Below are 144,179 nucleotides of genomic sequence, written 5' to 3'. Positions count from 1 at the left end.
GAAGATGTTTATTTGTGCTTTGTTGACTATGAAAAAGAAATAGACTATGTGAATCATAATAAATATGGATGTCCTTGAGAATAATGGGAATTGCATAACACTTAGTGTGTTCTTGCAGAACTGTACAAGGATCAGGAGGCAGTTGTGTGAACAATTGAACAGCAAAATAAGGGAATAATGTATGCTTTAAAATCAGCCCACATGTGAGACAGTGTTGTTTCCTCTCATTGTAGTTATTCAACGTGTATGTTGAGAAAATCATCAGATAAACTGAATTTGTGAAGAAAATGTGGCACCAGGACTGGAGGAAGTCTTATTAACAGTAAGCAATATGCAGAAGACACAACATGGTGTGCTGAAAGTGAGGAAGACTGGAAATAATTGCTGTTGAAGATCAGTGATTGCAACCTTCATTATGAGTTAGAGGTAAAAGAAAGAAAACAAAAATCAATAAGTGATATCATGATAAATGGAAAAAAATTGAAATTGTCAAGGATTTTATCTTCCTTCCTTGGATCCACAATCAATGCTCATGGAAGCAACAGTCAAGAGAGAAAATCAAGCATTGTGTGGGGAAAATCTGTTGCACAAGACTTCTTTAATGTATCGGAAAGCAAAAATGTTACTTTGAGGAGTAAAGTGGGGCTGATATAAGCAATGTGTTTTCAATTGCTTCGTATGTATGTGAAATTTGGACATTGAGTACAGAATGTGGAAGAAGAATCAATGCATCAATTCATTTGAATTTTGGCGATAGTGAATAATATTTAAAGTACCATGAACTGCCAAAAGAATAAACAAACCTGTCTTGGCAGATTCACACCCAACGGTCCTTAGGAACAATGATTGTGAGACTTATCTCCTGACATGTCAGGAGAGACCAGTCCCTAGAAAAAGAAAAAAATGCTTAATAAACAGGCAGGAAAGCAAAAAAGGACCCTTGATAAGATATATGGACACAGAGTATGTAACAATGGACTCAAACCATAAGAATCATGATGGTGAAGAACCGGAGAGTGTCTCATTCTGATGTACAAGGGTGGCCAAGATACAGAACCAATCTGAGGACACCTACTAACATAAGTGGAATTTCTATTTCCAGTTGCTTTAAATATCACCATAACATTGTGCAAAGTGATTGTACATATTGAGATACCCACCAGCAATGGATGACAGCTTCCATCTCTTTACACTATACCGCAGATATTGTTGCATGTTTTTACTTATTTATTCTTCAAAAGGGCAGTCATTGCCAGTGCATGTTGGTATCTCATTGGTTTGGATTTCCATAGCTAGTGATCATGAGCATGTTTCACGTGTTTCTTGGCCATTGTGGTGAATTATCTGTTTGCATCCTTTGCTAATTTCTTAGTTGGAGTATTTGTTTGTTTGTTTTTCTTTTGAGGTATTGCACTTTTCTATAGATCTTAGAAACATGTAGCACTTCCAATGTGCCATGGCTAAATATTTTCCCAAGTTATTGGGCTCTCTATTCACTCTTTTGATGAAATTGTTGATGCATATAAACATGCCTTATTTTCAGTAGACTTCAGTTATCTATTGTGTCTACTGAGTGTGCTTCCTTTGTATGTGAGTTGAAATGATCTATGCCTTATAATAAATAGGGACCCTACGTTTACCCTATAGTTATCGATAAATTTCATGCCTCGGATATTTACATTTATGTCTTTGACCTCCATTGAGTTTTAAATGTACATGCCATGAAGTATAGGTCTTGCGTCACACTTCTGCACCTGGAGAGCTAGTTTAACCAGCACCATTTATTGAAAAGTCTTGCTCTTTCCTATTTATTTTTGTTTCCCTTTGTGAAACATGTCTCCTGTAGTTGGATGCATTCTTGGTTTTCTGTACTGTTCCCCTTAGTCTATGAGCCTATCATTTTATCCATTCCAGACTGTTTGGATTGCTATGGCTGTCTTTTGCTTCTCTGGTTTCAATTACTCCTGAGTCTGGCTGAGGTATACTAGTAGTAGTCCAAACATACTACTAACGTAGATTTAGAGATGAGATATTGCTCGGCCCCTATATTATTCTTCACCTCAAGCAGTTGTTTTCTAACCCTATGTCTCATCTCTCCATTTGAAGTTAATAATCCGTTTTTTCATTTCTTTAAAAAATAAAGTGGGAATTTGTATAGGAATTTCACTGTAGTTAAATTATTTGGGATGATATTAGCATGTCACTGATATTAAGCCTTCCTATCCTTGAATACTGTGAGGAGTGTACAGGCCTAGAGAGTACTTTGTTATATTGTACATATGGTCTCTGTGAATCAGAACAGACTTGATGGAACCTAACAACAACAAATTCCCTCCCACCCCAAGGAAAGTGGGTTTTATTTATTTATTTAATTTAATTTCTTTAAAACACTTTATTAGGGACTCATACAACTCTTATCACAATCCATACATACATCAATTTTATAAAGCACTTCTACACATTCTTTACCCTCATCATTTTCAAAGAATTTGCTCTCCCCTTAAGTCCTCTGCATCAAGTCCTCTTTTTTCCCCTTTCTCCCCGCTGTCCCCTCCCTCATGAACCCTAGATAATTTATAAATTATTATTTTGTCATATCTTGCCCTGTCCAGTGTCTCCGTTCACCCCCTTTTTTGTTGTCTTTCTCCCATGGAGGAGGTCACATGTAGATCCTTATAATCAGTTCCCTCTTTCCAACCCACTCACCCTCCCAGTATCGCACATCACACACCTGGTCCTGAAGGTATCATTCACTCCGGATTCCCTGTGCCTCCAGCTCCTATCTGCACCAGTGTATGTCCTCTGCTCTATCTAGACTTGCAAGGTAGAATTTGGATCATGATAGTTGGGGAGGCGGGAAGGAAGCATTTAGGAACTGGAAGAAAGCTGTATTCTTTGATGCTACATCGCACCCTGACTGACTCATCTCCTCCCCTAAACGCCTCTGTGAGGGGATCTCCAGTGGCTGACAAATGGGCTTTGGGTATCCACTCTGCACTTCCCCCTTCATTCATTTTGGTAAAAAATTTTTTTTGGACGATTCCTTATACCTGATCCCCTTGACACCTTGTGATCGCACAGACTGATGTGCTTCTTCCATGTGGATTTTGTTGCTTCTGAGCTAGATGGCCGATTGTTTACCTTCAAGCCTTTAAGACTCCAGACGCTATCTCTTTTGATAGCCGGGCACCATCAGCTTTCTTCGCCACATTTTATTATGCACCTGTTTGTGCTCAGCAATTGTATCATGGAGGTGTGCACTCAAAGATATGATTTTTTGTTCTTTGATGCCTGATAACTGATCCCTTCGGAACCACATGATCACACAGGCTGGTGTGTTCTTCCATGTGGGCTTTGTTGCTTCTGAGTAGATGGCCACTTATTTATCTTCAAGCCTTCAAGACCCCAGTTGCTATCTCTTTTGATAGTCGGGCACCATCAGCTTTCTTCACCACATTTGCTTGTTCACCCGCTTTGTCTTCAGCGGTTGTGTCGGGAGGGTGAGCATCATAGAATGTCAATTTAATAGAAGAAAGTATTCATTCATTGAGGGAGTGCTTGAGTATTGAGTAGAGGCTCAAGATCCTTCCGCCACCTTAATACTAAACCTGTAAATATAGGCACATTGATCTATTTCCCCGTCCTCATATATATAGTTGCATATGTACATATCTTTATCTAGACCTCTATAAATGCCCTTTGCCTCCTAGTTCTTTCCTGTTTCCCTTGACATTCCTCCTGTCCCACTATCATGCTCCGTCCCCACCTGAGTTACAGCTATACCTCTTCATTACCTTACCCTTGAACATTCCCTACCAGGCATGCCACTCCTACCTCATCACCAATTTGGATCCCTTGTTGTTCCCTTGTCCCTGGGTTTGTTAACACCACTTCCTTACTCCCCACCTCCCCTTATCCCATGTCCCCCCGGAACTGTCGGCCCGGTCTTTTTCCTCCAGATAATTAATCCAGCCTATCTTATTTACACAGACCTGTGGAGATAATAACATACACACGCAAAAAAAGACAGAGCAAAACAAAACAACAGTATACAATGAAACAACAACAGACCACTAACAAAGAACAAAACAAAACACATCAAGAAAGAAAAGCTTGTAGTTAGTTCAAGGATCATTTGTTGGCCTTTAGGAGTGTTTCCCAGTCCAGTATATTGGGGCACCCTTTCCTGGTCCCAAAGTCCACTTTCAGCATTCCTTGGGGACCTTGCCACTCCATTCCCTTGCTATTCCACTGCATTCCTCCAGTGCTTTGCCTCAGTGTGGTGGGATCATTTCAGGTGCAATTCCCACACTGTGTCTCCGGTGCTGTCCCCTGCAGGGGCATGGGTCAGTGAGGGGTGTCATGTCTCATAGTGGGGCCATCTATGTGGTCCTTTTTGTGGACTGGCTGCTCTAATAAGGAACATCATCCTCACATCCTGGTGGGCCAGGATTTGCTCCACTCTCTACTCCTCCCTTTTCACCTGCTCCCCTGTGCTCAGATCAGTTATATATCTCTCCTAAAGCTGCAGAATCAGTGTCGTCCTTTGAAACACATTTTTCTGGTGGGGAGGGGCAGTCATCCACTTAATATTTGGAACTGGGGAAAGCCTCCCAGACCTCTCCAATGATTCCCTACTCCTCGCCAGAATGTTGCAGTCACACCTTGAGGCACTGGGCTGAAGTCTGGTCCCACTTTCCCTGTAGAGATATAAACAATAGCCTCCCCTTGCGTGGGTTAGTGCCCCATGCCTCCACTCCCCTTTCCTTCCTTATATTCATCCTTTTTTTTTTCCCTTTCCCTGGATTTGATCTGGTCTCTGCCATACTACACAGTCCTCACCCCAAGAATGTTTGTATACAGTAGCTTTTTCCCTATGCCCCTTTTGCATTTTTAAAAAAATACTTACTTGTCCTTTTATGCCTGACTTAGTTTGCTTAGCATGATTTCCTCTGGTTCTTCCCAAGCCGCTATGTGTTTCATACATTCATTACTGCTTATTAGTGATGCGTAGTACTCCATTGTATGTATATACCACAGTTTTTTAATCCAATCGTCAGTTGATGGAAATTTGGGTTGCTTCCAGCTCCTTGCAATTGTGAACTGTGCCACAATGAAACTGGAGCACAGATGTCTGGCCTTGGTTTCTTCCTCGCCTCTTCTGGGTATGTGCCCAGTAGGGGGATTGCTGGGTCATATGGTAACTCTATTTCCATCTGTTTTAGATATCTCCAGATTGATTTCCATAGTGGCTGTACATACTTACAGGTCCCCCAGCAGTGGATGAGAGTTCCTGTCTCCCCACAGCCTCCTACACTTGTTGCTTTCTGATTTTTTGAATTGGGCTACCTTTGAGGGTGTCAGGTGGTACCTCACTGTTGTTTTAATTTGCATTTCTCTTATGGCTAAAGATCAGGAACATTTTCTCATATGTTTGTTGGCAATTAGGATTTCTGCCCTTGTGAAACTTCTGTTCAAGTCCTTTGCCCACCTCTCAAGTGGGCAATTAGTTTTTTTCTTTTTGGAAGCTAGCAGAGTATTATCGATTTTAGTAATAAGGCTTTTGTCTGATGTGTCATTGCTAAAGATGCTTTCTCAGGGAACTCTCTTATTTCTCTCTTGGTGAACTCTTTCGATGTACACAGGTGTTTTATCTTCAGTGTATCCCATTTGTCAATTTGTGCCTCCTCAGAGTGTGTGTCCTTCCCTATTTCTGATAGCCTGTGTATTCCCTGGGCCAAAGTTCTCAAGTTGGTCCAAATTCGCTCATTGATGGCCCTAAGAGTTTGGGGTTTAACATCAAGATCTGTGATCCACCTTGAGTTTATTCTTGTGCATGGAGTGAGATAAGGGTCTTGCTTCATTTTTCTGCAGGTAAATATCCATTTTTTTTCCAGCACCACTTGTTAAAGAGGGCATTTGCTTCCCATTTGATATTTTTTGGGGCCCTTATCAAAGATCAGTTGTCTGCATGCTAATGACTTTATTTCTGGATTTTCAGTTCTTTTCCATTGGCCTGAGTATCTGTCATTGTACCAATACAATGCAGTTTTGACAACTGCGGCTGTATTGTATGTGCCAAAGTCAGGTAAAGCAAGCCCTCCCACGGTGTCCTTTTTCTTGAGAAGTTCTCTGCTAATTCTGGGCTTCTTCCCTCTCCATTTGAAGTTGGCAATCAGTTTTTCCATTTCTTTGAATAAAGATGAGGGTAATTGTATCGGGATGGCATTAAACTTTTATAGTGCTTTTGGCAAAACTAACTTCTTAACTATACTGAGTCTTCCAATCCACGAGCATAGGATATTCTTCCATTTGTTGAGGTCACTCTTGGTTTCTTGTAATAGTGTTCTATACTTTTCCCCATATAGATCTTTTGTTTTTTTAGTCAGGTATATCCCTAAATATTTCAATTTGTATTTGGCTATTGTGAAGGGTACCACCTTTTTATCTCTTCTTCTGTGGTTTTATCCGATGTGTAACAGTCCAATGGACTTCTGTTTGTTCATCTTGTATCCTGCCACTCTGCCAGACTCCTCTATTGCTTCCAGTACTCCCCTTGTGGAACTTTTGGGATTTTCCATATATAAAATCATATCATCAGCAAATAATGATAATTTCACCTCTTCCTTCCCCAGGCGAATGCCTTTGATGTCTCTTATTTGCCTTTTGCTGTTAGCTAAAACCTCCAGCACAATATTAAATAAAAGTGGGGACAAGGGACATCCTTGTCTGGTCCCCTTTTCACTGGGATCATGATAGTTTTTTCTCCACTGACTACCACATTGGCTGTTGGTGTTTCATATATAGCTTGTATTGTCCTGAGGAACTTTCCTTCAATTCCTATCTTCTCAAGTATCTTAAAAAGGAATTGATGTTTAATGTTTGTGTATGCTTTTTCTGCATCTATCGATACTATCATGTGGTTCTTATAGTTTTTCATGTCAATGTAACAAATAATACTAACGGTCTTTCGTATGTTGAACCATCCCTGCATCCCTGGTATGAATCCCACTTGATCATGGTGAATTATTTGTTTTATATACTTTTGTATTTTGTTGGCTAGTATTTTGTTAAGGATTTTTGCATCAATGTTCATTAGGGATATTGGTCTCTAGTTCTCAATTCCTGTGGGATCCTTGTCTGATTTTGATATCAAAGGTATACTAGCTTCATAGAAGGAGTTCGGGAGTTTCCCATCTTTTTCTATGTTCTGGAAGAGTTTGTATAGGATTGGTGTTATTTCTTCCCTAAATGATTGGTAGAATTCTCCAGTGAAGCCATCTGGTCCAGGGGATTTTTGGTTGGTAATCCCTTGATAATCCTTTCTACTTCTTCTATTGTTATGGGTCCAACAACAAAATTTTTGAAGCTGAGGTATTAATTCATTTGGGTGGGCTTCTTTTAATTTCTTGTAATACCGCTATTGTTTTCTTTTTGCAGGTCTTTTGTTTCTTTGATTTCATTTATTCCTAAAGCCAAAGTATTTCACCTTTGTGTGCCTATTGCAAAGTGTAAAGAGCCCTGGTTATTTCTTGGGCTGCTAACCACTGGGTGAACAGTGTGAGAACACATGGTAGGGTTTTCCACTCCCATAAAGATGTGGTCATGAATGATCCTTGCCCTGCCAACTCAATAGCTGAAGACAAAATGGATGCATAAGTAAATGTAGTAAAGTAAACTGATAGTGCTCAGTTATCAACAGATATAGCACCTGGGAACTTAAAGACTTGTAAACAAGAGGCCATCTAGCAGGGAAGCAACAAAGCCCAAATACAAAAGAACATTAGCCAGTGTGATCATGAGCTGTCAATGGGACTAGGTATCAAAAGTTTAAAAACACGCAATCAAATTTATATGAAGAAGTAGAGATGAAATGGAGTCTCAAAACGCACCCATAAGATAATTGGACAGTCTCTCACAGAAAGGCCATATGGGCAAGGAGATATGTCCATGGTGCAGTATAGCACTGACAAAACACATAATTATTTTCTAGTTCTTTAATATTTCCTCCCCTTGCTACTATGGTCCCAGTTTTACCACATGAAGCTTGTTACACCTGAGAATATTCATTTTTATAATGAAGATCATTCAATGCATGAAATCTAAGATAGATAAACCTGTCAGAAATAGTAATTGGAACAACGATTCCCTAGCGAATCTAGTAGGGGTGGGGTGGGGGAGAAAAGGGAACTGATAGAAAAGATGACTATGTAACCCCACTCTAAGGGAATGAACAACATAATTGCAGGGGAATTGATACAGTGGATGGTATAAGATATGGCAATAAACAAACAAATAAATAATAGTACTACTACTACTACTACTAGCTATTTATAATATAATAAGGGTTCCTGGGGGGAAGGGTGGGGCAAGGAGAGTGTAAAAAGGAGTTGGTATGAAGAAAGAAAATAATTTGAAAATGATTGTAGCACTAATTGTACAATTATGCTTTATCTAATTGAGTTATGTACTGTTTTAATTACTGTAAGAGCTCACAATAAAATGATTTAAAATATAAAGAGTTACCGTTTAAGAAATGAACGGGAAATTCTACCACGCTTTGTAGGTTCACTATGGGTCAGATTTGACTCAATGGCTGCAAATTGAAAATTGTATTGCTTTATTGATGTGATTTTCTGAGTTCTCTTTCTTGGTATACAATAATTAAACCTTCTCTTTTTCATGTTAATATTGTGTCCTGCCACATTAACAGATCTTTCGATTGTTTTTAATAATTTTGAGGGTCATGTCTTTGGGGTTTTCTACATATAAAATTATATCACCTGTAAAAATGAGAGTTTTAGTTTTTTCATTGCCAAACTGTATTTGTTTTTTTGTTGTTCAAATTATTGCGGATAAGATTTTCAGGACAATGATGAATAAGAGAGGTGACAAGGGCTTCCTTATCTATTTTCTATTCTCAGAGAAAATGTTTTGTTTTCCCCACTAAACAAGATAGTTGTCATTGTTTTTCCTATGTGGTTTATGTTGAGTTGAGAAACTTCTTTCTATTATTAGTTCAATGACTTTTTTACTGAAATGGGTACTAGATTTTTTTCACTTTTTCTGTGTCAGTTGATACAATCATGTGATGCTTATTTTTAGTTTGTTTTTTATGTAGTAGATTATACAGATTTTTTGTCTAATGTTGAACCACCTTTGTGTACTTGGGGTGAGTTCTGCTAATCATGGAGTATTATAATTTGAATATATTGTTTCATTCTATTTGACAGACTTTTGTTGAGAATGTTTACATCTATGTACATAAGGGATATTGGTCTATAGTTTTCTATGTTTGTGGCATTTTTACCTGTTTTTTGTATCATTTATACTCACTTCACAAAATGAGTTCATAAACACGCTGTCCTTTTCTATGTTATGGAGTAGTCTGGGTAAAATTTTTGACAATTCTTGGAATATTTGGTAGAACTCTCTAGTGTAGTCATCTGTTCCTGGACTCTTTGTTTGGAAGTTTTTGATAACTTTTGCTATGTCTTCTTTTGTTATGGAGTTGTTATGTTATGTAGGGTTTTCTATGTCACTATTCATTAACTTGAGTTGGTGTGTTTGTATAAATTTACCCATATCTTTTATGTCCTCAAATGTTGTATTATAATCTATAGTCATAGTTTGTGAATATTCTTTCAATTGCATCTAGTTCTGTTGGTGTGTTAGCCTTTTCATCTCTAATTATAGGTATTTGCATCTTCTCATTCTTTACCTTTAAGTTTGCCAGTAGCTTATCAGTTGCGTTAATCCATTCAAAAAACTAAGTAGTCAGGTTGCATGTTACCTTGTTTTTCTATTTTTCACTGTGTTAATTCTGCTCTAATCTGTATGATTTCTTTTCATTTGTTGGTTATAGGGATATAATCTTGCTCACGTTGTTTAAGAAGCTTTCTCCTTTTTATGCATGTGTGCATTTTTGTCATACATTTTTGCTGTGTTACACAGTTTCAATTTGTTCTGCTTTTGTTTTCATCTGTTTCAATGATCTCTAAAATTTTCCTTGTTTATTTGATCTACTACCAGCCACTTTAAAGTAATATGTTGTTCAGTTTCCATGCATTTGACTTGTTCCCCCTTTGCTATTTCTAGTGCTGATTTCTACTTTTTTAGCATTCTGATATGTGATTTGCATTACAGAATCTCAGTTGTATGTAAATTTATTGAGGCTTGCTTTGCTACCTAACATGTGGCTTATTAAAAAAAATGTACCATTTACCCAGGAGAACAATGTCTAGTGTATTTTTGTTGAATTGAGTTTTGTAATAGAGGTCAAGTTGGTTGAATGTGTTGTTTAGTTCACTGGTGTCTTTACTGTTTCTTTCCTGATGATCTGTCTTTTCTAAAGAGTGGTTGTTTAAAGTCTCCTACTACTATTGCCATGTTGACTATTTCTGTCTTCAGTTCTGTTAGAGTTGATTAATATTTCAAAAGTCTTTAGTTGGGTACATATGTGTTCAATATAGTTATGTCTTCTTGTTATATTATTCAGCTAGTATTTTGTAGTGATTTTTGGGGAGGGAGCATCTCACATGAGGGTTTGTCTTGAAATTTATTTTATCAGAAATGTCTATTTCCAATCCAGCTTTTATTTGGGGCGTGGGTGGAGCTGCCTTTACTTGGTAAACTTTTCTGCCTAGTTTGAATGGTAGATTAATTTTGTCTTTGCGTGTAAGGTGTGTCTTTTGTAGGCAGCATAATGATGAATCTTGTTTGCTAAATGAGACATGCCCTGGCTCTGCCAGAAGCAGCCAGTAGAGTTTGTTGATCTCTATATGTCCACGTATGTTCCCTTCTTCCCTTGATAAGCTTTTTCTCCCAGACTCTGGGCTGGAAAGTCATAGGTCCACTTAGTTTTAAAGTTGTTCTTCTAGTTTGCAGGGAGCCTAGTTCTTCTATGTAGGTTTTAATTTTCTTTGGGGTTTGTTTGCTTATTTAGGTCCTTTTTGAGGTGCTGCCTCTGTACTTGTTAAATGACAACCATCTTCTAGGAAGATTCAAGGATGTCACTCTGAGCATTTGATTTGCCTATCCAAGTCATGGTATTTGAAATTTAGTCAGATGCATGTGAAAGTTGGACATTAAATAAGGAAAATTGAATTAGAATTTTTGCATTTGAATCATTGAGTTTATGAGGAATATTTAAAGTTCCATCAAGGAGGACAAATCAATCTGTCCTGTAAGAAGTTCATCCAGTATGCTCATTGCAAGCAAGGATGATGAGACTTCATGTCATGGACTTTGGACATGTTTTCATGAGAGACCAGTCTCTGGAGAATGATATCACACGTGAGAAAGCATTAAAAGAAGACAGGCAAAAAAAAGAAGAAGATTGTTCACAAAATGGATTGGTTCAATTGCTGCAATAATAGGCCCAGAAATAACAGCAATTGTGAAAATAGCACAAACCTAGAAAGTGTGTTGTTCTGTTATATGTAGGGCTGAAATATGTCAAAACAGAATTTGTTACCTAACCACCACAACAATATACCTGATTTCTAGTTTAGAAGATTAATAAACCATACTAAATGATGTACTAGAATGCTATTACTTGATCTTAGGCCTGTTACATAAATATGTAAATCTGTTAAGGAAGCAAGAGGGAAAAATACAAGAAGGGAAATGTGCAAAAAAGCTAATAGGAAATGATCCAGAGATAATCATTTAGTAAATCTAGAACTTAATTTCAGCAAAGAGGAATAGTAGGATGTAAGGGAGAAAATGGGTTATCCTATAAAATGCTAATTGGTTTGACATTTGGTATTTAAATTGTCTCAGACACTATTTTATTTAGAAAGCACCAAACTTAGAAATTGACTGCAAAACTTTACTTGAGGAGAGAGTAAAATGACAAGTGTGTTGTTTTCAGCTGATGGCTCTGAGTTTTGGTGAGATTGATCTTTCTATATGAGGAGTAGCCCTGGAGGTGTTGTCAAATTAGCACTGGTTCCTGGTATAATCCCATGTACTCCAAAAAGATGAATTGATCTATTCCAGTGAAGATTTAAAACCTGGGTAGCCTACCTGGTGTCACAGAGTCTGAATAAACTCTATGGGAGTGGACTTGTTGATTTTTATACATGATATATTATACATGGGTGTGTTTATTAGTTCTCACATTTCTACATTTCTGTGTAACATGTTTTTATCATTTGGGACTTTTCACGGATTGTAGTTTCCCTAGAGTCTACAGTTTTATGAGCAGTTTTTTAATCCCAAGGCTCCATTTATAGCAGAATACTCAATTGGCAAAAATTTCACAACAGGTTCAAAAGAGATAGAGGCTCAATATAAAACTACCCTCCTTAGTCTATTTTGAAAATGGACACAGAGCTGTGTTGCTTGATGTTATCCTGTGTCTTCATTTCCATGGAACTATGTAAAACATGAGCTATTCAAGTTTTCGTGGTTTAGGTATGTATAAAAATCACATGAAGCAAAAGGCATCTAAAACATGATGTATTTGATATGCATCAGAGTCCTTTTTGTTGATTTCTTTTACAAAATTGAAAACAAAACAAAAAGTACATCTATCAAATGGAGAAGGAATATAATTAAAAACCTATATTACTTTACATATATCAGAAAATGATTATTTATGTGGTTTATTGATGAAGTATACACATCTGATATAGTCTATGGGGAATGAAAGCTCAAGGTTAGGAGTCCCATAATATTGATAGTACCCTTGTACTGATAACCCCTAATTGATATCAGGGTGTCTGTTATCTTTCCTTGTCCAGTCTTCTGTCAGTAGATTAAGAGCTTTCACTAAATAGCAAAATTATTTCAAAAACCCAACTGAGTCATTGTGCAATAACATATCCTTTCTGACATAATCTCTGAAAGAAAATAATATTTAATTTTTATCTCAATGTGTTTCCAAGATAGGTATGTTGTCAGAAATATGAATATATTACATATAAAGGATAAATTAAAATCTGTGCTTATTTTTTATCATGGTTTTGAACAAATATTTCCTAAATTGGTAATCCAGAGAAAGCCTCCTTATTTTATTGCTTAGGTATATAAAGTGTTTGGTTGTTTCTGCGTCAATTGGAAGGCAGGGTAAATGTGCCCTTCTCTTTTTCCTTTAGGTAATTAAGAGTCCATTTTCTCTCCAGTTAGACTGCTATTCCAGCGAATCATGTGCCTCTCAAAAATTCCATCCCTAAGTCAAGAACCTCCTGAAACTGCTCATGTTGTCTTCTACGCACATGCCCAATGAGCTACACGAGAATGAAGATAGTCAGTAAGTGTTGCCTCTGGAGCTGTAGTCAAATGAACGTATACATGCAGGAAACTGATAATGGAGTGGAAAGTGAATAATCATTTAAACCTCTTTAGAAAACACTGCCACTATGCCCCTCTAATGTAAACCCCCATGAAATGGGACAGTCATAGACAAAGGAACCATCAGTAAAAAGGACCTAGTGAGTTTATTATATGTATTTATAACTTCTCTCAAATTTATGACTGTTTGCACCCGTGAAAGTATTTCAGAGACCATGCACTTTTCATTACATCAATATTTATTGTAACATTCCATTTCTAATTTTGTGACGGCATACTAGGCTTATTCTTGGCATTCCATATGGTCTCCAACAAATGAATTATTAGAAAAGTCTGAATTTTCAAATTATGAAAGTGTCTTACAAATTAGATTATGAATCTGGACTGAACATCACCATTTTTACATCCCTGTAGGTCCCTTTGTGTGTTTCCATGATTATTTCATATGATCTTGTCATTCAAAAATGTCACAGAATAACATACAATATTCATCCAAAATTAATATAACGCTTTCATATTTAGTAGGATGTCACAGGAACTTGTTGATCAGTCTTACATGTTAAAATTAGAGATAAATCAATATAACCATAGGGCTTATATTCAGTACCTCATTGTATTTGGACTATTCAAATAGCAATGGCTCACATTTAATTAATGAACTTGATCAGCAGACCCCTCAATTTAGATAAACTTTTATTTTCCTTGCTGTATTGAATACCAATCCCTTATTCAATTCTTAAATCTCCGTGCTTCTGAGAGTGAGGATTTTTTCTATTTCACCATTTGGAAGGATGTTTTATCACAACAACAGCATTTTTCACCCAACCACATTTTTCCTCATTGGAATTCCGGGTCTAGAAAAGATCCAAACCTGGATATCCTTGCCCTTTTGCACAGTTTACCTTCTGGCTTTGATGGGCAATGTCACGGTTATGCTAGTCATCAAGACGGAGCAAACCCTTCGGGAGCCCATGTTCTACTTTCTGGCCATTCTTTCAACCATTGACTTGGCCCTTTCAACGACGTCTGTGCCACGCATGCTGGGAATCTTCTGGTTTGAGGCTCATGAGATTAACTTCGGAGCCTGTGTGAGCCAGATGTTTTTGATCCATGCCTTCACTGGCATGGAAGCTGAAGTCCTGATGGCCATGGCATTTGACCGGTATGTGGCAATCTGTGCTCCACTCCACTACACAACCATCCTGACCGCCCGCGTTCTAGGGGGCATCACCACATGCATCATATTTCGTCCAATTTTGCTTACACTTCCGATGATCTATCTCATCTATCGTTTGCCCTTTTGTCAGGCTAATGTAATAGCCCATTCCTACTGTGAGCACATGGGTATTGCAAAATTGTCATGTGGAAACATCCGCATCAATGGTATCTATGGACTTTTTGTGGTATCCCTCTTTCTTCTGAACTTAGTCCTTATTGGCATCTCTTATGTCTACATTCTCCGAGCTGTCTTCCGACTACCATCTGAGGAGGCAAGGATCAAAGCCTTAAGTACCTGCGGCTCCCATATTGGGGTGCTCTGTGTTTTCTATATCCCCTCCGTCTTCTCTTTCCTTACTCACCGATTTGGACAAAACATACCACACTATATTCACATTCTTATTGCCAACCTCTATTTGGTTCTCCCCCCTTCCCTTAACCCCATAATTTATGGGGTGAGGACTAAACAGATAAGAGAGCGAGTACTCCGTGTCTTTATCAAAGTGTAAAGCATTCTGACTGCACTTAGTCATTCTGATCACACAAGGAAAACTATTGTGTTAATGCCAGAAAAACTGTTTTCTGTGCCTAATGTAGTGCTGTGAAGGTGAATGCCAGGGGATTTTATACTTCAGTTTATATATTTAATTATAATTAAATATATTTAATTATACATTTTCAATAGTATTTCAAGTTCAGAGAACAATTGTTATCCATGAAGGAAGATATGGATATAGGATCTGTTTAAGTGCAGTGCAATAGCTCTGTGTTTCTCTTTTGGTAACCCCTTTGCATTGTGGTGGTGGTGACTGCTTTTAGCTGCCATCACATCCATCCGGACTCATGGTGACCTCATGTGCAGGGTCAAGCTCCTCTATGGTTCTCAGTGCGACCTTTCTGAGGCTGGTCGCCAAGCCTGCCTCCTAAGGGTTCTTCTGGGTGGTTCAAACGACTAACCTTTCAGCTAGTGGTCAATTGCTTAACTGTTTGCATCACCCAAGAACTCCTCACTCTTTGTCAACTGTTGATGTTTTCAATTTGTTTTACTCATCTAGAAACAATTATTGACATCTTAATAATTCTTTTGTTTCATATTTTTAAATTTTATTCAGATTTAACACTCAGAAGTAGAAGTGTTAAGTAGTGCATTCATGATTCATTAGTTTCCATTCCTCCTATGGTTAATTTACAGTCGTTTTGTGCCACCAACTGATTTTCTTATTAGATTCTTAAAAATATATTTGCATGAGTTGTACTTCAAATGTTAAACTTTTTCTTTAACCTTTTACATTTAATTATTTATTCTCACAAGGAAGAGTAACACTATAATTAATTAAATATTGATTATAACACCAAGATAAAGGTTTCTATTACTTTCAAATTTAAACTTATACATAGTTTTTGTGTACACCATCCATCATTTTTAGTGTGTGTGCATGTTTATTTTCACTCTATCTGCAATTGATTTGGGGGTAAAATATGAAGTAACAAATTAAATACTTTTCTGTTTCTGTTTATGGTGTGCTTTTGTAGTATACGTAATAATTTATCTATTTTAAATTGATTTTTAAAATCTTTTTATACGTTAAATTTCAATATATACAGAGGTGTATTTTATATTTATTTATTTGCTTATTTTGTTATCTTTGCATCCACACCACAATTTTAATGAATACAAGGTATAATATATTTCACTTTAATTACAATAATACTTTACAGAATTATGTAATTTAAATTTTCACATAAACATGTAGACATGCTTTTACATATTTGTCTTAAATATGTATGCATTTATATAAGGTGTGTATATATACATATTTATATACACACTAAAATATATGTGGGACTTTAAAACTTTGTGGGAAAACTGCAATTTCTTCTAATTCCATTATTCCATGAGTTTCTTGAAGTCCTCTCCAATGTGTGTGTGCATAGTCATGTCTTGATTGTCAAACTCAGCTCATCACTCATGCCTGAACACTGAAAACGGGAAAACTAAAAATTTTTTTTTCCATAAGATTTCATGGAACAACAAATTTTTGGTTCTGAGTCTACAAAATTACACTTACGAATTCCTTGTGGATGCTTTCAGTGTTCTTGCATGTAATCATCTTGGATATGCTATCACAATAGAGTTGTTTCTGATTTTTCCAAATTAAGAGTAATTTTCCAACCTCTTTGATGGTCTGAGTGTTTGTTTTATGGTTTATTATTTCACAGCTTTTCTACATTAGCTGCTTTAATCACTCCCTCTCCCAGAAAAAATATAGATTATGTCAGCTTATTCATGTTGCATTCAGCCACCAAATCAGCCAGGCACTGACCTGATTTCAAATTTTCCAATAACTTCTTTCCTGAACACTATACTGATTCTCACCGATTTCCTCTCAGCTTTACTGATGGTATCACTAACTCTCTTTGGAGCCATGGTTATGATATTTTGTGAAAACAAAGTCAAAAGAAGCACACGTTAATTACTGTTTTAACACAAGTACTCTATGTTGTCTGAGCAAGAGCAGTGCTTAGACTGAGACATCAAACCCTGCCCTGTGCACATTGTGAGATGATTTTTCTGGGAAGATAGTCAGTTTGACTATCAGGCAAAGTTACAAACACTCAGCAGATTTTTTTTTTCAAAATTTCCTATTGAAGTAATGGAAAGTTATAGCTTGTAGCCAATTTAAAACTGATATATGTGTGTTTGTGTGTGTGTGTATTTGTAGATACATAGATAGATAGCACATAGATATATAGATAGATAGTAGATAGATAATAGATGATTGATAGATATACATTTAAGTGAAAGAAGATATATACAACATGATCCTAAATATATAGTAATCTGAAAATACAAAACTGTGGAGCCATTGAAATTCTTTGTGATTGCCTAACACCTGGGCAAAGGGGAGATGGATTAAGTTAAACAAAGGAGAATTTTAGGGGTCATGAAGCTGTTGTGTATGGTACTGTTCTTTTGCATACATGACACTAGCATTTATCACACTCTTAGAACTATATACTAAAATGTGATTACTACCTCCCTCCCGTTGAGTCAGTGACGATTCAATACTGGACAAAGTAGAACCGTTTTTGCAGGTTTTGAGGCTATAAATCTTTAGGAGAGAACAAAGTCTTATCCTCCTTCTCAAGTGTGACGAGTGTGTTTGAATTACTGCCCTTGCAGTTAGTATCCCAACTTGTCATCCACTATGCCACCAGTCTCCTCATAAATCATAATGATTGTATATTAAAAAAACTGGGAGATACTGCCGATAATGCAGGATGTTACATAAACAATTTAAAAGTATTTTTAAATGTATGAAGCAAACTTATTGAAGCAAATGTTTAAAGAGATACTGATCTAAGTGTCTGATAAAGAGTGGATACAGCTAAAATGCAGGTAAAAGAAGGTCTACATAAACACTGTATGCTAGGAGACAACATTTTGGAAAGGGATAGGAATTAAAATCTGATAGAGCAACACACCCTAATCAGCCAACTAAGCAAATCGATGAATACTGAAACATCATTTCTTACATTTGAATTGGAGTTTTCAGATAAGCAAGAGGAGGATTGATTAACCCATGTATTGATAGATTGGATTTGGAGACATCAGTGTAAGCTCATATAGTTTAAGGTAGATATAGATGGTTACATATAGAGATAATTATATTTACATATTTATAATTATATATACTCAGTTATTTACACTCCTAGGCTCTCTTTCTCTCTCAAAACAGGAGTCCTGAAAACAAGGAGAATCCATTAAAAAAGGAATACCTAGCATTCAGATCTTATTCCCTAGTAGCCGGCTCCATTGAAGGAAAACGTTCCTTTAACAAAGGGATTTTCGGAGGACTGGATAACAAATATAGAAGCTAAGTCTGGAAAACTCTATAGGGCCCTAGATCATTTATGACATGGGTCATTTTAGCCTTGTCCCTTTGAAGATGTGTCAAAGAACCATGAATGTCAACTGAACAAGATACCAAAGCTCATAGTTGGAATAACTTGAGCAACAAAATAAAATAAAATTTATTGGATTATAAACTAAAGTTTGAAAAAGGAATAAATTCATACTAATATAAACAAATATTTACATAAGTAAATAAACTAGAACAGACAATCTTGCCACACGGTACAATTTAGAATTATTTACATTATAATACACTCTCAATAATGGGAAGTATGATTTCCTACTTTTCTCATGGGGGCTGCAGATAGTGATTTCCTAAAAATTAAAATATAGGAAGAAGGATTTTAAAAAAGAAAAATTAACTTGGATAGTAGAAAAACATCACCTCAACCAGGTGATTAAGGTCAACATCAACAACATTAAGTCATGCTGTTAATATGCATTCTTACTGTGGTGTAATGAAAATAGCACTCTTTCTCTATGATCTTTCTGTATAAAGTAAATGATGCTAGTTTAACACTCAGACAGATCTCAAAGGAGGGGCATTTCACAAACTACCTGACTAGTGTTCTTCAAAATAACTTCTAAAAATATCATCAAAAGAATTCCAATAGGTAAAGGAAAATGACAGAACACTAAGACATGTTCACAGTTGTGAGAAAAAAACAAATGAGTAATATAATGTAGCACTTTGAATCAATCTTTGAATGAATCAAAGCTATTAGGTAAAAACAATAAATATGAAAATATAATAACTTCTTTTTAACAATAATACATTAATATTGGCTCACTAACCGTAGCAACTAACACCCTCGGTGCACTTCTTTTAGTGCAGTTTATACATTAAGAAGGAAGAGCAGGTGATACACTGCTGTTAGTGTCCAAGGAACACCTTGCCTGACACAGTCTCAAAGATATGGCCTCAGATTGCAAAGAACTCAAAATATGAATGAAGAAGTGTTGCCTCCTGGAATACAAGTGACCTTAATAAGCTGGGTAGAGGAAACCATTCGGGATTTTTATTTGATCATAGGGTATGACGTTAAAGGACAAGAAACAGCAGCAAGCATCCACGAATAATTAAGCCATGAATGTACAAAGTACAGATCTAGGCAAATTGGAAGTAGTCAAAATGAAACGGAATGCACATATAGACATATGAAGCATTTCTGAGTTTGGAAATGGAGTAGAATTGACCTTTTTGAGTTGAATATTTGATTTATGATTGTCAGGAAGGAGAAGCCAAGAGGAATGACGTTGCTTTCATTATCAGAAAGAACATACACAATCTCTCTTGAAGTAAGATACTCTGTAAAATAGAATAATATTTATGTGCTTACAAAGATGCTTAGTGAATACAGCTAAGGTATACAAAATGGTAATGACACAGGAAACATCAAGAGAAAAGGGAGGAAATACACATACTCACTTTTCCAAAAATAATTGGTCAACGTTTAGATATTTCAGGAGGTAGCACATGATCAAAAGTTTATGGTTTTAAAGGAATACGGTCAAGTTGCATTGATGGCTTTGGTACAGAACAAGGCTCCAAGGAATATCCAAGGAATGGCAGAATACCAACTGAGCTGTTTCAATCATCCATGCTCCCCCATATTGGAAGATAGCCACCTGGTCAACTCACTGGAAGAGTTCCATATTTGAACTCCCTCCAAAGAAAGAAAATCCAATAGAATGTGGAAACTATGAAACAATAGCATAATATCACACACAAATAAAATGTTGTTGAAGAAAGTCTAAAAGCGGTCACAGCCTATCTTCATGGAACTGGCAAAAATGCAGCCTGGATGCAGAACACTATGCAGGGAATGGGATTGCCGATGTCAGCTGCATCTTAGCTGAAAACAGAATGCCAGAATGATATTTATCTGTCTTTTATTGACTGTGCAAAAGCATCCAACTGTGTGACTCAGTAAATTTTGGGAACACTTCAGAGAATTTACTAGATTCACAGATAGCACCTGGACCCTTGTGCATATATGGGACCTGTATAGAGACCAAGAGGCAGAAAAGGTGTGTATCAGGATGGTATCCTTTCACCCTACTCATCCTATCAGTATTCCAAACAAATCATCAGAAATTTGATCATAAGTTAAACATGGAATGAGAATTAGAGAAAGACTCATCACCAACCTGGAATGAACTATGTGGATGGAATAATTTTGCTTATTAAAGTGAAGAGACATCATAGCACTTACTGATGAAGATCAAAAATGACAATTTTCAGTGTGGATTATACGTCAACATAGAAACAAAAACCAAAATGTCCACAACCAGACCAATAAACAGCATCATGATAAACAGAGAAAATATTGAAACTGTAAATGATTTCATTTTAATGACACTGACAATCAACACCTGCGGGTGATTAGACCAGCTATCCAGCATCAAGCTGGGTCCGAAATGAGGCGTGCGGATGAAAGGAAAAGAAAGAGACACACAAAGCATGGGATTGGGAGGACTTCAATCTGATGGACTGTAGTACCAAGTATATTCAAAGCTTGGTTTTTATACTTTTCTTACAAGGGAATGATTACAAAGTAAATCTTAAAGCACTAAATTAAAAAAAAAACATTTTGAACCTTTTAGCTATGTAAACATTACTTAACTAGTGACCCTGTCTAAACACTTGAATAATAACAGCACTATATTCTAAGATAAGCGTAATGACACGCAGGGTTCCAGAGAGTCATAGAGGGGTCATAAATAACTGAGCTATCTCACAATGCTTTTAGCTGCAAGATACACAGAGGCACAGGAGACTAATTAGTCACCCATCAATAAACAGCTTGACCAGCAGACCTCCTACAAAAACCCATGGAAACAGTAGTCAATAAATTATAAGGCATATTGCACTCTGCAAATCAGCTGTAAAAAGCCTCTTTAAAGTGTTTAAAAAGACAAAGATGTCACTTTGAGAAATAAGGTGCATCAGACAAGGTCATAGTATCTTCAATCTACCAATATTCATGAGAAATGCATAAAGATCAAAGAATGATTGATGGCTTTAATTATGGTATTGATGAAGGGTATTGAATACACTATGTATTTCCAGAAGAACAAACAGATCTGTCTTGAAAGGATAGCCAGAGTGCACTTGTGAAGAAAGGACAGCAAGCCTTTGTTCACACACTTTGAACATGTTGTCAGGAGAGACCAACCATGTGAAGGGATATTATGCTTGATAAAGCAAAAGGTATGTGAAAAAGAGGAAGACCTTGAGCTATGTGAATTGACATTGTTTCAATAATGGGTTCAAATAGTGTGGAGGTGGCATAGGCCTGAGCAGTGTTTGATTCTATTGTACACATGATTGCTATGGGTTTTAAGTGACGTGATTACGCCTACTGACAGCATTTGTTCCAAATGGCCCACACTAATGTAACATGTAGTTATTAAGGGATATCAGATGTAGGGCACATATACTTTTAAAATAATCAATTTCATTTCTTTTTTTAATTTTTAAGATGATTCAAATGAAAAAATCAGTGCAGATAAAAGATTATTTAAAATAACTTATTTGATATTATTTACCTAAAAATATAAAAATGCACAGACAGAAATGTTTTATTATATTCACATTGTGTTGCAGTTTCTTAGCCACAGCTACCTCTATCTGTGTTTTTCTGATAGTATTTTTAAATATTGTCTCACTATTACTGCAATAGACTATACTATAGAGTAGTTTTTGGTTTACAGAAAAGTTGTGCAGAGATAAAATCAAGTGTATTTTTAATATGGGTTCAAAATAAAAATATGAAAATGATTAAAGTACGAAATGTGTGTAGAATTTAATAAAATATAAATTACCAGAAATATTGTCAAGTTTTCAGGAGCCCCAGGCCCCAGAAGAATTTACTACAGAGGACATCACTGAAACTACAGCTCAGGGTGAGAGACATGTCTCATCAGAGCACATAGGAGCAAATGAAGGAGGAGGAAGAGAGAGTGCAGCACATCCTGACCCACCAAGCCTTGAGGAAGATATCCCTGTTCACAGCACTCAATGAACAGAGAGTACCTTATGGTCAGCCCCACTATGAAACATGACATCCCTCACTGACCCATACCTTTGTGAGGAACAACACTGGAGACAAATTGTGGGAATCACGCCCGATCTGATCCCAGCAAACCAAGGCAAAACACTAAGGGCGGGCAACAGTACAGCAAGGGGAGCAGAGCAAGGAAGTTCCAAGGGAATACCAAAAATAGACAGTGGGACCAGGGCATGGCACCCCATTAGACTCAACGGGAAAATACTCCTAAAGGTCAACAGAACTTGAACTATTTACAGGCGCTTTTTTTGTCATCGATATTTTGTCATTGCTTTGTTTCCTTTTGTTGCTTTGTTTGCTCTGTGTTATTTTTGCGCACACTATTATCTCTGCAGGTCTATCTAGGTAAGACAGGTGGAATAAACAATCTGGAGGAGAAAACAACAGGACTAACAGCTCCTGGGGGACATGGGAGAAGGGGAGGTGAGGAAAAGGAAGTGGTTTTAAAAAACCCAGGGACAAGGGAACAAGTGATTCAAACTCTGTGGCAAGGAGGATTTAAGAGTTGGTAGGGCTTGATCATGATCAATGTAACTGAGAGGAAGCACTGAAACACAAATGAAGGCTGAGTATAACAGTGGGACTAGAGGAAAGTCAAAGGAAATAGAGGAAAGAACAAGGAGGAAAAGGGCATTTATATAGGACTAAATTCAGGCATGTACACATGTAAATATATTTAAATATGATGGGTAAATATATCTATGTGCATATATTTATAGTTTTAGTAATAGGGTAGCAGATGGACATTGGGCCACCACTCAATTAATCCCTCAATGTGAGAGCACTTTGTTCTATTAAACTGGCATTCCATCATGCTTACCATCCTGACATGATGACTGAAGACAAAGCAGGTGCATAAGCAAATGTGGTGAAGAAAGCTTATGGTGCCTGGATATCAAAAGATATTGCATCTGGGATCTTAAAGGCTTGAAGATTATCAAGCAGCTATCTAGCTCAGAAGCAAGAAAACCGACATGGAGGAAGCACACCAGCCGTTGTGATCAGGAGGTGTCAATGGGATCAGGTATCGGGTCTCTATGTAGTAGATTATACTGATTTTTGTCTAATGTTGAACCACCTTTGTGTACTTGAGATGAGTCCGCTAATCATGGAGTAGTATATTATGGATATATTGTTTTATTTTATTTGCCAGACTTTGTTGGGAATGTTTAATCTATGTTCATAAGGCATATTGGTCTGTAGTTTTTTACCTTTGTGGTGTTTTTGCCTGGTTTTTGAATCAGTTATACTCACTTTACAAAATGTGTTCATAAACTTGCTGTCCTTTTCTATGTTATGGAATACTCTGGGTAAAATTGTTGATAATTCTTCTTGGAATATTTGGTAGAATTCCATAGTGTAGTCATCTGTTCTTGGACTATTTCTATTTTAAGTTTTTGATAATTTGCTATATGTCTTCTTTTGTAAGGCGCTTGTTATGTGATGTAAGGTTTTTTATGTCACTATGCATTAACTTGAGTTGTTGGTGTGTCTCTGTATGAATTTATCCATATATTTTATGTCCTCAAATGTTGTATTATTATCTGTAGTTATAGTTTGTTAATATTCTTTTGATTGCATCTGGTTTTGATGGGGTGTCACCCTTTTCCTCACTACTTCTAGGTTTTGCATCTGCTCATTCTTTACTATTAAGTTTGTCAGTAGTTTATCAGTTTTGCTAATCCTTTCAAACAACCAACTTGTCAGGTTGCATTTTATCCTTGTTTTCTATTTTTCACTGTGTTAATTCTGCTCTCATCTGTATGATCTATTTTCGTTTTTTGGTTACAGGGATATAATCTTGCTCAAGTTGTTTAAGAAACTTTTCTCCTTTTTATGCATGTGTGCATTTGTTGTCATACATTTTGCTGTTACACAGTTTTAATATGGTGTGTTTCTGCTTTCATCTGTTTCAATGATCCTACAAATTTCCTCACTTATTTGATCTACTACCAGTCGTTTTAAAGTAATATGTTGTTCAGTTTCCATGTGTTTGTGTTTTTTTCCCCTTGGTATTTCTACTGTTGATTTCTATTTTTTTAGCATTCTGGTCTGCAAAAATGAACTATAGAATCTCAATTGTATTTAAATATATTGAGACTTGCTTTGCTACCTAACATGTGGCTTATTAAAAAGAATGTACCATCTGCCCTGGAGAAAAATGTCTAGTGTATTTTTGTTGAATTGAGTTTTGGAATAGAGGTCAAGTTGGTTGATTGGATTGTTTAGTTCATTGATGTCTTTACTGAGTTTCTTTCCTGATGATCTGTCTTTTCTAAAGAGTGGTGTTTAAAGTCTCCTACCATCATTGCCATGTTGTCTATTTCTGTCTTCAGTTCTGTTGAGTTGATTATATTTCAAAGGTCTTTAGTTGGGTACATATGTGTTCAATATAGTTATGTCTTCTTGTTATATTGTTCATCTAAATATGATGTAGTGATTATTTGGGGGGGGGTATGTATCTCACATGAGGTTTTGTCTTGAAGTCCATTTCATCAGAAATTTCTATTTCCAATCCAACTTTTTTTGGGGGGGAGCGGCTGCCTTTACTTGGTAAACTTTTCTGCCTAGTTTGAATTGTAGCTGAATTATGCCTTTGTGTGCAAGGTGTGTCTCTTGTAGGCAGCATAATGATGTATCTTGTTTTCTAAATGAGACATGCCCTGGCTCTGCCAGAAGCGGCCAGTAGAGTTTGTTGATCTCTATATGTCCACGTATGTTCCCTGCTGCCTTGATAAGCCTTTTCTCCCAGACTCTGGGCTGGAAAGTCATAGGTCCACTTAGTTTTAAAGTTGTTCTTCTACTTTGCAGGGTGCCGAGTTCTTCTATGTAGGTTTTATTTTTCCTTTTGGGGTTTGTTTGTTTTTTCAAGTCTTTCTTGAGGTGCTACCTCTGTACTTGTTAAATGACAACCATCTTCTAGGAAGTTTCAAGGATGTCACTCTGAGGACTTTGATTTGCCTATCCATGCCATGGTATTTGAAATTTAGTTATATGCATGTGAAAATTGGACATTAAATAAGGAAAGCTGAAAATGAATTGTTGCATTTGAATTATCGAGCTAATGAGGACTATTTAAAGTTCCATGAAGAAGAGTGAGTGGAGGACATCCTGACCCACCAAGCTTCGACGACGAGATTCTGGATCAGAGGATCCAATGCTCAGAGACCATATGGCCGGCCCCATTAGGAGACATAACATCCCTCACTGACCCATAGTCCTACGTGGGACAATACTGGAGATGCAATGTAGGTATTGTGCCTGATCTGATCCCACCACACTGAGGCAAAACACCAAAGGCCTGCAACAGAACAACAAGGGGAACAGAGCAACGCTGTCTCGAAGGAATACAAAAAATAGTCAAAGGAAATAAAGGAAAGAGTTAGGAGGCGAAGGGCATTTATAGAGGTCTAAATTAAGGCATGTACATATGTAAATATACTTATATATGAGGATGGGGAAATAGATATAAGAATATAGATTTTTAGGTTTAGTATTAAGTTAGCAGAGGGACTTTGTGCCTCTACTCAAATGCTCCCTCAATAGAGCACTTTGTTCTATTAAATTGATATTCTATGATGATCACCTTCCCAACACAGCCACTGAAGACAAAGCAGGTGAATAAGCAAATATGATGAAGAAAGCTGATGGGGCCTGGCCATCAAAAGTGATAGCACTTAGGGTCTTAAAGGCTTGAAGGTAAAAAAATGGCAATCTAGGTCAGAATCAACAAAGCCCACATGGACGAAGCACACCTGCCTGCATGATAACAAGGTGCCAAAGGGATCAGTTATCAGGCATCAAAGAATAAATATCATATCATGTGGGCTCACCTCCCTGATACTATCGCTGAAGATAAATGGGTGCATAAGCAAATGTGGTGAAGAAGGTTGATGGTGCCCAGCTATCAAAAGATACAGCATCTGGGGTCTTAAAGACTTGAAGGTAAACAAGCGGTCATCTAGCTCAGAAGAAACAAAGCCCACATAGAAGAAGAACAGCCTGTGTGATCACTTGGTGTCGAGGGATCTGGTATCAGGCATCATCAGAACAAAAAATCATATTATTGTGAATGAGGGGGTAGTGGAGAGGAGACCCAAAGCCCATTTGTAGGCCACTGGACATCCCCTTAAAGAATGCTGACAGGGATGAGACAGGCCAGTCAGGGTGCGATGGAGCTAGACCAGAGCATGTACACTGGTACAGATAGGAAATGGAAACACAGGGAATCCAGGGCATGATCCCATCAAGGCCATGGGTGTGAGTGCCAATACCTGGAGGGTGGCTTAGAAAGGGGGAAGCAATTACAAGGATCTACATATAAACTCCTCCCTGGGGGGATGGACAATAGAAAATTGGGTGAAGGGATAGTGGAAGATATGAAAAAATAATAATTTATTAATTATCAAGGGTTCATGAGGGAGGGGGGAGTAGGGAGGGAGGGGAAAATGAGGAGCTGAATATTCTCAGGTATAACAAGCTTAATATGGTAAAACTGGGACCATAGTAGCAAGGGGAGGAAATATTAAAGAACTAGAAAATAATTATGTGTTTTGTCAGTGCTATACTGCACCATGGACATATCTCCTTGCCCATAGGGCCCTTCTGTGAGAGACTGTCCAATTATCTTATGGGTGCGTTTTGAGACTCCACGTCATCTCTACTTCTTCGTATAAATTTGATTGCGTGTTTTTGGACTTTTGATACCTATTCCCATTGACAGTTCATGATCACACTGGCTAATGTTCTTTTTGCATTTGGGCTTTGTTGCTTCCCTGCTAGATGGCCTCTTGTTTACAAGCCTTTAAGTTTCCAGGCGCTATATCTTTTGATAGCTGAGCACTATCAGTTTACTTCCCCACATTTACTTATGCACCAATTTTGCCTTCAGCTATTGAGTTGGGAGGGCAAGGATCATGCATGACCAAATCTTTATGGGAATGGAAAACCCTACCATGACTTTTCACACTGCTCACCCAGTGGTTAGCAGCCCAACACATAACCAGGGCTCTTTACACTTTGCAATAGGCACACAAAGGTGAAATACTTTGGTTTTAGGAATAAATGAAATCAAAGAAATAAAAGACCTGCAAAAAGAAAACAATAGCGGTATTACAAGAAATTAAAAGAAGCCCACACAAATGAATTAATATCCCAGGTTCAAAAATTTGTTGTTGTTACATGCCATCAAGTCTGTTCTGATTCACAGAGACCGTAGGTACAATATAACAAAGTACTCTCTAGGCTTGTACTCTCCTCACAATATTCAAGGATAGGAAGGCTTAATATAAGTGACATGCTAATATCATCCCAAATAATTATGATGTCTTAACCCAAAGAATGGGCCCTTCTGATAATATGTTCAACGTGAAGGGAGAGAAAGTATCACTTTCCTTGTTTTTAAGGAACCTTCTGACTGTTCTTCCTCCAAGACAAATGTGTTCATTGTTCTGGCAATCCATAAAACATTCACTATTATTTGTCAACATCAAAATAAATACATCAATTCTTCTGTGTTTCCTTTCCATTGTTCATGCTTTGCATAGATATGAGGTAATTAAAAATATTGTGACTTGGATGAGGCACACCTTAGTCATCCAAGTGACATTTTTAGTATCTGGTACACTGACTTTCAAACAGGATCCTTGTTGGCACTGTGGTTAAATGCTTGATTGTTAAGCAAAAGTTCAGTGGTTCAAACCCATCCAATAGATTCATTAGAGAATGTTGTGTCAATGTGTTTGCATAAAGATTCACAGTCTTGGAAATCCTATAGCCTCATAGGCTCAGAAATGCTATGGAGCAGTTCCAGTATGTCTGTTTGGGCTACTTTGAGCCAGAATTGACTCTGTGGTAAGGGAATATTTACAAAGTGGTTTACAACATTTGTTGAAAAGTTCAATCATCAAAAAAAAGTTCAATTACCTTTCAATTCCATATTTCTTTGAATCTTCTGAGGCCCCGTTATGTATGCATATGATGACTTGAAGTATGTTGTTGGTAAAGAAGATTGAAACTAGCATAGATGGTTGAAAGAACAAACAATTCTAGGAAGAAGCATAGGTAGAATGCTCCTTAGAAGCAAAAATGGTGAGATCTTATCTCATGCACTTTGGACATGTTGTCAGGGGAGATAAGTCCCTGGAATATGATACAATTCTTGGTAGAGGAGAACAGAAGCAAAAAGAAGAGGTGTAACAAGATGTATTGATACAGTGGTTCAACAAAGGACTCAAGCATTTTCATTTTAAGGGTGGTGCAAGCCTGGATAGTGTTTCATTCTACTTACATAGAGTGCCTATGAATCAGAACTGACTGGATAGCACCTCACAGGCTATACACACACATACTTGTGGATGCAGAAACACACACATGGTTTTACAAATGCAAGGAAAATTCTATCATCCATTCCTACCATTTTTCTATGAGACAGAACACTAGAAAGAGAGATAGGGAATGGCTAATAAAGAATATTCCTGGTTATGACTAGGATTAAGAAAAAATTAATATTTATATTGAAATTAAATATGTAAGTATTATTCATTTTGTTTAATTTTTTGACTTTTAATGAGTCATTTTAAATAGGCAGTTTTTTATCAGATAAATACTATCTCTTTATTTAAAAGTAAAACAAAGAGTTTCTTTGAGCATTTGAAATTGCAATATTAGAATCACAAATATGATGACAGAGAAATTGCATCTGGCAATTGTTGAGAAAGCTTGAAATACAAGATATACTGAAAATGCAGGTGAGAGAGCAATTAACTCAGCTTATTGAAATAAGTGGGGCCTCGGGTTTTCTCCACAAATTCATAATTCATATGCATTATGGGAATTCAGTTTACTGTCATTGAACGCAGTCTCATTTAAGGATTTACCTGTGGGCTTTTTATTCCTTCTGGTTGTAAACACCTGGACTGTCATTCCAAGAGGACTCTGTTCCACTAAAAAGGTATCAGAGTGGAAGCCTGGCACCAACTGTGTGTATAACAATGGGGATTTGGGCATCTTCATGCCAGTCTAACCTTTTTTTGAGTTTGAAGTTTAAAGCCAGTCTCCCTCATCTCAGTAAGTACCTGATGATCCTGCTTATCCTGCTTAAGGATTCCATTATACAAGGACATTAGATGAGTATCTCCATCCCCCAAACCACAACGGCCTGGCCTTTCTGGTCACCATGTCCATAAGTAGGGCATGGAGCTACTGGAAACGGTTCTTCTTATTAGATTACTATGATCTTCTAAAGTCTGCTTTCTTCTAAGTTCTCCAAAGCAGGTACTTTGTAATGCAATATAAAACAGACGTCACAAAACATGAAGCATTTTTAAAGAAAAAGATGGTATATAGTCTGGTGTTTAGGGGAAGCATAGTTTGAAACTGATAGTAGGTAACATGGCAGTTCAAAATGTTCTCATAACCCATTCTTTCAAGTTTATTAGTAAACAACTAAATTTTTTTTCTATTCAGGATCTTGGTATGAACTTACTATTAGTATTACTAATATTATGAATGTATTAACATCAGTTAAATAAGATGACAAAAAACCTCATCTAACAAAAACTAAATATGTAGAAATGTTGTTCTAACTCTATCTTCTAAAAATGTATAAATTCTGTATCTGAACTTAAATTGGAGTCTTAAAATTTTCTTCTTCTTCCTTCTTTTTTTTACTTTTGTTTTAAATCTTTATATTTATGGTTTCATGAGTCTGCTCCCAAAACTGTTCTAAATACTTCAGATCATAGATATATTATCATATTCTTTGTGACTAGGATTCATGCTAAAACTTGCCATTATCTCTGTCATAAATTAGTAGACTCCCTTTGTATATTAAAATGAGAATATGAACAAATGATTCTCAACAAGAATGTTTTTCTTGAACAGAGATATAATTGGCTTTATTTATAAAATTATACATGAGCTATTAATGGATAATGTATTTAATTTGTTGTAGTGACCTAACTCAAAAGTTAATCTCAATTCTATACAGATCTGTGGCAATAATAGATAAAACATGATAGCTACATTACTAGAAATAGAGATGATTCATATGATATGATATAATATGAGAGCATATAAGCACATGCTCTGAGCCCAGAGACACTTTGGTAGTGCTCTGTATTTGACATGGGATCCATCTAAGAAAATCTGCTAAAGACATGTAGACATTTTATTCCAATGGATGGTGTAAATCATTGTTATCACAGTTGAAGTTTCCTCCTACTGGTATCAAAATCAAGGAAATGAAGTAGCTGAGAGAAAAATATTATGCAACCATACTCAGTTTCCTTTGAAAAGAAGATTCCTGCATTGTTATGAAAGACCTAATGCAAATGGCAAACATCAGGAAATGAGGAAGAGCCAATCACCACATGTAATCATGAGGTCTGAACAAACCTATCAAATAAATAAGAACATTTCTACTCAAGTTGAGGTTAAAATAAAATGCAAAGGAAAGAATAATCTCAATAGAATATAAAATTACAATTTTAGAAATAAGAGTATTTTCATGTCAGAAAAGGAGAAAAATAAACCAAATTAAAATGTATTTTTAAATAATATGCTTAAGATCCTCAAATATTCAAGGAAGCAAAACAATAATAAAAGAAATGAAAAGACCTGGTAGAATTGATAGATAAAATAAAAATAGCTATTTTAAGTATTCCTTATTACCAAAGAAAATTACAATTGAAATGAAACTGATCACAATAAACTTGAGATCTGTGACAAATGTATATATAATTAGAAAACTACAAGATGTACCAAAATTCATGCAAAGAAATGAAATTGAAAATCATCAGCAATCTAGCTAGAAAGGTAAGTTGAGAAGTTTCAACATTTTCTCAGATTCATTGTTAGATAGTCAATATTGAACAGGATGATGACTGATAATAATCCTAATTTAAGAAATAATTTTTCAGTTTACAAATGCCCACACCTTGCCAAACAAAATAAATGAACAGTAATCCCCTTTAGTGTGCTATGTTAAGAGTAAAGAGAACATTTAAAGACTAGCAGAGCGTTAGATCTATTCATCTATTTTTAGTTTTTCTCCCCCTAAGATGTCTATATAGAATGATTGGATTCATAAGATCTCCGTGAATTAATGGGATTAGATAAGACATTCAAGTCAACCTATTGAACAAACTTCAGGGTGCAACTTTTACTAAGAAGAAATATAGACCATGTTTAAGTTAGGGTTCAAGCAAGAAGCAAATGCACAATAATAATGAAGTGAAGACTGTTTATTGAAGGATGTCTACAAAGCAGTCCCCAAAAGTAATTCTCCCCCCTCAAAAAATCAAACCCCTTGTCTTTGAGTTCACCCTGACACACTGTGACCTTTGAAGCAATGTAGAACTGTCCCACGGGACTTCCAAAGAAAGAATCTTTATGGAAGCAGATTATGACAACTTTTTCCAATAGAGAATCAGTTGCTTTACACCACTGATTAACATTTGCGTGATTTACCCACAAAAACAACATGTCTTCCGGTATAGAAGTGTGGGTAATATTAAGTAGCCAGAGAAAGGTGCTGGAATTTGGAGTGGGAAGGGAAGATGCAAACAGAATTATCAGCATATGAGACTTATAGCAGTCTTGCACAAGAAAAAAATCTATAGTGCATTTGTACATAATTATCAATCTTTTAACAAATAAAATGCAGAATAAATAAGTATGCATGTTAACAAAACATCATGAGAATTGTAAAAACAAATCTTTTAGAAGATGTAAAATTCTGTATGGAGAAAATTATAAAACAAAGTGTGAAGAAAAGAAAGAAACAAAATTAATAACTAAAAAGGAGAAAACCCAATATTGCCCTAGAGACCATCCCAACTCAGGGTAGCCCCATCTGTTACACAAAAACTATGAAATCAGATCTTGGCTATAATCTTAATAGAAGCATATTGGTAAGCTTTTATTCCATAATCCCATCAATTTATTATAGCAGTCATCCTCTAGTTTAGTAGTCTTAACACACTGTACCTCTTAGAGTCAAAGGTAAATAAAATACGTATTAAAAGAATCAACATATACATGAGATACAATTTTCAAATTTTTGTGTAAATAATTAACACATTAAACCAATTTTTAATTTGGTATACATTCCAATATTTATGTAAAAGCAAAGGTATTCATTTTTAGAATAGGGAAGTAGGCATCTATATCTTAATTGATCTAATTATCAGTCTTGTATTTGGTATTGGCTATGGACTGACTGTACCTGTTACAAGACTTTATTTTGATACCAGCGCTTTCCTTTCGTTTCCACATCCTTTTAGTAGTTCAATAGTGATAGCTACTTATTTATACACCTATTTATCCACATTCAGCTTTGTTTCTAAGATGATCGGATTCATAAGGTCTCAGCGAATTCTATGTGATTGAATAAGACATTCAAGCCAACCTATTTGCATTACTCTAGGAAGCCTCACTTGACCTTCTCATTTGGATGCCCTCACATCCCCGAAATGTTCATATTCAACACCTCTGAGATTGAAATCTGTATATTCTTATTCACCGACTTCCCAGAGTTGGAGTCTCTTCACAGTTGGATTGCCATTCCAATATGCCTCTTGTACCTGGTTGCCCTCCTGGGAAATTGCCTCATTCTGTTTTTCATAAAGACAGAGCCTTCTCTTCATGAACCCATGTACTATTTTCTCTCCACGCTGGCGATTTCTGACCTTGGATTCTGTCTCTCTCCTCTACTCTTACCATGCTTAGAATTTTCTTGTTTAATGCCCCAGCATGAGGGAAGGGGTAGTGGGGAGGGAGCGAAAAAATGAGGACCTGATGCCAGGGACTTAAGTGGAGAGCAAATGTTTTGAGAATGATGAAGGCAACGAATGTACAAATGTGCTTTATACAATTGATGTATGTATGGATTGTGATAAGAGTTGTATGAGCACCTAATAAAATGATTTTTAAAAAAGAGAAAGATCCTCTATCGGATGGATTGACAGCATGGCTAGAGCAATGGTTTAAAACAAACAATGCTGAGTAGATGTAGCATAGGGCAGTGTTTTCTTCCACTGTGCATAGTTTTGCTAGGGGTTCTGATGAATTGAATGGCACATAACAGTAATTAGGGTTTAATTCTCATTGTATTAATGGCAGCAGTTTGAGTAGATCTGTTTTAATTCAGATAAAGTCAAACATGAATTTCATTAATAAACTATATTGCCTTGCTTAAATGCTTAAGATAGCCTTGCCAATTCAAAGTCATACAGATTTTCTAACATCTAACAGTTTTAAATCTTACAGTTAGGTGTAATACATCATAAATTAAATTTTATATAGTATACAGGTTAATTTTTATATTAGGTGTAAGTTAGGGTCCAACTTTATTTTTTCCCATGTGAATATCTAATTATCTCAGCACCAAATTTTAAAAAGAATGCACTTCTTTTCAGATTGTTATTCTCTTCCCATTAGGGGCTTACAGAATAACACACAATTTCTAAATGTGCAACATTTCATTAACCTTACTAAATGTATTAAAGAATGAAGTCTTCTGAATGTTCTGTGTCCATCCTACATGCAGCAGAAAGGGAAGCGTTTTGAGCAATTCTATTTGTCTGTTGCTAATTGAGATTTACATTTTCATGTCTCTCTTGGCATTCTATATATATTGGTAATGGCATATAAAATTTGTTATATTTCTAGGAATTATGGTAGGACAATATCTGAAATTCCAATTTTTCACCAACAGAATGACAAAAGTATATACATTTTTCATCTTGCAGGAAGCCTCTGTCAGCCCTGCATCCTCACAATCCTTTCATGTCAATGTCCAATATCTAGCTTCCAGTTATGCGGAGAATCTGAAAACATCAACAATAAAAATATATATTTGAAACTTGTTCATGTATTACAAAAGCATTGAAGTTGGTATTAATGCTCCTTTTCCTTCTTTTGTAACCACTGAGACCAGTGTTCAGATCTGATGGGGAAGGAAACTGGTGACATTTCAAGGTAATGCCCTTTCCCACTCTCCCCACGACCTTCTATTCATGTAGTCTAGCACACACACAGAAAGGCAAAGCAAAGTCTCACAGTCAAGTCATCAGAACAGTGACGGCATCCCATTGGGCTCCCCCACTACCAAGCATATGACCCTACCTTTGTCCCCCCCTGTCTCCCCTCTTTCCTTCCATACTCCTTACCCTCTTATCTCCTACGCCCCACTCCCCTGTGGTAGCAGTTAAATTTTCTGTCAACTAGCACTTGCATAGGGGGAGGCCAACCGGTCAATCAGGTCACAGCCAGGTGAAGCCTTCGTGGAAGTATGACCTTTTTATGAGAGATGCTGGGAAACCTTGCTTTCTCTGTGTCTCTTTACCTTCCTGCTTGCTGGGACTCTGTGCCTGTCTCTAGGGACAGACCCATGCGGGCTTGCCAACTCTGAGTGCTGTCAGTGCCCCTCTGTGGTGGTTCTCTGATGTGGGATTCACAGGACTCTGTACTGACTGGCCTGTGGTCTTCCTGCATCTTGCTTCACCTTTCTGCATCATTGGCCAGCAGCTACATAAGTCTGAAGAGGGCTAATATTGGACCCATGGCTAATATTGGACCCATGAACTTAAGTAGGACTGCAGTTGGATGCCTTCTTGATATAAGAACCCTACTTGATATAAAGCTCTTTCTTATACATGCCTGAGTGTCACTGATTTTGTTTCTTTAGGAAATCCAGCCTAATGCATCCACCTTCCCCACTCTTCCCGACACCTGCAGCTTAGACTCTTCTTGCTTAATGCCAGAGAGATTTCCTCATTTGATGCTTCACTCTAGTTTTCTAGTCATAGATTCTCATTCATGGAGTCATAAGTACTTCTCAGCATGTATGTTAATTGCTTTATAACAATATAAAGGTTTTAAAGATATATTTCTATTTTTAAAATCATTTTATTGGAGGCTTGTACAATGCTTATCACAATCCATACATTGTGTCATTGTGTCAAGCACATTTGCACATTTGCTGCCATCATCATTCTTAAAACACGTGCTTTTTACTTGAGCCCTTGGTGTCAGATCCTCATTTTCCCCTCCCTCCTTGCTCCCCCTTCCCTCGTGAACCCTTGATAATTTATAAATTATTATTATTTTGTCATATCTTACACTGTCCAACGTCTTCCTCCACCCACTTATCTGATGTCCATCCCACAGAGAGGAGGTTATATGTAGATCCTTGTAATCGCTTCCCCCTTTCTACTCCACCTTTCCTCCACCTTCTCAGTATTGCCACTCATACCAGTGGTCCTGAGGGATTCATCTGTCCTGGATTCCCTGTGTTTCCAGTTCTTATCTGTACCAATGTACATCCTCTGGTCTAGCAAGATTTGTAAGTAAAATTGGGATTATGATAGTGGGTGGGGGGAGGAGGAAGCATTTAAGAACTAGAGGAATGTTGTATGTTTCATTGTTGTTACATTGCACCCTGACTGGCTCGTCTCCTACCCGTGACCCTTCTGTAAGGGGATGTCCAGTTGCCCACAGATGGGCTTTGGGTCCCCACTCTGCACTCACCCTCATTCACAATGATATGATTTTTTGTTCTGGATGCCTGATACTTGATTCCTTTGACAGCTCATGATCACATAGGCTGGTATGCTTCTTCCATGTGGGTTTAGTTGCTTCTAAGGTAGATGGCCGCTTGTTTTTCTTCAAGCCTTATAGATCCCAGACGCTCTATCCTTTGAGAGCCGGGAACCATCAGCTTTAAAAAAAAACAAAAAACAGTGCAAGGGTCATTAAAATTGCCCTTTAGTTTGCTAGGGAAAACATTTTGTTGGGGTCCCTTTCCTCCATCTTTTAAAGAGGCTGAAATTCTGCAAAAAAAAAAAAAAAGCCAAAAAAACCACAAACAAACAAACAAAAAAAGCCTTCTACTGTGCTGTACTGTCTCCAGCAGGCTGTCTTGAAGTTGGTTTGTTCAGACAACAAGATCAATATCATCTACAGCTTTTGGGGACAATTGACAACTATGTTAGGTTTGGTGTACATTTCTTTGTTGCTCTTCATGCCACACTACACTGATAATTATAACCAGCATCTCTTATCTCATTTTAACCTCACTAGAAAACTACCCAACATTGATATCAATGTGTTAACCTTAACCACAGCGGCACCATTCTACTTATGATAAAACACTTTCAATGATTTAATTTTTAAAAAGAGAATATCCTTTAAGAAAAGGTAAAACTTTATTCTAACTAACATTCAACAGTCATTGAAATATTATGAATAATAAAACACAAGCATACACCCATTCATAGGGTCACTGGCTTCTAAACCGATGCATGCATTTTATGCCGTGAGCTGTCATGAAAAGCTCAAATAAACTTTTATAATGACCCTGATCTCAAGTATTGTGAAATATATTTTAATATGTGAAGCTCAAACATAAATCAGTTCAAATTAAATGCAAAAATATTTGAAACAGATGTTTTAGTTATAGTTTGAAGTGTCTGCAACATTTCAAAAATTGCTTTAGTTGCTATCCAAAGTGAGTGAGCTGTTTCTATCCCACATTTGTTTGGCACGCTATATTTTCCACAATTATATAATCAACAGAATTAGCTATTTTCTTTATGAGATAACCTATATAAAATGAATAAGAAACATTTTAACTTTATATATGTTATTGCTAAAAATGTGACCTAGTAATATCTGTTTTTAAAAAAAGTATTTGTTAAAAAAAAACCATTTTCCAACACCCAGGAGTCAATGTTTCTTACTGTGGTGACTTGTACATCTCTGTAATGCTGGATGATATGCCACTGGTGGTTTATATACCATCAAGATAACTCATGTTAGACAGATTTCAATGGGAATTCCAGGATAAAATAGACTAGAAAGGAGCATATAAAGTTTAAGTTTTAAAAATTAGTCAATGAAATCCTTGTTAATAACAGCAAATATAACTTATTTAGTCTTGAAGGATGAACCTCACAAGTGGGAATCACTGAGAATAATAGTGGGTAAACACTACCTCCTCAAAATAAAGCTGGAGTAAAGTAATGTGGAGCAAAGATTTTGGAACATTTGTTTAGAGATGTGGTATGAGTTACAAAATGAAATGAACAGCTGAAAACATCTACTAATATTAGAATATGGAAGGCATGAAGTATAAATCTAGCAAAATTAAAATATTGGAAAATAAAATGGAATGAATAAGGGTACTGCTAAGCAGAAATTGACTGATACTGGCCATTTTGAATTGGAAAATAATATGGTCTAATATGTTTTTGAGACTTTAAATATTTAGAGACACAGGCAGCCTAATCTTTCTTCTTCAGAGTAACTGGTTGATTTGAACCACTGACTCTCTGGGTAGCAGCTCAGTGGAACCTCCACCAACCTACCAGAGATTCTTAATGGTGTTATTTATACTTCTCATTAAAAACAACCTTTATTGGTTAACCACTCCAAAACTCAAACCAGACACAACCATTGAGTGGATTCCAACTCATGGGACAGAGTGGAATTGCCCATGTGGGTTTTGTCTGAGTCCGTCAATCTTTGAGGGTGCAGATAACCTCTTCTTTCTCTTACAGAATAGCTGGTGGTTTTGAACTGCAATTTTGCTGTTAGCTATCCAAAATAGAACTCACTGTGCCACCAGCATTCCTTTGGTTAAGGACTGATGCCAAAAATCTGAAGGTTCCCCCAAAAGAGAGGGTGTGTGTGAACACCCCTGCCCACCACTTGTTTCCCAGACCTTGTTTAATTTGGGATTGTTTATGACAGGCTGATAAGACATGAAAAAGTGCTTTGTTGGTGTTGGATGCCTTGAGTCCACTTGGAGTCACAGATGCACAGTACAAGTGCCCCCACATTTCACGTTGGGTTACCTAGTCTGTACTTTCTACAGAAGTCAACCACCAGGATCATCAGTCCCTTCTCTGTACACGGGGCAGTTTCCAACCACCAATGTGGTTAGGCTAGCCGTTAACCATTTTGCCAACAGGAATCCTTAAGATGGCTCCTGACCTCTTTTGTGGAAAGCAATGGATCAGCAGTGGCACAACATGACACATTTACACAGCAGTTGGGTGAGGGAGGATGAGAAGGATAAGTAAAAGGAAGTGTGTGTGCTGCTGCTCTTGTAGCCATCACAATGAATAAACAAGCACAAATAAATAAACAAAAATAAGAGAACCTTTAAAGATCTACTCGGAGATGCAGTGTTGCTGTGATAGGATAATATCCATAACCTACAGCGAAGGAAAATCAATGCTACCATTACTCAAATTTATTCACCAGCCACTATTGCCCAAACTCAGGAAATTGAAGAGTTTTACCAATTTCTACATTATACAGTTGATAAAAAGATACAATCAAGATTCCTTGATAATTGCTGGTAAAAGAAATGTGAAAGTTAGAAATAAAGAAGGATCCACAGTGAGACAACATGGCCTTGATGATAAATATAACATAAATATAACAGGATATAATATAATTTTGGAAGACTGACAACATATTCAGTGAAAATTCATTTACTCAACAATATAAAAGGATACTTATACACTTGGACCTTACCATATATACTTTATGGGGATTACATTGAATATATCTTTTGAAAGAGAAAAGGGAGAAACACAAAATCATTAGTTAGAACAAGATCAGGGACTTAGTGTTAGAACCAACAAATGACCTCAAGCATATCCCACCATAATTTAGAGATCATCTCAATAATGGATTTGACATTGAACACTCATGTTAGAAAGTTAAAGGAGCTATGGAAGAACATCAAACATGAAAAAACAATAAAATAAATAAAAATATAGTAAAGAAAGGAACTTCCAATATGGATGTCTGAAAAGATCTACCAAAAAGGAAAACCAAACTCAATGCCTTTGAGTCCATGTCAAATCACGGTGACCCTAAAAGACAGAGTAGAACTGCCCTGTATGTTTCTGAGATTGTAACTCTTTACAGGAGTAGAAAGCCAGTAGTCCTCTAATAGTTGATGGTTTCAAACTGCTGACCTTATAGTTAACAGTCCAACACATAACTAGTGTTCCTAAAGAAAATCAAGTTTGAACTTAAAGGTGCAATAGCTAAAGTGAAAAGAAGAAATGATGAAATAAAATAATTGAACCAATCAAAATATTTCAAAGTGCTCTTGGTTGGCTATTAAAATAAAATATGCAAAGATCTTGAATTATAAAATCAAAAGGAAAAGAATATGATCAGCATTTCATAAGCTGAAAAAACTGAAGAAAAAATTCAAGGGATGAGTTGCATTATTGAAAGATTCTTTGGGTAAAATATTGAACAACACCATAAGAAACAAAAGTAGATGGAAGAAAAATATATGGGGTCATTGTATCAAAAATAATTGAATGGACTACATTTGTTATTTTTTAAAGCAATTCAAAGACAATGTTTTACATTCAACTTTGGTGAGAATGGATGGTGGTTTCATAATCTCATGAGCAAGTATCTATTGATATCTACCCGTTCAGAGGAAAATGGAAAGACACATGGAAATAATTAGTCCAATGAATTAATGGACCACATGAACATTAGTCTCTATGCCCCTACAACCAGAAGACCTGGGTGCTTCTGATTGTCACAAACAACAGCTTTGAAAGGAATCACGTTAGGAGGTCCTAGTTAGAGTAGGAAATATGTGGTATAAAATTCAAAATAATAAAAGAGACCAGGATACCTGGTGGAACTCCAGAGACTATGTTCCATAGTAACCCTCCAGGTCTAAACTGAAGATATACCTCTGGCTTAATTTTCAGGCAAACAAAGAAGAAAAAATGTTTATTTGATCTTAAACCATTTCAGGAGGTAGCATTTGATCAAGACCAATGAATGATATCTTACTGCTCAGTCTATACAAAACTATATATTAACATACAATTATGTGTCATACAGTTCAGAATGTAAATAGGTCAATGAAAGTTGCACATTCATCATCCTTATTAATTTTAGAACATTTTCTTCATTTTGCATCCATTATTATTAGCTCACAGTTTCCCCCCAATTTCCTCAGTCATGATCCTAAAGGACTAGGGTCGAGTTAATCTAGTGGATTTTCCTATAGATGCACCTATTTTGAGTCTCATATAAAAAAATCATTCAAATAATTAAAAAAGAAAGAAGAAAACAAACAAACAAAAGCACTCTCCAGAAATAACAACAGAACTTTAATCAAATAGAATAGAATATAATAAAAATTAATATAAGTTAAAAAAATCTTAAGAAGTAAAAATAAATGGTAAGATGTTAATTTTTACTCTAACTATATATATATTCAATCATTTTATTGGGACTCATACAACTCTTATCACAATCCACACAAACATCAATTGTGTAAAGCACACTTACATATTCATTGCCCTCATCATTCTCAAAACTCTTCCTTTCTGCTTGGGTTCCTGGAATCAGCTCCTCATTTTCCTTCCATCCCCCTCCCTCCACACTCCTTGCTCCCTCATGAACCCTTGATAATTAATAAATTATTATTTTATCTTATCTTACACTTCCCGGCATCTCCCTTCACCCACTTTTCTGTTGCCCATCCCCCAGGGAGGAGGTTATATGGAGATCCTTGTGATCAGTTCTCCCTTTCTACACCCCCTTCCCTCCCTGTATTGCCACTCTCACCACTGGTCCTGAGGGGTTCATCTGTCCTGGATTCCCTGTATTTCCAGTTCCCATCTGCACCGCTGTGTATCCTCTGGTGTAACCAGATTTGCTTGGGATCATGATAGTGGCAGGGAGGAAGCATTTAAGAACTAGAGGAAGGTTTTGAGTTTCATTAATGCTACACTGCACCCTGAGTGACTCATCTCCTACCTACTCCCCCTCTGCAAGGGATGTCCTGTTGTCTACAGATGGGCATTGGGTCCCTGTCATGCACTCCCCTCATTCACGATGCTATGCTTCCCCCCCCCCCCCCTTTGGTGCTTGAAACCTGGTCCCCTTGACCCTCCGTGATCACACATGCTGGTAGGATTCTTCCATGTGGGCTTTGTTGCTTCTTGGCTAGGTGACCGCTTATTTACTTTCAAGCCTTTAAGACCCCAGACCCTCTATCTCTCAATAGCTGGCACCATCAGCCTTCTTCACCACACTTACTTATGCACACATTCGTCTTCAGCGTTTATGTGGGGAAGGTAATCACACAATGATAGTTTTTGTTCTTTGGTGTCTGCCACCTGATACCTTCATCACCTTGTGATCACACGGGCTTGTGTGCTTCTTCCCTGTGGGCTTGGTTGCTTCAGAGCTAGATGGCCGCATGAGACCCCTTCAAGCCTTTAAGACCCCAGACACTATATCTTTTGATGGGGGGCACCATCAGCTTTCTACACCACTTTTGCTTATGCGCACATTTGTCTTCAGCTATCATATCGGGAAGGAGGGAATCATGGAATGACCATTTAGCTGGGCAAAGTGCTCTTGTAATAAGGGAATGCACGACGAGGCCCAATGTCCACCTGCTACCCTACTACTAAACCTATAAATATATGCACATAGATTTATTTCCCCTATAATCATAAATATATTTATATATGCACATGTCTGTATTTAGGCCTCTATGTATGCCCTTTGCCTCCTACTCCTTGCCTCTATTTCCTTATGCTTTCCTCCTGTCCCACTACCCTGTTCAGCCTTCATTCTGGTTTCAGTAATTTCTCACGGTTACATTGCTGTTGAGCACTCCCTACCAGCCCTCCCATTCTCTCCCTGCTACTGTTTTGAACCACTCATTGTTCCCCGGGTTGGACAATAACTCCTCCCTTCCCCCACCTCCCACTCTCTCATGACCCCCAGGACAGTTGGGCCCTTTGTTTTCTTCTCACCTTGGCTCCCCAGCCTATCTTATCCAGGTAGACCTGCAGAGATAGCAATATGCGCATAAAATTGGGGATGGCTTTAACAGCACCAAAGTGGACATAAGAACATGACGATGACAGCAGCAACACCGACAAACTAACAAACAAAAAGCCACCGACACACAAAATCTAAAAGAAGAGAAAAAAGGAAAAAAATAAACATAAAAAAGAAAGAAAGAAAGAAAATCCTGCTAATAGTTCAAGGTCTGTTTGTTAACCTTTAGGAGTATTTTCCAGATGAATATGATAGGGTGCCATGTCCTGGCCCCAAAGTCCATCCTTTATACTCCCTCAAGACCTTTCTCTGCTTCTCCTGCCACTCAATTGCATGCCCCCAGTGCTTTGCCTCAGTGTGGTGGGGTCAGCTCGGTCACACATCCTGCGCTGTGTCTCCAGTGCTGTCCCGTGTAGGGCCATGGGTCAGTTCAGGATGTCACATCTCACAGTGGGGCCAGCCAATGGTCTTCTCTGTGCATTGGCTGCTCCAAGCCAGGCTATCATCCTTGGAGTTTGGTGGGCCCTGGTGGGCTCCACAGCCATCCTCCACCTACATTTGCTTCAGCTTCCTTCTGGGTATAGTACGTCAGTCCCTTTCCCTGAACAGATGGTCTATTTTTATTTTCTGTGGCACTCCCTTCCATGGTGGATTTGGGCGGATTCTGATTGGGGCCTGGCATATGGTCTAGTTTTTTTGTGAATTCCTCCATGCATTACGTTGTCCTCCTGGTTTGGCACATCATGGTGGGGTCTGTATGCACATTTCAGTTCTGTGGGGACACAACCAATACTCTCCCCCTGGTTGGGTTTAGCGCCCTGTTCCCCCTGTGTCATCAACTCAGTTTCTCCCCACCCTGATTCTCCCTCCACCTGCCCCCTTTCGCCTTCTTTATGTTGGACTCACATGTACCTCCCTGGGTGTAGTCTCCCCTCCCCCCAGCTATCTATGCTTCCACCCGTTTATTGAGAGATAGGTGTCTATTCTTCTATTCCTGCTGTGCTGATTGTACTTACCTCAGGGGACTCATGTTATATCTGTCCTTTGAGATTGGCTTACTTCGCTTAATATGATTCCTTCCAGCTCTTCCCATGAAACAACGTGTTTCATGTGATCATCCATGCTTTTCAGTGCTGCATAGTACTCCACTCTGTTTATGTGCCAGAGTTTACTGATCCACTTGTCTATCGATGGAAACTTAGGCTGTTTCCAAGTCTTTGCGATTGTGAATTATGCCACGATAAACATTGGAGCGCAGATTACTGGTTGTGTTCTATTTGTAACCTCCACCGGGTATATGCCCAGTAGAGGGATGACTGGGTCATAGGTAGATTAATTTCCATGTTCTATAAACACCTCCAGATTGCTTTGCCCAGTGGCTGTACAAATCTACACGACCACCAGCAGTGGAGGAAGGTTCCTACTTTACTACAGCCCCTCCAACACTTCTTGCTGTCTGATTTGCTGATTTGGGCTAGCCTTGGGGGTGTTAGGTGGTATTTCATGGTTGTTTTGATTTGCATTTCTCTTATGGCTAAGGACCTGGAACACTTTCTCATGTGCTTGTTGGCCATATGGGTCTCCTCCCTAGTGAAAGCTCTTTTCAGTTCTTTTGCCCACTTCCTTAGGGGGTTAACTGTTTTCCTCTTTTTGCAGGTCATGAGGGTGTTATAGACTTTACTAATGAGCCCTTTGTCTGATGCGTCATTACTAAAAATCCTATCCCAGTCTGTGGGTTGTCTCGTCACTCTCTTGGTGAAGTCTTTCGAGGTGCACAGGTGCTTTATTCTTATTAAATTCTATGTGTCGATTTCCAGTTCACCTGTATTTTTACCCTTCCCTATTGCAGTGAGCCTATGAGTTCCGTGGTCCAGTGCTCTGAGATTAGTCCCAATTCCCTCCTTGATGGTCCTGATGGTTTGGAGTTTAACTTCTAGGTCTGTGATCCACCTTGAGTTTATTCTTGTGCATGGGGTGAGGTAAACATCTTGTTTCATCTTTCTACATGTGGATATCCATTGTTCCCAGCACCACTTGTTAAAGAGGGCATCTGCTTCCCACTTGATGGTTTTGGGACCCTTGTCAAAGATCAGTTGTCTATGTGTTGATGGTTTTATTCCTAGACTTTCTATTCTTTTCCACTGGTCTGAGTGTTTTTAGTAATCCACATTCTGATGCACTTTGTCTGGAGTAGGACTATTCATATCTTTGGTCAATGGACTATGCAATTCAGTGGAGATTTCGTTTTTCAGAAGGCTCTGTAAATAGATGTGGGGCTTTCATTGTCACCCCTAGCCGGCGGAAAACCAAGTGTTCAGAAGTTAAGATGCTGTCTCTTCCTCTGACATTGGATTATATAGTTAATAACTCTGTGATTACATTTGTTGCTATATTTATTCTATGTAGACATAGGCTCACTGAGATGGTTGCTTGGGTTTTTTTGTTTGTTTTTTTTAATCATTTTATTGGGGGCTCATACAATTCTTATCACAATCCATACATACATCCATTGTGTCAAAAGCATCTGTACATTTGTTGCCATCATTCAAAACATTTGCTTCTACTTGATCCCTTAATATCTGCTGCTCATTTTCCCCCTCCCTCCTCACTCATCCCTACCTCATGAACCCCTCATCATTCATATATTATTATTATTTTGCCATATATTACACTGTCTGATGTCTCCCCCTGTCCTCTTCTCTGCTGTCCCTCCCCCAGGGAGGAGGCTATATGTAGATTCCTGTAATCAGTTCCCCCTTTCTACCCCACATTCTCTCCACCCTCCAGGCATCGCCACTCTCATCACTGGTTCTGGAGGAGTCATCTATCCTCTGTCCTGGAATCCCTGTGTTTCCAGTTGCTATCTGTACCAATGTACATCCTCTGGTCTAGCCAGATTTTCAAGGTAGAATTGGGATCATGATAGTGGAGGGGGGAGAATTTAAGAACTAGAGGAAAGTTATATGTTTCATCATTGCTACCCTGCACCCTGACTGGTTTATCTTCTCCCCACAACCCCTCTGCAAGGGGTGTCTGGTTGGGTACCACTGGGCTTTGAGTCTCCACTCTGCACTCACCACATTTTCAATGATATGATTTTTTATTCCTTGATGTTTGATACCTGACCCCTTAAGCAGCTCGTGGTCACACAGGCTGATGTGTTTCTTCCATATGTGCTTTGTTGCTTCTGAGCTGTATGGCCACTTGTTTATCTTTGAGTCTTTAAGACCCCAGGTGCTATATCTTTTGATACCTGGGCACCATCAGCTTTCTTCACCACATTTGCTTATGCACACGTTTGGCTTCATTGGTTGCTTGGTTTTTGACAAACCATTGAGAGAGACCCCAGACATGATTCTTTCTGGTAGCCGAGCATGATTTGACATTTTCACCACACCCCATCTTCAATTATCTCTTCATGAGTGCAAGTGGTAAGTAGGGCAACATCATAAAACTAATTGTAATTAGGGTTTATAATTTTCACCTTAAATCTATTCACACATCTCTGATTTATATACATATCCCTTGTCCATTTTAAAGACAATGCTATCATTTTATTGGGGACTATTATCAACAGTTCTCATGATGTACATGACAATTCTATCAATATTATATTTTTAAGTCAATGGTATAGTATTTAAAATACTTTTGAGAAAAGGAAAGCATATGTGCATAAGACAGGTTTTTAAATTAAAGTAAATATATTGTTGCCAATTTTTGAGCACTTTAAAGCAAGATATTTGAGTCAAAGCCCATTGACTTCAAAATATAAAACTTTGGCATCAAAGTTATCTGCTTCTTCTCACAATGAGGGATTTCAACCTTTACTTCAATGGAGTAATTCCGTTTCTTAATCCATCACAGATGTGCTTAAGGTGAAATCGAGTTCACTTTACAGGGTTGTCAAATTAGATCCTTCTGTTGTGGTCTATGTGTAACCCAAAAGGACACAATCTAAAATCTAGTCTATAGCTTCAGGTCTTGGTCACCAAGGACTTGATACAAATTAGGTCCACTCATGAAGAGAACACTGATGATATTGGTGCTATAGTAAAGTGTGATGAAGAAAGTAGTTGATGCTTGGTTATTAGAAGAATAGTGTCTGGAGTATTAAAGGCTTGTTTTAAAATAAGCACCCATCTAAGTAAGGCATCAACTACACCCACATTGACCAAGTATACTAGCCTGAGCGCTTCAAGGAGTTCTTTCATTGAGGACTTACATTTATAATATCATTGGCTTCTTGTTCTAATATCTCTTTACTCACTGGACAGAACCTATTCTTGTTTCTCTTTATGTTATTTGCCTTGAAGCCTATTTGTACCAGAAATCAACATCGCAACTCCTGCTTTTTCATGGTTACCATTGGCTTGATAAATTTTTCTCCATCCTTTGATTTTAATCTATATTTGTTTTTGAGTTTAAAGTGTGTCTCTTGTAGGAAGCTCAATAAACTGAAATCAGATGAAGAAATGTTACATATATGTAGCAAAAAATAAAATATCAAGTTATAAAATTAAGCATTATATTTAAACTCTTGTTGTTTCAATCATATTTTTCCTGCAGTACCTATAAATTTTGGAAAATAATTTATTTCCTTTAGATATCCAAAAGATTTAAGGTCCTGGCTGGATCATGAGGCAAGACCCTGTAAGGCAGGTACTGATTTGGTTATTTGATGTGTGTGTGTGTGTGTGTGCGCATGCGTGTGCTTCATAAGTATTGATCCACAATAATAGTGCTCATATTTTATAAGAAATATGAAACATACAATGATCGCAATTTTCCAATATGATATTTCAGGCAAGGTTTTGATGCATAATTCATTTTTCTGATTATATAATGGTAAAGAAATGGGGCCACTCGGTCACTTGTTAAGCCCTGCTTAACACTGTGGGCAATTATCTCATCACAGTGAGCAAGTATTGGTCATGGCTCAGCCTGACTGGCTGAGTATGTAGAGAAAGGACAAAAATTTTTTTATCAAGAAATCAAAAGTTGTGGGAAAGACATCTCCAGACCAATTAAGCCATAATCCCACTCTAATGCATATTTATCAATATTACTGAGAAATCTGTTATATATACATAATCCCTTGAATTTATTTATTAATGTAAATATATAAACTTATAAAAATCCTTTTTTCCCCAGGTGTTTATTGTTGGTGACTTTTGTCTAGGTTTGTTCTCTGTTTGATCAACCAAAGTAAAGTTTCCCACTTTTAGTGTATCCATCTCTTTATTTTTCAGCAATGTAGAACAAGATATGAGTTGATTACAGGATAGGTAAATGAGATAGTTAAATTTTATTGTGCCAATCTTGCCAATAAACATATGTGGGGTTAATTTAGGGTGGAGAGATAAATGTCTCAGTGAGAGCCTTGCCCTAGTTCTCAGGTCTCTTGCTCTCTGATGGTCGTATAAGGGTGCAGCTGGCTTAGCCAGTTCCCTGCTTCAGCTGGCAAGGCTCACGTCCTGCAAGACATCCCTGAGGAGAAGCCACATTGACCTACCCTAATGCAGCACAGGGTGCTAGAGCAGCCATGTGGAGACCCCTACCAGCTCTGAGATGCTTACATATCCACCAATTCAGCTTTCCTCCTGCAGTTGGCATCATTGCATGCATTTTGTGAGGTGGAGGAGGACTTTGTGGATTGGTGTCAGACATATGGTTTAATGTTGGACTTGTGGGCTTGGCAGCACTGGGTTGGGATGTTTTCTTGATGTGCACTTAACCTTTATATAAAACTCTCTCCTATACATACAAGTTTCTGTGGATTTATTTCTCTAATGTACGTAGGCTAACACAGTATGTAAGGTATCTAGGTAATTAAATTGAAATTAAAATAAAACAAAGCCAGATCACATTGACCTGATGCTGACTCAGAGTGATACTACAGGGCATAATAGAATGGCCTAATAGGGTTTCCAAGGCTGTAACACTTGAATGAAACCAAAAGTATGCCACACCATAATGAACATTTGCTTGCTTCCAGGAGATGCTGGACGGTTCCAACCACTGATTTTTGGTTAACAACCTGGGGCTGAAAGATTATGCTACCACTTTTGAACTATTTCCCAAGGTTCCCCCTCGTTCCAAACTCTTGGGTTTCTTTCTTTCTTCCTGACTCTGACATCCCGGTAAGTTGGACTGCCAACCAGGATTCCCTCCAATGACCTCTGATGGAAGTCAGAGACTCTAGAATGGGATATTGACTGTCTTCATTTTCTAGAGCAGCTGGAGGTGGGGTCAGAAATTGGTGCCCTTTTAGTGTACCCCCAGACTTTACATTTTTCATAATTCCTTACAGCAAAATGTCCATGGCTTCCTCCTCTAGGTCACTTAATTTCCAGATTCAGGATATGTGTACAACTAGTCTTTGTGAAGCCAATTCCCTACTCAAGGAGCACATCTGCAGAGAGACCCCTCTTTCACCTCCACTGGGGAATCCTCTAACACAGGTAGATGGTTCAAACCTTTCTAGTTGGAATAGAAACTGGCTGTTTGCATGGAATAGGATGTGCTCAACAACCTGGAAACTGGGTTAGATGAGAGGCGAGAAGCACTCGCTCCACTTGCCAAGACCTCCCAGAAGCTGAAAGACCATGGGAAGCAGGGGGGCACTGTATGCTCCAGTTGTATATTTCTGATCAAAAACTACTGGTCTAGAAGATACAAGATTAAATATAAATTTCTAAATCTTTTCAATTTGAAGAAAGAAAAACTTATTACTTTAAAGAAACTTACTCTACCAGAAGAGATAGTTTCATTAAAGCATAATCTATTGCCAAAATATATATTCTGATTTATGGCAAAACAGTTATTACAAGTAACAAAATGCTGTAGATTATTCAACTGGTACTATGTGATCATGCAGGTGACAACAATAATACTTCCAGTCAAACAAGGGTAGAATTTAGATGTGTTGTCTATCTATGGCTTAATTCCTAAACTTTGGGGCAGATTGGATGATTCTTTGACCCAGTCCCTTTAGAGAGTTCACCTTCAAGGCCATTATACTTCCCCTGTGATTATAGCATTCTGAGGTAGAATCTCCAGAGATTTATAAACCAATGAAGGAGCAGTAGAGAGGTAGCATTTAATGAAAACAAAACAGGATAGATAGGTGTAGCTACTATATCTTAGAGAATCTCTGTCTGTTGGATACCATTTCCATTATTGCCTTATCCTGATTTTCATGTTGAAGACCTACCACTTCTGGTAAGTTTGCTGATAGTCTCAACTCTTAGGTAATTTTCATCAGTTCAACCAAGAAATTCACTGCAGTTTAGCCAGGGTTGCACGTCCCTTCTGATTGTTATCAGAAGTTAAATTCTGTACCAAGTTCATGGAAGTCCATGGCCCTACAAACCCATTAAAAACTACTAGGTGCTAGTTTATAATTACAGAATGACCACAGAAAGCAGTTCGAGGATGGGAGGATGCAGCTGGACTGTGCACAGAACTTGTCGACTGGTAAAGTTAGTGCTGCGGGACTGCCAGTACTCATCACTGAGGAAACCATGGAGATCAATAGGCACTTCTGGTAAAGTTTAAAGTTTTGCTTTACATTGTCATTATTCTGAAAAACAAGGAAGCAATCTTACATTCCAATAATAACAACAACAGAATATCTTTCAATTCATTACTTTTAAGAAATTTTGTAGTAGTTTATTTTGTACTAATTCTATTCAACCATTTACTTTAATGGTAGATGTTATCAGGTGGAGGTGTAGTTTTTCCTTCTTTCAATGTACATCAATATTTATCAAGATGATATTAGCTTCCAAGGTAGATGGTGAATCTAGAGAGTGGGAACAAAATTGGATTAGTGATATCAATTAAAACACAATGAACTACTATTATTATTTTCACTGAGTTACTCCTGGACACAAGGTTTGAGTATTAACGAAGAGTTATTAGGTAGGCAGGGATTAAAAAACCAAAACAACAGAAACAGACATTTTAATTTTAAAATAATGAAAATATCAAATGCTGTTATATTAGCTGCTTCCTTTAGGACTATCATTTTAAATACTCCCCCATCCTAAAAGACAGTAATCTATACTATATAGAAATGTGTATTCCTTAAAGAAAATAATTATTTTCCTGAATCACTATTCGTTTCATATTTACTTCTAAAACAACAGAAGGTAGCAGGGACTTTATAATGTATGTATAGGCACACAAGACAGAACTGAATATTTGAGAGAGTATTGATTTACAGGAAGAAAAATCTGGCACAAAGTTGGTTTTTTTTGTACCAGTGTGTGTACATATGATCTCTTTGTTATAAGCAGTACTTGCCTTCTGAACTGGATCATGATAACTATTCAATAGATTGCTTTTTATATTTTTTCTTATATGTTAGTCTCATTTCCTGATGAGTTTCTTTATTATTTCCTGATTAATCTAATCTAAAATTTTATTTGCTGTGATATCACTGAACTGCTCACAGTAAGACGGCTTAGACACAACTCAAACTAAACAGGGAATTCAAGGCGAGGAAATGGAGTTCCTCTAAAGGAGAACAACTTAGAAGATCGAGAAATGCAGCCACAGGGCGGGAATTGAGAAACAAAACATCTATTTTGAAGTTTATAGATTGTTAGTCTAGAAATATCATAGGAAAGAAAAGGTACAGACATATGCATACATACAACAAAACATTTGCATGTAACATATGCATGTAAACATATGCATGTTTACAACAAAAAGAAGCAAAAGATTGAAGGAATTGTGAGAGTATACCGGGGGTACTATGCGGGAAAAAGCTCCACGGGGTGGAGTTGTGTAGTATGCATTTTTCCCACCGGGCGAGCATCCAGCAAATTACTCCGAGTTGTTGCACCCAGTGGTGTGGCCTGGGAAAGTTCTCTTTGGTCAGAGTGAATTTTTTCATGAATGTAGTTTCATTTGAACCTCGTTTATTTGTGATGGACGACTGAAGAGAACAGTGTGAGGATGTGAAATTTTGTTTCCTGCTCAGGGAAAATGGTTGTGATGTTGAACACAATTTACAAGGACAATTCTATGGGAAAAACAAGTATATGAGTGGTTTTCTCATTTCAAATATGTGACATGTCAAATGATGACAAGTGTATTTCTGGACATTAGTCAACTTCCTGAACAGATGAGAATGTTGACTTGTAGTGTATTGGAAGATTGTTCCACCAGGTCAGACTGTTAATCAAGCTATTTAGAGGTTCTGAAAAGATAGCGTAACGGTGTGTACCCAAAAAAAGCCTAATTTGTGGCAGATGTGGTGGGGGCGGGGGGGGAATGGTTTTGCCACCACAAAGCTGCACCTGCTCACGCAGCCTCAGTTCCCCAGTTTTTGGCAAATAACATCATGTCTCTCTTGACCTCCACATCTAAATCACTTGACCTTGCTCTATGCAACTTCCTTTTGTTTCTGTCAATGAAGAGGGATGCAAAAGGACAGAAATTTGAAAAAAACGGGGAGTTGCTGTCAGTCATCCACACAGATGAGTTTGAAAAACTGTTTCCAAGGATGTAATCTCAGATTTGACAAATGTATTACCATTTATACTTGAGTATAAGCTAACCCAAAGATCAGCCAAAGCACATGATATTACCACAAAAACTGCATCAAAATGTGCTTAAAAACTTGGCTCAAAAAAAAAACTTGGCTCATACACAAGTATATACAGTAAGTGTAATGAAGAGTACTTTGAAGATGCTAAGGTTATTTTGCAAAAAAATTAAATGTGTACCTTTGGGGTGGATCCGATGTTTTTTTTAGGGTACTCTTCATATATAGATCTAAACAGACTAAAGGTATATGTAAGATGATTGTAAGAAGACAACAGAATGCAAAAACAGAGAAAAAGCAGCATAATACTAAAATGTCTAATGCTACATGATATAATAACGTCAGATTTCAGGGAGCAGATATTGGTATGAATGTCAAACATGTACCAGTGTTTTAGTTATTTTTATTTGTAATATATCCTCTTTATTCTTTGACTTAAGAAATTTTAAAAGTAACGTGGACAAGTGCTTATTTTTCCAAAATTGTCTTTTTATGTCAGTACAAAATAGCATTCCTACATTGGATATTTTAAAATGTGTAGATATCATATTACAAATATTCTTTTTACCCCTGATATTCTTTCACTCATAAACTCATTTAACTTTCAGGATTGATGAATTACTAATGCATATTCTTTTACAGAATTGGTGCCAGGGTGACAATGCCCACCATGTGTGAGTGCATTAGCATGAGTAACATTTTAACCCTGTACTCCTTTATGTCTCACTAGCAAAGAGAGTTTATTAATTCAAAAATATTTCTTGAGATCCAATTTCCCAAACTATTAATGGATATCATGTCAACTATGGAGTATTCCTTGCCATCACAGAAATCAAGGAAGTAGGAGGACAAGATGCTAGGTAATAGAACCATAATCAGTATGAGAAAATTACAGAAGATCCCAAGTTTAGTTTGAAAGGTAACATTAAGTTGCAAGGGAGAATTTTAAAGAACAGAAATATCTCGTTTAGGATTTTAACAAAGCCAGAATAAAAAGTATAGCATTTCTACCATCTGAAAGTTCATGATACTTTAATAGTATGATATTCTAGAAATTAAAAAAAAATATTATCTAGATCATAAAGAGGTGGTTCTTCATGGAAAGAGAGGGAGTGGTAATTAACATCATATTACAAGGGAATAGTTATATATTTTCTTTATTTCATGTTCACTACATTGGAAACATTTATTTTTCAATAGATAATTACTAAATGGATCCCAATTGTTCCTTTTCTGAAAAGGAGTATTCCACAATATGTGTATGAATTTTACAGTCTCAATTTATGGCTTAATTGAGAATAAAAATAGAAAGCACTGTCACCTTGGACACTACAGATAATCTAATAAATATAGAATACTCAATGTCTCTGAATTTAAATAATCATTTCCTAAGTCAAGAGTAGGGAACCCTGTTTCTGTCAAGGGCCATTTAAATTTTTATAACACTATTTTAAAATCATATCAATCAAGTATTTGATTAACTCACCTTCAGTGTGATGGCTGGAACCTCTCTTTGATGATACATGTGATGTTAGGTGGTTTTGATTATTTCAAGAAATTTGTATGATCCATGGGCCAAATGATACCCATCCCCGCACTCAATGAATCATACAATTTTAGATTTTGACCATGAAAAACACACATTTCTATCCTGTTCTAATCAAAGCATGCTTCTATTATATGATCAAGATATTAGCAAAAATCCATTGTGATTTATTTTAAAAGTTTGTGTCTCCTATTGTCACTTCTTCTCCTTTAAAATTGACATAAATATCTCTGTAACCAACGAGTTGGCACTCCCACCCTCCTTACATGTCCAGTGTAGTACCATTTAGTGTACTCATGTATGACACCATCGTCTTTGTCTCCTCCTGGGTTTTTCCATGTTAAGCAGGGAGTTCCTTTACCTGTCCCCTTTCCACTTATAGCGGGATAAGCACTTAGACATGTAGGTTCTGGATACGATGGTCTACTCTAGATATCTCATAAATGCAACGTCATAAATATGTCCACTTTTGGGGTTCTCCTCATTTCACTCAGTAAACACGGCCAGGCTTAAAAATAGGCAGTTATTTCCTTACACTTTCGTGGAAAATGGGACAAAAATGATTTTCCAGTTAATTGGGGGCTAAGAAGTTGTGTTAATGGTTGTTAAACCTACACATAAAGCACAAATAATTACAATTTCTAAGAACTGATTCGATCTTGAGTTAAAGGCAGATAGCACCTCCTTCATTAGGAATCAGTTGGCATTCTGAACTCTCCCAACCTCAAACACCCCTCCACACAGTCATTTTTCCAGCTGATAAACTCTCTGATCCTTGGAGATTGGAGAGTGCTGGAGCAGAAGAAGAGAAAATAGAGTCCAAGAAATTCATATTTGACAGTTCTTGTCATAGTATGGCTTCAGGCAATCCAAGTCGGAAAGATGATTAAGACTGGCTCTTTCTGGGAAACTGTTGCGATCTTGAAAGACTTCCCTGATGGACACTGTCTCTGCTTCTCTATTGGTGAGCTAAATCTCTTCCTGAGTGTATTTAATGTACATTCTTCCACTAACAGCATCAGGATTTGGGTAGAATCTTTTAAAAATGGCTCAGGTTTTACTTTAGTCAGGTGCCATTTTTGATGGTTCCCACTCATCGTGACCCAGGCTCCACAGAGTGAAAAACTGCCCAGGCCTGCACCAGCCTACGTCATTGCTATGTGTGACGCTCTTGTTGCTGACGCTGTGTCCATCCATCCTGGTCCCTCGCTTCCTCTCTTTAACTGGCCTTCTACTTTAAGAATCACGAGGGCCTACTTCTCTTCACAACATGCGCAAAGTACATGAGCTCGATCTCTGAGTCCTTTCCCTAGGAACCAGGCTGGCAATACTTCTTCCAAGACAGACTTATTTGTTCTTCTGGAAGTCCATCATATATTCATTATTTTATGCAAACACGGATTTCAAATACAGCAATTTTTTTCAATCTTCCTTAAGCATTGTCCAGCTTACAAATGTATACATGGTCATTAAAAAATGAGGAATGAATGGGTCAGGCCTACGCCAATGTACTAAGAGATCTTGGCGGTAGACTTAATGCAGTTTTGACTGTTGCTTTGATGATCGTTGATTTTAGAACCAAGTAAAATGAAATCTTTAACGACTGTAATATTTTATCTTAATTAATTCTTTCAATAACCTTAATGCTAAATTATACTTATCATTATCTTGTTTATTGGTCCAGTTATGTGTGGGGTTTATATTTTTATGTTGAGATGTAATCTATCATGAAGGCTGTAGTATTTGATCTTCATCAGGAAGATCTACATCAAGCTCTTTTTTTCAACAAGCAAGATATTAATTAGTTACTTAGTGCTGGTGATTAATGCGTCTTCCAGAATTCTTATTGAGCTTTTCTATTTTAAAAAATTCATTTATTTTTGCTCTAATCTTTATTATTTTTATTTTGCTGGTCTCGTTATAATAGTTGTAGGGATTTTGTAATGTTGTTTACTTTAGTTCTTTTTTTGTCACAATTAAGGTGGGTTAACAGGGAAGTTAATAGGCTATCACAAGGCAAGATGGGTAAATATTAAGGATAGCATCATTAGTCCATAGCACCACCTCTCCTCTGGCAGCAGTCAAGTTTTTCTCTGGTCCTCAGTCTCTTAGCCATGCCCTTGACTTCTGCCTAAGTGAAACAGGACACACTTGTTGCTCTGTTTTACTATCCCATAATCTCAATGCTGCTCCTTGGTTGACTTTCATGGTTTCTTTGCCTCAACCTCTAGTCTGTGGAAAAATTGGAAGACTCATACATTATTGACAGGATTGCAGAATTGAACAGCTATTATGAAAAATAGCATGGCATTTATTTAAACAGATGTGAACAGAAATTCCACATCACACTTCTATCTCTCTCTGTATATACCACAAAGAAATAAAGAAAAAAAAATGAACAGACAGTGTTGTGTATAAGAGCAAAAAGATAGAAACAACCAAAAAGCCCCTCTGTGGAGGATGTACTCTGGTACGTATATGTAATGGAATAGTGTGCATCCATAAACTATAATGATGTAACTGTCAGACACCTTTTGACATGTACAGATTTGGAAGACATGTTCAAAAATTTAGTTAATTATATAAAGACAAATATTTCATGACACCACTATTATAAAAGATAATAAAATCTGATAAAAATGCTTTTCACATTAAGAGAACCAAATGTCGAAGGCTCTGGCAAAGGTGTAGGGGTTGTAGAAGGGTGATGGAAGGAGGGAGAGATGGTCAAAAGGTCTAAAAAAAAGATTAGGGTCATGTATGCCATGGTCTTACTGTAATACTGTCACTGGTCTGATGAGTTGGGTCAAATCTAAACACTGAAAATCAAAATGTGACCTTGAGTGTATCTTATCTGTATTTGAGAGCATTTCAAATATGAATATGTGTCAATGAGCACTAAGGGCAGAAGAACTGACCAGCCAAAGGAGGCCATCAAGAAGATGAAACATGAAGAAAGCAAAAGGTCCTTAAGAAGACCAGAAACAAAGAAAGTGTCAAAGGGAATATCGGAAGAGACTCTGAAACTTACTCTTGGTTCTAAGATAGCTAAAGTAAATGAAACAAATGGTAAAGTAAAATTTTAAAAAAAACTAAACAGGAAAATGTAAAGGACAGCTACAGAACACAATGTCCCATAGTAAAATGTGCAAAGATTTGAAGGCAGAAAACCTAACGAAGAATATGCTCAACACATTAGCATGCTCGGAGTTGCAAGGTTGAGAGAGTCTGTGGGGCAATGTTGAACTATTCAGGCTTTCTCAAAAGGAGATAGAAAGGATACACAAACTCAATACACCAAAAAGAATGAGTTGACATTCCACTATTTCAAGTTGTAGCATGTGATCAAGAATCGATGATACTAAAGGAAGAATTCCAAGCAGCACTGAAGACATTAGCTAAAAACCTGTCTCCATAAATGGATGGAAATGTTTCAACCAGCTAGTGAAGCACTAGAAGCACACACTTGTCCATGTAAAAATTAAAAATAAATGGAAAACAGCTACCTGGCATGGCAGATCAACTGGAAGAGATTCGCTTTTGTTTGTATTCATTCTAAAGAAAGGTGAATGGAGAAATCATCAAACAATTTCATTAATATCACATGTAAGTAAAATGTTGCCGAAGTTCATTCAACTACAGTTGAAGCAGTACATTGACAGAGAACTGCCAGCAATTTAGGGTAGATTCAGAAGAGAATGTGGGAAGGAATAGCATTGCTAAAGTCAGCTGGGTTTTGGCTAAAAGCAAAAAATAGTAGAAAGACATTTACTTGTATTTTATTGACCATGCAAAGGCATTCTTCTGTGTGGATAACAACACACTGAATAACACTGAAACAAAATGGAATTCCAGGACTCTTCACGGCACTCAGGAGGACTAGGTTGCAGTCATTTAAACAGAACAAGGACTAGTACTGCTTGGTTTATAACCAGGAAAAATGGGTGTCAGATGTGAATACTTTAACTGTATTTATACAGTACGTATGCTGAGCAAATAATTTGAGAAGCTGGACTCATGAGGATGAATGCAGTGTTGGTATTGCAGGAAGGTAGTAAAAAGTGCAATACACAGAGGACACATTCCTTGCTGACAGTAAGGAGGACTTCGTGATGAAGATCAAGGACTGCAGCCTGCAGAATGGATGGCAACCCAGCATAGCAAATATACAATCTTCACAACTGAACCAATAGAAACATCATAATAGATGGAGACAGGCTGAAGATTTCAGGATTCCTTTTTGCTTTCATCCACAAGCAGTGCTCATGGAAGCAGCAGTAAAGAAGGAAAATGACACATTACATCGTGTAAATCTGTGGCACAAAACCCCTTTGAAATTGTAGCCTTTACTGTGTTGAAGAATGAGAATCTTACTTTGAGTACTAAGGTGTGCCTTACTCTAGACATGGTATTTTCACTCACTTCATATGCTTGTGAAATCTGCATGACGAATAAGGCAGACTGAAGAAGAATCAATGCATTTGAATTAAGGTGCTTGCAATAAATATTTGAAAGTATTGGACCGCCATAGAACAATTATTTCTGTATTTGAAGAGGTATGTCCAGGATGCGCCTCACAAACGAGGGTGGCAAATCTTCATGCCTCTTCTTGAATCATGTTATCAGCAGAGACTAGTCCCTGGAAAAGGACGTCATGCTTGATAAATAACAGGGGCAGTAAAAAACGGAGAGCCTGAGCAGGATGGATTGACTGAGTGGCTGCAACAGTTGTGAGGATGCCACAGGATGGGCAGCGTTTCCTTCTGTTGTCCCCAGGGTCACTGAGAATGAGAACTAGTTTAAAGGCACCTAACAATTGCACAAACATCCTGCACACAAAATCAAGCACCTGAGTCTCTTCTGATATCTATAATGATATCAGAATATTGATATATTTCCCCCTTACCTGTCAAATGACCCATTGTCTTCTTAATTTATTATGTTTATGATGTCATTCCAGTTTGCCTGGTCTTCCACCATTATTTTTGTTGTTTAGTGCTGAGTCAATTCCAGTTCCTGGTGCCCCTATATTCAACAGAACGAGACACTACCCAGTCTTGTGCCATTCTCACATTTGAACCTATTGTTGCAGCCACTGTCAATCCATCGTTTGCCTTCTTTTGTGCTGCCTCCTAGTTTACCCAACACGACGACCTCCAGGGACTGTTCTCTCAACACCTCACACAATCCGTCCCAAGCATGTGGCAGTCCTTCATAGGATTCTTCTATTTTTAGATGGACTGTAAACCTAGGTGGAAGATACAAGTCACTCTTTGGCTCTTCTGAATCTGTTTTAATTGACTGTCACTTTAACTTGAATTTTCACATGAGCAATCAAAGGTATGTTTCTCAGTCATGTTCTGACTGTTGATTTTGAGCTTTTCATCTCTTTCTACAGATGCAGATATTTAAATCCTCCCTGTAATGCTGACACTGCATTCATATAGTCACCATCCACATTGTGGAAAATATTTGCACTGAATAAATTGTTGTTTATACAAAATTCTATAATTGATGTCTTGTCTTTTTTTCTGTCACTCAAGCCATATTTTATAAATACCAATCTTCTTCTTTTTTGTTGTTTCAAAATTTTACCTTCTGTTTACCAGTAAATACCAATGTATTTTGTTTGCATGTTTATTCAACTTCAGGCTATAGAATTTAGTAAAGCCTTCCATGTATTTTCTTTGATCCTAGTGTTTGCTGCATACAATAGAATTATAATTAAATGAACTGGACTTCATTATGTTCATATGGATATTATCATATCACTGATTATTTTATTTCATAATGGATCTTGAAAAGTTTTATTTTAGGGGACTTGAAAGGTTCTTTTTGAGGATACATGAAACTACCTTCTTTGTCAATTTGTCATTTCTGGCACGCAAATTGCCCCAGACCTCTCCATTTCAGCACACTAATGCCTATGGTACTGATGTTGGTATGTTACCTCTCTTTTTACAACTTCCAATTTTCCTAGGTTTATACTTTGTGCATCCAATGTTCTGATTAGTAATGGATTTTTGCAGCCATTTCTTTTAATTTTCAGTCTTCCCACATCAATAAGTGTAGGTCTCAAAAGCTTTATGTCATTAAAGGCAACTCTACTTTGAATAGGAAACTCTTTCCCACTCCCATTTTGAGTGTCTTCCAATTCAAGAAGATAACGGTCATCATTTTGTCAGACATGTTCCATATTGTTTATTTAAATTCATGTAGCTAGGACAACATGGCTTGTCAGTGATTTCAGTTAACTATTTTCCTATTATAGTTTTAATATGTAACTACTTTAATATATAAAATATAACTTTAATATATAAGGACTGATTTTATACATAACTTATAAGAGAATCACGAAGATACATATTTTAGTATCCAGTTTCTACTTATGAGTAATAACTTTATTAACAAATATCCATAGTCTATCAAAACCTCTCTTTTAGTGTATACAGTTAATTTTTCCCATATTTAGAGATTTGTTTAATTTTCATCACTAATTTTATAACTATTTTATCACTCCAGAATAAATTGCATGTACTAGCAATGACTCCCCATTTTTCTTCCTTCCTCAGATCCTTAAAATCACTATGTTTTGTTTCTATGATTATATGTATATTGCACATTTTATGTAAATTGAATAATGCACTGTGTCATCCTATTGTTTCTGGCTTCTTTCACACAGTGCAGTGTTTTCAAGGTTCATCAATATTTCAGCATATATTTCATTTTCTTATTACTGAAAATATCACAATGCATGGCAATATTTCTTATGTATTCATCAAAACATGAACAGTGAGTTGCTTTCACTTTTTGACAACAATGAATAATACTTGTGTGTGCTTTAAAAAATTAATATGTGATCATTTATGTTTATTTCTCCTGGATGTATGCCCAGGAGTTGAATAGCTGAGTTAACTCTGCTTAACATATACAATAATTGGAAAACTATTTTCCTGAACTGGCTGCACCACTTTAAAATATCATTTCATTGCTTGATGACAGAAATTGAAACTTCAATTTAACTTTGAACTGACTCATTATTGCCTATATGTAATTTATTTTGTTTAATTTAACCATCATATGGGGTGAAATGACATCTCATTATGGTTTTGACTTGCATTTTCTGAATGAATAATTGTATAGAATATCCATTTATGTTTATTCTTAAGTTATAAGGTTCTTCATATAATATGGGTACAAATTTGGATTTATGATTTTGAATACTTTGTCTCATTCTGTGTATTGATTGTCTTTTTTGCTTTCTTGTGTTTTTAAACACAAATATTTTCAATTTTATTAAACGATTCATAATTTTTATCATTAAAATGACAAAAATAGAAGTTGAAATGTCTGATGTCTCTTTGCTGTATGCAGAGTATAATATGAATATATGTCATATATTTTTCTGTGTTGGTGTTTCTATGTGGAGATTAATATAGTTATATGTTTTTCTTGGTATCTTGATTTTACAGCTCTGATGTTACTACAGACCATATTACATAGAATATTTTGTCCTAGTTTTAGAATCATTGAGGTTAATATCTAGAATCTTAATATTGCTAAAAACCCAAACTACTGACACAAACACAGCTAACATGATGTGTGTTTTTATTACAGGAAGCCTTGTTAACAATCTCCACTCTGTTGCCTTCACATTCCTTCCATGGTAGCCGTGAACACCTCAGAAGTAGAAATCTCAACTTTCTTCTTGATTGGGATCCCAGGAATGGAATATGCCCACGTTTGGATCTCAATCCCCATTTGCCTCATATACCTCTTTGGAATCCTGGGAAACAGCACAATCCTCTTTTTCATAAAGACAGAAGCCTCACTGCATGAACCTATGTATTACTTCCTCTCCATGCTGGCATTTTCCGACCTAGGCCTGTCCATTTCTTCCCTTCCAACGATGCTGAGGATCTTCTTGTTCAACGCCACAGGGATTTCCCCAGATGCTTGCATTGCCCAAGAGTTTTTCATTCATGTGTTCTCAGCCATGGAGTCAACTGTACTTTTTATCATGTCTGTAGACAGATTCATAGCTATTAACAACCCCCTGAGGTACACCTCCATCCTTACAGGTGCCAGGGTCTTTAAAATCAGTGTTTTGAACACTATGATATGTATTTTCCTAATTCTACCTTTCCCTATAACTCTAAAACAGCTAACATTCTGTAATAAAAGCCGTCTTTCCCACTCTTACTGTCTCCACCAGGATGTCATGAAGCTGGCCTGTTCTGATAACAAGGTCAATGTCATTTATGGTTTTATTGTTGCTCTGATTGCTATGTTAGACTTGACATTCATTGCTTTGTCTTACATGCTAATCCTAAAAATTGTTCTGGGCATGGCATCACACACAAGTCGCCTCAAAGTTCTGAACACTTGCATCTCCCATATCTGTGCTGTTCTTGTCTTCTATGTACCTATCATCACCTTGGCTGTCCTTCATCGTTTTGGCAGAAAAACATCTCAAGTGATTACGATCATTATAGCTGATATCCTCCTCCTTGCTCCCCCTCTAATGAATCCCATTGTTTATGCTGTGAAGAGTCAGCAGATTCGAAATGTGATTCTGGGTAAACTCTGAGAAAAGCATATTTTATAGGAAATTTTAGTTACAATGACAGCTAAGTCCTTTGGCAATTTCTGAATAACAGAATACAAGAATGACAACAAAAGAATAAAAGTTAAACACAAAAATAGACTAGATATGCACAACTACCCATTGATTTTCAAGTTACTGTTGTAATTGAGCAACAATACAAGGCTAGATAGGATGCCTTGGGTGGTAGAGTGGGGATTAAGTAGTAATAACTGTATTTCCCCCCTTATTAACTTTGCCTGTCTACAGAAACAGCTCTGTAACTATGTCAAAATCAGGCATAGCTACACAATCCTCAGTAAAGGGATTTCTAATTCATTATTCTAAAAGCAGAAAGAAAAAAAATAAAAGTGAAAGAGCATGTTCAATCAGGAATAAAAGGAAAGCCATGTTCTGAATGAACTCAGTCATGTTCAGCAGTGATTGAACTGTGATACATAAAGTATACAAACATACAAACAATCATTTCATCCCATGTGTGCATATATCAGTACCATTAACTTTACAAATAAGACATTTACAAGAATGCTGTCCTCAATTATTATAAAAGATACTTGGAGATAAAACATTAAAAATTGATTTTAAACTCTATCTTTTTAAAAAAAACTATGTTTTTGATCATTTGATTATATTTTCTATTTTTACAATTCACTTCAGTAACTGTCATGTTGGAAGTGCATACTGGACTAGCTAATCCTTATCCAAGATTGTGCTACATGCCATGATTCATCCTGTAAACAATAGTATTATTTCTTTATTGTTTAATCCCTGTGCCAAGATATATATGATTTAAGTTTCTGATTTTGATTTCTGTCATTGTAAGGATCCAATTGAGTTTCTTAGACAACTTTATTGTAGTTTGTTAAAAACATAGTGGGAATGTTGAATATTTAAATAAAATTTATGACAAGAAAGTCAAACATTCATCAAACTATGTTTGGAATACCCACAGTTTCATAATGTAATTACTTGGGATAAATATTTTAAAAAGTGAAGCAGAGTATTCATAATTTAAAAATGGTTGTACTTAGATTATAAATGTGTATAAAATAAATAATTCATAATTCATCAAAAGTGACAAAGTAAGATTTATTACAGGGATGTAGGATGGTTCAACTTCTGAAAGTCTATTAATATTTTCTATCACATTGACAAGAAAAAGGACAAGAACCACATGATAATATTAATAGACAGAAAAAAGCATTTGACAGCATTGAACACCCATTCTTAATAAAGCACCCAAGAAGACAGGATTGGAAGGGAGCTACCCAATATAATACAAGCTATATATGAAAAACCAACAGCCAATGTTATTGTCAACATAGAAAGGACTAAAACAATCCCACTGAAAAAGGGGACCAGACATGGATGCCCCTTGTCCCTACTTGTATTCAACATTGTTCTGGAGTTTCTAGTTAATAACATAGGGCAATGGAAGGACATCAAAGGTATTTGTCTGGGGAAAGAGAAAGTTAAATTGTCATTATTTGCAGATGACATAATTCTATAAATTGAAAACCTCAAAAGCTCCACACTGGGGGTACTGGAAGCAATAGAGGAGTGGCAAGTTACCAAATCAACAAACAGAAGTCAATCGGATTGCTATATACATCAGATAAGATCACAGAAATGGGGATCAAGAAGGTATCACCCTTCACAAAAACCAAGCAAAAAGTTGAGATATTTAGGGCTACATCTAATGACGAAACAAACAAACAAACAAACAAAAACAAAGGATCTGTATGAGGACAAGTACAGAAGATTATTATAAAAAAACACAAGTAGCCTTTATAAATGGAAGAATATCTCATGCACATGGATCGGAAACCTCAATATTGTAAAACTGTCAATCCTACCCAAGGGCACTATTTAATTCAAAGCAATACTGATACAAATACCAGCATGTTTCTTCAAAGAAATGCAAAAACTGACTGCCAACCTCACATGGAAAGGGAAGAAGCCCAGAATTAGCAAGGAAATCCTCAAGAAGAAGCACAAAGTTAGAGGGCTTGCATTACCTGACTTTAAAACTTATTAAGCAGCCACAGTTGTCAAAACAGCACAGTACTGGTATAATGACAGATCCTTGGACCAATACAAAGGAATAGAAAACTCAGACATAAATTCAGCAGCCTACAGGCAACTGTTCTTCAATAAGGGTTTATAAAGCATCACATGGGAAGCGGATGCCCTCTTTAACAAAGAGTGCTGGAAGAACTGCATATATATCTTCAGAAAAATTAAGCAAGATCTTTACCTCACTCCATACACAAGAACAAATTCAAATGGATCACAGAACTCGATGAAATACCCCAAGCCAATGATGATTTTAGAATCATCAATGAGAGAATTGGGACAAACCTAAAAACGTTGGTGCAGGGGATACATCAGCTACCATAAATAGGGAATGATACACACACACACAGGAAGCTAAAATAGACAAGTGGGGAATACTAAAGATAACATACTTGTGATCTTCAAAAGTCTTCATCAAGAGAGTAATAAGAGAACCCACAGACTGGGTAACAATACTTAGCAATGTCATATCCAACAAAGGACTTATTACTAAAATCTACAAAACTCTGAAAACTTATAATAAGAAAAAAATGAATTGCCCTGAGCCAAAGATTCACAAGTGAGAAAGCCCGAATCGCCAATAAACATATGTGAAAATGTTCCCGATCATGAGCCATCCAGGAAATGCAAATTCAAACAACTATGACATATCACTTAACACCAACCTCAGAGTTAACTCAATTAAAAAAATCAGAAAGCAACAAATGAGAGAAGGAGTGTGGTGAGATGGGAACTCTCCACTGCTGCTGATCTTGTAAATATGTACAGACACTGTGGGAAACAATTTGGTGATACCTAAAACAAATGGACATCAAGTTACCTTATGATCCAGGAATCCCACTACCGGGCATATACCCAGAAGAAACAGGCCATGACCAGACACATGCACTGCAATGTTCACAGTTCACAATCTCAAAGGATTGTAAACAACCTAAGTGTCCATCAACACATGAATGGATTTGATAACCCTGGAGCCTACTCACAATAAATTACTATACATCCCTAAAAGGCAGCACATGAAAACATGAAGTGGAGGAAATTATGCTGAGTGAAGTTAGCCAAGCACAAAAGGACAAACACAACATTTGTCCACTGAGGTAATTTCAAACAGCACAACAGGTATGGGTGAAAATAACCAGATTACGTAGTCTCCAGGATAAGGACCAGGTATCTAGCAGGAGTCAGACCAAACCCAAGGATGCAAATGACATTGAAAAAAATGCAGAGAGCACCTGGTCTGAAAGACATCATAATGTTAAGGCCCACAGAGTAAGGAGAGAAGGAAAAAGTTGGCATTGGGTAAGGTAGGCATGAATCCACCCAAGGGGAGAGTATTGTTGAAATCACCACAGGAAAGAGAAAGAGAGAGCAGACCTCATCCAGTGCACCGATCCTTGAAGGTGACATACCTGCATGAGCAGCGGACTAACAGAGGGGACAGCAAGCCCAGCCATGGCTCCAGGTAAGATGTCCCTTTCCCTAGATGAAAGTGAGACAGAGGACAGTACTGAAGCTACAGAATGGATCTGTCCCATTCACATGGGAACAAACTAAGAGAGAGAGAGAGAGTAGACCACATACTAATGCACCAAGCCTTGAGGAGTATGTTCCTGTTCAGAGCAGCTAGTTCATAGAGAGGAGGGCAGAGCTGGCCCCGCTCGAGACGTGACGTCTCCTTCTAGATCACAGCACTATAGAAGACAGCAATGAAGATACAGTGTGGGGAGTGTGGCTGATATGAACCCCCCACATGGAGGCAAACCAAGAGGGGAATACAATACATTAGCAATGGAAACAAAGACACAAGTCTTGGAGGTATCCCAGAAGTATACTTCTCACTGGGGGTGGTGGTTGTAGTGGCAGCATTTGGATGCTCATCTGAATTGTTTGGGGCATATTCAAAAAGGTCAGAAGTTAGACCTGTTTTTTTAATGTTTAATGTCTACCTATATAAGGTAGACAGAACAAGCAATTTGAAGGAGACAGCAATGAGATCAATGGCTGTTGAGGGGAAGTGGGAATGAACATGAGGAGATAGTAGAAGGGCAACTGTGAACCAATACACCAGGGACAGGAGAATATCAAGGATCTAAAATCAAAGGTGAGGAGGATGTAGTGTACCTGGTGATGTTTGATCAATTGAGATGTATCCAAGAGGAATTACTGAGAGGTAATCAATGGGTGAACATGATAGTGAGGCAGGAGGAAAGAAAAAGGAAATAAACGACAAAGAAGTAAAGTTTTATACATATGTATAAATATAGATATGTGTATATGTAAATATATAAAGATGGATGTATTTACATATGTGTGTATGTATGTATATATATATGTGTGTGTGTGTGTGTGTGTGTGTGTGTGTGTGTGTGTGTGTATATACACAATAAGGAAGCATCTGGACTTTGGACCTCTACAGAAACCTTACTTCAGTACAAGAATGGTTTGTTCTAATAATGTGGCAATGAATGATACCTTTTCAACATGGCTGCTGAAGACAAAATGGGTGCATAAGCAAATGTGGTGAAGAAAGCTGATGGTGCCCAGCTATTAAAAGACATAGCATCTGGGGTTGTAAAGGCTTGAAGTTAAACAGGTGGTCATTTAGCAAGGAAGCAACAAAGCCCACATGGAAGAAGCATGCCAGCCTGTTGGATCATGAAGTGTCCATGGGAATAGATATCAGAAGTTCAAAAACAACAAACCAATTGATGTGATGGAGTAGAGGCAAAGTGGAGATCCAAAGATTATCTGTAAGATAATTTGACAGTCCCTCACAGAAGGGCCACAGAGAAGGGGCAATATATCCAGGGTGCATTAGAGTATTGATGTACTGATGAGAGACCTAACTTTCCTCTAGTTCTTTAAAATTTTCTTCTCCCACTATTATGGTCTTAGTTTTACCTCACTAAACTTGCTAGACATGCGAATGTACATTGGTACAATTTAAGCCTTTCAATGCAAGAAATTCAAGATAGATAAACTCCTCAGAAATAGTAATGGGAGTAATGATTCCTTGAGGGCACAGGAAGTGAGGGGGCGGGAGAAAGGGGCAAAAGGGGAACTGATAGCAACGATGACTGCATGATCCCACTTGATGGTAACTAAAATCAGAATTTTAGGTGAAGAGATACATTGGATGGTGTAAGTTATGGCAAAAAATAAACAGTAATACATAATATATTAAGGTTTCAGTGTCAGGGGTTTTAGAAGGAAGAACATGTATTTTAAATGACAGTGGCAGCAATTGTACAATTATGTTTGATCTGATGGAAACATGGATTGCAATTATATATGCAACAGCTCCTATTTTTTTAAAAGGAGGTACTTATGTCGCTCTTACAACACAACACTTTTTACTTTTCAACTGGGTTCAGTAACTTATTCCAATGGCCACATAGAACTCACAGGCAATATACATGATTATGAGGTTTATTACTAATATTAAGAGGTTACAAATTCACAGGATGCAATTACTTTACAGGATACCTCTTCTTATCCATTCCTGTAGCCAGGAATCTCTCTGATCTTTAACCTCTCAGTGATATGGCTTCTGCCCTTCTTTGGCAATGTTGCAGAGCTCTTTCAGGGCTGCTATTAAATGCCCAAAGGGCATGCCACTCCAGAAGCCTGAACTCTAGTTTGTGGATCTGCAAACTTTACTTCTTCAATTAAGTAGCTAGAGGCAATCCACCCAACAGACCAGTTCGGCCCAAAGTCACTCATTGTTCTTTGCTCTGTGGACTGGAACTCCACTGCCATGTCTAATGCTCTGCCTCCTGATTCCACTGCTGCCACTCCTTGGCTATTCCTTCATTGCTCCTCTGGTGGCACAGATATCTCCTGGAACAAAGAGGTCCAAGGCATGGAGATGTTGAGGCTCAAAGGATGTGCTCTACTACTGACTTTTCCCTCTTGCTTGCATTAAATTTCACTTTCTGCTTCTGAGACGGTTCATTTTATACCCAGGAGGATGGCAATCATAATTAACCCTGTAAACAGTTACTCACAACTGAGTCTTACCAATATCTTCTCTTACCTTCCGTTACTCAGACCCATTAGGGATAAAGTCCTGTGGTGTAAGTAATAAAAATATGGCTATAACACTATATTAAATGATGAATTGTACTGCAACGATTAACCTAAATGTTGGCAATTTGAACACACCAAGAAGATCCTTGATAGATTGTCTTTTTAGAGGTCACGACCTTGAAACCCCTATGGAGAGCAATTCAGAAACACATGTGGTCACCTTCGATTAGCATCAACTTCATGGGAATGAAAATAAAGTCAGGCTCTTACTGGATGTTCATGACCCAATTAAAACCCACTTTACAAACACTCAACTCTGCCCTTGAATTTAGCATCAGAATCATAGACCATTACAACATCAGGACTCCTACATCACTTCTGATGATTACTTATATCTTTAATCCATATGCATTGCTGGACAAAATGTTACACTAATAAAATATATCCTGAAATGCAGGTTACATTAAATTAAACATATTATTTAAGTTAAATATAACATTCTTAGTTACAGTATTCAAATGGATCAAAGGTATGAAATTAAAGTTAGAAATCTGGGGAGGTACAACAGTCTAATTCCTGGAGATGATATCCACATAGGCATAGTCATCCTTTGGAAATGTGCAATAGGTAGTCCACATGGTGCTCCAGATGACATCCACAACTTTACCAATGAACAGGAAAAAATTAAGGTATATGCTTCACAAATGGTTAATTCTTATCCATTGCACAGTATTAGATGATTCCCTTTGACTCTAATTTCCTTTGAGGGATTGCTGGTAGAAACATTCTATGTTCCCTAAGGCAATCTTATGAACTGAAATCCCCAGACATTTATGGACTGATGGAGAGTGGAATATAATAGTAGGTTCTATATGGGATATATTACTGGACTACATATCACTGAAACTCTGGTGACTGTACATAACCTCCAGTTCTTCTCTGAGTTGAGTCTAAAGACCAACTCTAGCTGGTAAGTTTTCTGTTGTTCATGGGTTATCCATATCTTTTTATAAGCTAAAAAATCTAAACCATTTTTTATTGTGGTTGTAGAGCCATTGGGAAGGATACCAGTTGATCAACCTACTGACAACGTCAACAATATTTACAAATGAATTAACTGCTCTTGTCAACCCATGTAAAAATCATTCAGAGAGTAGTCTAGAACAAAGGCAAAGAGAAAGAAATATGAAGACAGGGTCCTGTACCAGGATCATGCATGGAACGACTGGCTGAGTCATAGATTTATGCTTTATGTGATAGTTGCTTCTGAGTAATAATATGAAAGATGAGTAAGCTTCCATATTTTTACCTGAAAAGAGTGGGCATTTATGGCAAACACACAGTAACCAGTAGTCAAGTCTCTCTGTATGATGAGTCCTGACACTGCGTACTACTCCAAATTTACTGCCACCATGTAAATTCAACAGGTGAAACAACAGGTGCCTCCAGCTTTTGTAATACCAGAACTTTATTCTCTGTGCCAGGTCCTTTAAAATATTAAAGGAAAAATAGAATATTTAATAGCATTGTGGTATTATGTATTGTATGCTCTTAAATAAAATTATATTCTATTCACTCCTATAAAGTAATAGCATGGAATTAGGGAGTTTTATGGTGTTTGTTTATGGATAAATAGATACAGAAACTGGAAATTTAAGTAAGTCAGTGAAATTATTTGAGAGCCTGGGGGTGTATACAAACTGACAAGGGAAGAGGTGTGAGATTGTAGTTTGCCATTATGTTTGCAGGTGGGGAGCTTTCTGGGAATTAAATATATATTATATATATATATGGGAGACAATGGAAACTTATTGCATTTAGAATTGTATAATTCTGCTTGATTTTATTAAACTGTAGATTGATTTGATATATGTCTTGACTCTGAAATGTCAAGACATATATCAAATCAATCTATAGTTTAATAAAATCAAGCAGAATTATACAATTCTAAATGCAATAAGTTTCCATTGTCTCCCTTTTAGTCCCTCCCCCATTACTGTACCCTCTTCCCCCTAAATTCTTATTCTACTTGCTGTCCCTATAGAATTTTCAATCCTAGGTTTCATATACTGAGACACAAAAAAACATATATTACAACTTCATGAGGGTGACCCCTGATGACATAACACCTCTGAGATACATGCTAACATGAACAAACCAAAACAAAAAAAAACAGAAAATGTTGAAAACCAGATCATGTCCAGCATATATCAAAGGAAGGATCAACTGACAGAGTTTTAATTGTTTAAGTCAGATATATGCCTTTGATCTTCTATATCCATGTCTCCAATGCACTCTGTTTAGGAACTACTTTCCTCCCACCCCTCAATTGTGGATAGAGGAAATTCAATGGAGGCTTGTTCCCTATGTAGTTCCCACAAATAAATCTTGGGCTCCCCCTGTCACCCAAAGTGGCTGCAAACCAGATTCTCAAAGTTTAGGCTCTGATATGAATCCCTCCTTGGACTTTATGTTATGTAATTTATAATTTTTGCTGACATGATGGTATGCTTCTTCCATGTGGACTTAGTTGATGGGTGCTTGTGTGGCAACAAGCTTTTAAGACCCCAGATACTATTTTATCTGATTGATAGATTGGCACCATCTAATTTCTTTGTTACATCTTCATAGAGCACCCATATCATCCGTGTTCCCTTCCTCAGGGTGAATATTGAGGAGAACCATAATGTAAGAACAAATTGTTCTTAAGGAGTTAATGCATCGATCATATCATTCTGTAGTTCAACCACTTAAAGCAGAATTGCACAATTACTTCCACAATCAGTTTCAAAATATACCTTTTCTTCCTGGACTTCTTGACATTCTCCCTTGTACCCACCCCTACTCCTTTACACCCACTTCCATCCCCCACCCACGAAACCCTTATTCTACTTGCTGGCTCTTTAGGTTTGTCAATCCTGGGTTTCATTTACTAAGAAACAGAAAAAGCATATAATACTGTGAGAGTGATCCCTAATGACACAATACCTCTGAGATATACCTTAACGTGAACAAACAAGAACAGAACAAAACAGAATGTCCCTCACAGGTTCGCTGGGATAATACATATCTTAATACAGCATATAGGACATTGATGTAACAAGACCATATTTATCCGCCTACCAACAGTTCAGCAATCTGGGTATAGCTGTCTTCCGTTTCCTCAGACATCATGTATTTTCCAACTTCAACCCTTAGGTTACATGTGTGTCTGAGCCTGATCTGGAAATTTTTGAAGAAAAAAAGTAAATGAAACAGTTCAGGAAGACAAATTTCAACCTTGGAATAAAGGTTTTTGGTAAATCTATGTATAAATATGAATTCTTTTGATACTGTGATTCATGCCTTTCAAATGATAATATAATGAATATTCAGTACATTTTGTGTAAGGGATTTTTCCTCTTGTTTGATAATAATCTAGAAAGTTTCCAATAATCCCCACTATTTATCCTTTTTTATCTTTGCCTTCTACTCTATTCATTTACCATGAATATGATTATCACTTAAATGCTGATAGACAAGAGATATAAGTAATACAAAGCAAGGAATTCAACGCATGAAATTGAGGAACAACCCAGAGAAAACAGTTCAAAGGTCATTCCTATATACTAGGAAATGATGAAAACTGTAGCAACTCAGAAATTTATCAAATTTATGTCACATTTAATGAACATAAGCCTGGACAAAAAAATAAAAGTTACAGGAGAAATAAATGTGTAGATCAAAAATATGTACAGGAAAATAAAGAAAGGAGTAGCCATTTTGAATATTAATCAAGGTGCTTGAGAGTGTGGCATCATCTGAGATTTCTCAAAAGATGTGATAATAAAACTAATGTTCTATAATGGAAATCCTGATACTTGACACAAAGATTTCATAACAACTCTTTGTATATGTGTCCTTTTTTGTTGTTAGTGATACCATTGCTAAGGGACACCAAGCAAGTTCCAATTCAGAGCCAATAGATACACAAAAAATGAAACAAAGCTCCGTTGTGCACTACCCCACACTCTTTGTTATGCTTATGTCCATTGTTGCAACTACTCTTTGATCCTTCTTCTTGATAATCTGCCTGTTTTTCCCAAGCATGATGTTCTTTTCTAGGGACTAGAAAAACATGCTATGGTAGGTTAATAAAATACCCAAAGTAAAGAAGGTAAAGTTTGGTCATCTCTCTTCTAAAGATCCTTCTGGCTATACTTCTTGGAAGGCAGATTTGTCTGTGCTGACATGCCAAGTGATTGGCAATAGTCCTCACTAACACAATATTTCAAATACATCAATTACTTGAAGTCTTCCTTCTTCATTATCTAACTTTCACATGCATTTGTGATGATTACAGATACCATAGCTTGGGGTTGGAACGCCTTAGTTGTCAAAGTCACATCATTGATCTTCAATACTTCAAAGATATTATGCACTGATTTGTCCGATGCAATACGTCATTTCTTTTCTTGATTGCTCCTTCCATGATCGTTGACTATAGATCAAGCAAAATAAAACCACTAGCAATTGGGATCTTTCCTAAATTTACCATGATCGTGTCTATTGGTGTAGCTGTAAGTGTTTTAGTCGGTACAATGAATTGTAATGCATACTCACAGTGCTTGGTCTTCATTCAGAAGTGTATGGAGTCTTCCTTACTTTCAATAAGCAAGCTTCTGCCATCTACTTATTGAATGGTGTTAATACCTCTTCCCCTATTCCTTTATTGAAACATTAGACCTGATAATTCCTTCCTTCCTGGAGTTTTGTTTTCACTAAGGTCTTCTGAGTAACTTGGTCTTCTTCCTTTATTGGTTCTTGATCATATCCCACTTCTTGAAATACGTAAATGTCAACAAGTTTGTTTCGGTACAGAGACTGTACACTCTTTCCACAGTCTTTTGATGCTGCCTTCATCATTCAATATTTTGCTCATAACATTATTCAATACTGCAACTCCCAGTTTTAATTTTTTCAATTATTTTAGCTTGAGATATTCTGAGTATGTTCATTTTCTTTAACTTTCTCACTCCTTTAAATATTTTATAATACTTTACTATTTCATCTTGAGCTTCCCTTTAAAATTTTGTCTTCAGCTCTTTCACTTCACCATTCCTTTCATTTGCCTTAGCTACTTTACATTCAAGAGCAAGTTTCCTAGTTTCTTCTGACATGCACTTTTGTCTTTTTTTTTCCTGTCTTTAAATGTCACGTGCTTTCTTTATGCATGGTGTTGTTGATGTCATCTCACAACTCATCAGGTCTGTTATTACTGTTCAATTACTGTGTCAAATCTATACTTGAGATGTTCCTGAAATTTAGGTGAGATTAAATCAAGGCCAGGCTTTGACTTTGTGAATTTTTAATTTTTCTTAAGGCTCAACCTAGACATATATATGAACAATTAATAGTCTGTTTCACAGTAGGTGCCCAATCTCATTTTTGCTACTAAAATTGAGTTTTCCCACTGTCTTTCCCCACATATATAGGCACATTTTATACTGTGTATACCATTTGTTATGTTCATGTGTTTATTTGCTGTTTATGTGATTCAAAAATTGTATTTGTAAGGAACAAGTCATCGGTATGGCAAAACTCCATAATGCAATAGCTTCAATTCTATAACCAAGTCATGCATTACAAGTGCTATTCCTTTTTATTTCCAACTTTCCAACAGTTGTATTAAATGTAATTTGTTGTCGATGAATAGATATTATCCTATCACAGAGAGCATTTTTATTCCAATATAGTTCTTGAAATGTTCTTTTTGATATTTAGTTGTAAGTGTACACTGCTGATTTTAGATAGGATTCCTATATAAAATGTATAAAATTTATATTTATTTTTCCCATTCTAAAAGTTGTATTCTCAGTTTATTATAGTATTATCTGGAGTGCAAATGTGTTTATTTTAATACAATTGAGCATGAAGTTATTATTAATGCCTTATTAAGAAGTCTCTACCAAATTAAGGTCATGGAGATTTTCTAACAAGTTTTCATTCTTACCTTTAGGTCTGCAATCCATTATAGATTCATTTTCATATGTTGTAAAGGTAGGGATCAAGTTTCAAAAGCCATACAATTTCCGAAGAGACAGAACCTAACCAAATATACTAAAGGATATAATCTTAGAAATGTACTGTTTCCATCCTACAGGTGGAAACCATGGAAGCATTTTGATAATTTTTATTTGTCTGTTAACGTTTACATGACATATTTATATATTTTCATGTTTCCCTTGTATCCTCATTATATACATCAATAAATTTTATAAAGCAATTTGTTTTAGTTCTAAGAATTACTGTAAGATAATATCTGAAATGTCAATATTTTCACAAACAAAAATGATTTAAGCATATATATTTGAGCAATGTGTTTTCCACATTGCAGGAAGCCTCTTCAGAATCATCAACCTCACAATCCTTCCATGTCAATCTCCAACACCTCTGAAGTAGAAATTTCTACGTTCTTCCTGATTGGGATTCCAGGAATGGAACATGCCCATGTTTGGATCTCAATCCCAATTTGCCTCATTTACCTCTTTGCTATCCTGGGGAACTGCACTATTCTTTTTTTCATAAAAACAGAGGCTTCACTACATGAACCAATGTATTATTTCCTCTCCATGTTGGCATTGTCTGACCTAGGACTGTCCATCTCTTCCCTACCAACTATGCTGAGAATCTTCTTGTTCAATGCCACAGGGATTTCCTCATATGCCTGCTTTGCTCAAGAGTTTTTCATTCATGGATTCTCAGCTATGGAATCATCTGTACTTTTTGTCATGTCAGTTGACCGCTTTATAGCTATTAATAACCCCTTGAGATATGCCTCTATTCTGACAGGTACCAGGGTCATTACAATTGGTCTTGTGTTTGCTGGGAAAAGTATTTTATTGGTCCTACCTTTCCCCTTCATTCTAAAAAGGCTGAAATACTGTTATAAAAGCCTTCTATCCCACTCCTACTGTCTCCACCAGGATGTTATGAAGCTGGCCTGTTCAGACAACAAGGTCAATATTATCTATGGCTTTTTTGTGGCTCTTACAGCTATGTTAGACTTGGCATGCATTTCTGTGTCATACATGCTAATTCTAAAAATTGTTCTGGGCATTTCTTCACAAAAGGGTCGCCTCAAAGTCCTCAACACTTGCCTCTCCCATGTCTGTGCTGTGCTTGTCTTCTATGTGCCCATCATCACCTTGGCTGTGGTTCACCGCTTTGCCAGTAATGCCTCTCCGGTTCTTAGAGTTATTATCGCTGACACCTTCCTTTTGATCCCCCCTCTAATGAATCCGATTGTGTATTCTGTGAAGAGTCAGCATATTAGAAATCGAATCTTGGGTAAATTATGTGAGAAGCAAAGCTAAAGGGAATGTATGCTGTAACGATAGCTTAAACCAGCCAGAAATGTGGGCATCAGTGTAGGAATCCTAAAATGGTTACTAAAGATTAGAGTTTGAACAAAAAGCACCTTGCATTTTCTCAACAGACTCATCACATTCTAAGTTGTTCTATTTTTATTAAATCACAATTCTATGTTTGAATAGATGTTGTAGACTTAATCTTGCAGCCATACTATATGCATAATTATAATTTCTCATTTATTCTCTCATTCAATCCTCCTATATAATAGTCCAACACCTATGTCAATATGAAAACATCAACTACAGTAGCAATACCCTACTTATGATTAATGAATTTCTCAATATTTTATTTTAAAATAGACCATGTGACTGAAATGTTATGAAATATAAAGCATATATTATAAAAAGTTCATATAAAATGTTACTAATGTCCCTGTCCTCAAGTACTGTGAAACATAGTTGAATGTATGAGGCTTAAAAACAACACAATTAAAGATAAATGCAGGCTTTATTGACTTTTTCATATCTTAAGGTATCTGAACCATTTATGAAATCGACTGCTTTGGTATGTATAGTGGGGTAGCTGTCTCTTAGCCATGTTTGTAGGGAAGCCTTCATCTCTCACAGTTATGATACAGTCAACAGAATTATCCCTTTATTGGTTTATCACAGATATCCTATATAAATACTGTGAGAAACAAATTTTAACTTGTATCTTTGTCAGTGTCCAACATAGTGGCCTAAATATATTTTATATTGGTTAAAAGCATCTTCAAACACTTATTTGTCAGTTTGTCATACTGTGCTGGCTTAGGTGCTGTTATGATGTTGGAAGTTATGACACTGATAATTCAAATACCATCAGGATCAATATTAGGAAAGTAGATTCACTGTTTTAACTTCTGAAATGTTAGTCATTGAAAACCTTCTGAATAGGATTGGAACATTGTCTGATACAATCCTAGCATATGAACTTGACATGTTGGGAAGCGCTCAAAATAATACTGCCCTTCCTTTGAGGGGGAGAAATGCTGCCTTCTCAAAATAGTGTTGTCGTTAGGTGCTACTGAATCAGTTCCTACACGTAGCAGCTCTGTGTAACAGAACAAAACATTTCCAATGCCTGCGTCATCCTCACAATTGTTCTTACCTTTGAGCAGATTGGTGCAGCCACTGTGTCAGCCCATTTTTTCAAAGACCTTCCTCTTTTATAATGTCCCTCTACTTTACCAAGCATTATGTCCCTCCCCCCGCCCCCAGGAATCTGTCTCTCCTAATGAAATGACCATAAGATGTGAGTAGAATAAAAGCTTGGGAACTTTTATTTGCTCATGTGGCAAGATTTAAAAAGGCAAGAAAAAGCTGAAAACATCCACAATTAATGATTACATGGAATGAAAAATATGAATCTAGGCACACTTGAAATCTTGGAAAATTAAGTAGAAGATAAAGAGATTGATATCTTGTACACTAATTAAATGAATTGTTCTGACACTGCCATTTAAAATCACATATGCATATGATCTACTGTGCATTTATCAATCAACTGAAGCAGAATTGTATCATTATTCAATGTGAAAGAGATCATTTCAAAGTCTACTCTGAAGTACAACAGTGTCTTACTTAGTAGGATAAGTTTGACGTGGTGATAGAAACAACACTGGAAATGGCATGATGGAATTTTGCAAGACCAATGACTTGTTTCTAGCAAACATCTTTTTTTCAACAACACAAAAGGCAACTATGTATATGGACTTCTTCAGATGGAATACATAGAAATCAAATTGACTACATCTGTAGAAGAGATGATGGATAAGCTCAATACCAGCAGCTAAAACCAATCCAGAGGCTGACTGTGGAAGATAACATCAATTGCTTATATGCCAGTTCAGGGTAAAGCTTCAGAAAAATTAAGAACATCCACAAGAGCCAAAATAGGACCCTGAGGATATCCCAACTGGATTTCAAGAACATCTCAAGGACAGATTTGATTCATTGAACATGAATTGAGGACCTGTTGAGCTGTGGGTGGGCATCAAGAATATAATTCATGAAGAAAACAAAATGTCATTTACAAAAACAGAAAAGAAAGAATCAAAGCGGATGTCAGAAGATGCTCTGACGCTTGCTGTTAATCATAGAGTAGCTGGAGAAAATGAAAAATAGAAGAAGATAAATCAAAGAGGTGAATAGAAAATTACAAAGGACAGCTCAAAAAGACAGCATCAAATATTATAATGAAGTATGCCAAGACCTAGAGTTAGAAACCAAAAAGGAAGAACATAGTCAGCATACTTTAAAGTGAAAGAACTCAAGAAAAAAATTAAGGCCTGGAGTTGCAATATTGAAAGATTCTATCAGAAAAATATAGGACAATGCAGTTACCATCAAAAGAAGATGAGAAAAAATACACAGAACCACTATACCAAAATGACTAGTCAAAACCCCACCATTTCAGGAGATACATATATTATGTGGAAGAATCAGTGGTGCTGAAAGTTCAGGCTGCACTGAAAGCATAAGCCAAAAACAACAGTCTAGGAATTGATGAAATACCAAATGCAATGTTTCAAAAACTGATGAAGCACTGGAAGGTCTTACTTTTCGATGCCAAGAAACTTCGAATTGGCCCATTGACTGAGAGAGAGATCCATATTTGTAGCCATTTCAAAGAAAGATGGTGAACAGAGTGCTTGAACTATAGAACAGTGTCTTTGATATCATCTATGAGAAAAAGTTTGATGAAAATCACACGACAATGTTTATAGCAGTACATCAATAGGAAGCTACCAGAGACTCAGACTGGATTCAGAAGTCAAGGAACTAGGGATACATCACTGATGTCATCTGGAACTTGGCTGAAAGCAGTGAATAGCAGAGTGATGTTTGCTTGAGGCTTTTGAACTATGACAAAGTATTAGACTGTGTAGATCATAGCAAACGATGGCTAACCTTGAGAAGGAATCCCAGAACGCTTGGTTGTCCTCATGAGGAACTTGCACAGGGGTCAGTGACAGTTGTGTGGACAGAACAAGGGAATAGTACATTACTTAAAATCAGTGAAGTTGACAGTCAGGGATACAACTCTGGCTTATTAGTCTATATGATCAGCAAATGATGAGAGATACTGGATTATATGAGGAAGACAACTGGCCGTATGCAGATGGCACAAACTTGCTTCCTGAATATGAGGAGGACTTGAAGCTTTTGCTGGTGAAAATCAAGGAATGAAGTCTTCTGTATGGATTATGACTCAATCTAAAGAAGACCCAAATCCTCACAACTGGACCAATAAGTAACAGCATGATAGATGGAGGAAAGGTTGAAGTGGTCAAGGATTTTGTCTTGTTTGGAGCTACAGATGATGCTCATGGGAGCAGCTGTCAAAATATCAAAAGACATTTTGCATTAATTGAACTTGCTGCTCAAGACCTCTGTAGAGTATTGAAAAGCAAGGATATTACTTTGAGGACTAAGGTGTGCCTGACCCAAGCCCTGGTATTTCAATTGCCTTACATGTATGTGAAAGTTGGACAACGAAAAAGGAAGACTGAAGAAGCATCAATGCATTTGAATTGTGGTGCTGGAGAGGAATATCGAAAGTTCTATGAACTCCTAAAAGGACAAACCAATCTGTCTTGGAAGAAGTACAGCTGCAGTGCTCCTTACAGGCAAGGATGGCAAAACTTTTTCTAACATACTTTGGACTTATTTTCAGGAGAGATCAGTCCCTGGAGAGGGACATCATGCTTGGTAAAGTGAAGGAGCAGTGAAGAAGAGAAAGGTCCCCAACAATATGGATGGACACATGACTGAAACAATGAGTTTAGGTTTAGGAATAATTGTGAGGATGGCTGAGGACTGGGCAGTGTTTCATTCTGTGTGCAAAGGGTTGATATGTGTTTATACCTGGCTTGATTGTAACATAACAACAATAACCCCTTGTTCTTTTTGAATAGTTTATATACAAGTTCCACAGGAACACAAGCAAATGTACTGGAATTCTCATAATCCACCCTGATATGCATACTTCATACTTATTCAATCTGTATGCTGACCAAATCATCAGAGAAACTGGATTCTATGAAGAACAGTGTGGCATCAAGATCAGAGGAAGGTTTATTAACAATTTTCCATATGCAGATGATACAGCTTTGCTTGCTGAATGTGAGAGCTTGAAACACTCGCTAATGAAAATCAAGGATTTCAGCCTTTAGTACTACTCATGGCTGGCAGCCTGCCACGTGGCCTGCTGATTGGGGGAACTGAAAATTGTCTACTATGTACCCTGACTACATTGGGTCTACCGAACTCAATCTCTACTAGTTTCCCACGTGTTTTTTCCTCTTGTTTCCTGGTTTGACAGCTGGCAGCTACAAGAGCTTGGAAAGACTTCCACCCAGCACAGCATATAATAACATGGGGTAGAGTCAGACTGGGCATGCTTACTGTGTGGATAACTTTCTTTATATGAATCTCTTTCTTATACATATATGTACCAATGGGTTATTTTCTTCTTGAAAACCCAGCCTACCCTAATATAGAACATATGGGCATCACACTGACTATATCTGTAGAAAAGGCAATGAAGAAGCTAAAAAATTATGTGTCAAATCAGGGTCAAGAGTCTAGTTTCAGACTCAACATATGAACTTGAGTCTATCCTACCTGAAACTAAAGCCATTTGAAGAGCAGATTTTATTCTTTGATCATTGAACACTAATGATCCAAGGCCAGGGGAGTTATAGGATGACATGAAAGATATCAAATATGAAAAAGAACATTAAAAATAGTGAAAAGAAGAAAAAGACAAACGGATGCAGGAAGACAATCTAAAGCTTGCTCTTACAGGTAGAATAGCAAAAATTAAAGGAAGAAATGATTAACTAAATTAACTGAACAAATTATTTCAAATGGAGACTTTAAAAGACAAAGAAAAGAATTATAATGAAATATGAAAATATCTGGAGGTGGAAAACCAAAATAGAAGAACACATTTGACATCTCACAAACAGAGAGAACTGAATTACAAATTCAATACTCAAGTTGCAATATTGAAATATTCTGGGGAAAATTTCTTTATATGAATATATAAAAAATCACCACCAGTGATGGTGGTCTTAAAGTCGCAAGTGGCCATCTATTGGTGTTTCCTTGTCCAGAGCAAAGAAGAGTAATGAAAAGTGAGAAGCATATGAAAACAATTAATTTCTCGGATTTAGAGACTAGTGGAACATCCAGTTCCCTGACCCTGTGAATATAAGAACAACATGGTACTTGGGTACCATTATCAATGGCTCTAAACATCGGGTATGTCTGCTGCACAAGAACTCTGTAGATATTAGTTTGAGGACTAAGGTTCACCTGACCTAAGCCATGGTATTTTCAATTGCCTAAATTGAATGTGAAAGTTCAACAATGAGTAAGGAAGACAAAAGAATTTATTATTTGAATTATAGTGCTTGTAAAGAATATTGAAAGTATTATGGACTGCCAAAAAACAATCTGGCTTGAAAGAAGTACAGCCAGATTGCTCCTTCGAGGTAAGATGGTGAGATGTTGCTGCATACTTTGAACAGGTTGTCATGAGTGACCTGTCCCTAGAGAAGGGCAATAGCTTCGTATAGTAGCAGGGTAGTGAAAAGAGGAAGGTATCTACCAAGAAGAATTGACATCATGGCTGCAACAATGGGCTCAAACACAAGAACTAAAGGGAGGAGGGTGCAGGACCGATGGTGTTGCCTTCTGCGGTACATAGGGTTGCTGAGTCGGAAACTGACTCAATGGTAGCTAACAACAGCAACAATTCCAACCTTGAATTGTTTGATCTTATATAGTCCTTATTAGTACACATCACTCTATTGCTTTTGTTCATTTAGTTTATTATTAGTTATTGTATTACTTCATGTAATTTTGACACCATTTATTTAAAGATGGACTTATAACTGAATGCACATTGCTTTTATTAGGACGCATATCATCCTAACATGATAGCTGAGCTAGCCCCTAGGCATTTCTGGGCTATCATCTTTACAAGAGTAGATCATCAGATCGTTTTTCACCCCACAGAGTGTTGGGAAAACCTTTGCACCACAAGAGTTCCTTGAATACGCAGGACATAGAATCAATTGCACAATGCATTTTACACAGAATCTTCAAAGGATTGACTTTACTCTCCTTGATTCATAATATGCCAAATAAGACCTCCTCAGTTTATTAGTTTGTTACATTTTTAATAGGTCACAACTAATTGCCATGAAGCCTATTCCAACTCATGGTGACATTATAGGGCACAGTAGAACATCTCACTCCATTTTGGGGGGATATAACTTTTTTTCTGAGCACAAAGCCTCATCTAGAAGAGCAGCTAGGGGATCCAAAGGGATGACCTAGCAGTTAGCAGTACATCACATAACACAGTACATCAACAGATCTTATCTCAAAGGCCATATCTTAGTCTAATGTACCTCTCTGCTAAGAAATGTATATTCCAAAAATAAGGTACATTAGCCCTAAGCTTTGCCACCTAAAATAAACAGTTTTGTCATAAAATGTCTATTGTTGATATAAATCAATATGAACTGTCAAAAATTTTGTTTCAAAGGGATTGCTGTATTTTCTCGCATTGCTTTTTCATGTACAAACTAGTTTTATCCTGTTAATATTAGGGGTACGTTTTAACCTGTATTACTTATGTGTTGTATATTTAACTAAATCACATGTTTTTCATATCAAGTACTTAAAATGTAAATTAAAGGCAGTATTTTTAAAGGCTAAAATTAAAAGATAGATGCTTTCAAGTTATGATTGTTGACTGATTTTTAATTCTGAAATTTCACAACATCAGTGCAGAACAGTGAATTATTTATAGCTCTTCAAGCAATAATCTGTAACTTACATCAAAGGACCTTTTCTTGATAGGTTTGGGTATGAGGAGGCAATGGAAGATGCTGACAGGTTTTATTTGTGAGTGCTTGCAGTCAGGATTCATTATGATTGTCCTCTGTGCGCCATCTCAGGGACAGGGAATGGGACCTCATTATTAGCAAGATAGATGAGGCAGGAGTGGGAGTAGCCTTGGAGACATGTATCTAATGTGTCTTTGCTGGACCTCTGGTTCCTGGATTTGAAATTGAGGACCATGAATTGACCTAATTTCATCAGCTCCTGCACCCGTAAGAAGAATGACGATCTTCCAAGTAAACATCTAAGTTTGAATTTTGGATTTACCTGAGCCCACTCAACATGAGTCATTTTCTTTAACTCTGTGAGTCCTGGGTGTTCATTGTAGTACCTACAAACCTTGGAGCATAAGCCAGTATAATAAGGGAGCAAAAGGAATGTCCTAAGGGAAGAAGGTGGTAGTTGATGCCAGAGGTGATCCCAGAGGTGATGGAGCACCTCAGTTTGGAAAGGTGATACATTTGTGATGTATTTAATAGCTGACTTCTTAGGATTAGTCTTGTGTTAATTTTCTCAAATAAATCATTTTCACAGTCAGGAAAATTTCATGGTCACCACTGTACAGTACACTTATTTAAAAAACAAAAGACTATCTTAGTTATATTGAAAGAAGGAAAAACTTCATGCAGAACAAATTACTGTAGTAACAACATTTACATTCAAAGGGGCGCGTATCAAAACATCAAAAAGATACTGGACTAGTAAAATGGTAAGATAAAACCATAAGGGAATTGAGGATTGGAAAAGACAACAAAAATGAGCAAGAAAAATGTTTTGTTTTGTTTTTACATCATTTTCATAGGGGTTCATACAATTCTTACCACAATGCATACATACATCCATTGTGTCAAGCACATTTGTACATTTGTTGCCACAATCATTCTCAAAACATTTGCCTTCTACTTGAACCCTTAATATCAGCTTCTCATTTTCCCCCCTCCCTCCCCACTCCCTTCTCTCTCATGAACCCTTCATAATTCATAAATTATCATTATTTTGTTATATCTTACACTGTCTGATGTCTTCCCTTGCCCCTTTCTCTGTTGACCATCCCCTAGGGAGGAGGTTATACGTAGATTCTTGTAATTGATTCCGCCTTTCCACCCCACATTCCCTCCACCCTCTAGGCATCGCCACTCTCACCACTGGTCCTGAAGGAATCATCTGTCTTGGTTTCCCTGTGTTTCTAGTTGCTATCTGTACCAATGAACATCCTCTGGTCTAGCCAGATTTGTAAAGTAGAATTGGGATCATGATAGTGGCATGGAGGAAGCATTTAAAAACTAGAGGATAGTTATATGTGTCATTGTTGCTACACTGAACTCTGGCTGGCTCATATCCTTCCCACAGCCCTTCAGTAAGGGGGTGTCCTGTTGCCTACCGATGGGCTTTGAATCTCCACTCTGCACTCTCATTTACAATGATATGATTTTTGTTCTTTGATGCCTGATACCTGATCCCTTCGGCACCTCCTGGTCAAACAGGCTGTTGTGCTGCTTCCATGTGAACTTTGTTGCTTCTGAGCTAGATGGTCACTTGATGGTCTTCAGGCCATTAAGAATCCAGATGCTATATATTTTGATAGCTAGGCACCATCAGCTTTCTTCACCACATTTGCTTATGCACACATTTGTCTTCAGTGATTGAGGTAGTTAATTTATTTTGCTAACCTGGCCGATAAACACATGTGGGATTAATTGAAGGGTGGAGAGATAAATGGCTAGGCAAGTCTCGCCTTTCTTGTCTCTTGCCCTTTGATCATCGGACCAATGTGTGGCTGCCTTGCTTGTTCTGTGCCTCAGTTTGAAAGCTACACTACCTGTGGGACACCTAACCCATGGACTGTGTAGCTGTAATTTGAGGTTCCTTCAAGACCTGCTTTGCCACACAATTGGAATTTACATCTCTTGAGCTGGGGACTGTCAGACCCTGTCATCTGGCTGACTGTAGGTGACTTGCCTTGCTGTTTGCTGTCTGTGCCTGGATAGCCTGGATTGCTCTACCAAGGACTACCTGATGGCCCTCAAGACTTGAAGGACTGCCAATGTCTCACAACTGGTTCACGGGAGTGAGTTACACTGAGCCGTTTGTACTGCTTTTTAAAATTAACTGCTTGTTTCTTGTATTATATATCTATCTGTATAAATATATAGAGAACCCTGTCTAACACAGTGATCATATCAGGAAAATGGGCACGTTTTTTAAAAAAACATTTACAAGTGTAAGTTTGGTGTATTGAAAACATTTAGATGGATAAATATAAATATATTTTGAATATGTTTCTTATGACAAAACATTCTTGCCTAGGATTTCATAAAATTGCATATTGAATCTCATTCATATGTGATACTACTCCTTTAGTATTCTTTATTTTTGTAATATTATTTTCTTCACACGGTCATAGATCTGCCTCGTTCTGACTCCGTAGATCACAGGGTTGAGCATCGGTGGCACTATGACGTAGAGATTGGCCAGAAGTATGTGGATATAACGGGGAACATTTCTGCCAAAGCGATGTGTCATAAAAGAAAAGAGGGCTGGGGTGTAGAAAGCAAGGATAACAAAAACATGTGAACCACATGTGCTGAGAGATTTAAGTCGGGCTTCACGCGAAGGTAGACGGAAAACAGCACGGAGTATTTGGACATAAGAAATAGCAATGGCTATGATATCAAACACTAGATTACAAATGGCACACAGACCATAAATAACATTGACCTTGATACTGGCACAAGACAGGCGAGCAAGACCCATGTGCTCACAATAGGTGTGAGGGATGACATGATTCCCACAGAAGGGCAGTCGTATAATAAGAAATATAAATGGAAGTGCAAAAATAAATGACCTCACTAATATACCAAGACCGATTACAGAAACAACTTTGGTAGTGAGAATGATGCTATATCGAAGTGGGTTGCAGATGGCCACGTAACGATCATACGCCATTGCCACAAGAACTGCTGATTCCATAAGTGTGAAGTTGTGGATGAAAAACATCTGCGTGAGGCAGGCATCAAAGACCATCTCTCTAAGGTTGAACCAGAAGATGCCAAGCATCTTAGGGATGGTAGCTGTGGAGAGTCCCAAGTCAATGGTGGCTAACATGGCCAGAAAGTAGAACATGGGTTGGTGCAGGCTGCTCTCTGTCTTTATCACAAAGATAATCATGAAGTTTCCTAAGAGTGCAATCATGTACACAGCACAAAAGGGAAATCCAATCCAGATGTGTAGTGTTTCCATTCCTGGGATTCCTAGCAGTAAGAAAGATAAGGGGTGGAATTGCGTGTCATTGGTAGGGAGCATGGTACATAGTAATGCATACATCCACTGTTGTATACATCCAATCCTCAGGGCACCGGATAAAATACTGCATCATTGGAGATATAAAAATGATATAAGATTATAACATATGTAAATATCTGTAGATCATGCTATAACTTAAATGTTACTAGGTTTGGAGCACTAGCTACAAGTGGTATCTCAGCACAAGTTCAGAGAGAAAATTAAACAGCAAATGCTAATAAATGTTGTATGTAGTACTTTCCATTTTTGCCAACATCCTCTTTTCTTTTCGTTTGAAATTAGTCTCTTCAATGATTTTATATTAAGATTTTGCCTGAACTCTCACTTTACTTTCTATCATCAGCATCATTACTGAAATATCATGTTGAGATTTTTAGCAAATTTAAATTCTACTTAGTTATTATAAAATGGCTATTAATTCCAGTTGATTCAGTAAAACTAATAAAATAAGAAATAAGCATTAACATACCAAATCCAAACTCACTGCCATTCAGTCATTCTTACAAATAGTACCTCTATATAGGTTACTGAGTCTCGACACCTTTATGCAAGCTGACAATCTCATCTTTCTCCTGCGGAGCAACTGGTGGGCAGAAACCATCAACTTCACAGTTAGCCACCCAATGCTAACCTAGTTAACATAGGACCCCCGGACTCAGTATACAAGAAGTATGATAGTCATGTACAGACTCATTAGCATTCACACCAAAATCTTACAGGTCCTTTAAAACTGAAAGTCACTTTAAAGTCTATTTAGTCATTACAAAATACCACCAACCATCTGCTAATTTCTTCTTTTATGATGCCTTGTGTGTTACTATGATGCTGGAAGAGATGCCACCAAAATTTCTTATACCAATAGCATTCTTCCTAGTGGAAAGGTTCCACTAGAGCTTCATAACTTATACAGGCTATGAATAAAAGCTTATTGTCATAATTTTGAAAATAACACAATGAAACCTCTGTGCATCAGAGCTCAATATTGACGTATGTAGTTTTGGAAAGTGAGCTCATTATGTAAGAAGAAACTGAACATACATTGTGGTCAAAACTGTGATCCTGAATATCTCAAAGATCTTGAAATGGCATAGAACTATACAATATTATGTTTTGTTGTACATCATGTTTCCATAAGTCAAGATATCTTGAAAACAGCTAGAAGTTGCAAATCAGTAGCCTGGGTGCTTGATTCTATAACTCAGAAGTTTCTCAATACTCGTATACTTTATAAAGGAAGAAATTCTGAAATCTTTATTAGAATGTATTGCTTATTTGAAATGTTGGGATCTGCCATTGTTCCAAGAAATCAAAGAAATGATTTTTAAAAATATAATTGTTACTTGTATTAGTGCCAGGAATTTTATTTTAATGATAATTGTGATAATTACAAAGTAATATGCAAAATAAGACAGAAACCTCCAAGCTTTTCCATGAAATTCTGCAACAGAAATACTTCTAAAATTTAATGCCTAATCCGGACTTCAACAAACTCTAATCTTAAATTTAATCTTATATTTGTTGTCAAATATCTAAGCAGATATCATTGTCATCCAATGCATTGGATTACTCGAGATAACCTTAGAATGACTTTTTCTGTTTCTTTTCTCTACCAAGTTAAAAAATGCACTGTTAATTCTACTTCTAAATTTATCAATAAAATCAGCATATACCTCACTTCTGCTTGTACTATTTTAAAGTGTTATGTCTGCTGTCCGTGATAGAATAGAATTTTCTAGTTCTGAAAGAGTGAGCTCTGTATTCAGATTGAATGTGCTGAAATGCAATGTTAGTGTTTGCTCTGTAGTGAAAGAAAATATACCAAAAAGCATAATTTCCTATTTGTGTGACCTTTCAAATAGATTAGGATTCATATTCATTTTCTTCATTTACAAAGTAAAAATGTTAAAAATACAGAAATAAGTGAAAAGTATTGATAGCACACTTCTAGTTTACATATGCATGGGTTTAACATACATATGTACACATGTTTAAATATATCTTTATGATAAGTTAATGGCTGTAGACAAATTTTCTCAGTAATATGTTGTCTTAGTCTTATTATACTACCTTAAAAAAAAAGGTATAATCAAAGCCGTTGCTGCTGAGGATATCTGCTGCTCAGTCGGTTCAATTCAAGGTAGGGAGGGCAGCTCAAAAAACTACGGTAGCAATTTTGGGGACTCTCAGGGAGGTCGTCAGATAGAATTTCTCAGAGGACCCATGACAATCATGGAAACTTATTACAAGGTAATAGAAACTTGCATTGGTGACAAAAAGGCCAGAGAAGTTGTGCTGAAATCTTTTTTCCATCGTGACAATTCACAGGTTTACTCTTGAAGGGCAGTAAGGACTACTATATGATAATTTCCTTGGTAAACCTACACACACAATGGCTCTGCTGTGCAGACCACCTTGTTCCTAAAACTCAAAGAACCTTCCAAAGAAACAAGGTTGGAGTCCTGAGAAGATGCCAAAGCACTCATTTGAAGTGGTGCAAATGAAAGAGCACAGAATTCCTTGGGGGAAGATTTAGAGAAATGGAATCATCCATCACCTTCCAGAGTCTATAGACATATATGGAAGATGTGTCAAGAAAACATATGCTTTACTTTTTATATTTTATTTAATAAATATTTTATGAGTTTAAAACAATACTTTTTGACTTACTTTCACATTATACTTTAACTCATTGTTATTTCTATAGAATTTATTGTCTATTAAGAACTTGAAATGACTTTCCAAATCTACTAAAAATCATTATTCTTTACATATAAGACAGACTGATTTCTCAAAAATGCAAACAGAATTAATCCAAGTGCTTTTAGGAGTGTCAGGGTCATTTCTAATTGGGATCTTCTGTTCCTCTAAGTTTTTCTTTAGTCTTCTTGCCCCAGTGTTTGCTCTTTGTCTCCTCCTTTTCTATCACACCTTTGCCCCTTTATCTTTCACCATGATCTGGGGTGCCCTAGCAATCTGGGAGACAGAGAAGACTCACCAGACTGAACAACAGATTGTAGTCTTACCTATTTTGTCACTTCTCTTCCACTTTATGAGGGCATGGCTCTTGGCCTGGGAAGAGTCTTTAAATGAAAATTCCTCAGAGCCTGGTTGGAAAATCTCATAGGCCCTATCAATTGTGGTTTCTAAGCTGATCCATAGAGGCAGAAAGCCACTGGGGCCACTGTTAGTCAACAGCCAACACATGTTCCTGTGCCCTCAATGTGTGAGAGAAAATACATGGCATCTGAAAAAGGAGGTAGAGGTATGCCTAGCTCCAGCTCCTCTCACCAACAATGCTAATGATGAGCATTGAGGATCAGTGCATTTTTATCAATACAGTCCTACGTTCTGTGATTCTCCATAGCCTGTAATCACCATGGTTCCTCAGGGATGATTACATTTACCATGAAATGCAAGAGTGTGAAAAGAAACCTGAATCTGTTATCAGTAATTACTCAGAAATAATATATCTGACAGATTGCAGTGGAGTTGATTATAATGTATGGTGATCTGTGTGCTACATGGGTCTCTCTTGGCTGTAACCTTTATGGAAGGAGATTGTCAAGTCTTTTTCCCTGGTGCCAGTGGATGGGCCAAGTCATAATACTTTGTGTCAGTAATTGAGTGCAAACCATTTGGACCAATTGAGTTCAAGTAACGTGGGAAGTGATTGCTGCTACACAAAAGGGCAGAGGACTTTGTCTGGAACCACGAAATTGTTGAGGTGTCTTTTTGATGTGCCCATGCCCAATGATGGCAATTGCTAACTGTAATCTAGTGTTTGATATCACAGCTATGGCTATTTCTGCTGTTCACATGTACTGTGCTATTTTCCCTCTACGTCCTGTGAAGCCAGGCCCCAAAAATGTAGCACATGGGGTTCACATATTTTATAATTCTTGCTTTCTATATACCAAACCTCTTATGACAGATCAGTTTGGCCAGAATGTCCCCTTTAGATCCATATATCTGACCAATCTCTGTGTCATGGTGCCACCGGTGCTCAGCTGTACTATCTATGGAGACAGAACCAAACAGATCTATGTCAGTGTGAAAAATATTAATACACAAATAAGGAATGAGAGAGGACGAGCAGCTCTAATGAAAGAGATTCAATAGGCAATTTTGTGTGACTCTAGGCAAGAAAACACGTTCAATGCATTTTACAAATGTCCTGTTTCTAAGAATTTTATTGCACTAAATTTCCATCTGTATTTGCAACCACTTCCTTACCACTTTTTCTGGGTTCTCCTTTCCCATAAAAACAAGAAACCCAGGGAGGAAGTGGTTGGTATAAGCAATGTTACATTGAGGGGATTGCACTGAATGAGGTGAAACAGAATGTGTACAAATTTTAATGTAAAGGAGATAGTCTTCCTTATATATCTTCAACTAATTCACAATAATAAATTTTAAATTAAGCAAGCTAAGCTGAAAAGAACACTGGAACACGGTTCAAATCTGACTTACATAGAATTGCCATGAGTCTTACTCGATTGTACGGTCAGAGTTATAGGAAAAAAGTAGATCATATGCAGTGACAAAGAAATGATGTAAGCAGAGACATATTCTAAGAATGAACCAAAAGAAACCACTTAACTAATTAAAAAAAGGAACAACACACATAAATAAAAATGCGTTTGTCCTAACTGCGCAAGCCAGGGAAAGATGCAAGAACCGCGAAGACTCTGGAAGAGAAATGACCTGAGCAGAAATGCACAGAGAGCAGTAATCATAACAAGGGACTAGAATATTCAAAAGTGTGTCCAGTGCTGCTGTAACATTCAACAGATCTTCGATTAATTCAAACTATAAGTTGTTATTTCATTCATTATTGGAGCCTTTTTTCTCTCTCACACAAATGCCTTCAGTACTGCTTGTAGATCTTCTTCAAGACCATCGGCTCTTGATCATATGCTGCTTCCTGAAGTGGTGGAACGTCAACCAGTGATTTGAGACACTGCTACAGCATTCCACATATCCCTTTTAAAAAAGCATCTAATTGTGATTGGATCACTGCTTACAGATCAAATTAGTTTTCTTTTTAATCATTATATTGGGGGCTTGTACAATTCTTATCACAATCCATTCATATATCCATTGTGTCAAGAACATACGTACATTTGTTGCCATCATCATTCTCACACATTTTCCTTCTATTTGAGCCCTTAATATCTGCTGCTCATTTTCCCTCTCCCTCTACCTCATGTACCCTTCATCATTCATATATTATTATTATTATTTTGTCATATATTATGCTGTCTGACGTTTTCCCCCACCCTCTTCTTTGCTGTCCCTCCTCCAGGGAGGAGGCTATATGTAGATTCCTATAATCAGTTCCCCCTTTCTACTCTACATTCTCTCCACCCTACAGGCATCGCCACTCTCATCACTGGTCCTAGAGGAGTCATCTGTCCTGGATTCCCTGTGTCTCCAGTTGCTCTCTGTACCAATGTACGTCCTCTGGTCTAGCCAGATTTGCAAGGTAGAATTGGGATCATGACAGGAGGTGGGGGGGAGTTGGGAGGAAGTATTTAAGAAGTAGAGGAAAGTTATATGTTTCATCATTGCTACCCTACACCCTGACTGGTTCATCTCCCCCCCACGACCCCTAAGCAAGGGGTGGCTACCATTGGACTTTGAGTCTTCAATCTACATTTACCCACATTTTCAATTATATGATTCGTTGTTCCTTTATGCTTGATACCTGATCCCTTCAGCAGCTCGTGGTCACGCGGGCTGGTGTGTTTCTTCCACGTGGGCTTTGTTGCTTCTGAGCCATATGGCCACTTGCTTATCTTCACGCCTTAAGACCCCAGATGCTACACCCCTAGATAGGTGGGCACCATCAGTTTTCTTCACCACATTTGCTTATGCACACATTTTTGTTCAGCAATCGTGTTGGGAAGATGTGCATCCTGGAATGACAATTTATTAGAACAAAGTGTTCTTGCATTAAATAAGTGCTTGAGTGGAGGCCTAATGTCCATCTGCTGCCTTAATACTAAACCTCTAAATATATGCACATATATGTTTCTCCACACTCATATAAGTATGTTTACATATGTGCATTCCAGTTTTTGGACCTCTATAAATACCTTTTGTCTCCTAGTTCTTTCCGCTATTTCCTTTTACTTTCCTCTTGTCTCACTGTCATGCTCAGCCTTTACTTGGGTTTCAGTAATTTCTCTTGGTTACCTTGCCCTTGCTGAATCCCTACCAGGCCATTCACATCCCCTTGCTACTGATTTTGGATCACTTATTGCTCCCCTGTCCCTGGGTTGGTCAGCACCACCTCCCCTCCCCTCCTCCCCCTCTCCCATGTCCCCACGGAACCATTGGTTCTATTGTTTTCTCCTCTAGACTATTCATCCAGTCCATTTTATCTAAATAGATCTGTGGAGATAATAATATGCACCAAAAATCAAGTCATTGCAAGATAGGCAATGAGTGAGAACACAGCTATGACAATAAAAAGGGAAACCAATTACCCATAGAAGAATAAATTAATTAAAAGAAAAATTTTAAAAAGAAAGGAAAACCTGTAAATAGATAATGGTCTGATTTTTTATCTCTAGGCATGTCCTTCAGTCAGGCCCAATGGGGTACCATGCTCTGGCCCCAGAGTCAGTCCTTTTTGACTCTCTCAGGGTCAAATTAGTTTTCCATGTCATTAGTTAATCCACAATTTGTTTCATGTCATTTCTTATAATGCCTGCAAAGTGACATCACATAATGTCTCTCATTCCCTGTCTCTCCTGTTTTCATTGCTTCTTCTTATATAACCCTTCTGACATTTGTTCTTGGGTCAATGGCCATTTTATATAAACTGACTTATGATTCCAAAGTCAGCATTCTTGGGAAAAACAGGCCAATGCTGTTATATACATGTAATAATGTTGACCTATAGGTAGATGCTTAGATAGACAAGCATGCAAACGGGTGTGAGAATAAAAATGGAAGCATGTGCACAAATGTGAGTGGATATTTGCATATGGGTGTTTGCCTTTGTTTCAAATATAATTATCAATGCTGTAGAGCATGTATGAGCAAATTATGAAAACTCGTAAGACACAATTTTCCATATTATTCTGATGTTTCCTGTTTCTTTCAACAGCTTGTCCATTGAATCATTCAATATTTCTAATGAGGCTTACATTTTATTCAGTTAGGTCAATGTGAGAAATAGTGAGCGTAGTTTTCTCTTTAATGTCCTTAGCTTCAGGTCTTGGCACAAGTCATTAAAGTACTTTATCTTAACCTTGAAAGCAGCCCTTTTAAATTTTCTGTTTACCTCTTTTGCAGCATTTCTTTCACTTCCTATAACTACTCTACATTGAAAAGCATATTTCAGAGTCTTCTAACACCGATGCTGGTCTTTTCTTTATTTCTTTCACACAGGCAATTTAAAGAGGCTTTGCTTCAACATTTTAATATGTTTTTTTATTAAACTGTGAAAAAATACCTAATTCCCTTATTTACAACTACCTCAAGAGGTTAATAAACATCCAAGTTCAGACCAGAAACACTAACTCCATCCAGAAGCATTAGTGATTCAGGAAATGACTTTCTGCGGAGCTTGATTTACACACAGGTGATGGACCAAATCCTGCTATCAGTGTGACAGAGGAAAGGAAGAGTGAACTACTTCCAGATCACAGGCACCCAGACCTATGACCTGCAGCCCTACTCTGAAACATCTGCCATTGCCGCTAGTCAGGACCCATTCTGCTGACCATGAATGGTTTGTAATGGCTCTGTAGAGAGGAGAAATTTGGATTGGAACATGTCCCAATTGTATTTGTCCTGGGTCTTTTCATTTCCAGATTCTGGAATACTGTGTAGGTAACTGAAAATTTTATTTGGTAAAGAAATAATATGGAAAGGCTCTGTTCCATTCTAGAATTAATTGCATAATAAGGAGGTGACTGCCTGGTTCCTCTACATTGAGTTATCCATTTTATAAACAGTTGATTTTGGAGATGTCCTTATCCATCTTCCTTCCTACTTTTGGGAATCACAGGACTAAAAATATCCAAATATAGATGGACTTTCCCCTTTGCGCTATGTATTTGATTGCAATCATCAGAAACTTCAATACGTTGCTTGTTATCTGGACTGAGTGCAGCTCGGGCAGCCTGTGTTCCACTTCCTGCTATGACTATCAGCGACTGTACCTGCTCACAGCCATCAGCACTAAGGTGCTTGGTATTTTTTGGTTTAACATTAAAGAGATATTCTTTGATGTCATCTCACGCATAAGCTTTTTGTTAGCATCTTCACTGGTATGGAGTCAGCAGTCCTGGCTTATTTCTGTCATGTAGCTGTGTGTACAATCATTCAACATAACACAATCTTACTAACAAGATTGCCCTCTTTCACTGGTTTGCAGCAATTGAGCAATCTTCCCTCTCTCTTGTCCCCTTGGTATTTCTAATCTTATGGTTCTAACTTCTGTGATTAGGATGTTACACCCCCCCCCCCCAACACACACATACAATACATATATTGTGGACCCTTGGGTCTTGCTCATCTGCCCAAATAATGAAACACATAATTTCTGAGCTGGCAGCACTTACTAATATCAGAAGTTAATGTCAGAGTCATGATCTCTTCCAGAGTTGCAGAAGTTTTCTGTCTGCCTTCTTTGAGACCAGACCCAAGTTTCTTAGTACTTGTGGTTCCCATGTTTGTGTTATTTTGGCCATTTACACTCGAATTCTCTTCTCATTTGTAACCAATCTCTGGGGTAAAAATATTCTATATTACTACTAATCCTTCTGGACAATCCATATGTAGTGATTCCAAATATGTTCAACTTTGTCATTGATGGAGTCAGGACTACACGGATATTTCAGAGTGCTTAAAATGTGTGTTTCAGGAGGAGGAATGAATACTATACTCTAGCTTTTGTCTAAAGGATTACATGCAAGTATGTATGAGCCTGAGGAGTGAGGCAAGCTTCTGAAAGGGTTAATAAGATAAGGGTTTACTTCATTAAACAGACTGATGCTTTCTTGTGAATTTCATCCATTCAGTTGATGAGAAGACAAGCTTTGGGACGTAAGTCTCAAGCTGGATATGACTATTCTGAAAGTAAACTTGACCTCCCTTCTTAATAATGAGGGATATTTCGGCTTAGGCAACTTTTCCTTTTGTCACCAGACAGTTCCCCTTCTTGTCCTCTGCTTTTGTCGCTTCCTTTCTTTCTGTCCACCACCTTGAGCTGTCATTTATTTTTCTTCTTCTAGTGTGTCCTCTTCTTCACTTGCTCTTTCCTCTTCTCTTTCTCTTGATGTCTATTATTATTATAAATATTTAATAGCATCATTGTATCGATCTCACTGCCTGAATTAATATTGACTCATAGAGACCATATAGGAGAGGCTAGACTTGTGCCTGTTGTTTTTCTGAGACTGTAATTCTTTGTGGGATTAGAAAGCCTTCTCTTTTCCTCTGGGGAAACTGGTGGTTTTGAATTGCTGACCTTGCTGTCAGCAGCCCAAGAGTTAAATATTATGCCATTATCGCTTCTTACTGTAGTACAGATAATTGTCATCATTTCATATATAAAATACATTACTATGTATAATAGCTATTATTGTATATAGTACCACATGGAGGACCAAGATGTGTCTGATCCATGGTATTTTGAAATGCCTCATGTGCATGTGAAAGCTCGAGATAAATAAGAACAACCCCCATAGTCTTGGTGCCTTTGAATCCTGCTGCACACACACATACACAGCCATACACATAAGAATTGTCTCTCTCTGTGTACTGAAATACATACTATAATGAACTACATACTTAGTAATTTGTAAAAACAATATGAGGGCATTTTGAATCTTTTTGATTAAAGCTAATGGATGTTTAAGATTTACAATTTCAGATTCAATAACATTAAGTTTTATTCAAATACTTTAAAATAAAAGAACAAGAGCAGCCTCACCATGACCACCATCGTATACCCTAATAATAATAACTAGATGGTTGATAAAAGTTATACATCCTGGAATTCTATTATTTAGATTGCCTCAGAATATAGTAGTGAAACAAGGCACTCCTTAAGGTTTCATTCCTTGATTATCCTTATAGTTTTTTGAACTTTTCCCAAGTATGATTCCTAGTTATTTCAATAAAAATTCTAATTTTGTGAATATAAAATCCTTAATTAACTTGACAGTTCTAATTTAAAGTATAGTTGGCAACATTTTTGTTAACTTCAATTCTACACATGCTCATCCATCTCTGTATTTTCTTTCTTTATTTTTTCATCTCTTTATTTTCATTTTACAATGTTTATATTATGTCTACTTTAAGTATAATTCTTAAGATATAGTAGTCATTACAGAGATGACAAATGAAATTAGTTAATTGGATATACTGTCAGCAGTTCATTATTCTGCCATAACACCACCTATCTGCCATTCTGTTAACTGTTAACCTTGCTTCTAAATATCATGCTGGAAGTTAAGCTACTGTCATTTTAAGTATAGGTAGGGTCATGATGGGTAGATTTCAAAAGAACTTTCGGACTAAGACAGCTTAGGGGAGAAAATCCTGGTGATCTACTTTTGAAAATATGGTCAAAGTGGGAGGGGGGAGAAAATAGTCAGTGGAGACGCTATGCACCACAGCAGAAAATTAGCCTGTATAGTACCAGGAAAGCAATACTGCAGCCTCACCCTATCATGCTGGAAGGCACTCAATATACACAGTGCTCAAAATAATGCACCTGCGATAACAACCATTGGGAATTGGTACAGGACCATGAAACATTTCGTTCTGTTATACATGGTCTTGGCATGAGTCAGAAAAATCATGAAGGCAACTAATAACAGCATCCCAAAGAGCAATACAGAAATGGGAATCATGGTGTGATAAAAACCCATGATGGTTCAGATTTAGAAACATTTCAAAAGTTAAATTTAAAAGTCTAGTAAATAATTATGGTACTGATTTGATAGAAGAACATAGTTTAATTTTGTTGAATTACAGAAACTGGAAGAGTTTTTACATGAAAGTAAACTAGAAAACAAAACTAAATATATCTGAAGGCAAAAAAGAATCAAACCAGTAAATAGTCACAGAGTAAAGTTATAGGAAAGGAGAAATGCATGGAGACCGTGTCTAACGAATGAGATGTCATTATCTCTGGAATAATTGCCCATTACGAATCAGCAAGTTGAGGGGATGGAAGCCTGATCAGAAATGTGAATAGTTTTATTGGATAAAGATTACAATGGAAAATCAATATCTGCAAAGAAGAGTAACTGGAAATAATCTACCTATTGACCTGAACTTTGAAATGCTAAACCATGAGAGTAAGAATGAGGCACTACTGGAATTGAAGGGATTCAGAAATCCTTAATCTTCTATAAGAGTGGATTAATGAAAAGTGTTCTGAAGGAATATTTTATTTTTCTAATTCTAAAATAATGTCTATATTTTAAAAGCACAACATGTAAAATAATCTAAAATATCCAGTTAAATCTTGAGACTAAATAAAATAATGTTGTCAATATTATATAATATTTAAAGAGCATATAATGAGGAATGATAATATCTAAGTAAAGAAAATATAGATAATACAGTAATATTCACAATTCAGATACAGAATATGGTAACAGTTTTTTAAAAGGATATACTTAAAGTACAAAATATAACATTAAAACAATTGGAAGAGGTCTTGAAATTAGGAAAAAATATAAGGAATTTAGGAACATCATAAAGCAAATGCAGGCTGATTTAAATGCATACATAAAAATTATGGGAAGCTGGGAAAATAGACTATGCAGTATAAAACAGTTCTCAAGGATATTAGATAGATATAATTGCAAATTATTGATATAGTAAAGTAAATGGAAAAGTCTGTCCCTGCAATTGTAAATCAAATAAGAAAGCACATATAGAATGGAGTGGGGGGTATTTATGAAAATAGATATTTTGTGTATCTTTCAAAAAAAGTTAACTCTAATATTTAATTAGCAAATAAATTGTAAAAAGAAAAACAAACATAAATCCATATGTGATAGTTGACTAATCTGGTGATAATTTAAGGATTAAGATTGTAGGGCTGGAGTCTAGGCTGTCAATCTTGAGATAGACAATGAGACTTCTGTGTGGGCAAGGGCTTCTTCTGAGAATTCTGGGATATCTGGTACTTCCTTCTTGAAGGCAGAAGACACCTCTGTCTCTCTGCTATTCCCTGGGAGACATTGCAGAAGACAAGCCACATGGATGCATCAAGACCTCAGAGGCCTGAGAAGTCACAGAGAGACTCCTGCCAGCACTGAGATGCTTATAATACCACTGGACCCAAAGACTTTCTACCCACTGGCTTGTGATTGTTCTGTATTTGGCTTCATTGCATTTGTTTTGTGAGTCTGAAAAGGACTTTATAGATTAGTATTGGACACATTGGCTAATATCAGACTTATGGCCTTGGACTGGACTGGGCTGGGATGTATTCTCAATGTTCAATTGCTCTTATATATAAATCTTTCCTTTATATACATATGTGTGTTTATGAATTTGCTTCTCTAGTCTACCCAGATTAACACACCATGAAAAAAGAGTAAACTATAAATGAAAATAATTAATAAAACAACATTAAGATTATCTGCTGCCAGATAAAAAAAAAGTTTGCTATCTTCTCAACCAAAAGCGGAGGGCAAAACTCATTAATAATATTTCAAAAGATTTAAAGAGAAATCACTAATAAGCCAAGTTACAACTATGCTAAAAATCCTTACTTCAAAATAACATTAAAATAATTCTATAATGCCATTTCATGGAATTAAAAATAGGCAAATATACAGCAAACAATATCTTGGGGGTTTATTTCTCCTGCATAAATAAATTTGTTACAGATGGGAGTTTATAGATGCATGAAGAAATGAGCAACATTGAGGTAGTAAATGTACACCAACTTTTAAATGAATATACACTATAAAATCATAACCATGGTGTAGATATGGCTTACATTCTGTAGGAAGCAAAGTACACCAAAAATATTATATGTCAGAAAGTAGAGACAAGCAATAAAATGGCTCTAAAAGTAGCTCTAAAATCCTCTCATTACCCTAAAGATATAATACTGCTAATTTTCATTAAATATAAAATGTTATGTGAAAGTCTATGTCATTGACTAAAATAAGTGTAAAATGATATATATTAAATTAACCAAATTATATATGAAGTAATGGTAAACCCAGCAATCACAAGAGAAAAAGCATTGAATAAGAAAGATTCACAAGTTTGGAGGGACTAATAGATATCAAATATATGATAGTACATTAAACAGAAGATCAAGAATAACTATCCTAAATTTTCCATGTGTGGTATATTTTAAAGTGCAGATACTTCAGAAGCCTAAAATTATTAGATATTTAAAATAGAATTTAGATGCTTCTTGTAACTGAAAATCATGATAATATATAAAAACAATTCAGAAAGGTGAAATTTTGTAACTTAAGAAAGTTGACTAATTGTAATAGCTGTAAATTCTATGCCATCAGGAACGTGGAAAATCACTACTGTAATTCTAGCACATGAAATTGTAACAAAAGAGGTAATTTAAAATTAATATTAATTATATTAATGTTAAAAAGAGCTTAATGAAACATAACTTAATCTAGCAACAATGTGTACCAGTATTTTATATCAAATTTCAAAAATACATTGAAATAAGTAAATGGTAAATTAACATATGGGAAAGCGAAGCCCACAAGATTAACAGGAGAAGTGACTGAAATACAGGTGGAAATTTCATGTACTGAGAACCACTTACATAAAGGAATAATTGTAAATGCACGTTGATCATATCACTTCTGATAAAGCATTTCTTGCCTGACGAGTCCTAAAAGTTCATGTTGATTCTCATTAGAATTAAGCGTTCCTGCTTTCGCATTCCTTATTTGTGTATTAATATTTTTTTCACACAGTCATAGATCTGCTTGGTTCTGACTCCATAGATCACAGGGTTAAGCATCGGTGGCACTATGACATAGAGATTAGCCAGAAGTATGTGGATATAACGGGGGACATTCCGACCGAAGCGATGGGTCATGAAGGAAAAAAGAGCTGGTGTGTAAAAGGCCAGGATAACGACAACGTGAGAACCACATGTGCTGAGAGATTTGAGTCGGGCTTCACGCGAAGGTAGACGGAATACAGCACAGAGTATGTGGGCATACGAGATAGCGATGGCTGTGATGTCAAACACTAGATTACAAATGGCACATAAGCCATAAATAATATTAATCTTAATACTGGCACAAGAGAGGCGAGCAAGACCCATGTGCTCACAATAAGTGTGAGGAATGATATGATTCCCACAAAAGGGCAATCTCAATATGAGAAATACAAATGGAATGACGGCAATAAAATTTCTTACTACTACTCCAAGACCAATCAGAAAAACAACCTTGTTGGTGAGGATGGTGCTATACCGCAATGGGTTGCAGATGGCCACATAGCGGTCATAAGCCATTGCCAAGAGAACTGCTGATTCTAAGCCAGTGAAGTTGTGGATGAAAAACATCTGGGTGAGGCAAGCATCAAACACTATCTCTCTAAGGTTGAACCAGAAGATGCCAAGCATCTTGGGGATGGTAGCTGTGGAGAGTCCCAAGTCAATGGTGGCTAACATGGCCAGAAAGTAGAACATGGGTTGGTGCAGGCTGCTCTCTGTCTTGATCACAAAGAGAATCGTGCAGTTCCCTAAGAGTGCAATCACGTACACAGCGCAAAAGGGGAATCCAATCCAGACGTGCAGTGTTTCCATTCCTGGGATCCCCAGCAGTAAAAAAGATGAAGGATGGAATTGGGTGTCATTTGTAGGGAACATTCTATATGGTAATGCATAAGTCCACGGTTACAAATGTGTGCTTACCCAGTCTGAAGGGCACAAGATAAAATCCTAGAATTAGAAACATAAAGATAAAATAATATTATCATAAAAAGCTATGCATTGTTATATGAAAGTAATGATATAGACTTGACATTCATTATAAACAAAGCTGTAAAGAGAGGTGACATCTGACATATTAGGTAGTTAATTTTCACTAGCCATCGTCATTATTACTACAAAAACTCCCTTTTAATTTTTAACTTTGATTTTGGTTCTTTTAACACTAAATATAAAGTAGCTAAGGAACACTGCCTCTGGACTGTCGACCTGTTCAACAGTGATGGCTGGTATGCTACTATTCTGCTGCCACAGATATTTCAAAACCCAGCAGTCTCACTTGTGCTGGGCAGGATTTGCTGAGCTTCCATACGAGTACTGTTCAAGTAGAAAGATCTAGTAATAAACTTCTGAATATTAGCAAAAGTAAGCCTTGAGCATCACAGCATGCTGTTATATGAAATGCCAGAATATTGGAAAATGAACCCAAAAGGTTAGAAGTCACTCAACATACACAGTGGTAAGACAACAGATGTCAACGTACCAGTGATCTTAAAAATGCTGCAGGACTGTTCAGCATTACCTTGGGGTGTACATGGAGTTACCATAAGTTAAGCTGCTTGAATACAGCTAATGACAGTGTAAAATATGAAATGATGATACTTTATAAATTATCAAAGGTTCATGAGGGAAGGAGCTGCGGGGAGGGAAGGAAAAAAATGAGGAGCTGATGCCAAGGGCTTAAGTGGAGAGCAAATGTTTTGAGAATGATTAGGGCAACGAATGTTCACAGTTGATGTATGTATAGATTGGAATGAGTTGTGGGAGGCCCCAATAAAATGATTTAAAATGAAAAAAAAAACCAATAGTACAAGGCTTGCTGCTAGATTTCAAACTTTCTAAATATTCATATAAATTATTTAGGAAATAAAGAAATCTAAGAGCTTTAAGAAAATATACAACTTATTTGAAGAGTTAGTATTTTTCATTATCACGAACAACCAGGAAAATAATTCTACATATACGTATACTGTCTATGATCAAAGAGAGAGTTTCATTTTATTTATTTTGTGAAATATTTGCAATAATCACCAATGCAAACGTAGTTATAAGAAAAAATACATAATCATCCTTTGTAATGATTACTTTTTAACACAAATTTGACAACTTAAATGGCCACTTAATAGTTCATTTCAAAACAGATTTACCCTTTAAAGCACTTCAAATTATGTTTTGTTGATGCTGTCATTCATCATTCTTTAGAGATTATGCAGACTGTTCTTTCTTAAATGTATATCAAATGGGTTGAAGTTAAAATCTAATGGCTTTTGTAATATTAGAAGCCTTTCTAATTGTTATTCTACCCATTCCCTAAGTTTCACCTTTTTCTTCTTTCCCCGATCTTGTCCTTGTGTCCTCCTTTCCCTTATACCCCCTTTCCCTGTCCTGTCTTTTACCTAGGTAATCTAGTCAGTTGGGAGACAGGGAAAACTCACCAGTCTGAGCACCACAGTGAAGTGCTGCCTCTGTTTGGCCCCCCTGTCCTGGGTTTTTATATTTGCACTGCTTTTCCCTTGGAGAAATTTTCAAAAGGGAATTCCCTACAGGGACTTTTCAAAAGCCTACTGTCTTAAAATACTAATTTCTAATCTAGCTTTGAATCAGAGAGAGAAAGCCATTTGGGAGATGCCAGTCAATAGCTGAGCTGTGAGGCTGCATCCCCAATGTATGAAGGAGAGTAAATGAATTCTGAAATAAGAGATGAAGGTAGGATTAACCTTTCTCACCAACACTGTCAATCATTCACATGAGCAATTTGTGCTTCCTAACACCACAACCTTTGTTCTGTTGGTTGCAGATCCTGATTCCTAGAGAGTGATTGCATTCACTAAGACACAGGTTCAGGAGAAATTGAAACTGATCTTACAGCCTACTGAGCCCGAGTGGCACTGCCAGGTATGTGCTGGACACCTAGGTGTGTCAAACTCACCAGCACCTTTGGGAAGCTCCTGTAAATATTTACAGTCAGAAACCTCAGTTCCCTTCACTGGGAATTAGAATTGAGTTAATCAAATGGGCTTGGCTTTTTAGTTTTAATAAGGGACTCCTGGAAATGTAATTGAATACTTGTGGATCTACTAACTGAAGTGCAGCACATTGAACCCACCAGTTACTTTGGGGGTGGGGGGAATATATGAGGCTTTTTATGCTTTAACGTTTTAGTATGTCATAAATCCACAGTAACATTTGTACTCTGTCCTATAGTGTCACTATGAGTCATAAGTGACCGAATTAAAGCGAGTTTGGTTTATCACTGCATTTATTTATGTTGGAGTTTGATTGGGAAACTTTCACCCATTCTAATGCAGTGGACTCTGACTTGTGGCGACCCATGTGTAACAGAGGAGAACTGTATCTTATCGTTTTCCTGGCGGTGATCTTTATGGAATGTTAGGCCTTTCCCCCACAGTGCCAGTGGACAGTTAGGAACTCTAGATCCAGGATATCAGTTGAGTGTAAAGCATTCAGACCTCCCAGAGTTTAAAATAAATGATGGAGTTATTCTAAGGTTATGGTAAATGATCCCAATTATGATAATATGCCAGAATTTCTGTTATACAAGAATAGCAAAATATAGTATAACTGAAAGTCAGCATCAGGTAAGGGTCTTTTGATAGTTCCATGCCGATGATTATAATCAATGGACAATTGCAATCTCCTCAGCCTGAACAATGTCAACCATCACGCAAACAACCCAGTCTGTTAGAGTAGCTGACTATAGGTCAGGAAAAAAAAAGCAGAGGTAATTTAAGTAGAGCAAGGTGAATTACAATAATCACCACCATTGTAGCCTCGTCATTCCTACCCAGTCCTGGAAACCCCTATTTCCCAATGGCACGAAATTTGATAGACAGATACCTAGATATCTATATTTAATTAATAAAAGTAATTAAAAATAAGTTTGAAATTATAAAAAAATATCCTTTGTATCATATGCAAAGAAAATTTTGTTTTAGATATTTTCAAATGGTTGCATAAATACAGCAACAGGCAATTGTATACTAAAAGCTACAGTATACAGATTAACAAGCAGGAATCAATTGGATTTCTATATAACGGTGATGGGAATACAGAAAAAGATTTCAAGGAATCAGTACCATTCATAATAGCCACACAATAGCTGAAGTACCTAGGAATAAACCTAACAAAAAAAACAAAAGACCTGTACAAAAAAAACTACAGAACATTACTATAAGAAACCAAAGGGATCTACACAAATGGAAGAAGATGCTGTATTTGTTGATTGGAAAACAATATTGTAAATATGTCAATAGTACCAATGCAATGCAATCTAAATCCAAATCCCAGCATCATTCTTCAAAAAATGAAAAACTGCATTACCGATTTCATATGGAAAGGGAAGAAGACTTACCAATGTTACAAGTACTTCATGAGTTGAGGAAAAATATGCATTCATTTATTTTCTTGAGTTTATTTATTGATTAACTGGACCACCTGGTTTTTTTTAAAAAGAGTATTTTCCTCTATGAGCTAAGTGCTCAGAGGGATGAATTGTCAGAAGGATCATAGGAACCACACGTGGAGCTATCATGGTGATGATGGTGCTGATATAGTAAAAATATCGGGAAGATTTTGATGCAAGAATTTAAAAATAAAACAGGAGGTCCAGTAATTAAATGCTTCTCTTCATCGACATTCTTTCCCTTCTTGATTTGATACTCCAAAATTCAGTCCTTATAATTCCAGCAATACTGAAACTCCACATACATGAAAGTAAATAAACTCCATTAAATATATCTCATGTCATTTCGAGTAGCAATATATATTTTGAAGACAATGCTGGATGCACATTTATGTATAGCAAATTATTTATTTGATTCCCTAATTGTTCCTATAATAATTTCTCAATTATTTGCACACTTTGGCTGAGAATTTGATTGCCAGCACATTCCAATGGTTCTAGGTTTGTTAGGAAAACAGTATCTGTACAATGAAAGAAAAAACAAATGCTACAGAGAGAGTATAAGGAGAAGTTAATTCTGTCAACGGAAGAAATCATTGCTCAGGAATGGCATCATAGTTAATATGATTTTTATACATACCGCATAGCATGCTTTTCATGAAGAGGAACTACTATGAAAATTGCAAAACAATTTTTATAAAACCTTTATTTGCATATTTGCATGTGAGGTAAAGCAGTATAATTAATACAGAGTGTGAAAAGGGAACAGAGGATGGTCAATTGAGGTCGGTCAGGGCTTGTACTTTTTTTTTTATGGCTTGTGAGTTGGTACTTTACTTACCAATATTAGCTCTATAGCATTCAGAATTGGCTCATCGCTAAACTAGAGGAAAACTTGTAAGAAGACATGATTTAAGCCAAAGATTTAACACTGGATCTGACACATAAAATATATTTTAAATGTAAGCTATTTTTATATTTGTGGTGTCAGAAACTAGTGCTACTTTGGGTTGAAGAACATTACTTTCTCAGATGGTGCTATAAATTCAAAAATGTCTGGAGTCTTAAAGACTTATATACAAACAAGCAGCCATCTAAGGAGGCAGCAAGTAAGACCACATTGAAGAAGCACACCAGCCTGTGTGATCCAAAGATGACATTTAAAAAATCCAAATATGATGACTGGTTTTATTGTGAACACAAAATTTGTAGAAGTCGATGGAGGACAGTGGGAATGCAAAATCCATCTGCAGAATATCTAGTCAGATTAAGCTGCCAGATCATCTGTAGACACAGGAGATTTGAACAGCTGTACTATCAGACTGATATTATTATAAATTTGATTATGATGGATTGAACCATAACATAATATATACTAGATCAGTTAACCTCATTCTTGACCAAACCTGAATTTTCTCTAGGCTTAAATATTTCTCTTTTGTTCCATGACAGAAAGTTGTTCTCTGGCTTTAAATAAAATTATTAGTGGTCTTTTCTTTCTTACTCTTTATGGTATTGCTGTTGTTATTGCTTTATTCTTTCTGCTTCATTTTGTTTCTCATTGTTTCTGTTAGGTTTTCCAGTTTCTGACACATAGAAGGAGTGGATACATGGAGACAAGAATTAATGCAGTGGTTTATTGGGCATTGGGGGAACGGGGAAGGTGAAGGAAATTGGGAAGTAAACAATGAATTCAGTAGGGAGAATGGAACATTAATCATTTAAGACTGATTTATGTGCATGATATCTGAATTTTATATCAAGAAAACGACTTTGCAAAAGAAGAAGAAGAAGAAAACATTTGACCTATGGTTGTCATGGGTCAAGGTGGAAATATTTTTGCTTAGGGGACCTTGAGTTTATGTTAATGCTGGTGGAATAATTTGGAAAAACAGTTTTACAACATGAAGAGTATAATCAATGACACTGAATTATAAATGTGAAAGGTGTTACATTGGAGAATATTTTGTTGTGAAAGTTTTTGCCACAATTAACAACAATAATTACACAAATAACAATAAAATGTTGCTTTCACATTATTTTCACATTGTGGGAAAATTATTTTCTGTTATATAAGAGGACTCCAAAAAACTTGTAGAAAAACACCATGATTTTTCAATTCCATTTTCCTACAAACTATTTGAAACCCACTTTAATTTTAATTTTAATCTATATGTAAGTATATGTTCTATTATCTTATGATGTAAAGTGGTACACTTTAAAAATTATTGATCAAGAGCAAAAAAGAAGTGATTAAACATTTATGTTATATCAAATCAGGACTGTCTTGACTGCATAACTAATAAAGAAAACAATTCCTTTGAAATCAGTTAGTAATCAGGCTTCTACAAGCAATCCCTATGTATCAGACACAGTTCCAAACACTGTATATTACTTAATGTAATTCTAACAATTCTATGATGTGCACTCTATTTTAATTCTTATTTAACACATGGGGAAATTTAGTCTGAAATTCATTTCCACTTTATCTAAGGTCACACATCTTAGACTTTGATTCCAAACAAGATATGTGGTTCCACAGTTTGTTTTTGACAACTATGCAATTGTGTAGTGCTATATATGATTATTTCACAATTATTCTAGGATATTTTGCTTGCAATGAAAGCTTATTGACTCAGTCTAGGTTTAAAAAGTTGTAAAATTAATCACAGGAGAGGAAATATAAAGAAAAATATTACTTTTGAAATGAAGTTGACTGGATTATAAATGATTTATATTTAGACAACATGGTTCTATAGCAAAGTGTGGGGAAGAAACTAGATGGTGCCCAGCTATAAGAAGAATCGCTTCTGGAATCTTAAAGGCTTGCCTTCAAACAAGCTGCCATCGAAGTGAGACATTAAGTCCAAAATACAACTTGTACATCTGCTAGACTTAGTGGCATTTTGAACATTAAATAAACACTTACAAATTTAATCACAACATTAAAAGTCTAAAATATTTGAAAGAGTACATGACAGCATTCTGAAATGAACTAAGATTGAACGATCAGTTGTGGTAGACAAACAGATGAAGTAACTGAAACAAAATAAAACAACAACGGGACTGTGTAAAGTTAAGAGTTTAATAACCTATCCAATGTTGCTTTAGTTAGAAAACTGTTAGAGCTACAACTAAAGCAGATATTTTCTCATAAGGTGTCCTTGTTCATGAACCCATAACTATGCCACATCTTTAAATGATGGTCAAGGATCACGGGAGAATATGCTGTATCAATCATAGTGTCTAACATGCAGTTAATAAATGTCCTTGGAAATAACAAAGTGACCATGAAGCCTTACTGTTTTGCCTTTATTTCTTTAATTCCATAAAGTGAATTCTGACTCATATTAACTGTGTAAGACAATGGGACTACTCAACGTGGTGTTCCAGGCTTCCTCAAGGAAGCCGACTTTCACATCTTCCTTCTTTGGCGTGAACTATTGAATTGGAACTGTCAGCTTTCTGGTGAGAGTCAAAGTGCTACCATTGCACCGCTAGGGCTTCTTCATTAGAGAACAGTGCTCCCTAAAGGTCTGTATCTCTCACTCAGAGTCGAATCAAAATCTGGAATCCTCAGAGACCCTGTGGCATTTGTAAAACTAGCTCTAGGGAATTTTCTAGTGGAAATTGCTCCCAATCAAATTGCAGTCCACTAATAAAGATTGGACAAAGGGAGAGAAGACAGAGCCAGGGCTCCATCCTGGTGCTCAGTCTAGCAAGCCTTCCCTGTCCCCCAGATCACTGGCGCACCCCTAGATCAAGGTAATGGAGAAAGAGATAAAGGAGGGATAAAGTGGTGACAAGGGGTAAGTATTTGGGAAAGAAGACTTAAGATGAAACTTATGGAATTAAATAGGCCAATTATTAGAAACTCTCTAATTGTGCTAAAAAGCCATTGGATTTCAGCCTGAATTCATTGTATGTGCTTTTCAGAAAATTAGTCTTCCCGATATCTTATCAATGTGGAATAACATAATATCTTTTCTTGAAAATAGTTATAAATTACCAATTTTAAATCCAACAACGGATATTTACCCTCATCATCTCTATTTTATAAAATACAGGAACTGGTGAAAATCAAGCTAAATTACTTGTGCAAGCTTATACAGATAAAAAATGCTTGGTTTTTACTTTCAGAGTGAAAAATTAATGCATTTAGGTTCCAACACAATTAGTCTGCCTGCAAAGCTCATGGTCTCATACTCACTATAATGAACTTCCAAATGATGGTACTTTAATACAGGGATTGAGATATAAAACATACCATTTTTTCTATTCTATTCTACTATTTATGTATTTATCTTAAAGCTTCATTAACTTCAATTTACCATTTAAAGTATAGATTCAATGACTTTTAGTATATTCACAAATTGTGAATTCATCATCATAGGAATTAAAAAAATGCATTTTATTGGAAGCTCTTACAGATATTGGTACAGTCCATAGTTCCATTAAATCAAGCATAATTGTACAATTGTGCCCTCATAATTTTCTTTTTTTTTATGTGCCCTAAGCATGAAACATCTGTGGCCACGATCTAGGCATCAAGCTAGGATGAACAAAGGGCTGCCAGTCTGCTCTGTCCCTGACTGGTATAAGAGCACCACCACCAATCAGGTGTTCCTTTGCCCATAGCCAGGGGTTGCTCTCATAATTTTCAATACATTTTCTTTTCTTCTTGAACTCCTTGATAACAGCTCCTCTTTATCCCCTCCCTCCCACACCCTACCAGCCCCCTGAACCCTGAGTATATTACATTATTATTATCATTAATATTATTATTTTGCCGTAACTTATACCTTCGCATGTATCCATTCTCCTTAAATTCTGAGGTTTGTTCCCTTCGACTGGGGTTATTAAATCATCATAGTTCTCTGTTCTCCCTTCCTCCCTCTCCCCACATTTCTTCCCATATCCTCAGGAAGTCAACATTCCCCTTACTGTCTCCGAGGGTATAATGCATCTTGAATGTCGTGCATCAAAAGATCTTGGTTGTATCATGGTACATACACAGGACTAGCAAGATTAGTGAGGTAAAACTAGGGCCATAATAGTGGGTGGAGGAATTTTAAAAGATTTAATAATTTTATTGGGGGCTCATACAACTCTTATCACAACCCATACATCCATCTATTGTGTCAAGCATATGTGTACATTTGTTGCAATCATCATTCTCAAAACATTTGCTTTCTACTTGAGCCCTTGGTATCAGTCCTCATTTCCCCCTCACTCCCCGCCCACCTTCCTTATGAAACCTTGATAATTTATAAATTATTATTTTGTCTTGTCTTACACTGCACGGTGTCTCCCTTCACCCACGTTTTTTCTTGTCCATCCCCCAGGGAGGAAGTTATATGTAGATCCTTATAATAGGCCCACATTTTCTACCCTACCTTCCCTCCACGCTCCAGTATTGCTACTCTCACCACTGGTCCTGAAGGGATCATCTGTCCTGGATTCCCTGTGTTTCCGGTTCCTATCTGTACCAGTGTACATCCTCTGGTCTAGCCATATTTGTAAGGTAGAATTGGGACCATGATAGTGGGGGGAGGGCATGTAGCATTTAGGAACTAGAGGAAATTTGTATGTTTCATCATTGCTACACTGCACCCTGACTGGCTCATCTCCTACCCAAGACCCTTCTGTAAAGGGATATCCTGAAATTTTAAGGAACTAGAGGATAGTTGTGTGTTTCATCATACAACTATACTGCACCCTGGATACATCATCCCTTCTGTGAGGGACTGTCCAATTGTTTTACAGGTGGGCTTTGGGTCTTCACCTAGCCTATGTCCTTCATGTCAGTTTGATTATTTGCTTTTGAACTTCTAATATCTTTTGTTGTCAACACCTCATGATAACACAGGCTGTGGTACTTCTTCCTTGTGGGCTTTCTTACTTTCATGCTAGATGGCCACTTGTTTGACTTCAAGCCTTTAAGTCCCCAGATGCTGTATCTTTTAATAGTCTGGCACCATCAGCTTTCTTCACTACATTTGCTTATGCACCTATTGTGTTTTCAGCGATCCTGTCAGGAAGATGAGTATCCTACATTGCCACATTATTAGATCAAACCGTTTTTGTACTGAGGTAGAATTTAAGTCAAGGCCCAAATACACCTATCTTTATATATATTGTATATGGCATATATACATACCTATATTAACCATCTTTATTACCTCTAAAAGAAATTTTCCTCCTTAATGATCAATAAAACCATATTTCCACCACACTTCAGCTCCTGTAAATCATTATTTTGTATTTGTATCCCTGTGATATTACCCATTGTGGATATTTTATATAAATGAATTCAAACAGTATATTGTCCCATTGTCCCATTTATGTCTGGATTCTTTCAGTAACCCAAAGGCTTCCCAGGTATATTCATATTATAAAATATTTCAGTACTTAATTTTTTATTGTCTAGTATTATTCCACTATAAGGATATATCAAATTTTATGTATACATTCATCAATTGATGAAATGTTTTTAATTCCACTTAGTATTTTGAGTAATTTTATTTCATTAAAAATTTTTATTTTGCTATTGTTGAGAATATAAACAGAAAAACATACACCAATTCTGTCATTTACACATGCAGCATTTAATAAAATGGAGTACATTATTTGAGTTAAGCATTCTTACCCTCATTTTCTGAGACGTTCTCACTCACTAGCAAACTGCACTGCCCTCTAAAGTTTCTCTCACTGAGGCTCTGTTGCTAATCTATTCCCATGTAGATCTTAAAAAAGAACACACTTCAGAGAGGCATTTTACTCAAGGTACGTTAAGCAGTTGTGTGGTTTGAAGGAGGCTTCAGGGATATCTTTGGTTTCAATCTTACAGGTTTTAGAAGGGTAGCAGAGTTACGGGATTCTCCATGGCTCTAGGAAATCTGGAGTCCATTTTAAAGCTATCAGGATGTAGAATCAATAGCAAATTGGTGGTTATACATTGGACTGCTATCCTTCTGGTCTGCACTTGCAAACCAGCAGCAGCTTCCCAAGAGAAGGATTTTACTCCTGTAACTGTTTACAGTCTTGTAAACCCACAGGAGGTTCGCTTTGAATCACCATTGACTTGGTGTCAATGAATTTAGTTTGTTTTTGTTTTCGTGGAAACTGAGGACAAATACATTCAATTTATGATTTAGTCAGTTCATTGATACTGACATCAAGCACGCAACTTCAAAATTTCCTTTGTATTTATCTCCCAATTATTGGTATCTGTTTATCTCTGTCATGGTTTGGCTATATTCCAGATACTCAGACAGTGCCTCATTTTAGCCAATATTGATTTGAATAGAGATATATAATTTTCTCATTACTGAATTTGCAAACATAGATTGCAGGATCATATTTTTCTCTTACAAAAAGCCAGATCTATTGCTTATTTTTTCCCTTAATAATTACCTCTGGACCTGTTGACTAAATTAAATTGATATGAAGTGAAAATATATTGCATATGTGTATGATGGAAAAGATGTTGCTTATGCCTTTCTGAGACTAGATTCACAATCTTCAGAGATATGATTTAAAGAACATAGAAGCTTTTCTTTAATAAGTAAGACAGCTATTGACACATTAATTATCCACAAAATATTTGCCTCAAGGAGTAAATCCTATTTTCACTCACTTTTTATCCATCATCACAGCTTTTAATAGTATTTAATATTCTACAGCTTTTAATAGTATATAATGTTCTACAAAAGGCCAAAAATTTATGAAAGACACTGATAATCCTATGAAACCTCCACAGAGTCTCATCTGAATGATCATTGCCTGCCCTTAGCTTTGCTGTGCGGAGTTCATTTACTCCCCATCACGTTGTGCTGTTTCTCATATTAATGCTAGTCTTTCTAGCTTTGCTTCCCAAACAGCAATGACTAGATCTAGCAAAACTATGATTGTAATTAATTTGGCTCCTGTCAAATTCTCAAATGATCTGAATCCAAAGAGGTTTTATTTTTATATTTTAGTACAAAACAATTTCATTTATTGCATGACTGAATACTTTGGAAATATTAACCAAATAAATGTTAATATATATGAAGATGTGTAAAAACAATCCATTTATGTTACTTTGAAAATGGTAGATTTAGCTTGCTCTTGTGACCAAACTGATTTTCCCCCCCAATCTGGTTATTTCTTCAATATATTTTCCATGTGTTTCAAACTCTTAAGGTCTCAATTGCTCCACATTTAAAAATAATTATGCTAAGAAGTCTCCCTTACTTTATTCTTTGTTTTGTGGTAAAAGTAGGTAAATATTGACACATGGGCTGATTTCAATCCTTTAAAAAGTGGTGTTTAGTATTCCAAGATATCTTTTAATGACATTATGATTATTAACAAGTCATTACCAATGTTGTTTGTTGACATCTGTGCTATTATCTGACCCGCTCAAATAATCCATGCCAACTGGTACTCACAGAGGTACACACTATACTCCAAGTGTTAAATCCAGAAGAGACCTAGGCTTGTTAAAATTTAACCTAATTTTGTTGGTGATGACTAGAGAAGTTAACTAATAAGTAATTACTGAAAAAAACCCTTACCAGACTGTAGTGAGATCAGTGCAAAAATATATAATACAGATATTAATAAAGGTAAAGATATTATGCAGAACTTTTATGATAATCTGTTATATACATTCCTCCAAAGCTTTTTCATTGAGATATCCCTTCTTTTCCGTTCCCTGTAGTTCATACTCATCTAAGTGTGTGGATTAACAGAAGAAGAGAATTTACGCATGTGTCTAATATTTTTATTTCTCTTTGTCTCCAGAACTTCAGGGTTCTGCCTAGATTCCTGCAAATTGCTCAAGCAAATTGCTCAAAAGCCATGAACTTACGTATTACCCAGCGAGATGTCCCTTTCCAATGACACCAACTTCCGCCCTTCATTTTTCATACTGCTGGGGGTTCCAGGACTAGAAACTCTTCATATCTGGATTGGATTCCCCTTTTGCGCTGTGTACGTGATTGCACTCTTAGGGAACTTCACGATTCTCTTTGTGATCAAGACAGAGAGCAGCCTGCACCAACCCATGTTCTACTTTCTGGCCATGTTAGCCACCATTGACTTGGGTCTCTCCACAGCTACCATCCCTAAGATGCTTGGAATCTTCTGGTTCAACCTTAGAGAGATAGTGTTTGATGCCTGCCTCACCCAGATGTTTTTCATCCACAACTTCACAGGCATGGAGTCAGCAGTCCTCTTGGCAATGGCTTATGACCGCTATGTGGCCATCTGCAACCCGCTGCGATATAGCACCATCCTCACCAACAAGGTGGTTGCTCTAATTGGTCTTGGTGTATTAATGAGATCACTTATTTCTGTTATCCCATTTGTATTTCTCATACTGCGATTACCCTTCTGTGGAAACCATGTTATTCCCCACACCTATTGCGAACACATGGGTCTTGCTCGCTTGTCTTGTGCAAGTATCAAGATCAATATTATCTATGGCTTAGGTGCTATTTCTATACTTGTGTTTGACATTATAGCCATTGCTATATCTTATATCCAGATACTCCGTGCTGTTTTCCGTCTGCCTTCTCGTGAAGCCCGGCTCAAGTCTCTCAGCACATGTGGTTCACATGTTTGTGTAATTCTTGCTTTCTACACTCCAGCCCTCTTTTCCTTTATGACACATCGTTTTGGCAGAAATGTTCCCCGTTATATCCATATACTTCTGGCTAATCTGTATGTTATTGTGCCACCGATGCTTAACCCTGTTATCTATGGAGTCAGAACCAGGCAGATCTATGACCATGTAAAGAAAATATTATTACAAAAATAAAGTATGGAAAATGAATAAAACCAAATGCCATGAGATTAATCTTCGGGTACAATGAATACCTTGTCATATTGGTTAGGTTGAATTTTGCTTAACAGAAAAAGTTATTGATGTTGGCTCTCTTCCCTGAGTGTTTCAGTGGCTATATGGTCACTACGAGTAGAAATCTGCTCATAGCCAATGTCTTGTTTTGCCTTATTTATTTATTCATTTTTAGAGTGAAAGCATAAGGTTTAGAATACAATTTGATGGTAAATGCCCAACAGAGGCCTTATGAACTCAATTTATTCATTGAAGTTGAAAACTTAAAGTTTAAGAAAGAACCTGACATATTCTTTTATGTCCCAGTCAATTTCTCTCACTCCCCAAGGTGCTTGAGTGTTTTCTTCTCTCCCTCTTTACAGTCATGGCCCCTCTCTATTTCTCCCTCCTGACCACACCCCTGGCATTTGGCCTTTCCCCTCTTTCTAACTTCAATGTTTCCAAGCTCTCACTACATATGGTTCCCATATGTTAATATAAGTTTTTAAATATTGTTAATAAGATTTGTACCTGCATAGGTTGATTCAATACAAAACATTTAAGCATGTCTCTACCCCTCGGTCTGTATGCCCGGGTGGGGAGGGAAGTTAAAGTTGGGTTGCTAAGTACAAAGTCAGTACCTCAAACCCTCTGGCTTCTCCTTGTCGGGAAGATGAGGGTTTCCACTCCCATTAGAGGTTCGGCCTCTGGAAGCCAGAGGGGGCAGTTCTGCTCTGTGCTATCTGGTCACTGTGATTCAGTGTCAATTGAAGGGAAGTGAGGTTGGTTCTTTGTTTGACCCCTTTGTCTTTAACCTTACACATTTAAACTGGGAATTTTTGGTTACATGATTTATTCTTCACTCCTCATCTGATATATGAAGAAAACGCTCATCATGATCCTACATTATTTCCCGCTCATATCACCTTAATCTGAATTTTACATTCTTCTTCTTAACTTCCTGTGTCTCAAAAATTATATCACTGAGTGATGACTGCATCTCTAAAGGTCCTTTTTTTGTCACCATTTTCTTCTGTCATTCATAGCACTCATTGTTATTTCAGAAACATCTCTTAACTATTTCCTTTTTCTCTCTCCCCAATGTCATGGTTTCATACCTTGTGGCCCTAATATGATATTTTTACTTGCTACAATCTCCACGCCACATGTCAGCCTCAAGTTCAGTGTATCTATCACAACTAATACCATCTTGTGTCTTATTTGATAGATATGTGTTTATTTCTTAATAAACTACTCTACAATCCAAATGTACTTTTTAATTTACTCTTTTACAAGACTTATTTCTTCTTTTTCCCTTTCAAATTCAGTATACCAAAGTCATATTAATTTTTTGGCAGTTGCAATTCATATTTTAAAAATCAGCTGATTAACTAATATCTTATTTATTATAAACCCCAAATGGCATGTTGCTACATATGCAGTTGTTTCTCACAAACATGCTTGAATTAAGTTGAGCATTCGCTTTTATATTGTGTTAAATAATGCTTAGTTCTACTCACAAATTTATATTGTAAGAAATGTTAGCAACTCTCAATAATCCTCTTCCCCTCCGCCATAAAAAACTTGATATTATTTTCTTTTCCCTTTGAAATCTCCCAGCTTGACTCACACAATGTAGCTACTCAATAAATGCCTACTAAATGATTCAATCTAAGAAAGAATGGAAGAACTCAAGTACTTCTAATTTGTTATTTTATAGCGTAAGAAAGGAGATGGATACATACTTGAAATGACGGCTTATATTTCATTCCAATAGATTAGAGACTTGAAATATAAAGATTTTCTTTTATGTGTCAGGGGTGGTGGTAGTGGCAAGAGCAATAAAGAAAATTATTAACCCAAAACCAGTCTCCCTACCATCAAGTCTATTCCAACTCATAGTTTCCAAATAAGACAGGGTAGAGTTGCCCCTTGGGGTTTCTGAAATTGACTCCACGGGAATAGAAAGTTTCTCATGTATCTTTCAAAGTAGCTGATGCTTTCAAACTGCTAACCGTGTGGTTAGCAGCCCAACAGGTAACCACACCACCACATGGCTCCTAAAGACAGCTACAGTTATTAAAGAGTTATTTTGTACTTGGAATGATGATTATTTAGTTAATACGTTACTTAGTTCTTAAAATAACTGAAGTTATTTTTCTAAACTTAATCATATAACTCAGTTACTTATATAACTAACATTTTAACTCTAGATTTGAGGGATTACTTTTAATGACACCCAGATCACAAGATCTTGAACTCCTTTAGGAGCAAACATATAATTTTCTGGTTTTAAATATCATGTTTCTTTTCTATATTACTTTCGACTGTTTATTATTATGAATTTTTAGGGTATTATAACAGAAATTGGATTATCCCACTGGAAGAGCTTTTTAGATTTTAACTATGAAAATCAAGTAAGTGCCCATCTCTCTGTATTTAAATTTAAGATAGATGGTGTGGTTATTAAAACTGATTGGCTTTTTCTAAAACTCAAAATAAAAGAAAACTAAATTAAAATATATAATATGAAATATCTTGGTATATTTCTTAGCAAAAATCCCCAAATGTGTGTTTTCTCTATTTATCTTACTGAAATTCTGAAGAAAAGTTTTTTAGAAGTCTCCACTCTGCGTTTCATTCTACCATGTTTCTCCAACGATCATTCTGGCTGTACTTCTCCCAAGACATACCTATTTGATCTTTTGGCAGTCCATGGCACTTTTGAGATTGTTTGCCAGCACTATAGTTCACATGCATTGATTCTTCCTCAGTTTTCCTTATTCCATGTCCAATTTTCACATGCATATGAGAGAATTGAAAGTACCATGGTTTGGGTCAAGACCACCTTAGATCTCTAAGTAAATTGAACCCCTATGTATGGATTAATATTCAGTGGTTCTCAACCTGTGGGTTGTGACCCCTTTGGGAGTTGAACTACCCTTTAACAGGGTCGCGCAATTCATAACAGTAGCAAAATGATCATGATGAAGTAGCAACAAAAATAATTTTATGATTGGGGGGGGTCACCACAACATGAGGAAGTGTATGAAGGGTCACAGCATTAGAAAGGTTGAGAACCATTGATATAGATACATTTTATGCTCTATTATCAGTTTCTCCTGAAAGGATGTAAATGCACCTAAATGTACATTATTTAGTCCATGTACTACTATATATTTTCAATCATATAAGTTTTGCTTTTACTTAAGACTATTTTTGACTGCTCTCTATAACCCTTTGTCTTTATACATCCAAACATCTCCAAATGTTACTTTAATTGCAGTCAGTGATTGTTTCCTTGCCTGTTTGAATAAGTTGACATTCACCACTGAGCTCACTGGAAAACATGTGAATCTACATCATTTTACTAATTCTTTTCTAAGCTAACCAATGGCCTGTTAAAAAGCAAAAAATGTTGATGATTATTTGCCTTCATTTAGCATTTATGTTTTTCCATTCTTAAAATATTTAATCACTTTGCTATCAACACAAATTAAAATGGTAAAAGAATGTCCATACACATAAAAATAGGAGTGGGTATATTAAAGTTAGCCTAACCTAAAGAAGGAAAATATAATATGTGCATTCTGAGGCATTATTCCAATCTTGTTGGATTGGTGATTTTAAAAACATATTTATGCTCATGATATGTTCATTGGATGGAAAAAAAGATAATCAGGCAATTGTATGAGTTTCTAGAAGTATAAGATAAGAATAACATTTGTAACACAAATCATTTCAATATACACTTACTACAAAAGAATTATGATCTTGAAGAATATTGAGAATTGCACTCAATAAGTGAACAATTAGATTATTAAGTAATATACTTATATGAACACAGAGCATAAAAACGGTCCATCATTCAAGGATTCATTAGGTGGGATACCAGAAAAGAGAAGCTTGGCGGTGCAGTGAACTCATGGCTGGGCTGCTACCCCTGCGAGCCTCTCCGCTGGAGAGGACGTCATTCTTTACCCCCATAAAGATTTACAGTCTTAGAAATCATCAAAGGCAGTTCTGATGTATAGGGTTGCTATGACTTGGAATTGGCTAGACGACAGTGGTTTGGTTGGTTTTTATAACAGGAAAAAAGAGTCCTGGTAGCACAGATTTTAATGCACTCAATTGTTAATTACAAGGTTTGTGATTCCAACCTACCAGGAACTCAATGAGAGACAGAGCTTGAAATCCTATGAGGTGGTTCTATTCTGTCCAGAAAGGTTTCTAGAAATCACAACTGACCCTAGAGAATAGCGTTTTTGTATGTTTTTGTGGGACCCCTTCTGAGGGAAATCAAATACACATGTTCTCACTACTATCAAGTCAATGCTAACACATATCAACCACATAGGACAGGGTAGAATTACCCTGTGAGTTTCTAAGACTGTAACTGCTCATGGGAGTAGAAAGCCCTGTCTTTCCCCCACTGGTTATTTCAAAATGCTGACTTGAAATTATACTGAATAAAATAAATGAAAAACATTCAATTCAAAATAAGAAGCTTTCAGAAAATATAAAAGGAAAATGTTTTAAAACTTTAATAAGATTTAGTTGTTGCTTCAACATCTGCCTTGAACAAGAACAAATTGCATAAAAATCATAGGGAGTACAAAAAAGATGCTTTACATATACCTTGCACCACGATATTTGGAACTTTACAAAAGTAGTGGGGTCTTACAGAATTGGGAATTTACCAATAATTAAAATATGAGCATTGTCACTATGTATTCATAGTTTCAATATGTTGTAGTATGATATGATGGTCCTGCCAGGCCAAATCAGATAACAAAGGTAACGTTGTGTGGCATTGATCCTTATTCAACATAGACTATATCCAAAAGGCAAATATCTGTTAATGATGTTTTCATAATAAATATTATAGTATAAAAGATTTAAGATTTCTTGGGTGGAGAGCAAATGCTTTGAGAATGATTGGGGCAGGGAATGTATGGATGTGCTTTATACAATTGATGTATGTATATATATGGATTGTGATAAGAGTTGTATGAGTCCCTAATAAAATGTAAAAAAAGAAAAGAGGAGAAAAAATGATTAGGGCAAAGACTGTACAGATGTGCTTTATACAATTGATGTATGTATATGTGTGGACTGTGATAAGAGTTGTATGAGCCCCTAATAAATTGTTTTAAAAAAAATATTTAAGATTCAAAATTGTGCATGAAACTGGTATATGAATTACTGGTCATTTTTTGAAGATATGCTTATCCTGTGGGAACAGAAATAATACCAGGATTAGTATAACAAAAGAATATATGATAAAGATTGGTGGATATAATATTTTGGGGGTATAGACTATTATGAAAGGTGAATGAAACATTAATGTCCATCATTTTAACCCTTGGTAGTAAATAATTTGACAATGCCCTCTCGGATCTGTTTGGTCTTTACTCCACAGACAATAGGGTTAAGCAAGAATGGGACAAGCAGGTAAAGGTTAGACAGTAGTATGTGTACATAGAAGCAACATTGAACTCAAATCTGTGTATGAACGATGTAAAAATGTTAGGATATAGTATTGGAGAAAGACAACAATGTGGCTGTGCACATGTTGAATGCCTTGAATCTTGCCTCCTTCTGTGGCAATGTAGACAGCCCTCAAGCTAAAGGCATAGGACAGGAAGATGAAGACCACGTCAAAACCAAGGACTGAAAAATCTACAAACAACACATATGCTTCATTGGCTGTGATGTTTTCAGCAGCAAGTTTTACCACAGTCATGTGCTCACAGTAGGAATGAGAGCTAATTGTAGTTCTAAAATACTTCAGACGCAGCTTAATTAGAAGTGGACACATGATGATGATAATGGATGGTCATATGGTCACCACCATGATCACACTGATTAACACTTTCTTAGTGAGGAGAGCAGAATGCCACAGGGGCTCCCAAATAGCCACATATCTGTCAAAGGCCATGGCAAGGAGAATGCCAGACTCCAAGCCCTGGAAAGTCTGAGTGAAATACATCTGGATTAAACAGGAGCCAAAGTGAATTTCTCTTGAGTGCAGCCAAAAGATTGCCAGCATTTTCAGGGTAATGCAAACAGTAAGACCCAGGTCAATTGATGCCAACACAGCTAAAAAGATATACACAGGTTCATGGAGACTACATTCAGCTCAGATAATAGTGATGACAAAGTCATTTCCAATTATGGCCAGTATAAAGGATATGAAGAGTGGGATTCCAATCCAGTGCTGCACTGATTCTAGGCCTGGAACTCCAATTAGTATGAAGATAGATGGCTTGAAGAAGGTGCCATGATAAGTGGCATAATGAGGCAATGATTGCCAATCCCTCCAATCTCCAAGTCTGATCAAGAATGCATAATTCATGAATATCATCACAGTGCAGGAAAAAAATATGTGGGAGAAAAATTTATGTAGCATTCTTTTACTACTAGACTAGACTTCAACCTGATTCATTACAAAGGGAATTTTTAAGCAATTGTAGTAGGATAAAGTAAAATATGTAATTTAATAAAGTTTTGAAAAAGTTACTAAAATAAAATGCATATACATGGTAAGCACAATGAAAATAAGACAAAAATCAATACTTAAAATTATATTTTAATTTTCAATATGTTCTTTCTCTTCATAGATCAAAAAGTTTTAAGTGCAATGAAGCCAAGAGGAATAATGAAAGCTGAATGACGGTCAAACATGGTAGTGGGACAAGAGAAAAGTAAAAGGAAATAGAGAAAAAATCTAGGAGGGAAAGGACATTTATAGAGGTCTAAATATAGTCGTGTACATATGCAAATATATTTATGTATAACAATAGGGAAATAGAGCTATGTAAATATATGTATATGTTAAGTATTTAGGTAACAGATGGACATTGAACCTCTACTCAAGTACTCCCTCAATGCAAGGACTTTGTTCTAATAACCCAGCATTCTGTGATGCCCACCTTCCCTACATGATTGCTGAACACAAAATATAAGCAAATGTGGTGAAGAAAGCTGATGGTGCATGGCTATCAAAATATATAGTGTCTATCTAGCTGAGAAGCAACAAAGCCTACATAGAAGAAGCTCATCAGCCTGTGTGTTCATGAGGTTTTGAAAGGATCAAGTATTCGGCATCAAAGATCCAAAGCAAAAAATCATATGTATGTGAATGAAGGGGAGGGTGAAGTGGAGATTCAAAGTCCATCTGTAGACAATTGGGTATCTCCTTACAGAAGGGACAGAAGCCAGCCAGGGTGCAGTATAGCACTGATGAAACATAGAACTTTCCTCTAGTTATTTAATACCCCTTCCCACACAAACACACTACTATGACCCCAATTCTACCTTATAAATCCAGCTAGACCAGAGCATGTACACTAGTACAGATAAGAGCTTGCAACATAGGAAATCTAGGACTGCTAAGCCCCTGAGAACCAAAAATAAGAGTAGCAATACCAGGGGGAAGGGAGAAGGGTTGGGGGGTGGGGGGTGAGGAACTGATCACAATGATCGATATATAACCCTCCCCAGGGGGATGAACAAAAGAAAAGTGGGTAAAGGGAGAAAGCAGTTTGCAGAAGATGTGAAAAAATAATAATTTATAAATTATTAAGGGTTCATGAAGGAGAGGGAAAAAAAATGAGGAGCTCTAGTAGAAAGGCAATGTTTTGAAAATGATGATGGTAACATATGTACAAATGTGCTTAAACAATGGATTGTGATAATAGCTGTAACAGCCCACAATAAAATATTACAAAAAAGTAAATGATTTGAAATATGATATTTTTTGTTTTATAAAATTGTGGGAAAATTATCTAAAATACATAAAAATAACATTTAAATACTATCTAATAGACTATAAACTACACATTTTAACTGTGTATTTCTCTTCTTCATGCTTAATTCTAGTGAGTATATTCACATTTTGAAATATAAATGATAATTTATATCAATTTTCTTTATTACTTACTTCTCAAACCGCTATATTGCACTTGTGATTATACTCCAGTTTCTGGTAATTTCATAGAGTTCAATAAACAATTACATACAAATATGTTAGACTAACACCTGTATACTTCAGTGATCAACAGAAATGAATCAAAGTTAAGAAATTATAATACTTTCATTAACTCCTTTCTGCTGTGTCTTCTACAAGGTAAAGGCAATAATGTAGTAACAAAGCTTTAGATGTGTTCTGTTCATCCCAGCATTGTGAAGGAACAATTTTGTCAGGCTTTAAGATCCTGTGTGGTTCAAGTGGTTTGAGATCTGCTGCTAACCTAAAGATTAATAGTTCAAATCTTTCCCAGAACTTCATAGAAAAAAATCTGGTGAACTGCTTTCTTATGCTTGACACAATGGATGTATGTATGGATTGTGATAAGAGTTGTACAAACCCCCAATAAAATTATATATCCCAAAATCCTATGGAACAGGTCAATTTCCTAAGACATAGGGTTGCCATGACTCAGAATCAACTCACAGAGACAGTTTGGGTGTTCATGATGGTCATATTATTTGCCATGCTATAATGGCCCTGTAGTTGCTGTGGATGGTAAATTTTACCTTCTCTTCACTTCCTACTGCCCAGACAACTTGAAGTGGGGCAGTGCACTAGAGGAGCACAAATTTTAAAAAGTACATTTTCTCTTTGTTAGTATCTCATGGCCTTTTTAAAGGGTCATCTGCGGCACGAGTAAAATAAAGAAAACAAAACCAAAAGGGAGAAACTGCCACCATTTTCTTCATGTCAGTGAATAAGGCCTCTAGAAAGATTAGGGATGAGCTATACTAAGGAAGAGGAACCCTAGTGGCTCTATTGGCTAGGTGTTGGGCTATTAACCCACCTATATTTCCTCAGGAGGAAAATGAGGCTATCTGTTCCCTGTAAGTATTTACAGTCTCAGAAATGATTTATTGGGCCATTATAAGTTGGAATCAACTTGGCAGTAGGTTTGGCTGATTCTATTTGGAATACTGGATACTACAAACAACTTGGACTGGTTATAATCAAGCTAAATGTCATAAATATGTACACAAATACTTTTATATTAAGGCAATGAATGCATAGATCTTAAAAATAAAGCAATGTTCATGAATAAGTATTTCAACTTAATTTGTAGGTGCCCTTGTGATCTATCCCTCTGTAGACACAAAAAGGGGCAATAGGGTGTGTTTATGATATTTTGGTGGTGAAAATTGTACGTGCTGGATTATTTACTAAACAGTGGTGGTACAAACCCACCTAGATAAACCTCAAAGTAAGGCCTGCGACTACTGAAAAGAAACAGCATTGGGAAATCGATAGTTTGCAGTTGTATTCTGCAATTCATGTCAATAGCATGAAAAAGAGTCAACTAGATGTCAATTACCAATGACAATAACTGGTATTTGGGATTACAAAATTACATTGTTATATTCAAATCATAAGCTTAGCCACTAATGAGAATATTTAAAGTCATTATAACTTTTTATATAGAGACACTGATTACAAGTAATTTAAAAATGCATAATATATTTGAGTTTCTTATTATATACCTGGAAATGTACCAATTTATAATGAACTTAAGTTAACTCCAGAGGATCCCAGTAAAGTCTGCTTTATTCCAAAACCCCAGAGCAAGTACATTTAATTACTAGATGATACTGGTTTGGGATATATTAATGTATGATGCAATTAGTGAGATTCAAATATTTTCACAAGAAAGCTAAAAAGAATTCAATCAAATTCTTATGAAATTTCATTGGATTATAAGTATGTTAGTCTGGTACTTTAGAGAAACACATCCGGACTTCCAGGAAGATGACAATGGAGTGACACATACCAGAGGAACTCTGCATAATTCAGTCCAGGATTGTTGCTTAGAGGGAAATTCAATGTTGCTGGAATGCAGGAGGAGCATCATAAAGACAAGTTGGTACAGAGACACGGGGTTTTGAGGGGCTGGGGGCTTTTGGCTTACCTCAGTGGAGGTTGGCTGGGGCTTTACCTTAGCCCTTCCACTGTCTCTGCTGGAGCCTGGACCATTTGGAGCCCGTGGGGGGGCTTGGTCTCAACACAACCAGTTTGCCCCCATCTGCCTCAGGGAAGGGACTGGACCCTTGCAGCTCCATGGGCAGGGATCGGGGTTCAGCTACATTGTCGCTTTTTTTCCCCATTTCTTCTCTCAATCCCCCTACAGTCTTGGAGAGCTGCAGAGGGGCTTTTTCTCAACACAGCCACAGTTTGCGGCTCCTGCTTCAGGACAGAGACTAAACCCTTGCAACTCTATGGGCAGGGATCGAGACTCAGCTACATTGTTGCTTTTGTTGCTTTCTCTTCTCTATATACCCATACAGTTTTAAGGGGCTTACTTTTGATTTTTTTCTCTCTCCACTTTGTCCTTTTCCTATTTTCTCACACTCCACTGCTGACCTCCAGACCATACCCCTTAGCCTAGTGCATTTATGTCTGTGCCACACCCAGTTAGGTGAGCTCCAACCTGTGTAGCTAGCATGAGGCTTGGATAAGACCTGCTGACCTCCACCAGGGGGTACTCTACCCAAATTCTTATGGGGGGAGTTTCTGCCTGCGTACCGGGGGCCTAAGGCAGCTCGGCTAACACTCACCAAAATTCCAAGCGGCTGCAGGAACCTCTGTCCAACCTCCAAAACACCAAAGCAGGCAACCTGTGAAATTAGCTGTAGGCAGTTTGAAGAAACATCCCTAAAGTCTCTCAGAGTCAGTGGTCTTTGACTCCCTAGAAAATGGCACCTGGCACCTCTAAAACAATGCAACGCAAAGAGCCATCAGCCGAAATGACCTCAATGAAAAAAAAAATAAACAAAAGGCAATGACAGAAGATGTCCCAAACACAATGATATGCATAGAAGAAACACACAATGAGCTGCCACAGAAAGAAGTTTTCAGAATGCTGCTTGGAGTCATACAGAATATGAGGGAAACAATATAGAAAAAGGATGGAATGATAGAGGAGATAAAGGCCATACAACAAAGGGAAATACAGGAGCTTAGGAATGAGAAAACAAAAATCAGTAGCAGAAACATGGACCTCAAGAATAGACTGGAGGAAGCAGAGAACCGCATCAGTGATTTGGAGCACAGCCAAGCAGACTTTAGGAAGTTTCATAGAAGTACATGTACACCTGAGAAAGAGAGACTCATGATTGATATGCTGGCAAAAAATTTACAGCAACTAGAGCAGAGTCAGCAGAAAAATCCTACTAAAAGCAAAAGAAAAGTAATTATAAAAATCAGGGTTAAGATTCAGGAGAGGGAAAATAATAAAACCATGGAAAAAATTGATGCTGCTAAAAGTTGGTTCTTTGAGAGGATAAACAGAATAGACAGACTGCTGGCAAAACTAACCAAAGAAAGGAGGAAACAAATTTGAATAGAAAGAATAGGGGATGAAAGAGGGGATATTACAACAGACCCTAATGTAATCAAAAGGATAATTACACAGTAATACCAAGAACTGTACTCGAATGAAATAAAAAATTCTGAAGATATGGACAAATTCTTGTAAAACAATCCCTCCCTAGACTATCCTCAATGGACATCAAAAATCTCAACAGACCTATAGCAATAGAAAAAATTGACAAAGTTATCAAGGGATTACCAACAAAAATATCCCCTGGGCCAGATGGCTTCACTGGAGAATTCTACCAAGCATAGAAAAAATTGACAAGGTTACCAAGGGATTATCAACAAAATGTCCCCTGGACCAGATGGCTTCACTGGAGAATTCTACCAAGCATTTAGGGAAGAACTAATACCAATCCTACACAAACTCTTCCAGAACATAGAAAAAGATGGCAAAATTCCAAACTCCTTCTATGAAGTTAGTATAACTCTGATACCAAAACCGGGCAAGTATCCTACAAGAATCGAGAACTACAGACCAATATCCCTAATGAACATCTATGCAAAACTCCTTAACAAAACACTAGCCAACAGAATACAAATGTATATAAAACAAATAATTCACTATGACAAAGTGGGATATATGCCAGGGATGCCAGGATGGTTTAGCATACAAAAGACCAGTGGTATTATTTATCATATTGACATGAAAAACTATAAGAACCACATGATAATATTGACAGATGCAGAAAAAGCATTGGACAACATCCAACACCAATTTTTCTTTAAGGCACTTGAGAAGATAGGAATGGAGGAAAATTCTTCAAGATAATATAAGCTTTATATGCAAAACCAATAGCCAATGTGGTAGTCAATGGGAAAAAGATTAACACAATCCCACTGAATAAGGGGACCAGATAAGGATGACCCCTTCTTCCCACTCTTTTTTAATATTGTGCTGGAGGTTTTAGCTAACAGCATAATGCAAAGAAAAGACATCAAAGGTATTTGTCTGGGGAAGGAAAAGGTGAAACTATTGTTATTTGCAGATGATATGATTTTATATATGGAAAATCCCAAAAGTTCCATAAGGGGAGTACTGGAAGCAATAGAGGAGTTTGGCAGAGTGGCAGGATACAAGATCAACAAACAGAAGTCCATTGGACTCTTATACACATCAGATAAGACCACAGAAAAGGAGATAAAAAAGGTGGTACCCTTCACAATAGCCAAACACAAATTGAAGTATGTAGGGATATACCTGACGAAAGAAACAAAAGATCTATATGGGGAAAACTATAGAACACTATTACAAGAAATCACAAGTAACCTCAACAAATGGAAAGATATTCCATGTTCATGGATTGAAAAACTCCATTTAGTCACGATGTCAGTTCTGCCAAAGGCACTATATAAGTTTAATGCAATCCCAATACAATTACCCTCATCTTTCTTCAAGGATATGGAAAAACCGATTACCCTCATCTTTCTTCAAAGATATGGAAAAACTGCTTACCAATTTCATATGGAGAGGGAAAAAGCAAAGCCCAGAATTAGCAGAGAGCTCCTCAAGCAGAAGGACACAGTGGGAGGGCTTGCTCTACCTGACTTTAACCCATACTATACAACCACAGTTCTCAAATCTGCATGCCATTGGTACAATGACAGATACTCAGACCAATGGAAAAGAACTGAAAACCCAGAAATAAAATCATCAGCATACAGACAAATGTTTGATAGGGGCCCCAAACATATCCAATGGGAAGCACATGACCTTTTTAACAAGTGATGCTGGGAAAAAAATGGATATTTACCTGCACAAAAATGAAGCAAGACCCTTATCTCACTCCATGCACAAGAATAAACTCAAGGTGCAAGAAGTTGGAAACTAATAAACCTACCTATCACATTGGCAAACACAAAACTTGGTGAAAAGATGACAAGTTATTGACTCATTGGGCTGCTGATAACAAGCTTCTAGCTCAAGTGCCAAGAAATGGAGATGAGATCATGAGCCAGGTACAAGATTCAAACTGAGGAAGAGCCTTTCCAGAGTATACATATGCATACAGATGGAAGTCAAACTCCCCAGGACACTCTTCCTTCAAAAAAGTCAGCATGTGACTTAAATAAATGCACGACTTAAGTAAGAGTGTAACTTGAGTAAGTCTATAACTGAAGATAAGCCCATAGCAAACTTGTTTCACTAGCATGTTAGTATAAGATTTACAGCACATATATCACAAAGTGGTTTAGGATTACATCAGACCACAAAACGGAAGCAGCCACACTATAAGGGTGCATGGCTTAGCCAAATTGATAATCACACTCAATATCATAAAAATGCATGCAGTTTTAAAAATAAAACTTCTTCAAGCATGAATTTTTACCTACCTAATCTTACTGTTTAGATAAGGACAATACAATGACAAACAAAAAGATTGAAAGTGGATATGCTACTTCCATGTGCATTGATTATGGATTCAAACAAAATAAAATCCTTGACAATTTCAATCTTTTCTCCATTTATCATGTTATCTGTTGGTCCCGTTGTGAGGATTTTGTTTTACCCATTTTGTAATTGATTATGTTGTGTTATGTAACATCATGGAGTATTGTTGGATCTTAACTGTTGAACCATTGAGAACACGAATCTAGTCAAGTTGACACAATAACCAAACTAACACAGTTCACCCCTTGTCAACTTATTGACTCTGAATATATCTTTAAATAATACATAATTTTCAAGCAAAGACTACTATATACTTGTATATAACATGATACATACAGTCAATATGTGTACAACCAAAATCACAATACAACATTTGTATCTTATATTTTATAAATCAATAACATACAAATATTTTATGCGTATATACAAGGAGTAAATACTCATAACAAGTATAGCCCTCACTTTTGCAACTGATCACATAGTTGTAGCTGGCATCTGGAACTACCTTCTTCCACTATTCATTCGGTATTCTCTTTGCCCTCAGTAAAAACCTCAGCCACCAGGTGGGGTAACCAAAACCTCATTCCTGAAAGGCTTGGACTATTATTATTCATGGCAGAGTTGAATTATTATAGTTAATATTGCACTTTAATCATAGGACATAAGAAGTCCTAATGAATCACCTAAATTCCAGACAAATTCCTCTTTGCTTCCATTATATAATGCCAAACCAGTTTCCCCTTGGTAATTAGAATCAATCACATTACTCAATATAGTAAAATTCCTGTTTGCCTGTTGATCCAAAGGAATGAGGACCCCAACATGACCAGGAGGAATCCTTAATTTCCAGGTGAATGGAATCCAGTGCTGTTTCTCCAATTGTAAGTATTTCTCCCTTTGGAACAAAGATCTCCATATTCAAAAACAGAGTCTTGTAGGGACATGAAGCAAATGTGTTGTGAATATGTCACTAGGAGTAGTATTGAATAGTTCCACTCCCATTTTCATTCCTTGGTTCTTGGACCTGCAGATCCTGCATTTTGGAGAATCCTGTGCGTGTATACTGGCCAGGAGGTTAGAGCATCCTAGAGAATTTAGGCCCCAGCCTGCAAAATATTACCAGTTATCTGGTGCAATTATTGTGTCTTCATAAGGATGTTTCATTCTGTAAGTTCATAAATGATAGTTTTGGTGAGGCACAGTATGCCAGGAAGGCAAATCCACAACCTGAATAAGTGTGTATTCTAGGAAGAATAAAATACTGTCCACTCCATGATGAAAGTTGTCCTATCTAATCAAGTGGTCACCATGTTGCCGGTTGATCTCCCTGAGGAATTATCTCATACCTTTCTTGTATTGGTGTTGGTGTCTGCTCTTCACAGAATGGACATGTAGCAAAGGGCATGACCAAGTTGGCTTTGGTGAAAGGATGTCTATATGGTTGAGTCCATGCATAACCTTCATGCCTACCTCCATTGGCCACTTTTCTCATAAGCCTATTGGGAAATCAGCAATAGTTCGGAAAAGAGGGTGACTATCTATCACAGGCATATCATCTTATTAACTTGAGAGGTGATCATTCTGCAGGGGTAAACACAAATGTCTTTGCTTTTTTTTTTGACCTACTCAAAAAGACCGATCTAACTATATTTCTTCTTCATATCTACTTGTCCTGAATTTTCCAATCATTAGTCTTCAAAGTCCCTGGTCACCAGCCAGAAAGTGGCTATCGTGCTGTTGCTGTCCACTGTAGAGTGGGTCCTGCATATCATGCAGAGCCATCTCCAAATAAAGCCTGAGTTTTCCTTTTTTCAATTGATCACAAGGAACTCCTATTGCCATAGGTTCAGACTATGAGAAGAGAGGTAAAGTCACATGTGAGGAGTCTATGGTATTTGGACCACAGCTTCATATATCTTACTCGTAGCATCTGGCCCTGCTTAAGCCTGATCCGTCTATGCACATGAACCTTATGACTCTGTAGGTCAAATAACACCTTTTCTGTTATCGGCAGCTCACATTGACACAAAAGATGAGTTTCAGATATTGAGTAATACATGGATAGTAGTGGATTTTTATAAGTTAAAATGAGCTATTTAACTCCAGGAGCTGCTGCTGTAATTTATCACCTACACTGTAACCTAGAAATTGGTTATAAATATCCTACCATAAGTAAAGAGAAACATTTATGAGTCAATATATTAATATAAAACCTAAAATTAAATTACATAAAGCAGAAATATGAATGAAGCATGAAAATAACCTTTTTGGAGAAATAATTTAAATATAAATAAGATAGCACTAATAAAATAAATGCCCCCAAAGGGATATGAAATATGAGAAATAGTGATACAGTATATAGACAGGGATTTGATTAAAAGATATATACAGAAAAAATACTTAAAAGTGGGATAAAAATATATTAAATATTTGTTTGAGGAAAAATATCTTGAAAGATTGAACTCAATCAACATGTTTTATTAGGTACCAATGCCTCAGGACTGACTCACAGAGACCCTCTACACAAAAAATGAAACACTGATCAGCCCAGCACTGTCCTCACCATTGCTGCTATACGTGAGTCACTTAGTGGCCATTGTGTTGATCTATCTTGTTAAGGTATTCCTTTTTTCCGCTGACCCTCTTATTTTCCCAGGCATGATGAGACTGGTCTCTACTTAACACGTGTCCCAAATTTCACCATCATTGCTTCTGAAGAGCAATTATGGGTGTAATTTTCCAAGATATGATTGTTGGCTCTTCTGGTAATATACAGTGTACTCACTATTCTTCACCAAAATCATAATTCAAATGCATTAATTCTTCTTTTGTATTCCCCTTTCACTATACAACTTTTGCATGCACATGAAACATCTGGAAATATCATGGCTTAGATCAGCTCCAACTGAATACACAAAGCAAAATCTTTGATCTTTAACTTTTTTTTTTGAGAGTGGCATTATTTTATTTTAGTTTTTTAAAACATTTTATTAGGGGCTCATACAACTCTTATCATAATCCATGTATATACATACATCAATTGTATAAAGCACATCTGTACATTCTTTGCCCTAATCATTTTCTTTCTTTTTTAATATTTTATTAGGGGCTCATACAACTCTTATCACAATCCACACATATACATACATCAATTGTATAAAGCACATGTGTACATTCTTTGCCCTTATCACTCTCAAAGCATTTGCTCTCCACTTAAGCCCTCTGCATCAGGTCCTCTTTTTTTCCCCCTCCCTCCCCGCTCCCCCCTCCCTCATGAGCCCTTGATAATCCACAGATTGTTATTTTGTCATATCTTTCCCTATCCGGAGTCTCCCTTCCCCTCCTTCTCTGCCATCCATCTCCCAGGGAGGAGGTCACATGTGGATCCTTTTAATCAGTTCCCCTTTCCAACCCAATCTTTAACTCTTAAAAGAGGTCTTGTGCAGCAGACTCACCTTGTATAGGACATTGGTTGATGCATTGACTGCTGCTTCCATGGGTATTAATTGAGGATCTAAGTCAAAGGAAATCATTACTAACTCGAATAGTTTCACTGTTTATTATGATGATATTTGGTATAGTTTTGAGGATATTTTTCTCTTTATATTAAGGTATATAGCATACTGAAGGATGTTGTCTTTGATTTTCATTCTTTAAGTACTTTAAGACTCCTTGACTTTCAACAAGCAAGCTTGTATGTTCTGCATATGGCAGGCTATTGATGTAACATCTTTCAATAATGATACCATGTTGTTATTTATAGATTCCAGCTTTTCAGATTATTTTATCAGCATATAAATTGAATAAACAGAGTGGAAGGACATATTCCTGATACACTTTATTTCTTATTTTAAACCATGCAATCTCCCCTTGTCTCACTCAAACAGCTTCCTATTGATCCATGTACTGGTTTGCATGAGCACATTTAACTCCTCTGCAATCTTCATTCTTCACAATGTTATCTGAAATTTGTTTTGGTCAAATGTACTTCAATACATTTGCTTTGTCAATAAAACACAGGTTAAGAACTTTCTGCTTTCAGCCAATGTCCGTCTCACATTGGGAATGATATTTTTCACTTCACGACATCTTCTGGATTCAACTTGGATTTCGTTCACTTCCCTGTCAAAATTCTATGGCAACATCAAAACATATATCTTCGGCCTCATTTTACTTGCATGTGAGATTAGTTGTATTGTTGATAACTCTATTGAAGAATCAACAGAGAAAAAAGAAAAGTTTTATACTAGAAAACATGTATTGTGGAACAGCCTCCCTACCTTCATAAAAGTCTTTTAATACATGGATTCAATAATAATTATGTGATTTACCTCTAGGTGCAATTCTACTTTTCCTTCTCTATTACAGTTCAATTGATGCCCAGATAGGCTGCTACACGGACCAAGAAACAAAGTGAATATGCTCACAAGAGAGTAAAGGAAATGGATTTTCAGCCAATACAGGCTTGGACCACTGGGAGATAAAAAGCTCTCAGATGCTTCCAGTCCTGAGAGAAACTAGCAAAGGATACGCTTCCCAAGGGAACTTTGTCCTCTCATAAAATGTTCCTCTTGCGGGAGCCTAAGCAGGACAGTCAGCCTGTTGCTGCAGTGAGCGGCAGAATGTTTTCCCTCAAAAGCAATCCAGGCTGTAGGTAATGTGGGCCAGAGCAGCACTGGCAACACTGAGGAGAATTCTGGAAGTCACATCAGGTAGTACCACTTAAGATATGATGCGGATCCAAGATGCGGTGCCAATGTCCCTTTTACATCAGCTAATACTATATAGACAGGTAGTGCCCAGACAATAGATAAGATATATTTTCTATGTAGAAATTAGCCTAATGAATGATAAAAATCCAGAATCATGGAATGTGTAAGGAAAACAATGTGGTGGTCAGCAGAGTGACATCTTTGGGATAGTTTCTTTATTTTTTAAATTGCAACATTTAGGGGGTGTACATCATACTCCAAAATGCAAATCAAGAATGATAGTACCTTTCCCACCTGTGTTACAGTTGTGATTGAGGATGCAATTCTGTAAACATACTTATCACAAATTGTTAGATGCCTTAGACTCAGTTACGATTTATAATGGCCCTATATGTAACAGAATAAAACTGCATTGACCTGCACCAACCTTACAATTGTTGTTATGTCGGGTGCATTGTTGCAGCCGCTGTGTCAGTCTTTCTTGCTGAGGCTCTTCTTTTTCTTTACTGAATAAGATGATCTTTTCCAAGCATTGGCATCTCCTGACAAAAACCCTAGTATATGAGATAAATTCAGTGTCACCGGTAGAGTGATACATATGTTTCCTGGTCTCTTCCGCTTAGTTGCATTCTAATCAACAGATTCCATACTTAATGGGAAATTCCCAGGAATTTGTATCTTCATCCCAGACGAAACACCTTTCACACATGCAAATTAATGCAATACATCATAATTCTCTGAGTTCTGAGAGTTTAAGTGCTCATTTGGTAATGAAATGTGGACTATATGCCTGGTATATTATGAGGACAATCAGAAAAAATATTTCTTTTGTGAGACCAATCAGAGGATCTACATTTATTTTAAAATTGAATGCTTAGAACTCAGTTCCCTTGCTTCCTTCTGACATAATGGTTTTCATGTATATATTACTACCGAGATGTTACAGAGCCAGATATTAATACCAACAATCATTCCCAAGAATAGTAATGACAAATTATTCCAGCTAAAATTGACTAAGCACCAAGTATATACATTATATTAGAAGAGATAGCCACGTGCTTATTTATCACCCTTAAATATTATTCAAACATGTGTGTATGTATATGTCTGTATGTATATATGCACTTCAAAAATTCATGGAAAGAATTCGTTATAATTTGTCTATTTTCCCATAAAATACTTGAAGTATAGATATTTATACTTAAATATCATCATTTTCAACAACATTGATTTATGTTCATTTTATTGTGAAACAATCACCACTATCTGGTTCCAAAATTTTAATTCTGCATTTGCACTGCTGACCACTACAGGAAATAATGAAGAAATATAATTCAAAGTATATTGATATATTACAAAACATTTTCTGGAAGTTTTCTAGATCTATGAACTTCAAATAACTTTGCAGTGGAAAACAGCGAACCTCATTTTTACTCTATGTCTTCTACAAACTTCTATGTCTGATTAATCAAAAGAACCTTTGAATAAAGGATAGATATGTGGTTTAATAAGGAGACAGAGTCACATTTGAATCCTAGCCAGACACCTCAAGTTACTTAAAAATTGTTCTTCAGACTCACTTAAAATTTAGTTTTTTGCCTAAAATCTGGTATGATAATAATATCTACTTCTTAGGCTTGTTATGAAAATTTTATCAGATTATTGCAGAAAGCATTTGTCAGATGTATGATATATATTATTTTCATCAATGAACACTTTTTCTAGAATAAACATTTATTTAGATCAAGCACAAAAATGAAAGTACTTATATGTGAAGTAGAGGGATAAAGGCATCCTGGAGACCATCTAGCTGGGACATTTCCAGTTTATGAAACTTTTGTCTCTCATACATGATAATTAAATTATCCTAAAAGTGATATGGAATTTAGTTGATTTAAATTATCCTAAAAGTGGTATGGAATTTAGTTGATTTAGCATAAAAATAATCGTATGCATGCAAAACCAATAATAAACTAAAGGGAAAATCTGGAAGAATTATAAGGAACATACTAAGTCAATCCCCTGGCATTCTGTCTTGCTTTGTAATTCCACCTCATTCATGTACAAAGAGTGTGAACATCGGCAAAGTTCATCTTTAGCAAAAGGGATTAAATTGGGTAAAATGGTTGCTGTGCATTGTGATTAAATTTATAAGGAAGTCTCCTCCCTTTCGACATTGCTATTTATCCAGTTTGCCTGATCAGTGTACAAGATCCCATTGCTTCACATTCTGGTCAGACAGTGGGGCTGTTATTCATTCTAAATTTGGAAATATTACATTTTATTTTAATTTACATTTCCTGATGTCTAATACTTTTAGTAATATCTGATATTTGAATGATTCCTTTGTGATGTGATAGTTTAAGGCTCTGCTTCATTTTCTATGATTTTTTTTTAGTTACAAATCATTTCATTTTAAAACAAGGCCTTTGTTAGAAATAGCAACTGTAATTATTTCCTTTTAGAATGTGTCCTAAATTCACTTTTGTAATGAAAAAAATTAATTCGATGATATCTAACTGGTTCATTTTGTTATTTTCTTTTTATGTATAGAGAAACCATCGATATGTATTGTGTTGTATGCATATTCTTTGTAATTTCACAACTAGAATGTGATGTTTTTTGAAGTCTATGGCATACATAAGTGAGATTTTGTGGTATATTAGAAGGATGTGATCAAGGCTCAGGTTGTTTTCTTCATTTGTGTGAGCATGGTCAGAAGGGTAGCTTCACCATTCTCATGGGATTACTTCTCTGACACTTTTCCAAAATTAATGGAACATAAAATATTTGTCTATTACAATCGTTTTCTATTGGAGTACTTATTTATCTATCATCATGCAATTATCATACTGTTTTGATTACTATATTTTTATAGATTGAGTATCTTTCATTGAAATCCCTCAGTTTGTAATTCCTTTTCCAATGTGGTATGAGTATTTCCATAATTATTTTAGAAAGAGTATACATGGGTTGACATTGACTGAAACAGTTTTGAATTTATTTACTAATATTGAAATAATTGACATCTTAACAATTTGCATCTTACAAATCATTAATAGATATATTTTTCAGTTTACTTAGGTTGTGTTTAATTTTTATGCATGTTATATCATTTCCAGTAGATCTTGCTATGTACTTCATGCAAGTAATACTTGAAATTTTGAATACTTTAAATTTCAATGCTTGAAATAAAAAAAATAGAATTTCTAATTGAGTTCTAACTGCAACTAGAAATACTGAGTCTGATCATACAAGTGAGAAGTAAGCTAATGTGGTTAGCTCTAGTATGCTAAATGTTTTTTATGTAACATTTTTGTCATTTATGTATAGGACAAGATTACATTTGTCATTCCAATCTCTATGTCTCCTTTGTTTACTTTTAACAGACTGAGCTTGCTAGAAACTTTAGCAAAAATATTTAATAAATAGTGGCTTCTTGATGTTCTTTCCTTCTAATCTGAGGAGGCAAATCACTATTATGTTGTCATTCTGGGAAATGCTAGCTATGGATTTTTATAGATGCTTTTCATCAGAGTGAATATGTTCCCCCTTTCCTAATTTTATTACTTTTTTAATATCATAAATGAATACTAAATTTAATTAAATACATTTCCCTTTTTAAGGTTTCTTAAGACCTTAAAATTGTGATTTTTTTGGTTACTTTTTTGTGTTTATTTAGGTGGTTAATCTTTTCTTTACTAATTAAGAATGAAGGGACATAAGCACAGTTTTATTATTAGACAAATAGTGTATCACGTTTAAAGTTTAAAATAAAAATAAAATAAGTGTCATAAGAATGACTAAATAAAGGAAATTAGGCAGTTTAGAGGAATCTTACAGCAAAAAGGTATTTGGAAGTCTTTTTGAACTTCACAGCCCAGGTCTCTTCCCATTTCATCATTCCTGCTCGATGGCATTTGATGGAGGGTTTTTCTTCTTTTCTCTTAAAAACTCACAATAACAAAGTCAATGCAAAGTACTTTAGAAAAGTTCTGTTCATCGAAAGCATTTTCAGTTGGTATAATAAATCATAGAAGGATGTGCACTTCACAAAAAAATGAATTGAATACGATGTATGACAGCATCATACTGAAAAAAAGGAAACCCTTTCCATTCTTCAAAAATCTGTATGATAATGTGACACCCTTTCAATTCTTCAAAAATCTGTATGGTAATGTGACATGGGAGAGGCAAACTAAATGTCTGATAGTTTATTTTGCTACAATTGTCTTGTATTTGTGTTGTCTTACTGACAAGCTGTGATATCTAGTTATATTCAATTATCATCTATTTTGTGTCTGTGTGTATTTCCCCAGGAATATTGAAGAAGACAGCACTCTCCAAGAGTCCTCGACAGAATGCCCTCTGCAAATAGTACTGCTTCACACCCCTCCATCTTCCTTCTCCTGGGTGTCCCAGGTCTGGAAGCTTTCCACATCTGGATTGCCTTCCCATTCTTTGTTGTTTATCTCATAGCACTTGTGGGTAACGTCACAATCCTGTTTGTGATCAAGAATGAGCCGAGTCTTCATCAACCCATGTTCTACTTTCTAGCTCTTCTGTCCTTTATTGATTTAGGACTCTCCACGTCGACCATCCCCAAGATGTTGGCCATCTTCTGGTTCAATCTTAGAGAGATAAGCTTTGAAGGCTGTCTTCTCCAAATGTTCTTCATCCACACCTACACTGGTATGGAATCTGTTGTGCTCCTGGCCATGGCAATTGACCGTTTTGTTGCCATTTGCTACCCACTGAGATATACAACTATTCTCACCAACAAAGTGGTGGCCATCATGGCCTCCGTTGTAGTGGGGAGGCCTGTTCTTCTTGTCATCCCCTTCTGCCCTCTTCTCAAGAGATTGCCCTTTTGTGGACACTATGTTATCCCTCATACCTACTGTGAACACATGGGGATTGCTCGTCTTGCCTGTGCTAGCATAAGAGTCAATATGATTTATGGCTTATTTACCATTGCTGCCCTGATCTTAGACTTGATCCTTATTGCCCTCTCTTATGTCCAGATTCTCCATGCTGTTTTCCGCCTTCCTTCCAGGGATGCCAGGCTCAAAGCACTTAGCACATGCGGTTCACATGTCTGTGTCATTCTGGCCTTTTATACACCAGCATTTTTCTCCTTCATGACTCACCGGTTCGGTAAAAATGTCCCTCGCTACATTCACATCCTTTTAGCCAATCTGTACGTGGTTGTACCTCCTTGCTTAAATCCAGTTATCTATGGAGTCAGGACAAAGCAAATTCGGGACCGAGTTGTGAGAATATTTGTAAAGAAAGAGTGACTTACATGTAGTAAAAATATTGATAAATTCTTTCAAGTTATCTTTGCACATATGTATCTCTCAGAATGCTCAATATTGAAATGAGGTAACTGTCCCTCGGGCAGGGGGCCCTCATGCTTTGGAACTCCTAAACTCACATTCAGTGCTTCGGCGTGCAATTTCCACTCTCACTTGCGATATACCTTTGAAAGTGTTTTCTAATTGAGAATGAGAGAAGGTTGTGGGAGCCAGCAAAATATTCATTGTAGTTGGTGAGTGTATGGAGTCAATAATATTGCCATCACACTAATAAAAATGAAATGATGCAGAGTGAGACAAAAAGGGAAGTTCTAAGTGCTAAGCCCTGGTTGCATACGGTTAAGTGCTTGGTTGCTAACCAAAGGCCAGTAATTCCAATGCCGATGGAGAGGAACGGGCAGTCTGTCGCCATCGAGAGTGCTCAGTTGGAACCCCTGAGAACAGATCTCATCTGCTCCACTAGGTGACGATGTGTCAAAATTCACTTGACAACCGTTAGGATTACTCAATTATGCAGCTGTATTAGACTTATGTAACGATTTTGGATGCCTTTCTTCAATTAATTATTAGATTTTGCCATTGTTAGTTTTTTCTAAGCCATAATTTCTCATTTTATTTGGGAGGGAATTGGAACACGTGTTATTTATCACTCAATTCTGTCTCTGAAATAAAATATACGTGCATTATCAAGTTGATCTGAGAAGGAGAGAAACCACACACATAGTAAAGCAAAGGAGGGGTGTAAAATTCAGGAGGAACAAAACCCAGCAAAACAGGCGAGTATATAAAGCACCTCAGAATATGACGGCTATGTTAGAGATGCTAAAGATAGAAACAATACTAAATTTGGAGGCGTTGTTCCTCAGAAGAAAGATAAACTGTTTCTATAAAGATGTGCAGACTCAGAAACTCAAAAGGAAGGGCGATCCTACTCTGTCCTCTAAGGTCACTGTAAGTTGGCATTGACGCAATAATAGTCAGTATTGCTTTTTGTTTGTTTTAAGGAGCTCATAGAGAATTCTGAAGTCATCCGTATGTGCTCTTATTTGCTCATTTTTTATTCTCCCTTTCTGTCATTTACTTACATTTCCATTTAATATGCCTTTTTTGAAGTATTTCTATTAAGAAACATAAACACAAACTACTGAATTGGGTGAGTGGGTAAAATTGTTCTTGGGAGTCTCTTTGCATTCCACATGGCTAAGATGCTATTTCTAGCTCTCATTTTAACCTGTTCAGTGAAGCAGGTATAAAGCACATTAACTTTGGGTTCAACATTCTATGCAAAGATAACAATAAGGGTCTTGACTAGTATAGCCCTAATGCATTTCTCTTGGGACTCTGAACTTGAACTAATCTTGAGAGAACTAGAAATATGTGTGGGTTCCTGCTTGATAGCTAAGAGGGTTTAACAACTCAACGCAGAGGCCATTATATGTGCTAATAATATATAGATTCTAAGTATGGGAAAGATGGCGGAATATAAATGGACATGACCAAGAATAAAAGTTTAACGCAATCATTTTGGACATATACAACTGATGCTGTGACGGAGTGTTATTCATTTCACTTTATTTTAAATATTTCTAATAGTGCATCTTTGCATGCACCTAATGTATTTTACTCTATGTCAAAAGGAAACAATTCTTTTTATTTTATATTTTAGAATGTTTGTTTATATTATTTTTCCTTAAACATTTTCCAACATGAAATCAAAGATAAGTAGAAGGCATAACAGTCTTGCTATTTCTTGTCTGTCAGATTTGGAATGTGTGGGTGTGTGTGTATTTATAAATACAATTTAAAATCAGAAAAACTACCTCAAGAAGAATAATAGTTCCAGAGAAAAGCATATCCGTTGCAGCAAACACATTTAAAACCTGTCTCTCACTATTTTAACTTCAATAGTAAAATAAAAATAGGTCTTGATATTTTTACATAAAAAGAAAAAACTTTAATATTTTTGTTTCAATTCTAACCATACCAGCCAGAAACAAAATTGTCGATTTTCACACAACACTTTTCCATTTCCATCAAAATGGCAATTTTCCACAACAGATGGTTGTCATGACTCCCAAAAGAAGAAACAATTTCAGCTTTTCCTGCTCTCAAAATGTTTTTTTTATCAAATCCTGTATTTCAGGCAGATTTTTCAAACACTAAAAATTAAGTAAGAAATATTCTAATGAATGAAGCATAATAAACGTTCTTCATAAGTAAGACACATCCCTTCGAGGAAATGGCTGTTTTAAAAAAGTCCAGTTTGTATATGCAAGAAAATTCAGGTTTTTTTCTTCTTTTTCAAAAAGGAGTTTTCCTGAAATACCATTCCAAAAAAATTGGAAATGAATGATTAAAAACCAGGAGGGAAAAAGGGAAAGTTCGTATATACCATGAACACAAAAAGGGAAAAAAGTGTCCACACTTAAGTGAGTTATAACAGATTAGGGTCCTGAACTCTTCTGCATTGTTCAAATCAGTGAGGAAATAGCCACTGCCTCAGAGCAATGCCAGCTCTTATAACAAATCCTTGTTCGGCATCTGTCTCCCCGAGAGGCCTGTCATTCTACCCTTCAGTGCACATGTGGGCCGCGAGGCCCCAAAGGCAGTGTATCATCAGTTGGCCCCTTGAGTCTTTTGGTCTACATTCAGCTGTAGTACACCTTTGAATATGATAAACGTGCTGCTAAGAACCTTCTGAACTGGTTCAGTCATCAAATGCAACAAAACCCAAATTAGGTCCTTTTCCATACCTGTTGATAGTCAGCAATACCGTGTTTACATGATTTTAAAAGAAATCTTTAAACTCTGATTTTTGTACCTCATGAAGCAGGTTCCCAATGAAGAGTGAGAGACTTTTAGAGTGTCACAAGTCTTTGAAACTCAACATCACTTTGCTCGCCAGAAACAAACTGGTCAAGAGACCGTCTGTGGAAGAATATGTGTAGTTTGTTCTTGCACCCTTTGAGCCCCCTGAGGAGTCTATGGTGCAATCTGGAATTCAGATTTACACTCAAGACAGAAATATGAAACTGGGATTTTCTCATGGCATTGGAACTAGTGCTCCACTGGGTGGAAGGTACTTACTGGTCACAGATGGCCAAGAAAATGTCTTTGTGTCTCCCTCCACTGTGTGAGCCCAGTCAGCACGGCCGGGGGAAGAACCCTGAATATCCTCAGGGACAGTTCCTTTCTTTTTCCACTTTAAAACTTTAAAATCATTTTATAGATATCATAACATTCTATAGTTCAATCACACCAGGCAGTATTGTATAATTGCTACCACAATCAATTTCAAAACATATTTTTTCTTTTTGAACTCCTTCTTGAATCAGATTCCCATTATCCCCTCCCTCCTCCAAACTAGCCCCAGCTGGGGACCCCCTTTCCCCCCTATAATAGCTTTGTTTTGCCATATCTTAAACATTACAATACATTGATATTAAATCTTACCTCAGTACAATAATGGTTTGTTCAAATAGTGTGGTATTGTACGACACTCACCTCCCTAACATAATCTCTGAAGACAAAATGGGTAAATAAGAAAATGTGATGAAGAAAGCTGATGGTTCCTGGCTACTAAAGTTATATAACCTGGGGGCTTTAATTACGATCTAAATAAATGGCCATCTAGCAAGGAAGCAACGAAGCTCATTTGGAAGAAGTGCACCAGCCTATGTGATCATCAGGCATCAACGGGAAGAGGTATCAGAAGCTCAAGAACAAGCAATCAAATTGATGTGAAGGCCAAGGATATAATGGAGAACCCAAACCCACGCGTAAGCTAATTGGACAGTCCCCCTGGCTTAGAAGGACCACACAGAAAGGATGATAAATCCAGGGTGTGGTATGGCACTGTTGAACCCACATAACTATCCTCTAGTTCTCTAATATTTCCTCCCCTTAATATTATGGTTTGCTTGTTTTACCTCAGTAATCATGTTCGATTTGTGTATGTTCATTTGTATAGTGAGGCTCACCCAGTACATGAAAGTCAAGATAGAGAACTCTTCAGAAACAGGAACCGGAGTGTTCCCTGAGGGCACAGGAAGAGTGCAGGGGGGCAAGGGGAATAGGGAGCTGATGGCATTGATGACTGTATAATACCATTTGATGGTTTCTCTGTTAGACAGGGTTCTCTAGAGAAACAAAACCAGAACGCTAATAATTATATATTTATATATATACATATATTTATATTGATAGATAACATAAGAAATAAACAGTTACTTAATCTATAAAGCAGCACAAATAAATGCTTCAGTGCAACTCACTTCCGTGAGACAGCTGTGAAACACTGACAGTCCTTCAAGTCTTGAGGGACTCTGGGTAGTCCTCTGTAGAGCAATTCAGGTTATCTGGCCACAGACAGCAAACAGCAAGGCAGGTAGGTCACCAACAGTCAGCCAGATGACAGAGTCCAACAGTTCCCAGCTCAAGAGATGTATATTCCAATAGTGTGGCAAAGCAAGTCTTGAAGGAACCTCAAATTACAGCGACACAGTCTACGGGTTAGGTGTCCCATAGGCAGGGTAGCTTGCAAATCGAAGCACAGAACAAGCAAGGCAGCCACACACTGGTCTGATCATCAAAGAGCAAGAGACAAGAGACATTTATCTTTGACCTTCAATTAACCACACATGTGTTCATTGGCCAGGTTGGCACAATAAACCTTAACTATCTCAGGTTCGAAGAACAGAATTGTATGTGAATGGATGTATTGGAATGTGTAACATAAGGAGTTTATTTTTATACAAGTTCGAAGTTTTCCTTTAGGATTTCAGATACTGACTCTTGCTCTGATTCTGGTTCAGGATGGGGCTCTTTTTCAGGTTAGGATTCCTCTAAATCAGTGGTTCTCAACCACTGTGGGTCATGACCCCTTTAGGGCTTGAATGACCCTTTTACAAGGGTTTCCATATTTGTTATGGTTTTAGGAACCAAGACACCAGACATCTACCCGTCTCCAGGCAGGTCTGTCCACATGCAGGTACGCCCATCTATGAGCGCCTGGCGTGAAGACTGTTACCCATGCTACACCAGGCTTCAAGACAGAATTTCATTTATTTTTAATTAGAAATAAATATGTCACATTACATAATTATATATTGTTTTGTGATTAATCACTGTTTTAATTATGTTCAATTTGTAACCGTGGAAACACATCCAGCATATCAGATATTTACATAACTATTCATAACAGTAGCAAAACTACAGTGATGAAGCAGCAATGAAAATAATGTCATGGTTGGGGGTCACCACAACACGAGGAGCTGTATTAAAAAGTCACAGTATTAGGAAGGCTGAGAACCACTGCTCTATATGCTCTTTAGAGTCATTGCTGTCAGTCTGATCATCGAACTCCGCATCAGCATCACCTCTGGTGTCTTCTGTCTTTCTTTAGGCTCCTCTACTTCTTCGTTAGATTCCTCCTGAGACTTAGAGACAATGATATCAAATATTTTGTTTTGGCATCTGAAGATATCATCATGAACACAGACTTTATTTGCCACAGAATCCTCAGGCACAGGACAAATGTGCATGAATCTCCTCAAAGTCTGGTTGTTATAGGTGATCAGTCCCTTCACGTGGACAACCATACCGTCATTTAGAGTAGCATGAGCATCAACATGACAGATCTTAGTGGCAGTTGATCAAGTGTTGCGATATCATTTTCCTATGGATTTCATTTTGTCCTTAGCATCTACTTGCCTTCCATTTGAATCCAAACCTCCATGGACATAAGAAGAGTTGTTGCTGAATCTGTGCAGCATGTTTGGGTCCTGGTTCAACAGTATATAATACAGTCTCTAAAATTCCTGCCAGACCAGCATGGGGCTAGGCTTCCCCATAATCATTGCTTAGGTGAATTCAATCTTCACTGCTGAAGGTCAGAGGAATACATTTTGTTTTCCAGTAGGGTTGATGGCAGTAAATTCTAATGCATCTGTGCCTACCAGGAACAATTCTTTTTAATCTTTCTGCACAGCATTAAAGATCTTGAACACCAGAACTATTATGAAAACTGAGCCCTGGGTAAAAATAACCTTGTATATTGTAACTTGGAATTACAATGAGTTTCAAATATAAAAAAATATTACATACATGCTAATGAGAAATGGTGTCTTGGTAGTTGCACACTGGGCTGCTAATGACAAGGTTAACAGTTCAAAACCACCAGCTGCTCCATGGGAGAAAGATGAGGCTTTCTATTCCCATAAATAATTATAGTCTTAGAAACCCACAGGCCAGTTCTTGCCAGTCCAACATGAATCAGAATTGACTCATTGACAGTAAGCTATTTGTTTTGTTTGTTTGTTTGTATGTTTGTTCTTA

The 144,179-nt window shown here is 36.7% G+C and overlaps 7 protein-coding genes, 1 non-coding gene and 1 pseudogene across 8 annotated transcripts; 5 read left to right on the top strand and 4 right to left on the bottom strand.

The window, feature by feature from the left end:
• Nucleotides 1–14,090: 14,090 nt before the first annotated feature.
• LOC142445897 (olfactory receptor 52J3) lies at nucleotides 14,091–15,026 on the top strand. The gene has a single exon (XM_075547766.1). The coding sequence runs from the start codon at nucleotides 14,091–14,093 to the stop codon at nucleotides 15,024–15,026; it is 936 nt and encodes a 311-aa protein (XP_075403881.1).
• Nucleotides 15,027–61,131: 46,105 nt separating this feature from the next.
• On the top strand, nucleotides 61,132–62,058 carry LOC142446875 (olfactory receptor 51A7-like). Its single transcript, XM_075548610.1, has one exon. The coding sequence runs from the start codon at nucleotides 61,132–61,134 to the stop codon at nucleotides 62,056–62,058; it is 927 nt and encodes a 308-aa protein (XP_075404725.1).
• A 12,533-nt stretch (nucleotides 62,059–74,591) lies between these two features.
• Nucleotides 74,592–75,533, top strand: LOC142446874 (olfactory receptor 51A7-like). The gene has a single exon (XM_075548609.1). It carries the CDS (start codon nucleotides 74,592–74,594, stop codon nucleotides 75,531–75,533), a length of 942 nt encoding a protein of 313 aa, XP_075404724.1.
• Nucleotides 75,534–84,860: 9,327 nt separating this feature from the next.
• On the bottom strand, nucleotides 84,861–85,796 carry LOC142446873 (olfactory receptor 52E2-like). The gene has a single exon (XM_075548607.1). The coding sequence runs from the start codon at nucleotides 85,794–85,796 to the stop codon at nucleotides 84,861–84,863; it is 936 nt and encodes a 311-aa protein (XP_075404722.1).
• Nucleotides 85,797–99,714: 13,918 nt separating this feature from the next.
• Nucleotides 99,715–100,650, bottom strand: LOC142446872 (olfactory receptor 52E2). The gene has a single exon (XM_075548606.1). The coding sequence runs from the start codon at nucleotides 100,648–100,650 to the stop codon at nucleotides 99,715–99,717; it is 936 nt and encodes a 311-aa protein (XP_075404721.1).
• Nucleotides 100,651–108,697: 8,047 nt separating this feature from the next.
• Nucleotides 108,698–108,841, bottom strand: LOC142447741 (small nucleolar RNA SNORA48). The gene has a single exon (XR_012784398.1). It is a non-coding gene; the product is annotated as a small nucleolar RNA SNORA48 (small nucleolar RNA).
• A 4,219-nt stretch (nucleotides 108,842–113,060) lies between these two features.
• LOC142446871 (olfactory receptor 52E2-like) lies at nucleotides 113,061–114,002 on the top strand. The gene has a single exon (XM_075548605.1). The coding sequence runs from the start codon at nucleotides 113,067–113,069 to the stop codon at nucleotides 114,000–114,002; it is 936 nt and encodes a 311-aa protein (XP_075404720.1). The 5' UTR covers nucleotides 113,061–113,066.
• Nucleotides 114,003–136,880: 22,878 nt separating this feature from the next.
• Nucleotides 136,881–137,825, top strand: LOC142446869 (olfactory receptor 52E4-like). The gene has a single exon (XM_075548604.1). The coding sequence runs from the start codon at nucleotides 136,887–136,889 to the stop codon at nucleotides 137,823–137,825; it is 939 nt and encodes a 312-aa protein (XP_075404719.1). The 5' UTR covers nucleotides 136,881–136,886.
• Nucleotides 137,826–140,459: 2,634 nt separating this feature from the next.
• On the bottom strand, nucleotides 140,460–143,701 carry LOC142445896 (ras GTPase-activating protein-binding protein 1 pseudogene; annotated as a pseudogene).
• Nucleotides 143,702–144,179: the final 478 nt, after the last annotated feature.

Source organism: Tenrec ecaudatus, chromosome 4, assembly GCF_050624435.1.
Source record: "Tenrec ecaudatus isolate mTenEca1 chromosome 4, mTenEca1.hap1, whole genome shotgun sequence".
Lineage (NCBI taxonomy): Eukaryota > Metazoa > Chordata > Mammalia > Afrosoricida > Tenrecidae > Tenrec > Tenrec ecaudatus.
Note: the sequence above shows the minus strand (reverse complement) of the source record. Positions and strands in the feature narration are given on the sequence as shown.

Excerpts from the sequence above, each read along its gene's own strand:
- LOC142445897 (XM_075547766.1), top strand. The coding sequence starts at position 14,091 with ATGTTTTATCACAACAACAGCATTTTTCACCCAACCACATTTTTCCTC.
- LOC142446875 (XM_075548610.1), top strand. The coding sequence starts at position 61,132 with ATGGTAGCCGTGAACACCTCAGAAGTAGAAATCTCAACTTTCTTCTTG.
- LOC142446874 (XM_075548609.1), top strand. The coding sequence starts at position 74,592 with ATGTCAATCTCCAACACCTCTGAAGTAGAAATTTCTACGTTCTTCCTG.
- LOC142446873 (XM_075548607.1), bottom strand. The coding sequence starts at position 85,796 with ATGCTCCCTACCAATGACACGCAATTCCACCCCTTATCTTTCTTACTG.
- LOC142446872 (XM_075548606.1), bottom strand. The coding sequence starts at position 100,650 with ATGTTCCCTACAAATGACACCCAATTCCATCCTTCATCTTTTTTACTG.
- LOC142446871 (XM_075548605.1), top strand. The coding sequence starts at position 113,067 with ATGTCCCTTTCCAATGACACCAACTTCCGCCCTTCATTTTTCATACTG.
- LOC142446869 (XM_075548604.1), top strand. The coding sequence starts at position 136,887 with ATGCCCTCTGCAAATAGTACTGCTTCACACCCCTCCATCTTCCTTCTC.